At 41.8% G+C, this 119,996-nt stretch overlaps 1 long non-coding RNA gene and 16 other non-coding genes across 19 annotated transcripts; all 17 read right to left on the reverse strand.

Annotated features, from left to right (window-relative positions):
• Positions 1 to 11,246: 11,246 nt before the first annotated feature.
• LOC112580973 lies at positions 11,247 to 11,341 on the reverse strand. The gene has a single exon (XR_003105429.1). It is a non-coding gene; the product is annotated as a small nucleolar RNA SNORD116 (small nucleolar RNA).
• Positions 11,342 to 13,720: 2,379 nt separating this feature from the next.
• LOC112580971 lies at positions 13,721 to 13,811 on the reverse strand. The gene has a single exon (XR_003105427.1). It is a non-coding gene; the product is annotated as a small nucleolar RNA SNORD116 (small nucleolar RNA).
• Positions 13,812 to 16,955: 3,144 nt separating this feature from the next.
• On the reverse strand, positions 16,956 to 17,044 carry LOC112580976. The gene has a single exon (XR_003105431.1). It is a non-coding gene; the product is annotated as a small nucleolar RNA SNORD116 (small nucleolar RNA).
• A 2,424-nt stretch (positions 17,045 to 19,468) lies between these two features.
• LOC112580967 lies at positions 19,469 to 19,560 on the reverse strand. The gene has a single exon (XR_003105423.1). It is a non-coding gene; the product is annotated as a small nucleolar RNA SNORD116 (small nucleolar RNA).
• A 2,726-nt stretch (positions 19,561 to 22,286) lies between these two features.
• LOC112580968 lies at positions 22,287 to 22,378 on the reverse strand. Its single transcript, XR_003105424.1, has one exon. It is a non-coding gene; the product is annotated as a small nucleolar RNA SNORD116 (small nucleolar RNA).
• Positions 22,379 to 24,731: 2,353 nt separating this feature from the next.
• LOC112580969 lies at positions 24,732 to 24,823 on the reverse strand. Its single transcript, XR_003105425.1, has one exon. It is a non-coding gene; the product is annotated as a small nucleolar RNA SNORD116 (small nucleolar RNA).
• A 251-nt stretch (positions 24,824 to 25,074) lies between these two features.
• LOC102402392 lies at positions 25,075 to 111,072 on the reverse strand. Of its 3 annotated transcripts, XR_006640359.1 has the most exons (16): positions 108,424 to 111,072; positions 107,718 to 107,956; positions 106,813 to 106,962; positions 103,355 to 104,914; positions 74,280 to 74,353; positions 68,371 to 68,411; positions 67,002 to 67,039; positions 59,879 to 60,029; positions 57,618 to 57,810; positions 54,920 to 55,059; positions 42,786 to 42,925; positions 41,122 to 41,301; positions 40,005 to 40,146; positions 35,771 to 35,876; positions 33,059 to 33,198; positions 25,075 to 25,210 (listed from the first exon to the last, which is right to left on the reverse strand). It is a non-coding gene; the product is annotated as an uncharacterized LOC102402392 (long non-coding RNA). The 3 variants fall into 3 exon arrangements; XR_006640358.1 differs by lacking the exon at positions 74,280 to 74,353; XR_006640360.1 differs by lacking the exons at positions 67,002 to 67,039; positions 68,371 to 68,411; positions 74,280 to 74,353.
• On the reverse strand, positions 27,234 to 27,324 carry LOC112580970. The gene has a single exon (XR_003105426.1). It is a non-coding gene; the product is annotated as a small nucleolar RNA SNORD116 (small nucleolar RNA).
• Positions 30,003 to 30,096, reverse strand: LOC112580974. Its single transcript, XR_003105430.1, has one exon. It is a non-coding gene; the product is annotated as a small nucleolar RNA SNORD116 (small nucleolar RNA).
• On the reverse strand, positions 32,756 to 32,848 carry LOC112580960. The gene has a single exon (XR_003105417.1). It is a non-coding gene; the product is annotated as a small nucleolar RNA SNORD116 (small nucleolar RNA).
• LOC112580961 lies at positions 35,468 to 35,560 on the reverse strand. The gene has a single exon (XR_003105418.1). It is a non-coding gene; the product is annotated as a small nucleolar RNA SNORD116 (small nucleolar RNA).
• LOC112580962 lies at positions 39,703 to 39,795 on the reverse strand. The gene has a single exon (XR_003105419.1). It is a non-coding gene; the product is annotated as a small nucleolar RNA SNORD116 (small nucleolar RNA).
• On the reverse strand, positions 42,483 to 42,575 carry LOC112580963. Its single transcript, XR_003105420.1, has one exon. It is a non-coding gene; the product is annotated as a small nucleolar RNA SNORD116 (small nucleolar RNA).
• Positions 54,617 to 54,709, reverse strand: LOC112580964. Its single transcript, XR_003105421.1, has one exon. It is a non-coding gene; the product is annotated as a small nucleolar RNA SNORD116 (small nucleolar RNA).
• LOC112580972 lies at positions 57,381 to 57,472 on the reverse strand. The gene has a single exon (XR_003105428.1). It is a non-coding gene; the product is annotated as a small nucleolar RNA SNORD116 (small nucleolar RNA).
• On the reverse strand, positions 59,643 to 59,735 carry LOC112580965. The gene has a single exon (XR_003105422.1). It is a non-coding gene; the product is annotated as a small nucleolar RNA SNORD116 (small nucleolar RNA).
• LOC112581028 lies at positions 67,497 to 67,563 on the reverse strand. Its single transcript, XR_003105477.1, has one exon. It is a non-coding gene; the product is annotated as a small nucleolar RNA SNORD109A (small nucleolar RNA).
• Positions 111,073 to 119,996: the final 8,924 nt, after the last annotated feature.

Consider the following 119,996-nt stretch of genomic DNA (forward strand, 5'->3'; position numbering starts at 1 on the left):
TGTTCTGGAAAACTTTTTGACAAATAGAAACTACAATTTCTACATTTTTTTTTAACTTTAAGAAATAAGTAAGTGAAAATCATATATTCTTCCTTGAATACCTAATCAACCTCATTCTGAAGATTTGGGCACTGAAGAAAAACGTGTGAATGGCTCATGGTTAGGCATAACCATTTACCACTGGCCTCCCTACTCCTGTGCTGGACCTGGTTACTATGACTGTATGGATACTGCCAGCAAATATTCAAGGAGTTGCCATGTCATCCTTAAGTCAGATATTTATAGACATCTGTGAAATCCAATTCTCTTCCTTTATGGAATCAGGATAGCATTCAGTTACTATGGACCCTATAGTACCACTAGCTGACCAAATTGAACCCCACCCCAACATTTTTACCTAGCATGGTCTCTTGTGCGTCTATAGACCTCAGTTCACATAAGTGCTTTCACCACTCTTCTGGCTCAGATTCCAATGAGGTCATCACTGATCTAGGCACATTGATCCTGAGACATGCGGCAAACACTGAGCTCGCAGGACTCCATCTCCTTGGGACACACTGGTCCATACTATTTAGTCATAGTCATAGTCAGTGGCCCAGCCTCTTGGCTTATTAGCACAGCCAAGAGTATCACTGTCATTGGAGTTATATGATTCCCTAAGAGCAATGTCAGTATTTTCAGGATACTGACATTTTGGTCAATAATTGTAAATGTAATAATTTTTAATTAAAAATGTTTAATACACCATCTATTTGGATCCATAATACAAATGTCTAATTAAAAATTAAAATGCTTACTGATATTAGAATTCCCATTGGCCCTTGAGGATGGAAAGCAGAATTATTCCCGATATTTTCCTTCATGGCATGTATCAAGAAAGAAGCAGCTCATCCATACAAAACCTAGTTTTTGGCTCACATCAACCTGTGGGAAACTATAAATGTGGAAAGATGAAAGATACATGTCTACGTGTCAAAACTGCATAAGACAGGAAGATTTGCTGTGTATCTTTATGTAAAATGTATGAATTTATTACTCCTCTAGGATGTTTCTGGTTAAAGAAGAAAAAGAATAAAACCTTAAAAATAAAGGAGACAGAAGTTTCAGATATCTCAATGGATAATTGGTGCTAATGAAGTTGTATTAACTATTCATCAACTCAGTGCAATTTTTATCATTCAAAAATAATAAATAATATAAAGAACAAATTTACTAAAATTGGCTGTTACCCTAGGAGTGCATTGTTTTGTTACTTCTCAGTTAAGAGAGCTAGCACAAGTGACAAAATCGTACTTTATTGGTGTGGTGATGATATTTATGGAGTTCTAATGTCATGTCCAATATACAAAGTACACATGAGATTAGAGAAGCTGCAAAACAAAGTTTTTAATGGCATATTCAGCTACAAGAAGTTATAAGAATTCATAATAGATATTCCTTGATCATAAGATGACAAGAAAATTATGTTCACAACTTTTATCACAGTAGAAAAGACATATTTTTTCCAAGATATTTGTCTCCAAACTTTCCCAGTACATTTGCTGAAAAATTATTAAAACTAAGATATCTCTTTAAACACATTAGAAACCCAATGAGAATATATGAAAGTGGCCAATGAAATTCATGCAAAAAATCTAAAAATTTGAAGTATAATCCTTTCACATCTAAAAATGTTTAATGTAGCATGTAGTTGAAGCTAGTATTCAAATTATACGAAATTGCTTGCTCCGTTTGTAAGAAAAACGAAAAACAAAGAGACAACAGTCTAATTCTAGTGACTATGTTGGCAACAAATTAAAAGATGTTGTGGAGATTTCATATACCTACTTTCAGTTGGGCTTCCCTGTCTCAGATGGTAAGGAATTTGCCTACAATGCAGGAGACCTGAATTCAATCCCTGAGTCAAGAAGATCCCCTGGAGAAGGGAATGGCTTCCCATTCCAGTATTCTTGCCTGGAGAATCCCATAGATAGAGGAGCCTGGCAGGCTACAGTTCACGGGGTTGCAAACTCTTCAATTTACATATAACTGTTCTACTTAATAGAAAATGAACAGCAGAAGTTCGTAATCTTGAATTTTGACAATCCAAGCATGCTGAAGACATCAGTAATCACTCAGAATATTTTGGCAGCTCAGACAAATGTGTGAATGGTTCAAGTGTAGTTACAAAGATTTCTCATGGAACTCATTATTCAAGTAGTGATTACCCAGAGTTTATTTACTACAGGTTTGTAGATGCTGGCAGCCAAGTACCCAGAGTTAATCATATCATCCCAAATTGGTTGTTGATCAACTACTGTACAATTCAGCTCCTCTAGCATATGTTGGCATCTTAGTTTCCCAATACCATAGTCCCGTTTGGGGTACAGCACCTGCTGAGCAAACTGAATATTGCTCCATGTTTTTGCCTAGCATGTCCTGTGGACTGCACCTTAGCTCACATAAGCGATTTTGTACTCATTTTGTTCTGATTCCAATGACGACCATTTTAAAAGTCATCATTTTTCCAGGTGCACTTATAAAAATAAATTTTAGAATGAAACATGTAATAGACCCTGAGCTCTTAGGACTCTGTCTTCCTTGGGACACACTGGTCCACACTATTCAACCATGGAGACCAGCATCAATGGTGACCCCCAAGGTTGACTAGCATAGTCAGAGCCCCACTGTCATTGGAGGATGACACTCCTATTATACTCCCTGAGAGGAATGTCAGTATCTTCAGGACAAAGTGCTTACCAGCATGAAAAATTCCCACTAACCCTTCAGTATGAGAGGTACAACTGTTCCTGAAGCTCTCCTTCATGTCAGATCTCAAGGAAATAAACTCATTCATATGAAACCAAGCTCTTGGTTCATCTTGAATTGTAGTAACAGAGTAAATATATATAAAGATGGGAAGTGATAACGTCCATTTATCAACCAAACAAAAGATGGAATGGTTCTCTGTGTACTTGTTATTCAGTTGCTCAGTCATGTCTGACTCTTTGTGACTCCATGGACTGCAGCATGCCAGGCTTCCCTGTCCTTTACCATCTCCTAGAGTTTGCTCATCTCCTGGGGTTTACTTAGGTATTTTAGTTTTATTCCAAGCAAAGAAAGAGCAATTATTGAAATAAAAAAGACAGAAAACATGAATAACTCACCATATTATTAATGCCTCACAGTATTTGAATTAACAGAGTCTTCATAAAGCCATGTGAATTCCTGACTTCTTAAAAACAATAATAAAAACAATCCTGCAAAAATCTTATTGAAAATTGGGTTGTATTTCTGGAATATATTGTTTTGCCATTCTCAGATGCAAAAGCTGTTACCAATGACAAAACGGCACTTCCCTGGTGTGTTGGTGAGAATTCCAAGCAACAAAATGTACCTTCCATTAAACATCACTTCTAATCTATAAGGCACAAGGAAAAATTCAGGACACTGAGAAAGAAAATCTTCTTAATATAATGATATAAGTTTATGCAATATTCACCATAGATAGTCACTGGACAACTGGACAGCAGAACAGTTACACTCACTCTTCAGAGTATGGTAGTGTACAGATTAAGTTTTTACAAGCCATTAGTTCAAAGTCTCCCAGTACACATGCCTCAGAACCATGCATTACAACCAGAATTGCTCTTATACACATAAGAAACACATTGAGGGCAGAAGTCATGATATATATACACATAAAAATGCAAGAATTTTATTATGATTTCACATCTAAAAATGTTTAATACAGCATATAATTGAAGCAACAATCAAATGTATGTGAAACTGCTTCCTCACATAATGGGAGAAAAAAGAGAGATACAACTAAATGACAGTTGAAAACACTGAAGACAGAGTTGGCAAGCAGATTAAAAATACTATGAAGATATTCCAAAATACAGTATCTATGCTTCAATTTCCATGTAATTGTTTCATTTAATATAGAAGTGAAGAATAAAAACCTATGATCTCTTTGAATTTTGACCATCTAATTGTCCTAAAGAGACTGTCACTCAGAAGACTCCAGCAGCTCAGACAAACATGTGTAGGCATAACTGCACCCCACATTTTTAGCACTTATGTGCTGCTTCTCAAGTCTAATGCTGCCACATGAGCACTCAAGAGAGTTTCAATATTATCCCAACACTGTAGAAGTACAGACCTCTGCCTAATTCAGTTTATCAAACACATGCACGTTGGTGAACTTTCAAATACAACAGTCTCTACTGATACCTCACAGATAAAAAAAACTCAACTCTCCCTCCATATATTTTGTACAAGGTGGGTTCTGGCTCTCATTTTCACAGAATTGATTAGGTTCAGATTTTCTGAGACCAACTATTACAGTCATCAATCCAGGCACATTACTAAAGGGGTATTTCAGTTAAACAAAAGACCAGGTATTCAGGAGTACATCACCCATAGACACACTGACCTACCATATTCAGTCTTGGAGACCATATACTTCCCAGGCTCCAAGGCTAACCAGAATAGTCAAAGACTTACCATTATTGACCTCTAATATTGACCTCAATATTATACGACCTCTAAGAAGAATGGAGTATTTTCAGGACAAAATGTTTACCAGCTTGAGAATGAATCTCAAAGATGAAAAGGCTAACTTACTCTTAATCCTGTCCTTTATGTCACTTCTCTTTCATATGAAACTCAGTACTAGATCCATGCTACATGAAAGAAAAAAGTAAAATGTGGAAAAGATAAGAGGTAAATGTGTACACTGGTCTACTAGATACAAAATGGTAGACTTCACAAACGTACCCTCATTTGAAATAAAATAATGTATTTGTCTCCTAAAATGTTTCTTATGTTATTCCAACATTATGTTAATCGCTACCCTCCATCAGATCAAATACTGTCCAGTATTTTTTGCCACCAAATCAGATGTTTATAGGCAACTGTAAAATTTGTCAAAGTTATTTGTTAACTTTAAATATGATAGCCACTATTGATACTACTTGACCAACTGAACTCCCTCTATAGCCTATTATAGTCCCTTGTGCTGTACCTCACCTCACAGAAGTAATTTTGTCAGACATTTTATTCAGATTCCTCTGAGACCCACTTTGAACTCATCACCAATACAGGACCATTTATAGTAGGACAGTAAGTTATGTAGCAGAGACTGAGCACTCAGGATTCCAACATCCTCAGACACAACAATCAGCAGTTTTAAATGATGGAGACTATGTCATCATAGTCAATTATCTAGTATCAGTTAACTGGCTTGGCCAGAGTTTTATTATCATTGGAATGTTACAACACTCTAATGTCAATATTCTCAGGACAAAATGCTTACCAGTGTGAGAGTCTCCAATGAACTGTGAGGTTTGAATGGCAGATTTAGTCAGATATTCTCCATCATTTCACTTCTCAAGGTGAAACAAATATAATTAACAAATTATAAAATATAATTTCATAAGAAATCAAGTGTGATTCTGAGTTGAACTATAAAAATAGAGCAAAAGTGAAATTTTTTGGTAACAATTTCACTGATCAACTGGCCTAGGAATCCCTACACTGCAGTATTCTCCTTAAGTCTTAAAAATCTCTAGACTAGATAATCTTCTAGACTAGAGAATCTCCCTCTGTACCTAAGAAGGCTAAAAGCCAGGTGACATAGATCAGGTTACACCATGAAATTGAGCTGCCTGAACTAAAAGAAACTATTCATTTCTGTATATAGAGTCTATCTTACTCCAGAGAGAGCATTCAGTGTAGAAAAAAACCTTCTAACACCTTATGCATGACTAGTAGGAGCTACATGAAGACTGAGCAAAATCAAAGAAACCAAGGGACCAAAATAGCAACAAATCAGCTCTGACAATTAGACTGCAAACAAAACCACAAACTAGAAAGATGTAAGACATTGAATTAAACCAAAACAGGGTTTAAGAAGGAGAACACCAACCCCTAGCCAGGATTGCCAGCAGATCAGCTCAGAGCAGCACTGGGGCCAAGCTGATCTAAGTGTCAGCTTGTGGATGTCGGGGCAGTTTCTCTTCTTCTCAGAAGGAAGTTTTCACTGTCTTTGCCTGGATAAACGCTACTGATCCTTCAGATCTCAAGATCTCAGCTCAAACCTCATTTCCTAATGATAGTCTTTCCTCATCAATCCCTCCCCCCCGCCAACTGTGTCCTCAACAAAATAAATAGGTCAGGCCTTCCTGTTCCACAGTCATCAACAACTTCAGCTTCTTCTTCGGACACTCATCACAATTGTCATTGCTTAATTGTGCCACGAGTTATCCAGTGCCTGTCTCACCAGCTCACCTGTGGATCCCTGTGAGAGCAGCGACTATGTGTATCTGGTTCATCTTAGTAGATGCTCATAGTTAGTATTTGATGAGTGAACACTGAATGAGGCAGTGAAGCTTCTTGTGTATGTGTGGATTGTACCTCACTCATGTCTGTATTCTAAGACCTGTAATAGTGCTTGGTGCATAGTAGGTATCCAATAAATATCAGTTTTATGTGTCAAAAAAAAAAAAAAAGAAATCAGGTACCCTAATTTAATATAAAAACTGTCCAATAGAGCTATAACTAGAGACTATCATACTAAATGAAGTTAAGTCAGAAAGAGATAAAGTAGTATATCACCTACATGTGGAATTGAAATAAGGCACAAATGAATCTATCTACAAAACAGAAACACAAGCACAGATATAGAGTACAAACTTGTGGCTGTCAAGGGGAATGAGAGGAGGCAAAGGGATGAACTGGGAGTTTGGGGTTGGTAGATGCAAACTATTATATTTGGAATTGATAGACAAGGTCCTAAATGTATAACACAGGAAATGATATTCAATATTCTGTGATTAACCATAATGGAAAAGAGTATAAAAATGTATATATGTGTATAATGGAGTCACTCTGCTATATAAAGAAACTGGCACAATATTTTTTATCAACTATACTACAATAAAAAGCTTCCAGATAGAAATGAAAAGATGACCCATTACAGAAGAAAAGTAATCATGAAAAGAATGTGAATAGAAAATCAATTAAAGAAACAAAAGATGAAACAATACAGTTATCAGAATAATAAAATACTTATGAAAATGTGAAGTGTGAATATAAAATATCTTTAAAAAGTGAAAATGAAGACAAATCTCCAGTAAATAACAACAATATAAATTAAATACATGAAACGAAAATGGAACTGTATAGTAAGAAAAGTTTACCAGACTGGATCATTATTAGAGAGCACAAAACATGGAAGATATTAAGTGAAATTGCAGATCAAAAGATTAAAAAAATTTAAAAACAGAAAAAATGATATCAAATCCCACAAAGGATCTGTGTGAAAAAATAAGATACCTAGATATTAAATAACTCATTAAAAAGAATACTAATAAATTAAGGTTGCTGCTGTTGTTCAGTTGCCCAGTCATGTAACTCTTTGTGACCCCATGGACTGTATGTAGCACACCAGGCCTTCATGTCCCTCACCATCTCCTGGAGTTTGCCCAAGTTCATGTTCATTGCATTGGCGACACCATCCAGCCATCTCATCCTCTGATGCCCTCTTCTCCTCTGCCCTCAATCTTTCTCAAAATCAGGGACTTTTCTAATGAGTTGCCTGTTCACATCAGATGGCCAAAATACTGGAGCTTCAGCTTGAGTATCAGTCTTTGCAGTGAATATGCAGGGTTGATCTCCCTTAAGATTGACTCATTTGATCTCCTTGCTGTCCAAGGGACTTTCAGGAGTCTTTTCCAGCACAACAGTTTGAAGACATCAATTTTTGGTATTCTGCCTTCTTTACAGTCCAGTTCTCACAACTGTACATGACCACTGAGAGGAGGGAATGGTAAACCACCCCAGTATACTTGCCTCATGAACTGTATAAAAAGCCAAAAAGATATGACATCAAAAGATGACTGCCTCAGGTCTGAAGGTGTCCAATATGCTACTGGGGAAGAGTGGAGAAGAATTGTTAATAGCCTCAGAATGAATCAAGTGGCTGGGCCAAAGTGGATATGCTGCTCAGTTGTGGGTGTGTCTGGTGATGAAAGTAAAATTCGATGCTGCAAAGAACAGTATTGCATAGGGACCTGGAATGTTAGGCCCATGGATCGAGGGAAATTTGATGCGGTCAAGCAGGAGATGGTAAGAATAAATATCAATATCTTAGCAATCAGTGAACTAAAATGGATAGGAATAAGCAAACTTAATTCAGATGACCATTATATCTGCCACTGTGGGCAAGAATACCATAAAAGAAATGGAGTAGCCCTCATAATCAACAAAAGAGTCCAAAATACAGTACTTGGGTGCAACCTCCAAAATGACAGAAACATCTTGATTTTTTCCAAGGCTAGCCAGTCAACATTATAGTAATCGAAGTCTATACCCTTAGCACGGATGCAGAAGCTGACTGACCAATTCTATGAAGACCTAGAAGACCTCCTAGAACTAATACTTAAAAAAGATATTCTATTCATCATCAGGGATTAGAATGCAAAAGTAGGAAGTCAAGAGACACCTGGAGTAGTAACAGTAAGTTTGACTTTGGAGAACAAAATGAAGCAGGACAAAGCCTAACTGAATTCTGCCAATAAAATGCACTAGTCATAGCAAATACCCCTTTTCAACAACACAAGAGATGACTTTACACATGGACATCAGTTCAGTTCAGTCGCTCAGTCGTGTCTGACTCTTTGTGACCCCATGGGCTGCAGCATGCCAGGCCTCCCTGTTTATCACCAAATCCCAGAGTTTACTCAAGCTCATGTCCACTGAGTCGGTGATGCCATCCAACCATCTCATCCTCTGTCATCCCCTTCTCCTCCTGCCTTCAATCTTTCCCAGCATCAGGGTCTTTTCAAATGAATGAGTTCTTCACATCAGGTAGCCAAAGTATTGGAGTTTCAGCTTCAGCATCAGTCCTTCCAATGAATATTCAGGACTGATTTCCTTTAGGATGGACTGGTTTGATCTTCTTGCAGTCCAAGAGACTCTCTAGAGTCCATAATATTGTAAAATTAAGGTTAAAAATACAAAATTAGTAGTATAAACATATGAAACAGTGAATTCACAATTTTAAAAATCTCTACAGTTAAAAATCCAGAAACTAAAAAAGGCATCTAGAAACAGAATGTAAAAAAAAAATGTTCAATTATATAACATTTTGAAAAATATGAAGGCAAAAAATGAAAGAGATGTATCTAAGAAACATTTAGGTGTAATTTATTATTTTAAAAATATTTAAATTGGCAAAAATTCTTGGTTTAAAAGGTCAATTAAACAACTATAATAACTAGAGAAAAAAAAATGAACTGTGATATTATAAGGTCACATACAACACAAATAAGGGTCAATAAAAGATACATCGATACAAAGAGTTTTTTTTTAATTCTTGCAGCACACCACTTAAAAATGAGAAAGGAGGGCTCTGAAAACTTATTATAAAGCACTTGACTGAAAACTATGGCAACTATATCACAATATAACACATATGACAAAAAGTGAAGAAAACAAGTAGGAAAATAAAAAGATGAATAAATACGAAAAAATTCATAATCCTGATTTACAGAGCTAAAATAAAAATGTCCAATGAGCCACATAAAAGAAAAGAAAAGAAAATGTACAATGATATACCATACAAAGTCTATACACAACCTGGGGACAGCTACATTAGCTAGGTAAGTAAGTACTTAGAACAAGATTGCTTCTGAGCCTAAGGCAAAGATAAAAGTCCTTCACTTGGACCACACAGAGACAGAAAGGAAACTGAGCCTATCCAGTGCCCAAAGTTGTAAGGCAAGACACCTAAAACAACTGAGTAAATTGATGTGGGGCCTTGTAGTTTCAAAAGCCTGTCCCATCAGTGCCCATGCTTAAGCAAACCAAGAGGTCTTCTAGGACCATGGTGACATCTACAGCCACCAAAACTACAGAACCTTGCAAATTCATAAACCAAGAATATCACTGCCAACCCCAGCAACACCATGAGACCCAGGTCCTCAAGGACCAATGTGACACCCACAGCCATTCCACAACATAACCCAGCAAACAGCTGCAAGCTCTGAATCCACCATGACTTCTGTGGCCTGAGGCATTTCAGGGACCATAGGTTTGATGCACCAGCCGGTGGCATGACAAAATGACCCCCATACCAGACAGCCTTTCCTTGGAAGCTGACTCCCCTGTTTCCACAGGATCCAGACTAATGACCTCCAGGAAGAGCTACAAACCTCAGAGAAGGCTAGGTGGGCTGCGTATAGAAATGACCCTGTAATGTCCTGAAGAATATCTTTACATTGTAAACACAGGGAGAACCTGGCCAGATGTGGACAAAACAAACACCCTGCCTCATAATTGGCCTCCATGTCAAGACATGATACAATGCCTTGATGCCAACAACTTGCTGCCACAAAGATCTACCACAAAGCAAGTCAATCAAAGGAGAAGCCAACTGGGGGATGGGTACATGAACCTGCACCCTCAGTACTTCCTGAAACTGGCTCAAAATGCACCTGAAGGCAACCCATAGAGTTCAAGGAACCCTACAGACTTGCCAATTCATCCACAAAGCATTTCACCCAGGGGTTCATGCACAGTTCCTAGTGCATTTCTTACTCTCTTTGCCATTCTCTGTCCCTAGTATCTGCCCACCTCAGGGCAAAGTGCCAGACTCTCTCCTCTACACAGAATTTTTATTTACTCAAAAATTCTGTTAGACATTTTCCAGGCCCAGTGTCTCAAGCCCAGTGGCTGTCCCCTCTCCCCTCGACCACCCCTCCCCGCGACACACACACAAGGGGGATGCGATCTGAGGTGGGGCTGTCAGCTTGGCCCACATCCCAGGGATGGTGGTCTGTTGATTTCCTAACAGCATCAGGAAGAACCTTCTAACATTCATCCTATCTCCTCATAGAACATGACAGAGAAGCAGGGCTCCTGCTCTGACCCTGTGTGTAAAGACTTAGGTGCCCTCCAGGGACCTGGCAAAGGCCTGAAGAATTCAATGGCAGGCCAGAGGCCCTAAAAGGCTCCCACTTCCTTTACCACCTGCACTCCCGCCTGTAGAAGAACAACACAGCTCTGGCTAGCCTCATGCATCCAGGGATAACATACTGTCCCTAGTCATCCCCCAGGGATGGAGTCCCAGACCTTTTCCCAAAGGCTTCTCTCCCCACAAGAAAGTCATCACCCTCAACTTGCACAAAGTAGCTCCTGATGGCCAAGGGGGAAAATGAAATGTGACACCCTGTCTACGTTCCCTGTGGGAGCCACATTCAGGACCCCAGTTCTGATGAGGAGACAGTAGAGGCTTTTCACACTCATTTTATTTAGATTTCCAAGGTATGCCCTTTTTTGGAGTCATCATCAGTTTAAGCATGTGCTCAGAATTCTGGACCTATGGCCTCCACCCTGAGATGGCCAGGGAACTCAATCACATCAGCATTCAGGACCCATCAGAGCCCAGTCATGGGAAAGGTAGTGCAGTCAAGCCTCAGGCCATCAGAGCTCGCATGTCCCAGGGAAAAGCCCAGAATCTGAGGGTGCAGCCCCAGCTCACAGAGGTCCAGGCCAAACCACTAGGTTCCCATAAAGAAGTGTCACTTACCACCATGGGCATTCCACCATTACTCAATGGGCTGTATGCCAACATGCCTCCAGGGGCTCCCTTGCCTGACCTCACCTGGCCTGATGTCATGGAATATGGGAAGGATACCACACCGATGGTTTTGATCCCTGGGGACTCCACCTGAGTTGAAGCAAGAATTTACATATACACTTGAAGAACATGCATAGGTGCACAGGAAAAAGGGGCAGTGCCACCTGGAATACTGGGCTCTATTTTGCCTCTGTTTTATATCCTGCCCCTAGTCTGTGTGGCAGGAGTCAAATGTGAATGCACTGGGGCAAGGACACTTTCAGAGTGGATAACTATCAGGCCAAAGAAAGCCACTGGTCTATAACATCCCTGGTTCTGGGCCCTCCAATTCCACTCCTGAATACCATGCCTGCTGACACAGCTTAAAGGTGTAATTCTTGAACCTCTTGACATACCCAGGAAAACTGGGCCTACCCTGCCAACCTAACAGCCACTGACACTCCGGGAAAACACTCAATCTTGGCACCTACTTTGCTCACAATGGACCTGCCAATAGGGTAACAAGGAAACTGGGAGCTTACATGAGAAAATGGTACTTGTCTGAAAGTGAGGTCCACAATGAGAAGTGGCTCCTTGGGCCCCACAAGAAAGAGTTCCTGAGGCACACCTGCACTGACTCTGGGGGACTCAAGAGTGCACTTACTTCCTGGCCTACAGCCAAGACAGAGGCCCTTAACCTGGAAAACATGCAAAGCTACTCCAAAACCCAAAGTTACAGAGCTAGACACTTTACATCAACTGGGACACTCACCATGAGGCTTTGAAATTTCTTTAGCAAGGAATATCACAGCCACATTCAGAGATATACTGAGACCCAGGTCCTACAGGAACAATGTGACACCCACAGCCATGCCATGAGAAAACCCAACAAACAGTTGTGACCACAATCCTCACTGATTCTCTGGACTGAGGCCAGGCACGCTAGAGATAATGAGCTCGCTGCACCAGCTGGTGGCATGTCAAGATGACCCATCCCCCAGACAGCCTCTCCTGCCCTTAAACCTGCAATCTCTCCTTAACAGCCAACTCCCTGTTCCTACAAGGTCCTGCCCAATGACCTCTGGGAAGAACTCTAACCTTCAGGGAAGGCTAGGAGGGCTGGGTATAAAAAAAATTTAGGATGGCCTGAGGAACAACTTCACAAGGTCAACACAGAGAAAATGTAGCCAGACGGGGAGAAAATACACACCTCATGCCTCATAATCAGCACCCAGGCCAAGACATGATACAATACTACAACAACAAACACTCACCACCATGGAGATACAAAGTGAAGGAAGTTAATCAAAGAGAGGCCAAATAGGGGATAGTCCCTGAATCTGTTTCCCCAGGCTTTCTAGACACTGACTACAAATGCACTGAAGGCAACCCAAAGAGTTCAGGGAGCACTCTAGACTCGCTGATACCTCCACTCACCAATCCATCCATGGGTTCACCAACCATTCCACACACATTAACCACCCTCTCATCTTTCAATTGCCCCAAAATACACCTGCCTCAGAGCCAATGTGCCAGACTCTCCCATTAACACAGAATATTTATTACCTCAAAACATTTTCCAGGCCCACCCTCCCAACACTCATGTTCACTCACATACAAGGGGGACACAATCCAAAAAGGGGACATAGGCTTGGACAACGTGCTGGGGACAGTGACTGATGTCCTCCAATCATCAGGAGAAACCTACTCTGTGTCCTTTCTCTCCAGTAGAACATGACATAGAAGACCACCCTAGGCAAGGACTCCTGGTCTGACTCTGAGTGTAAAGATTATGGTTTCCTCCAAGAGACAAGGCAACAACTGAGTGGAGGCATGAACACAGTGGCAGCCCAGAGGCTCTCAAACAAATCCTGCATCCTCTGCTATCTCACTCTCACCCGCAGCAGGAGACCACAATCCTGACTGGGCTCATAAACCAAGACCAGACATGTTGTCCGTAGCCATCCAAGGAGGATGGGAGTCCCAGGCTCCTTTCCCAGTGGCTCCTCTTCCCATGAGAAGGCTGTCACCCTCAACTTACACAGTGAAGCTGCTGAAACACAAGGAAGCAAAATGCAAGATGGCATTCTATTTTACCTGTGGGAATCACAGGCTGGAACTTAATTCCAATGAGAAGACCACAAGGACTGCTCACTCATTTTGTTCAGATTCCCAAGGAATGCATTTGTGGGAGTCAACACAATCCTATCATGTGCTCAGACACTGCATGTGGAAAGATGTGGCTTCTACCTTAGGACTGTAGGTGAGCTGAATCACATCAGCATTTGGAACCGCCCAGAACCAAGACAAGGGTAGGAACTGTAGTCAAGCCTCAGGCCATGGGACTTTGAATGCCAGAGAGGAAGCACAGAAGGTAACGGTGTAACCCTGGCACCCAGAGGCCTGTAGACAAACCACTAGGTTTTGGGAAAGAACTGCCACTTACAACCATGGGTGTTCCACCCGTAAACCCATGGGCTGCATGTCCACTCAGATATGGGGGATCACTAATTTCACCTAGCCTCATCTCCCCAAGCCAAGTGTCACAGAATATGCAAAAGGTCACCTGTTGCAATGGTATTCCAAGTTGGTGACTCAAATTAACTTGAGGCAAGAAAATATCTGCAGGCATGAGGAATAGCAACAGGCACATAGCAGACAGAGGCAATGCTCACAGGAGAGTTGAGATTCATACTGCATCTATGACTCAATTGCTGCAACTCTGTTTGGTGTGTCAGAAGCCAAAAATAGGTGCATTGCCACAGGGAAAATTCAGTGTCAAGGGGCCAGCAGGATGAAGTGCCGATGTTCTGTCAACTCACTGGTCTCAAACTGTGCTAATCCACTTCTCTTATTATCACTGACAACACAATGTAAAGATCAGTTCAGTTCAGTCGCTCAGTCGTGTCCGACTCTTTGCAACCCCATGAATCGCAGCACGCCAGGCCTCCCTGTCCATCACCAACTCCCAGAGTTCACCCAGACTCATGTCCATCGAGTCGGTGATGCCATCCAGCCATCTCATCCTCTGTCGTCCCCTTCTCCTCCTGCCCCCAGTCTCTCCCAGCATCAGATTCTTTTCCAATGAGTCAACTCTTCACATGAGGTGGCCAAAGTACTGGAATTTCAGCTTTAGCATCAGTCCTTCCAAAGAAATCCCAGGGCTCATCTCCTTCAGAATGGACTGGTTGGATCTCCTTGCAGTCCAAGGGACTCTCAAGAGTCTTCACCAACACCACAGTTCAAAAGCATCAATTCTTCAGCGCTCAGCTTTCTTCACAGTCCAACTCTCACATCCATACATGACCACAGGAAAAACCACAGCCTTGACTAAACGGACCCTTGTTGGCAAAGTAATGTCTCTGCTTTTCAATATGCTATCTAGGTTGGTCATAACTTTTCTTTCAAGGAGTAAGCATTTTTTAATTTCATGGCTGCAGTCACCATCTTCAGTGATTTTGGAGCCCAAAAAAATAAAGTTTGACACTGTTTCCACTGTTTCCCCATCTATTTCCCATGAAGTGATGGGACCAGATGCCATGATCTTCGTTTTCTGAATGTTGAGCTTTAAGCCAACTTTTTCACCCAATGTAAAGATAACCTCTAAGAAACCCCAACTCACCCTCAGGGGAAGGAGGCCACCTTGTCTGAACTACCACTGTCCCTCCAGGAAAACACACTCTTGGTACCTACTCTGCTCAAAATGGTCTCACTACCACAGGGAAGGAACAAAGGTATCTAAGAGCTTGCATAAGAATAAGACCCTCCTTTGACAGGGAGATTATCCATGAAACTAGTTCTTGGGCTGTGCAACAAAGGGGCTCCACAGTACAGCTGTGAACAATCTGGGTGGCACACAAGTGTGCTTGTTTCCCGGACTACAGCCATGCTACAAGCGTTTAGCTTGAAAAACACAAAAAGCTACAGGCCATTGGAACTATTCTGAAATGCAAAGATGTGGCACTCCACCCTTTTTACAGCACTTAAGTTACTCATCGTGATGTATTGCACTTTTTAAGGCAGTAAAACGTCACTACAGTGGCCTCAGAGACAACACAAGACCCAGGTGATCCATGACCATCCTGACAGCACAAGCCATGCCATGACAGAATCCAGAAACAGCTGCAGCTGCTGAACCCACGATGATGTCTCTGGCTTGAGGCTAGGAACACAAGAGACCACAGTGTTGCTGCACCAGCAGGACACAAAACAAAAAGACCCCTGTGACAGAAAGCCTCTCCTGTCCTTAAGACAGCACCCACTTATGTGGGCAACTGACTCCTCTGTTTTCACTGGGTCCAGCCCACTGAATTCCAGGAAAAACTCCTAAACTTGGGAAAGGATAGGTGGGCTGGATATAGAGATAACACGTGGATATCCTGAGGCACACCTTATGCCATGCACACAAGGAGAACATGGAGAGATGGACAGAAAACATCCCCTTTGCCTCATAATTGGCCACCAGGACAAGACAGGACACGATACCAACCACTTGTGGATCTGGAGCTCCGCCACAGAGGAAACTGATTATGGGAGAGGAAAACTGTTGGATGGTCCATAAATCTGCCACTGTTGTCCTTCGCTCCAAATGCACCTGAAGGAAACCAAAGAAGTCCATGAAACCTGACTGAAAAACTTATCCATCCACCTGCTTACTCACCCATGGGTTCAACCACCATTCTGGGCATATTTCCTGCTGTCCAAGCTTTCCTCACTTCCTGCCATCCACCTGCATCAGGAAAACATGCTGGACCTTCCCATCAACATAGGATTCTGATCTCCTTGGAAAGGCACTAAGGCTCCTTCCAGATTCAGCCTCCTAACACCAGTGCACACTCACACACGAAACGAAAGAAACAATACAAGAAGGGTCCATCAGCTTGCCCAAACTCCTGGACACTATGCTCATTTACTTCTTCAAATATCAGGAGAAAACTACGTAGCATCCTATTCCCCAGGAGAACATGAAAGAGAAGTCTGGCTGAGGCCACAACTCCTGTTCTGAATCTGAACAAAAACAATTTGTTTTCTCCAGGGGACTAGGCAATAGGCAGACAGAGGCCTGATGAACTCAATGTCAGCCCAGAGGCCCACAAATGGCTTTCACTTTCTCTGCCATGGCACTTTCACCCACAGCAAAAGACAACAGCTCTGGATAGTCTCATGCAACCAGAGACAATACATGGTCTCCAGCCATCCCCTGAGGATGGGAGATGCAGGCCCTTTTCCCCATGGCTCACCTACACACCACAAGGTTGTCACGCTCAGCTTCCATGCTGTTGCCGTTGATGCCCTAGGGAGCAAAGGCAATGTGACCCTGGCCATTCCATCCCTCTGGGAGCCACATGCTGGATCTTAGTTCCAAAGAGACATGATAAGGATTGATAACTCATTTTGTCCAATTTTCAAGACTGCCTTTGTGGGAATCATCATCCATCTAAGTGCATGTGCTCAGATGCTGAATGAGCAAAGTCAGGACCTCCAGGCCCTTGGAAGGCCAGCAATCTCAATCACATCAGCAGTTGGAACTGCACAGATCCCAGCCAAGAGGCAGGAACTACAGCTAAGCCTGTGGTCCATGGGACCTTGCGTGCCCCAGGGAAAGTACAAAGGTGAAAAAACAGACACCACATCCAGAGCCTTATGGCCAAACCACCAGGTTTATGTGAAGAAGGCCACTTACAGCCATTGGTGTTCCACCTGTAGCACCAAGGGCTGCGTGTCCAGTGGCCCGTGGCGGCTCGTAGGTCTCGACTTTCCAGGCTGGGAGTCATGGAATATGTGATGGGTCTCCGATGCCAATGGTCTTCCATCCTGGGCCACTAAATCTGGCTTGAGGCAAGGAAATACATGCAAGCATGAGGAAGAGAGACAGGCATACGGGGGAAAGAGGCAAGGCCCCCAGGAGCATTGCCCTCATACTTGCATCTACCATTCAATTGCTGCACCTCAATCTGGTATGTCAGAAGCCAAACATGAATGTGTTGGCATGTGGATTGCTTCAGATTCAAGGGGCTATCAGGACAAACAGCAACAATCTGCCAACTCGCTGGTCTTGGGCCCTGCAATTCCTCTCCCCATGCCATCCCCAACAATACTGCTTAAGGATGTCCTCCATGAATCCCCAAGATGCCCTCAGGGGAACAGAGACCCCTTGGTCTAATAGCCACTGCTATTCCAGAGAAACACACCCACTCTAGGCACCTAGTCTGTTCACAAAGAGCATGCCAGCGTGGGAAAGGAAAAAAGTTTCTGATGGTTTCCAAGAAAATAAGGCCCTTCTTCGACAAGGAGCCTATTGATGAAAAATGGCAATTTAAGTCCCATGACAAAGGGGCCTCACTGGATACCTGCACTCAGCCCAGTTGACACATGAGCATATTTGTTTCCTGGCTCAAAGCAATACCACAGGCTCTTCCTTGGACAACATGAAAAGTTATAGGCCATTGAACCATTTCAGAACACAAAGATGCCAGGGCTCCACTAACAGCAACTAGGTCATTTGCCATGCTGCCTTGCTCTTTGTAAGCCAGTAACATCACTGCTGTGAACCCAGACACAAGACTTAGTTTGTCCATGACCATCCTGACACCACCAGCCATAATATGACAGAACTCAGTAAACAGGCGCAACAACTGGGCGCACATGACATCACTGGCCAGAGATCAAGCAAGGAGGAGAGCAATGCATTGCTGTACCAGCAGGCAACAAAACAAAATGAGCCCCACGCCAGATAGCCTCTCCTCCCGTTAATACTGCAGCTGCTCATGGGGACAGCCAACTCCCGTGTTTTCACAGGGTTCTGCCCATGGATTGCCAGGAAAAGCTCCTTAATTCAGAAAAAAATAGGAGGGATGGCTATAGAAACACTGCTGGGAGGTCAGGAGGCACATCTTTATGCCAGGCACATGGTGAGAACATGGCGAGGTGGACAGGAAATATCCCCTGTGCTTCATATTGGCCCCCAGAAAAAACAAGACACAATGTAATGATGGCAAGAACTGAAGGCTCTACACATCTTCTGCAAAGGAAAGTGACCCATGGGAGAGGCCAAGTGTTCAATGGGTCCATGAACGTATGAATTGCCACTGTGATCCTTCCCCACACTCACTCCAACTGTATATGAAGGCAACCCAGACTTCAGGGAACCGGACTGACTTGCCGATCCATCCATGCATCCATCCACCTATGGGTTCCACCACCATTCGAGGGGCATTTCAAGATCTCCGAAATTTGCTCTCCCTCGGCATCCACCCACCTCAGGGCAATGTGCTAGTCCTCCTTTGAAACAGGATTTTATCCACAGAAACATCCTAATGTAATTTCCAGGCTCAGCCTCCCAACACCAGCGCCCATGCACACCACCCAAAGAAACAATCAGACAAGGGGCCCTCAACTTGGCCCACCTCCTGGACACTCTGCTCACTGATCTCTCAATATCAGGAGAAAACTATGTAGCAATCCATCCCCAGAAGAACATGACACAGAAGCCTGGCCAAGGCCACAACTCCTGTTCTGACCCTGAGTGAAAACTCTGTGCTATCCGCCAGGGACCAGGCAGTGGGCACACGGAGGCCTGACAAACTCAGTGGCAGCCCAGATGCTCTCAAATGGCTTCTGCTTCCTCTGCTATCCTCACTCTCATCCACACCAGGAGACAAAAGACCTGGATAGCTCGTGCAAAGAGAGACAATTTGTGGTCCCCAGTCATAACCCAAACATGGGAGATGCAGCCCCTTTCCTCCATGGCTCACCTCCACATCATAAGGCCGTCACCCTCGGCTTGCACACTGTGGCTGCTCACATCCCAGGGAGCAAATGAATGTGACCCTGGCCCTTCGATCCCTCTGGCAGCCACGTGCTGGACCTCAGTTCCGATGAGGAGACGGTAGGGGTGGCTCACTCATTTTGTTCAGATTTCCAAGGAATGCATTTGTGGGAGTCATCATCGATCCAAGCACGTGTGCTCTAGGTGCTGCATGAGCAAAGTCACCACCTCCATCCCAGGAAGGTCAGTGAGCTTGATCAGGTCAGCATTCAGGACTGTGCAGATTGCAGCCATGGGGCAGGAACTACAGCCAAGCCTTGGGCCCTGGGACTTTGCATGCCCCAGGGAAACCCCAGAAGGTGGGGGCACGGATCCCATGCCCAAATCCTTGGGGCCAAACTGCTAGGTTTCCTCGAAGAAGGGCTGCTTACCGCCATGGGTGATCCACCTGTAGATCGAAGGGCCAATTGCCCAGAAGTCCCTGGGGGCTCACATGCCTCGTCTTGCCAGGACAGTTGTTATGGAATATGCGACAGGTTCTCTGTTGCGAACAGTCTTCCATCCCGGGCCACTCAAGGCCACTGGCTTGGGGTGAGAAAACACACACATGCATGAGGAAGAGCAATAGCCATACTGGGGAAAGAGGCAAGGCCTCCAGAAGTGCTGCCCTCATTCTTGCATCTACCATTCAATTGGTACACCTCGGACTGGTGTGTCAGTCGTCAAATAGGATGCATTGGTGTACAGATACCTTCAGAGTCAAGGGGCCTGAAGGACAAAGGCTGCCAATCTGCCAACTCCCTGGTCTTGGGCCCTGCAATTCTGCTCTTCATGCCATCCCAGCCAACACAGCTTAAGGATGTCCTCTGTGAACCCCTGACACACCCTCAGGGAACTGGGGCCCCTTGGCCTAACAGCCATTGCCCTTACAGGGAAACACACCTGGTCCTGGCACATACTCTGCTCACAATGGACTGCCCAGCACAGGGAAGGATAAAAGGTACCTGAGGGCTTCCACAACAATAAGACCCTTCCCTGAAAGGGAACACATTCACGAAAAATGTCTCTTTCAGCCCTGCAACAAAGGGGCCCTGAGGGACATCTACGCTTAGTCCAGTTGACACACAAGCATGCTTTGCTTCCTGGCCAAAAACCTTGCTAGAAGGCCTTCCTTAGGCAACACGAAAAGATGCAGGCCATCGGAGACTTCCTGAAGTGCAAAGATGCTGGGGCTCCACCCTTTACAGCAACTGGGTCACTTGCCATGCTACCTTGCTCTCTGTTAAGGCAGTAACATAATTGCTGTGAACCCACACACAGCACAAGACTCAGGTCGTCCACGACCATTCTGACACCACCAGCCAGGTCATGACACAAACCAGTAAAGAGGCGAGATGATTGAACCCACATGACATCTCTGGCCAGAGGCCATGCATGCAGGAGAGCACAGCCTCACTGAATCAGCAGACTGTACAACAAAATGAGCCTCACACCAGATAGATTCCCCTGCCCTTACAACTGCAGACGCTCACAGGAGCATCTGACTCCTGTTTCCATGGGGTCCTACCCTGAGTTTGAGGAAGAGCTACTAAACTTGTGCAAGGATAGGTGGGTTGGGTATAGAAATGACACTGAGATGTCCTGAGGCACAGCATCACCCCATGCACACAGGGAGAATGTGGCAGGATGGAGAGAAAATATCCCTTCTACCTCATACTTGGCCTCCCTGACAGCTCAGTTGGTAAAGAATCTGCCTGCAATTTAGGAGACCGTCATTTGATTCCTGGGTTGGGAAGATCCACTGGAGAAGGGATAAGCTATCCACTACAGTATTCTTGGGCTTCCCAGGTGGCTCAGATGGTAAAGAATCTGCTGGCAATATGGGAGACCTGGGTTCAATCCCGGGGTTGGGAAAATCCCCTGGAGAAGGGAAAGGCTATCCACTCCAGTGTTTTGGCCTGGAGAATTCCATGGAATGGATAGTTCATACTTGGCCCCCAGGTCAGGACAAGATACAATGCTATGTTGGGAACCACTACTGGCTCTGGAAGCCTGTCACAAAGGAAACCAATGATAGAAGAGGTCAACTGATGGGAGGTCAATGATGGGAGATGGTCCTTGAACCTATGAATCTGCCGCTGTGATCCTTCCCCACACTCACTCCAACTGTATATGAAGGCAACCCAGACTTCAGGGAACCGGACTGACTTGCCGATCCATCCATGCATCCATCCACCTATGGGTTCCACCACCATTCGAGGGGCATTTCAAGATCTCCGAAATTTGCTCTCCCTCGGCATCCACCCACCTCAGGGCAATGTGCTAGTCCTCCTTTGAAACAGGATTTTATCCACAGAAACATCCTAATGTAATTTCCAGGCTCAGCCTCCCAACACCAGCGCCCATGCACACCACCCAAAGAAACAATCAGACAAGGGGCCCTCAACTTGGCCCACCTCCTGGACACTCTGCTCACTGATCTCTCAATATCAGGAGAAAACTATGTAGCAATCCATCCCCAGAAGAACATGACACAGAAGCCTGGCCAAGGCCACAACTCCTGTTCTGACCCTGAGTGAAAACTCTGTGCTATCCGCCAGGGACCAGGCAGTGGGCACACGGAGGCCTGACAAACTCAGTGGCAGCCCAGATGCTCTCAAATGGCTTCTGCTTCCTCTGCTATCCTCACTCTCATCCACACCAGGAGACAAAAGACCTGGATAGCTCGTGCAAAGAGAGACAATTTGTGGTCCCCAGTCATAACCCAAACATGGGAGATGCAGCCCCTTTCCTCCATGGCTCACCTCCACATCATAAGGCCGTCACCCTCGGCTTGCACACTGTGGCTGCTCACATCCCAGGGAGCAAATGAATGTGACCCTGGCCCTTCAATCCCTCTGGCAGCCACGTGCTGGACCTCAGTTCCGATGAGGAGACGGTAGGGGTGGCTCACTCATTTTGTTCAGATTTCCAAGGAATGCATTTGTGGGAGTCATCATCGATCCAAGCACGTGTGCTCTAGGTGCTGCATGAGCAAAGTCACCACCTCCATCCCAGGAAGGTCAGTGAGCTTGATCAGGTCAGCATTCAGGACTGTGCAGATTGCAGCCATAGGGCAGCCAAGCTTCAGGCCCTGGGACCTTGCATACCCCAGGGAAACCCCAGAAGGTGAGGGTGTGAATCCCATGCCCAGATCCCTGGGGCCAAACCACTAGGTCTCCTTAGGCCACTTACCGCCATGGTTGTTCCATCTGTACACTCAAGGGCCACTTGTCCAGTTGTCTCTGGGGATTCACGATATTCATCTCGAGAGGCTGGCTATCATGGAATATGCCATGGGTAACCTGTTGCCAACAGTCTTCCATCTTGGGCCACTCAATCTGGCCTGGGGCAAGAAAACGCATGTGTGAGGAAGAGCACCAGGTGTACTGGGGAAAGAGGCCAGGCCTCCAGGAGCATTGCCAATCATTCTGGCATCTATCATTTAATTGCTACAAGAAGGTGTGCTGTGTAGGCAGTCAAACAGGGATGTGTTGGTGCACGGATACATTCAGGGTCAAGGGACCATCAGGACAAAGAATGCCAACCTGCCAACTGCCTGGTCTCAGGCCTGCAATTCCACTCCACGTACCGTCCTGGCCAACACAATTTAAGGATGTCCCCCAAGAACCCCGAGACCCCCTCAGGTGAATGGGGCCCCCTTCACCTAATAGCCACTGACCTTCCAGGGAAACACACCCACTCTTGGCACCTACTCTGCTCACAATGGACTCACCAGCATGGGAAAGGATAAAAGGTACCTGAGGGCCTCCATGTCATTAAGCCCCTTCTCTGATATGGAGCATATCCATGAAAAATGGCTTTCAGCCCCATGACACAAGGGCCCCAGTGGACTCAGCCTGGTTGACACATGAGTGTGCTTGCCTCCTGGTCAAAGCCATGCTAAAGCCCTTCCTTGAAAAACACGAAGAGCTACAGGCCATTGGAGCCATTCCAAAGCACAAAGATGCTGGGGGTCCACCCTTTAGAGCAACTGAGTCACTTGTCATGCCACCTCGTTCTTTTTGAGCCAGTAACATCACTGCCATGAGCCCAGACACAATACGAAACTCAGGTCGTCCACGACCATCCTGAAACACCAGTCATGACACCACGGAACCCAACAAAGAGGCACAATGATTGAACCCACATGACACCTCTGGCTACAGGTTCACAGAAGAGCACAGCCTTGCTGTTAAGCACCACACCAGAGAGCTTCTCCTGCCCTTAAAACTGTAGCCACTCACCTGACTCCCCTATTTCCACAGGGTCCCTGCCCGCTAGTTTCTGGGAAGAGTTCCTAAATTTGGGCAAGGAAGGTGGGCTGGGAATAGAAATGACACTGGGATGTCTTGAGGCACAAATTCACTCCATGCACATGGGGAGAACATGGCAAGGTGGACAGAAAACATCCCCTCTGCTTCATATGACCTCCAGGCCAGGACAAGATAAGATACCACCTGGGGAACCACTCATGGCTCTGGAGGTCTGCAGCAAAGGAAACCAATCACAGAAGAGGCCAACTCTTCAACAGTCTATGAACGTATGAACCTGCCACCACAGTCCTTCCCCACTCTCACTCCAACCAAACTTGAAGGCAACCCAGAATTCAGGGAACTTGACTGACTTGCCAATCCATTCACCTGCCCATCCATCCATGGGTTCCACCACCACTCGAGGTACATTTCACGATCCCCAAGCTTTGCTCTCCCCCAACAACTGCCCACCTCAGAGCAATGTGCAGGTCCCTCCTGTTGACTCAGGACTTTCATCCTTGGAAATGCTCTAATGCATCTGCAAGGCTCACCCTCCCAACACTAGTGCCCACTCACATACCAACCAAAGAAACAATCAGACGAGGGGCCATCAGCTTGGCCCACCTCCTGTACACTCTGCCCAATGATCTCCTCTGGCCATCAGGAGAAAACTATGCGGCATCCCGTTCCCCAGAAGAACATGACATAGAAACTTGTCCGAAGACATGACTCCTTTCAGGACATGAGTGAAAACACTTTCAGGCAAAGGCAGTGTGGCTGACAAACTCAGTGGCAGTCCAGATGCTCTCAAATGGCTTCCACTTCTATGCTACCAATAGAATCATACATACCAGGAGACAAAAGCCTTGGTTAGCCTCATGTAACCAGAGATGGCTCATGGTCCCTAGCCATATCCCGAGGTTGGGAGGTCAGGGCATCTTCCTCATGGCTCATCTCCATACCACAAGGCCATCACCCTCAGCTTGCACACCGTGGCTGCTCACACCCCAGGGAGAAAATGAAATGTGACCCTGGTCCTTCGATCCACTGGAAATCATGTGCTGGACCTCAGTTCCGATGAGGAGACGGTAGGGGTGGCTCACTCATTTTGTTCAGATTTCCAAGGAATGCATTTGTGGGAGTCATCATCGATCCAAGCACGTGTGCCCAGGAGCTGCATGAGCAAAGTCGCCACCTCCATCCCAGGGAGGCCAGCGAGCTCAATCAGGTCAGCATTCAAGACTGCACAGATTGCAGCCATGGGGCAGGAACTACAGCCAAACCTTGGGCCCTGGGACTTGGCATACCCTAGGGAAACCCCAGAAGGTGAGAGCACAGATCCCATGCCCAGATCACTGGGGCCAAACCACTAGGTTTCCTCAAATAAGGACCACTTACCTCCATGTATTCCATCTGTAAACCCAAGGGCTGCATGCACAATGGCCCCCAGGGGCTCATGCTCCTTGTCTCACCAGGCTGGGATTCACAGAATGTGTGACGGGTTCCCTGTTGACAATGGTCTTCCATCCTGGGCAACTCAATCTGGCTTGAGGTGAGAAAACACATGCATGCATGAGGAAGACCAACAGGTGTACAGGGGAAAAAGCAAAGGCCTTCAGGAGAGTTGCCCTCATTCTTGAATCTACTATTCAACTGCTGCACCTCGGCCTGGTGTGTCAACAGCCAATGTGAATGCATTTGCACATGGATACCTCCAGAGTCAAGGGGCCATCAGGACAAATAGCACCAATCTGCCAATTCCTTGGTCTCAGGCCCTGCAACTTCTCTTCTTTTGCCGTTCCCACTGAAAGCTTAAGGATGTCCCCCAAGAACCCTGGAGGGAACTGAGCCCCCTTGGCCTAATAGCCACTGCCCTTCCAGGGAAACATATCCACTCTTCGCACCTATTCTGCTCACAATGGACTTGCCAGCACACGGAAGGATAAAAGTTACCTGAGGGCTTCCATGATAATAAGTTCCTTTTCCGACAGGTTGTATATCCCTGAAAAAAGGCTCTTTCAGCCCTGCAACAAAGGGGTCCCAATGGACGCTTGCACTCAGCCTGGTTGACACATGAGGGTGCAGGCTTCCTAGCCAACAGCCGTGCTAGAAGACCTTCCTTGAACAGCACAAAGAGCTAAAGGCCATTGCAGACATTCTGAAGGGCAGAGATGCTGGGGCTCCACCCTTTAAAGCAACCGGGTCACTTGTATGTTGACTTTCTCTTTGTAAGGCACTAACATCACTGCCATGAACTCAGACACAACATGAGAATCAGGTTGTCCATGACCATCTGGACACCATCAGCCATGCCATCACAGAATCCAGCAAAGAGGCATGATGAATGAATCCACATGACGCCTCTGGCCAGAGGCCAGGAACACAGGAGAGCACAGCCTCCCTGCACCAGCGGGCCAAATGACAAAATGAGCCCCACGCCAGACAGCCTCTCCTGCCCCTACAACTGCCCACTCACGTGGGCTGCCAACTCCCCTTTTTCCACAGGATCCTGCTCCCTGATTTCTGGGAAGACCCCCTAAACTCAGACAAGGATAGGTGGGCTGGATGTACAAATGACAATGGGATATCCTGAGGCACAACTTCATGCCAAACACAAGGGGAGAACGATGCAGGATGGACAGAAAATACCCCATCTTCCTCATACTTGACACCCTGGACAGGACAAGATATGACACCAGACTGGAAACTACTCCCAGCTTCAGAGGTCTGCTGCAAAGGAACTATCACGGGAGAGGCCAACTGTTGGAGGGTCCATGAATCTTATGAACCTGCCACCATGGTGCTTCCCCACACTCACTCCAACCTTAACTGAAGGCAACACAGACTTCATGGAACCTAACTGAGTCACTGATACATCTACTTGCCCATCCACCCATGGGTTCCACCACCATTTGAGGTGCATTTCACACTCCCCAAGCTTTGCTCTGCCCCAGCATCTGCACCCCCTCTCAGGGCAACGTGCAGTTCCCTCCCATCGACACAGGATTTCCATCCTCGGAAATGTTCTAAGGCATCTGCCAGGCTTAGTCTCCCAACACCAGTGCTCATTCAGACAACAACCAAAGAAATAGTCAGAAGAAGGGCCATTGGCTTGGCCCACCTGCTGGATGCTCTGACCATTGATCTCCTCTTAATATCAGGAGAAAATCTGCACCATGCCTTCCTGGAGAAAAAAATGACATCGAAGCCAGCTGAGGCCAAAACTGCCGCATGAATCATGAATGAAAAAACTTGGCTTTTCTCCACAGCACCATGCAATGGGCAGCAGGGGGGTCAGTGAAACTCAATGGCAGATCATATGCTCAGATGCTTCACATGGCTTCAATTACCTCTGGTAACTGCACACACATCATAACAGAGGAGAACATCACAGGCTAGATTACTGAAGCCAGAGACAAACTGAACTCATTTATAAGGGCCACCCAAAGAAAGAAGACAACCAAATGGAGGTGACCCAGGGACTGTATGCATGTGTGTGACCAAGTCTAAGCTGGCCCTAATTGATAACTAGCCCCAACCCTAGCTCCATGGGAGGCAACGTGCTAGAGCTCAGTGTCGATGAGATGGTAGTGAGTTCTCACTCATTTTGTTCAGATTTTCCAAGGAATGCATATGAAAGTTGTCATCATTGATCCGAGTATGTGCTGCTTTGCTGCACACCTCAGCAGGACAGGCAGGGCTGCTCCAAGAAGGAGCCAATGACCTGGGAGTCCTCCAGGAGCTGGGAGAATTCAGAGCCCCCAGGCTTCTTGGCAAGAGGAAAAGTCCATCTGCACTTATACATACTCAGGCAATCCCAGGAAGCCCTAAATTCATGACACATCTTGGGGCAGAGGAAGGACTACCATCCTTAGTGATCCAAAAAGCAGAAACTGCAAGCTGTTCCTGCCACATTTCTCGCAGGACTCTCTTGCACCTCCATTCACTGAATCACAGGCAGGGATTCTTCTAAGCTACAGTCATACCTGGCAACTTCTCCTGACAAGTAGAAGGAAAGCACAAGCATGCTTCAAATGTGCACCCAGGTTCTCGATGAATAATATCGGTGTCCATGGTTCCCTGGGGTAAAGCCTGCATCTGCTTCTGAACTACCTCGATCCCGTACGACTGGATACGTAGCTATAGCACAAAGGTAGGAAATTATCTTAAAGTTCCTATCAGTGTCTGTCTGTCTGAGTATGTGAGTGTGGCAGGGGATTTGATGTGGGTCTGTGTGTGTGTTCCAGTGTACCAAGAAGAATGTGCCTCAAGACTCTGGATGTGCCTCTGAAACTCCTTCCAGGTGTCTCCAGGACTCAGAGTCCCACTCCAAAGGCCTTGGTGTCTAAACATGCATGCCTTCACCACAGAACCCTGACTTCCTGCTGTCCAACAAAATGGCAGATGATGCCTGCCACTGTCCACAAGCTCCATGCAAAATTTCATCCTGAGGGGCTGTTGAAATAGGGCATGGGCTCATGATCTCTTCGACCCATGCCCTCTCACTATGAACATGAACCTGACTGCCCAAGGTCGCCTGGCAGAGCAACTGTGTGAATGCCATGTACCATGAGACATGTCAGCTAAAACTACAGCTCAGGTGTCCATGGTGACAAGACCCACCTCCTCCTGGATCAAGGAAACTTTCCCAAAGAAGGTCAAAAGTATTGGGAACATGACCCAGGGGCAGATATGGCCCACCATTCCTTAAAAGGGCAAAATAATTCAGGGCATGAGCCTCTTCCTGCCCAGTGAGTCTAATCACTCTCCGAGGCTCCACTGGAAAGTGCAAGATGGGACCTGGTCTTCCTCAGGTACCAGGATCCAGAGGTCACTCCCACAGAAACTGGGCCCCTTTGCTGGCCAGATAATACTCAGATCCACAGCCTGCAGGGCCCTGGGAACCAACCATACCCAGGAAAAACTCCTACAAATTGAACTCCTCCATCCACCCCCACTGTGACTCACCCATATCAGAAGCCACCAGATCTTCTGCTCACAAAGGGACATTTAGTACTCAGAAGACCAACAGGAAGAAGGCGGTCTTTGATTATGGTGACACCACGCCATTCTGCCCAGCATCCCTTCTCTGCTACACAAAACTATCAAGTGTTCACAGAACACCAAGCCTGCTTCCAGGAAGACTTGAGAAGAACTTCCAGGGAAAGACCTTTGTTGTGTGAAGTTTCCCACAACAGTGCCAGGGGAGTCACTTGCTACATCATGGAGGAAGCCTTGGTATGCCAACCAAAGACAAATCTCTAAAAACCACAGGACTCCAAGGTTGATACTTCTCTGCCAGGGTGGCAAACAACTGGGTGCCATCTGGGTGGTCCAGCTGCTCCCATCTTTAGGAACTCATACACCTAGCAAATACCAGGCCCAAAGGAAAAACAGATATGTGCAAAGATCTCATTTCTGCCCACATTAGCTGTCTGCGAGGCCTCGGTAAGTGGAATTCTTCAAGGCACCAAAGATATGCTTTGCGAGTCCTTCTGGCAGTGGGCCACCAAGGCCAAAAAGGTCACCTATCACCAAGCCTGCCAGGCACCAAAATGCCCTCTCCTCTGTACCCAGCCAAGGGCAGCTCCAAAAGGACCACAGTATGGAACACTGAAAACACAAAGACAGTGCCTGCAGCCTCAGCGGACAGGTAGTCCCAGGAAATCACACTGCACTTTTTCTCATCTGCACAACCATTCTGCTCTAGGCCTCTGGCCAACTTGGAGGAGGAATGCAAGGCTGGGACCACCGCACAGTCCACAGCAGCCTCTAAGACACAAGCATGTGACAGAAGATGCAACACAGGAACTGCCAAGGGCAGAAACGAGGCCTATTGCCTTTCACCCCACCACCATTTGACTAGGTTCCTGCAAACGCTACAGCCCACAGGGCACTCAAGAAATCTCACCAACCCAAAGGGCCTCAACAGCTAGGACCTCAGATCTGACCTGAGGCTCCAATAAGAAACTACAGAATCCTCCTCACTTTGGCTTCCACATCAACACAGCTCCAACTAGCGCACTTGCAGCAGGAACTGGGACAAAATGCACATTTTCAAGCTAAGAGCTCAACAGGCCTAGGCCAGGATCTATTCTGACTCCTAGCATCACTGGTCAGGCTAGACATCTCCTGTGAACTTCAGTGGTACTGACCTCAGACCTTGCACTTCAGGAAAACCGCATGAACATCTTACATAGCCCACACTCAGAAGGGAGCCTTGCAAACAGTGGTGATCCTGGTGATCCTCCTGCTCTATGCATGTATGCGACACAGTAAAAGCAGCCCTTACTGCTAATTAGCACACACTTAGCTCCAGGAGAGGCAATGTGCTGGAATTCACTGTTGGTGAGGAAATGGTAGTGAATTCTGACTCATTTTGTTCAGATGTTCCCAAGGAACACATATGAGAGTGTCATCATAGATACGAGCACACGCTGGCTTGCTGCCCACCTCAGCAGGGCAGGCAGAGCCAATCTCAGGAGGAGCCAGTGACCTAGGTGTCCTTCAGGAACCAGGGGAATTCAGAGGTCTAAGACTTCTCTGCAGAATGGTCACTTCATACATACAACTACTCAGGCAGTCCCAGGAAACCCTACATCCATGAAACATCTTGTGGTAAGAGAAGGTGCCATCCTCAGTGATCCAAAAAGCAGTGGCAGGAACCTGGGCCTGTGAACTTCTCGCCAGACTCCCTTGCATCTCGAGGTACTGTCTCATGTGCATGGCTTCTTGCCCTGGATGACAGACAGTCATACCCGAGAACTTCTCCTGACAAGTGGAGAGAAAGCAAAGGAACGCTTCAGATGTGTACCCGAGTTCTCACTGAACAATGCTGATGTCCATCGTTCCCTGGGGGAAGGCCTTTATCTGCTTAGCCAAATGTATTGATTCCCTACCTAGGACTGGATAAATAAGTGAGCATGAGTGCAGCAAAGTAGGTTCAAGAGCGAGTGGGTGTCTGTCTGACAGCGTGCATGGGTGGCAGGGCATGCGATGTGGGGTTGAGTGCATGTGTTCCAGCGTACCAACAAGGATGCACTCTTAGGATTTTGGATGGGCCTCGAACTCCTTCCAGCTATCTCCATGTCTCAAGAGACCCATGCAAAGGCCTCGCATGCCGTCTATACAGAGTGTGGACCTCCTACCCTCCCACAAAATGAAGTAGATGCTTGGCACCTTCCACAAACCCCATGCAAAATTTCACAGAGGGGCTGTTGACATCAGCTCTGGGTCCCCTATCTCCATGACCATTCCCTTTGACCAAAGCATAGGAATCAGACCAAGCAAGGTCGTGCTGCAGAGCAACTCTGTGAATGCCACAGAGCTTGAGACTACACCAGGAACTACTTCAGCTCAGGTGTCCTTGCCCACTAGTCCCAGCTCTACTTAGAGCAAGGAAATTTTCCATTAGAATGACAAATGTATGGTGAACTTGGCCCTGGGGCTGATGACCCACCATACCCTTGAAGAGCAAAAGAATTCAAGGCATGAGCCTCTTCCTGCCCAGTGAGTCCAATCACTCTCCAGGGACCCAATGGTAAGTGAAAGACAAGAGGTGCTCGTCCTCAGGTACCAACATCTAGGCGTCACTCCCAGAGAAACGGGGCCCCTTGCCTGGCCAGAATAGGTTAAGATCCACAGAGTACAGGCTCCTGGGTACTGACCACATCCTATGGGAAAAACTCCCATAAAGCAGGGCTTGGTTCAAATTGAACACTCCTGCCCCAAATAGCGACTCACCCACATCAGAAGCCTCCAGGGGCTCTGTTCACACAGTCAACCAGCACCCAACAACAGGAAAAAGGTGGGCCTTTGACTATGGTGACATCACGTCATTCCACCCTACATCTTGTGTCTGCCATGCAAGACCACCAAGTGCTCACAGATCACTAAGGTGGCTTCCAGGAAGACATCAGAAGACCTGCCAGCAGAAGACTTTGGATGTGCCAGGTCTCCCGCCATAGTGCCAGAGGAGCTGCTGGTGCCTACACTGAGGCAGCCTTGGTATGCCAACCAATGACCAATCTCTACCACAACATGGGCCTTCAAGGTTGATAATTCACTGCTGGGGTGGGGGGGCAGCGGTGAACACCTGGGTGGATCAGGGCCGACTAGCTGGCCCCAAATTTTGAGAAATCACACACCTTGCAAATTTCAGGCTGAGGGGCCAAATGGGGGCCAAGGCAATGTACGCACACCACATTACCACCCACGGGCTGCTTTTCAAGGCACCAAAGATACAAATGAAGAGTTCTTCTTCTGGCATCACACCACCAAGGCCACAAAGATCACTATCACCAAGCCTCCCAGGCACAAGCAACCCCCCCCTCCTCTGTACCCAGCTGAGGGCAACTCTAAAACAGTATGTATCACTAAAAACACAACAACAGTGCCTTCAGCCTCAGGGGACAGATTGTCCAAGGAAATCACACAGCACATTTCCCTACCTGCAAAACCATTTTGTTCTAGGCCTCTGGCCAACCTGCATGAGGAATGCAGGCCTGGGATCACTTCACAGTTCATGGCAACCTCCTAGACTCAAGCACTGTGATAGCAGTTGCAATTCAGGAACTGCCAAGGGCAGAAATGAGGCCTATTAACTTTCACAACTGCCACAGTTCCCCTAGGTCCCTGCAACATCTGCAGCCCACAGGGTACTCAGGAAGTTCACCAACACAAAGGGCCTCAATGGCAAGGGCCTCAGATCTGACCTGGGGCTCCAATCAGAAGCCACAGAAGCGTCCTTGTTTCAGATTCCACATCACCACTGACCCAACAAGCACACTTGCAGCAGTAACCAGGAAGAAATGAACATTTTCAAGCCAAAAGCTCAATTTTCCGAGGCCCGGATCTACTGTGACTCCTGCCACCACTGGACAAGCTGGATGCCTCTATGCTCCTCAGTGCCCTTCACCACAGACCTCGTATTCCAAGAGCCACCCCAACATCTGTACACGGCCCACCCTCAGATGGGAGCCTCGCAAATGGTGGTGACCTGGCTCCCCCATGTGTGTGTGTAACACAGTCGGAGATGCCCTCACTGCTAACCAGTCCCGCCCTTAACCCCAAGGGAGGCAACGTGCTGGACCTCAGTTTCGATGAGGAGACGGTAGTGAGTTCTCACTCATTTTGTTCAGATTTTCCAAGGAATGCATGTGAGGGTGTCATCATCGATCCGAGCACGTGCTGGCTTGCTGCCCACCTCCTCACGGCAGGCAGGGCCGCTCCCAGGAGGAGCCAGTGACCTGGGAGTCCTCCAGCAGCCGGGGGAACTTAGAGCCCCCAGGCTTCTCAGCAAGAGGAAAGGTCCCTCTATACATACAACCACTCAGGCAGTCCCAGGAAACCTGAAATTCATGACACGTTTTGGGGCAGGAGAAGCCGTACCATGCTCGGTGATCCAAAAAGCAGTGACAGCAACTTGGGTGGGCCACACTTCTTGCCGGACTCCCTTGCACCTTCAGACACTGCCTCACGGGTGGGGGTTCATCTCCTGGGTAATGGACAGTCATACCTGCCAACTTCACCTGACAAGTGGACAGAAAGCACAGGAATGCTTAAGATGTATACTTGGTCTCTCACTAATACTGATGCAAATGTTTCACTGGGGGAAGGCCTGTATCTGCAACCCAACTATATTGATCCTTTACAGACGACTGGTTACCTATCTTTCAAAAGAGTGCAGCAAATTAGGCTCAAGTGCATGTAGGTGTCTTTCTGACCAAGCGTGCAAGGGTGGCAGGGGATTCGATGTGAGGTTGAGTGCCTGCGTTCTGGTGTACCAATAAAAATGCATTCTCAGCATTTTGGGTGTGTGTCTGGAAATCTGTCCGGGTATCCAAGTCTCAGAGATGGCATGCAAAGGCCCTGCAGTCTGAACATGCGTGCCATCTCCATGGAGTCCTGACCTCCCATCATCCCAACTTGGCATCTTCCACAAGATCCATGGAAAATTTCACTGAGGGGCTGCTGACATAGGCTCAAGGCTCCCAATCTCCATGACCCATGATCTCTGACCAAAGCACAGAGACCTGACTGCCCAAGGTCACCTTGCAGAGAGTCTGTGTGAATGCCACATACCCTGAGACTACGTGAGCTACTACTATAGCTCAGGGGTCCTTGTCACAAGTCCCACCTCCTACCCTAACAAGAAAATTTTCCCAGACAACTGCACAGTAAGGTGAACTTGGCACTACAGCAGATATGGCCCACTGCACCCTCCAACAGCAAAGGAATTCAGGGCATGCGTATCTTCCTGCCAGTCAGTCCAATCAAAGTCCAGCCTCCACTGGAAACTGCAAGATGGAACCTGGTCATCCTCAGGTACCAGGAACCAGGGGTCACTCCCACAGAAACAGGATTCCTTTCCCGGCCAGATTATCCTCAAATCCACAGTCTGCAGGGCCCTGGGTACTGACCACACCCTAGAGAAAGCTCTCATAATACAGGGCTTGGTCCAAATTGAATTCATTATGCAACAAAGGGCGACTCACCTAAATCTGAAGCCTCCAGGGCCTTGGCTCACAGGGACAATGAGCATCCAGCAAGACCCACAGGAAGAAGGTGGGCAACACGACCAAGGGCTCACAGATCACCAAGGATGCTTTCAGGAAGACTTCAGAAGACCTGCCAGGGAAGACCGTGGATGTGCCAGGTCTCTGCCATAGTGCCATGGGAGCTGCTGTCTCCTACATTGAGGCAGCCTTGGTATGCCAACCAATGAGCAATCTCTATCACAACCGTGGTCCTCTAAGGTTGATGCTTCATTGCCAGGGGGGCAAACACATGGGCGCTATCAGGGCTGGCTGGCTGGCCCCAACCTTAGAGAATCTTGACAATTCCAGGCCGAAGGGACAAATGGCGGCCAAGGGGCATGTGTGTACACCACATAACTACCCACAGGGCTGGTTCCTTGGCCTCCTTATTGCAACTCTTCAAGGCACCAAAGATGCCCTTTGAGAGTCCTTCTACTAGCAGTGGGCCAACAAGGCCACAAAGGTCACCTTTCACCGAGCCTCCTAAGGACAAGCAATGCCCTGTCCTCTGTACCCAGCTGATGGCAGCTCCAAAAAGACCACACTGTATCACTGAAAACAGAACAACAGTGCCTGCAGCCTAAGCGGACATATCGTCCCCGTAAATCACACTGCACTTTTCCTCACCTGCACAAACATTCTTCTCTGGGTCTCTGGCCAACCTGCAGGAGGAATGCAGGCCTAGGACCACAGCACAGTCCATGGCAACCTCCAAGACTCAAGCATGTGACAGGAGCTGCAATTTAGGAACTGCCAAGGGCAGAAATGGGCCTATTAACTTTCACAACTGCCACCATTCCCCCAGGTCTCTGCAGCCACTGAAGCCCACATGGCACTCAGGAATCTCAGCAACCCAAAGGGCTGCAATGGCGAGGGCCTCAAATCTCACCTGGGGCTCCAATCAAAAACCACAGAAGGTTCATTGCTTTAGAATGGACATTACCAGAGCCCCAATTAGCGCATTTGCAGCAGGAATCAGGACTAAATGCACCTTTCCAAGCTAAGACGTCAACTGTCTGAGGATAGGATCTACTTCGACACCTACCACCACCGGACAAGCCAGATGGCTCTATGCTCCTCAGTGCCTTTACATGGACCTTGTATTCCAAGAGGGCCGCTAGAATATCTGTACATGGCCCACCCTCAGATGGGAGCCTCACAAATGGTGGTGACCTGGCTCCTCCAGCATATGTGTGACACAGTCAGAGATGCCCTCACTGCTAACCAGTCCCGCCCTTAACCCCAAGGGAGGCAACGTGCTGGACCTCAGTTTCGATGAGGAGACGGTAGTGAGTTCTCACTCATTTTGTTCAGATTTTCCAAGGAATGCATGTGAGGGTGTCATCATCGATCCAAGCACGTGCTGGCTTGCTGCCCACCTCCTCACGGCAGGCAGGGCCGCTCCCAGGAGGAGCCAGTGACCTGGGAGTCCTCCAGCAGCCGGGGGAACTTAGAGCCCCCAGGCTTCTCAGCAAGAGGAAAGGTCCCTCTATACATACAACCACTCAGGCAGTCCCAGGAAACCTGAAATTCATGACACGTTTTGGGGCAGGAGAAGCCGTACCGTGCTCGGTGATCCAAAAAGCAGTGGCAGCAACCTGTGCCCGCCACACTTCTCGCCGGACTCCCCTGCACCTCGAGTCACTGGCTCATTGGCACGGCTTCATCTCCTGGGTGATGGACAGTCATATTAGGCAACTTCACCTGACAAGGGGACAGAAAGCACAGGCAGGCTTCAGATGTGTACCCACCTTCTCGCTAAGCAGTATCAATGCCCATGGTTCCCTGAGGGAAGGGCTTTTCTGCTTCCCACCTGTAGTATCCCTTATGTACGACTGGACACCTATGTGTTGGCACGAGTGCAGAAAGTTAGGTTCATGTGACCGTGGATGTCTGTCTGTCTGAGTGTGGAAGTATGTAGGGGAATTTGATGTCGATCTGAGTACTTGTGTTCTAGTGTACCAATAAGAATGTGCTCTCAGGATTCTCGGTGTGCCTCTGAACTCTTTCCGTGTATTTCCGTGTCTCAGAGCCCCTGTGCAAAAGCCTTGGTGTCTGAACACGCACGTCATCTCCATGGAGACCTGAACTCCCACCCTCCCACAAAATCGGGGATGACGCCTGTGACCTTCCTCCAACACCGTGCAAAATTACACCAAGGGGTTGACATAGGCTCTGGGCTCTCGATCTACATGACCCATGCCGTCTGACCAAAGCACAAGAACCTGACTGCCCAACGTTCCCTTTCGGAGCATCTGTGTGAATGTCCCTTATGCTGAGACTACCCCAGCTACTATTACAGCTCAGGTGTCCTTGCCATAAGTCCTACCTCCTCCCTGAACAAGGCAACTTTACAGAGAAGGCCTACAGTGTGGTTAACTTGGCCTTGGGCCAGATACAGCCCACAATACCCGCACAGAGCAAAAGAATACAGGGCATGCACCTCTTCCTGTCCAATCAGTCCGGGCTCTGCTGGAAAGTGCAAGACAAAAGGTGGTCATCCTTAGGTACTAGGATCGAGGGGTCACTCCCACAGAAACAGGGCCCCTTTCCTGGTCAGATTATCCTCATCCACAGCCTGCAGGGCCCTGGGTACCAACCACAACCCAGAGAAAAATCCAATAAAGCAAGTTCATTTCAGTTCAGTCGCTCAGTCATGACTCTTTGCAACCCCATGAACCGCAGCACGCCACAACTCGTTTTCCATCACCAACTCCCAGAGTCCACCCAAACCTACGTCCATTGAATCAGTGATGCCATCCAACTATCTCATCCTCTGTCATCTCCTTCTCCTCCAGCCCTCAATCTTTCCCAGCATCAGGGTCATTTCCAATAACTCAGCTCTTACCATCAGGTGGCAAAAGGATTGGAGTTTCAGCTTCACATCAGCCCTTCCAATGAACACCCTGGACTGATCTCCTTTATGATGGACTGGTTAGATCTCCTTGGAGTCCAAGGGACTCTCAAGAGTCTTCTCCAACACCACAGTTCAAAAGCATCAATTTTCAGCACTCAGATTTCTTTATAATCCAACTCTCACATACATACATGACCACTGGAAAAACCATAGCCTTGATGAGACGGACCTTTGTTGGTAAAGTAATGTCTCTGCTTTTTAATATGCTGTCTAGGTTGGTCATAACTTTCCTTCCAAGGAGTAAGCGTCTTTTAATTTCATGGCTGCAATCACTATCTGCTGTGATTTTGGGGCCCCAAAAAATAAAGTCTGACACTGTTTCCCCATCTACCTGCTATGAAGTGATGGTACTGGATGCCATGATCTTAGTTTTCTCAATGTTGAGCTTTAAGCAAACTTTTTCACTCGCCTCTTTCACTTTCATCAAGAGGCTTTTTAGTTCTTTTTCACTTTCTGCCATAAGGGTGGTGTCATCTGCATATCTGAGGTTATTGATATTTCTCCCGGCAATCTTGATTCCAGCTTGTGTTTCCTCCAGCCCAGTGTTTCTCATGATGTACTCTGCTTATAAGTTAAATAAGTGGGTGACAATATACAGCCTTGATATACTCCTTTCCTATTTGGAACCAGTCTGTTGCTCCATGCCTAGTTCTAACTGCTGCTTCCTGACCTGCATATAGATTTCCTAAGAGGCAGGTCAGGTGGTCTGGTATTTCCATCTCTTTCAGAATTTTCCCACAGTTTATTGTGATCCACACAGTCAAACGCTTTGGCATGGTCAATAAAGCAGAAATAGATGTTTTTCTGGAACTCTCTTGCTTTTTCCATGATCCACCAACTGTTAGCAATTTGATCTCTGGTTCCTCTGCCTTTTCTAAAACCAGCTTGAACATCTGGAAGTTCATGGTTCACGTACTGCTGAAGCCTGGCTTGGAGAATTTTGAGCATTACTTTACTAGCATGTGAGATGAGTGCAACTGTGAGGTAGTCTGAGCATTCTTTGGCATTGCCTTTCTTTGGGACTGGAATGAAAACTGACCTTTTCCAGTCCTGTGGTCACTGCTGAGTTTTCCAAATTTGCTGGCATATTGACTGCAGCACTTTCACAGCATCATCTTTCAGGATTTGAAATAGCTCAACTGGAATTCCATAACCTCCACAAAGCAAGACTTGGTCCAAATTAAACTCCTCCTGCCCCCAGGGGTCACTCACCCACATCAGAAGCCTCCAGGGGCTTTACTCACACAGGGACAATCAGCACTCAGCAAGACCCATAGGAAGAAGGTGGCTTTGATTATTGCAACACCATGCCATTCCACCTGGCAGCTTGTCTCTACCATGCAAGACCACCAAGCGCTCACAGATCACTAAGGCTGCTTCCAGGAAGACTCCAGAAAAACAGGCAGGGGAAGATCTTGGATTTGCCAGGTTTCCCACCATCATGTGTGGGGAGCCAATGGCTACTACACTGAAGCAGCTTGGTATGCCAACCAATGCCAGATCTCTACCACAACCATGGTCTTCCAAGGGTGATATGTCACTGCCAGGGTGGTGAACACCTGGGTGGGATCCGGGCCATCTTGCTGGCCCCATTCTTCAGGAACCCATACACCTTGCAAATTCCAGTCCCAAGGGCTAAAGGGGGGGGGTGCCAATGGGCATGTGCACATATCTTATTACCACCCAGAGGGCTGGCTCCTAGGCTTAGTTATTGCAGCTCTTCAAGGTACCAAAGATGCAGTTTGAAAGACCTTTTTCTGGCATCAGGCCACCAAGGCCACAAAGGTCACTATCATCGACCCTCCCAAGCACCAGCAATGCCCTGTCCTCTGTACCCAGCCACAATCAGCTCCAAAAGGACCACACTGTATCACTGAAAACAGAACAACAGTGCCTGCAGCCTCAGCGGACATATCCTAGGAAATCACACTGCACTTTTCCTCACCTGCACAAACATTCTTCTCTGGGCCTCTGGCCAACCTGCAGTAGAAATGCAGGCCTAAGACCACAGAATAGTCCATGGCGACGTCCAAGACTCAAGCATGTGACAGGAGTTGCAATTCAGGAACTGCTAAGGGCAGAAATGGGGCCTATTAACTTTCACAAGTGCCACCTTTTCCCTACGTCTCTGCAGCCGCTGCAGCCCACAAAGCACTCAGGAATCTCAGCAACCCAAAGGGCCGCAATGGCAAGGGCCTCAGATCTGACCTGGGGCTCCAATCACAAACCACAGAAGCTTCCTTGCTTCAGAATCGACAACACCAGAGCCCCAGTTAGTGCACTTGCTGCATGAACTGGGAGGAAACACACATTTCTGAGTCAAGAGCTCAAGAGCTGAGCCAGGATTTACTGTGACTCCTGCCACCACTGGACAAGCTGGATGCCTCTATGCTCCTCAGTGCCCTGCACCACGGACCTCGAATTCCAAGAGCCACTCCAACATCTGTACACGGCTCACCCTCAGACGGGAGCCTCGCAAATGGTGGTGACCTGGCTCCTCCATGCGTGTGTGTGACACAGTCGGAGATACCCTCACTGCTAACCAGTCCCACCCTTAACCCCAAGGGAGGCAACGTGCTGGACCTCAGTTTCGATGAGGAGACGGTAGTGAGTTCTCACTCATTTTGTTCAGATTTTCCAAGGAATGCATGTGAGGGTGTCATCATCGATCCGAGCACGTGCTGGCTTGCTGCCTACCTCCACAGGGCAGGCAGGGCCGCTCCCAGGAGGAGCCAGTGACATGGGAGTCCTCCAGCAGCCAGGGGACTCAGATCCCCCAGGCTTCTCAGCAAGAGGAACTGTCCCTCCATATGTACAGTCACTCAGGCAGTCCCAGGAAACCTGAAATCCATGACATGTCTTGAGGCAGGGGAAGGCGTACCATGTGCTTGGTGATTCCAAAAGAACTGGCAGCAACCTGGGTCCACCACACTTCTCATCAGACTCCCCTGCACCTCGATTCACCGCCTCATTGGCGGGGCTTCGTCTCCTGGGTGACGGACAGTCATGCCTGGCAACTTCACCTGACAAGGAGACAAAAAGGACAGGCAGGCTTCAGATGTGTACCTGGTCTCTCACTGAGTGAGATCAATGCTCATGCTTCATGGGGGAAGGCCTCTATCTCCAAGCCAAGTGTATTGATCCTATATAGACAACTGGATACCTATCTGTCAAAAGAGTGCAGTTATTAGGTTCTAGTGCCTGTGGGTGTATGTCCAACTGATCAGGGGGCCGTGAAATTTGATGTGGACCTGAGTGCCTGCGTTCTGGCATACCAAAAAGGATGCACTCTCGGTATTTTAGGGCTGCCTCGGAAACTCCTTCTGGGTGTCTCCAGGTCTCAGAGCCTGCGTGCAAAGGCCTTGGTGTCTGAACACACATCCCGTCTCAATGGAGCCCTGACCTCCCACACACAAAATGGGGGATGATGCTTGGCACCTTCCTCCAGCCCCATGCAAAATTTCACTGAGGAGCTATATACATAGGTTCTGGGCTCCGAATCTCCATGCCCCATGCATTCTGGAGAAAGCACAGGGACCTGACCACCCAAGGTTGCCTTGCAGAGCAACTGTGTGAATGCCACGCACCCTGAGACTACCCCAGCTACTACTACAGCTCAGGGGTCCTTGTCACAAGTCCTACCTCCTACCCTAATAAGGAAACTTTCCCATAAAACCACATAGTATGGTGAACTTGCTGGGGCAGATATGGCCCACCACGCCCTTGAAGAACAAAATAATTCAGGGCATGCATTTCTTCCTGCACAGTCAGTTCAATCACTGTCCAGCCTCTGCTGGAAAGTGCAAGATGGGCTCTGGTCTTCCTGAGGTACCAGGATTCAAGGGTCACTCCCACAGAAATGGGACCCCTTTCCTGGCCAGATTATCCTCAGATCCACAGCGTGCAGGGCCCTGGGTACTGACTGCACCCTACAGAAAGCTTCCAAAACGCAGGGCTTCGTCCAAATTGAACTCCTCCTGACCCAAAAGATGACTCACCCATATCAGAAGCCTCCAGGGCCTCAGCACACACAGGGACAATGAGCACCCAGCAAGACCCACAGGAGAAGGTGGGCTTTGACTAGGGCGACATCACGCCTTTCTGCCACGTCTCAGCTATGCAACATGACCGAGGGCTCATAGATCACCAAGGTGGCTTTCAGGAAGACTTCAGAAGACCTGCCAGGGGAAGACCTTGGATGTGCCAGGTTTCTGCCATAGTGCCAGGGGAGCTGCTTGCTCCTACAATGAGGCAGCGCTGGTATGCCAACCAATGACCAATCTCTACCACAACCATGGACCTCCAAGGTTGATGCTTCATTGCCAGGGTGGAGAACACCTGGGTGTCATCAGGGCTGTCTGCTTGACCCCAACCTTTAAGAACTCACACACTTTGTTAATTTCAGGGTCAGGGCCCAAATGGCGGCCAAGGGGCATGTGCCCACACTGCATTACCACCCACAGGGCTGGCTCCTTGGCTTCTGTTACTGCGACTCTTCAAGGCACCAAAGATACATTTGGAGAGTCCTTCTACTGGCAGCTGGTCACCAAGGCCACAGAGGTCACCTATCACCGAGCCTCCCAAGCACCAGCAACGCCCTCTCCTTTGTACCAGCCAAGGACAGCTCCAAAAGGACCACAGTATGTATCACTGAAAAAACAACATTGCCTGCAGCCTCAGCAGACATATGGTCCGAGGAAATCATACTGTACTTTTCCTCACCTGCACAACCATTCTGCTCTAGGCCTCTGGCCAACCTGCAGGAGAAATGCAGGCCTGGGATCACTTCATAGTCCATGGAGGCCTCCAAGACTCAAGCACTGTGACAGCAGTTGCAATTCAGGAACTTCCAAGGGCAGAAACAAGGCCTATTGCCTTGCACAACTGCCACCGTTCCCCTAGGAACCTGCAACTGCTGCAGGCCAGAGGGCACACAGGAATCTCACCAACTCAAAGGGCCCCAACAGTGAGTGCCTCAGATCTGACCTGGGGTGCCAATCAGAAGCCACAGAAGCATCCTTGTTTCAGATTCCACATCACCACTGACCCAACAAGCACACTTGCAGCAGTAACCAGGAAGAAATGAACATTTTCAAGCCAAAAGCTCAATTGTACGAGACCAGGATCTACTGCGACTCCTGCCACCACTGGACAAGCTGGATGCCTCTATGCTCCTCAGTGCCCTTCACCACGGACCTCGCATTCCAAGAGCTGCTCCAACATCTGTACACGGCCCACCCTCAGATGGGAGCCTCGCAAATGGTGGTGACCTGGCTCCTCCATGCGTGTGTGTGACACAGTCGGAGATGCCTTCACTGCTAACCAGTCCCACCCTTAACCCCAAGGGAGGCAACGTGCTGGACCTCAGTTTCGATGAGGAGACGGTAGTGAGTTCTCACTCATTTTGTTCAGATTTTCCAAGGAATGCATGTGAGGGTGTCATCATCGATCCGAGCACGTGCTGGCTTGCTGCCCACCTCCTCACGGCAGGCAGCGCCGCTCCCAGGAGGAGCCAGTGACCTGGGAGTCCTCCAGCAGCCAGGGGAACTCAGAGCCCCCAGGCTTCTCAGCAAGAGAAACAGTCCCTCCATATGTACAGCCACTCAGGCAGTCCCAGGAAAGCTGAAATTCATGACACGTCTTGGGGAAGGTGAAGGCGTACCGTGCTCAGTGATCCAAAGAGCAGTGGCAGCAACCTGGGCCCGCCACACTTCTCACCGGACTCCTTAGCACCTCGAGTCACCATCTCACGAGTGGGGCTCCGTTTCCTGTGTGATGGACACTCATACTTGGGAACTTCACCTGACAAGGGGACAGAAAGCACAGGCAGGCTTCAGATGTGTACCCAGCTTCTCGCTAAGCAGTATCGATGCCCATGGTTCCCTGAAGGAAGGCCTGTATCTGCAACCCAGCTGTATCGATCGTACAGATGACTGGATATATACCTATCAAAAGAGTGCAGTTTTTAGGTTCAAGTGCCTGTGGGTGTCTGTCTGCCTGAGTGTGCAAGGGTGCAGGCCATTTGATGTGCTGCTGAGTGCCCTGTCCCGGTGTACCAACAAAGATGTGCTCTCGGCATTATAGGTGTGCCAGGGGAACTCATTCCAGGTATTTCTGTGTCTCAGAGCCCAAGTGCAAAGACCCTGGTGTCTGAACATGCCTGTCATCTCCACGAAGCCCTGACCTCCCACCCTCCCACAAAATGGGGGATGACGCCTGGCACCTTCCTCCAGCCCCATGCAGAATTTCACCGAGGGTCTGTTGACAGAAGTTCTGGGCTCCTAATCTCCATGCCCTTTGACCAAAGCACAGGGACCTGACCACTCAAGTTCGCCTTGCTGAGCATCTGTGTGAATTCCACGTACCCTGAGACTACGCCAGCTACTACTACAGCTCAGAGGTCCTTGTCACAAGTCTCATATCTTCCCTGAACAAGGAAACTTTCCCAGATAACCACCAAGCAGCAGTGGCTGAGGGCCGAGAGGAGCTACTCCACATTCAAGGTCGGGGGGGGCGGCCTTGAGGAGATACCCCTAGTCCAAGGTTAGGAGCAGCAGCTACACTGTGCTGGAGCAGCCGTGAAGAGATACCCCACATCCAAAGTGACTGTTTAAACTTCTTGCATTATGGGAGTGGAACAGAAGCGCGGTGGCTTCCTTTAACCAACAGAAGCATGGCGGCTGTGATGGACTGCGCAGAAGTGCGGCCGAGAGGACCTACCCCATGCCCAAGGTCAGGGGCAGAGACTGAGAGCACCAGGCTGTGATGGTGCAGGAGCAGCCTAGAGGAGCTACCCTACGTCCGAGGTCAGGGGTGGCGGCCGGGAGGAGCTACCACACATCTGAGGAGCAGCGGCTGCATGGGCAGGAGGGCAGAGAGGAGCTACTCCACATTCAAGGTCAGGAGGGGTGACCTCATCCAAGGTAAGGAGCAGCCATGAAGAGATAACCCACGTCCAAGGTAAAAGAAAGCCAAGTAAGATGGTAGGTGTTGTGAGAAGGCATCAGAGGGCAAACACACTGAAACCTTAATCACAGAAAACTAGCCAATCTGATCACATGGACCACAGCTTTGTCTAACTCAATGAAACTAAGCCATGCTGTGTGGGGCCACCCAAGATGGACGGGTCATGGTGGAGAGATCTGACAGAATGTGGTCCACTGGAGAAGGGAATGGCAAACCACTTCAGTATTTCTTGCCTTGAGAACCCCGTGAACAGTATGAAAAGGCAAAAAGATAGGATACTGAAAGAGGAACTCCCCAGATCGGTAGGTGCCCAATATGCTACTGGAGATCAGTGGAGAAATAACTCCAGAAAGAATGAAGGGATGGAGCCAAAGCAAAAACAATACCCAGTTGTGGATGTGACTGGTGACAGAAGCAAGGTCCAATCTGTAAAGAGTAATATTGCATTGGAACCTGGAATGATATGTCCATGAATCAAGGCAAATTGGAAGTCATCAAACAGGAGATGTTAAGAGTGAATGTCGACATTCTAGGAATCAGCAAACTAAAATGGACTGGAATGGGTGAATTTAACTCAGATGACTATTATATCTACTACTGTGGGCAGGAATCCCTTAGAAGAAATGGAGTAGCCATCATGGTGAACAAAAGAGTCCAAAATGCAGTACCTGGATACAATCTCAAAAACAACAGAACGATCTCTTTTCATTTCCAAGGCAAACCATTCAATATCACGGTAATCCAAGTCTATGCTCTGACCAGTAACACTGAAGAAGCTAAAGTTGAACAGTTCTATGAAGACCTACAAGACCTTTCAGAACTAACACCCAAAAAGATGTCCTTTTCATTTTAGGAGACTGGAATGCAAAAGTAGGAAGTCAAGAAACACCTGGAGTAACAGGCAAATTTGGCCTTGGAGTATGGAATGAAGCAGGGCAAAGGCTAACAGAGTTTTGCCAAGAGAATGCTCTGGTCATAGCAAACACCCTCTTCCAACAACACAAGAGAAGACTCTACATGAACATCACCAGATGGTCAACACCAAAATCAGAATGATCATATTCTTTGCAGCCAAACATGGAGAAGCTCTATACAGTCAGCAAAAACAAGACCGGGAGCTGATTGTGACTCAGATCATGAACTCCTTACTGCCAAATTCAGACTTCAACTGGAGAAAGTAGGGAAAACCACTAGACCATTTGGGTATGACCTAGGTCAAATCCCTTATGATTATACAGTGAAAGTGAGAAATAGATTTAACAGACTAGATCTGATAGAGTACCTGATGAACTATGGATGGAGGTTCATGACATTGTACAGGAGACAGGGATCAGGACGATCCCCATGGAAAATAAATGCAAAAAAGCAAAATGGCTGTCTGAGGAGGCCTTACAAATAGCTGTGAAAAGAAGAGAAGGGAAAAGCAAAGGAGAAAAGGAAAGGTATTCCCAATTGAATGCAGAGTTCCAAAGAATAGCAAGGAGAGATAAGAAAGCCTTCCTCGCTGAACAATGCAAAGAAATAGAGGAAACCACTAGAATGGGAAAGACTAGAGATCTCTTCAAAAAAATTAGAGATACCGAGGGAACAATTTCATGCAAAGATGGGCTTGATAAAGGACAGAAATGGTATGGAGTTAACAGAAGCAGAATATATTAAGAAGAGGTGGCAAGAATACATAGAAGAACTGTACAAAAAAGATCTTCATGACCCAGATAATCACGATGGTGTGATCACTCACCTAGAGCCAGACATCATGGAATGTGAAGTCAAGTGGGCCTTAGGAAGCATCACTATGAACAAAGCTAGTGGAGGTGATGGAAGTCCAGTTGAGCTATTTCAAATCCTGAAAGATGATGCTGTGAAAGTGCTGCACTCAATATGCCAGCAAATCTGGACAACTCAGCAGTGGCCACAGGACTGGAATAGTCAGTTTTCATTCCAATCCCAAAGAAAGGCAATGCCAGAGAATGCTCAAACTACCACACAATTGCACTCATCTCACACGCGAGTAAAGTAATGCTCAAAATTCTCCAAGCCAGGCTTTAGCAATATGTGAACCGTGAACTTCCAGGTGTTCAAGCTGGTTTTAGAAAAGGCAGAGGAACCAGAGATCAAATTGCCAACATTCACTGGATCATGGAAAAAGCAAGAGAGTTCCAGAAAAACATCTATTTCTGCTTTATTGACCATGCCAAAGCGTTTGACTGTGTGGATCACAATAAACTGTGGGAAAATTCTGAAAGAGATGGGAATACCAGACCACCTGACCTGCCTCTTGAGAACCCTGTATGCAGGTCAGGAAGCAACAGTTAGAACTGGACATGGAACAACAGACTGGTTCCAAATAGGAACAGGAATACCTTAAGGCTGTGTATTGTCACCCTGCTTATTTAACTTATATGCAGAGTACATCATGAGAAGCACTGGCTGGATGAAGCATAAGGTGGAATCAAGACTGTTGGGAGAAATATCAATAACCTCAGATATGCAGATGACACCACTGTTATGGCAGAAACTGAAGAAGAACTAAAAAGATTCTTGATGAAAGTGAAAGAGGAGAGTGAAAAAGATGGCTTAAAGCTCAACCTTCAGAAAACTAAGATCATGGCATCTGGTCCCATCATTTCATGGAAAATAGATGGGGAAACAGTGCAAACAGTGTCAGACTTTTTTTTGGGCTCCAAAATCACTGCAGATGGTGACTACAGCCATGAAATTAAAAGACGCTTACTCCTTGGAAGGAAAGTTATGGCCAACCTAGACAGCATATTCAAAAGCAGAGACATTACTTTGCCAACAAGGGTCCGTCTAGTCAAGGCTATGGTTTTTCCAGTGGTCATGTATGGATGTGAGAGTTGGACTGTGAAGAAAGCTGAGTGCCGAAGAATTGATGCTTTTGAACTGTGGTGTTGGAGAAGACTCTTGAGAGTCCCTTGGACTGCAAGGTGATTCAATCAGACCATTAAAGGAAATCAGTCCTGGGTGTTCATTGGAAGGACTGATATTGAAGCTGAAACTCCAGTACTATGGCCACCTCATGCAAAGAGTTGACTCATTATAAAGACCCTGATGCTGGGAGGGATTGGTCGCAGGAGGAGAAGGGAACGACAGAGGATGAGATGGCTGTATGGCATCACCAACTCGATGGATATGAGTTTGTGTTATTCCAAGAGTTTGTGATGGACAGGGAGGCCTGGCGTGCTGCAATTCATGGGGTCGCAAAGAGTCAGACAGAACTGAGCGACTGAACTGAACTGATGGCGAAGTTGGCCCTGGGGCAGATACGGCCCATCGCACCATTGAAGAGCAGAATCAGGGCATGCATCTCTTCATGCACAGTCAGTCCAATCATTGTCTGGGCCTCCACCGAAAAGTGCAAGATGGGACCTGGTCTTCTTCAGATACCAGGATCCAGTAGTTGCTCTCACAGAAACGGGACCCATTTCCGGTCCAGATTATCCTCAGATCCACTACCTGCAGGGCTGTGGTTGCCTACCACATCCTATGGGAAAAGCTCGCAAAATGCAGGGCTTGGTCCAAATTGAACTACTCCTGCCCCAAAGGGCGACTCACGCACATCTGAAGCCTCCACGGCTCTGCTCACACAGGGCCAATCAGCACCCAGGAAGACCCACAGGAAGAAGGTAGGCTTTATTTATGGCAACACCACTCTATTCAGCTGTGCACCTCTTTTCTGCCATGGTAAAACCACTGAGTGCTCACAGATCACCAGGCAGAATTTATAAAAGCCAGGGGATGACCTTGAATGTTCCAGGTCCTCTGCCCTAGTGTGATGGGAGCCACTGGCTACTACACTGAAGAAGCCTTGTTATGCCAACCGATTCCAAATTTCTACCATAACCACAGGCCTCCAAGGTCAATACTTCACTACGAGTGTGGTGAACACCTGGATGCCATGTGTGCTGTCTGGCTGGCCCCATCATTTAGGAACTCATACATCTTGCAAATTCCAGCTCTAGCAGCCAAATGGGGGCCAAGCGGCATGGGCACACACTGCATTACCACCCACAGGGCTGGCTCCTTGGCCTCATTTGGTTCAACTCTTCAAGATATCAAAGATATGCTTGAAGAGTCCTTCTTGCATTGCGCCACCAAGGTCTCAAGCATTACCTATGCTGAGCCCGCCAAACAGCAGTAATGCCCTCTCCTCTGTACTCAGATGATGGCAGCTACAAAAGGACCACAGTACCTATTGTAAGAACCACAATGACAGTGCTTGCAGCCTCAGGGGACATATTGTCCCATGCAATCATACTGCACCATTCCTCACATGCACAACCATTCTGCTCTAGGCCTCTGGCCATCCTGCAGGAGAAATACATGGCTAGGGCCACTGCACAGTCCACAGTGGCCTTCAGGACTCATGCACTGTGACAGGAGTTGCAATACAGCAACTGCCAAGGGCAGAAAGGAGGCCTATTGCTTTTCGCCACTGCCACTGTTCCACTAGGTCCCACTACTGCTGCAGCCCCTCAGGCACTCAGGAATATTACTAAACCAAAGGACCTCAACAGTGAGGGCCTCATATCTGACCTGGGTCTCCAATCAGAAACCATAGAATATTCCACGCTTCAGCTTCCACATCAGCACAGCCCCAACTAGCCCACTTGCAGATGAAACTGGGATGAAACGCACCTTTTCAAGCCAAGAGCTCACTGGGCTGAATGGGCCTAGGCCTGGTCTACTGAACAGGATCTAGTACATGATTTCCTGTGAGGGTAATCAGCTGGCTGACTGTCGAGCCATAAAGGTGGCACTTTATGAAACCCCTGCAGATGCTTTTGATCTGGACACATCCTGTTGAATAGGCAAAACCACAATATTCTGAGAAAGAATTAGAAAGATATAAAAAAGAGAAGTAAAGATTACTGATAAAGCATGGTTACAGTCCAAGGATGGACGAGTAATAATTCCTAAAATTGTTAAATGGAAAATTCTTAAGGGTTTACACTAGAGTTTTCCTAAAGCCTTGGAATTGACCAACTATGTAACTCAGCTCTCAGCTTTTCAACAGACGTTTAAAAAATATCGGGAGGTGACTCCTGACCCAGCCTCTGAGTCAAGCACACCATTGTTCCAGCCAGGAACCAAGGTCCTGATAAAGACTTTGGGATCGGGGCGGGGATAGGAGTAGGGCACGGATCCCTCAAGCCCCTCTGGGAAGGCCTTTACCAGGTTATTCTTTCTTCTCTCACAGCTGTCAAAGTACCAAGAATTGATTTGTGGATGCACCACACTAGAGTTAAGAGGTGGCACCCATACCAGAACTAAGTGATGTCATTTTATGCCTTTACTTTCTATGCTCTTTCTTAGTACTCTTCGGATGGGCCTGATAATCTATGTGTGCCCGCTTATGCTGACTCCAAAAGTCCTGAGTCTGCCATTTGGTCCTCAAGATAATGCCTTCCTTTCCTGGGCTTACTTCCCACGCTGCATTCCACAAAAGGTCTAGCTGCTGAGTCTGCAGAGTGCTCCCCTCTTCATAGTGGAAGGCTTCCCATGGTAGGCATCTCCACCTGTGAATACCTTCTACAACAACAACCATATGTGATGCCTCTTCTTAATCTGATGACATCTAACAATCATAAGATGGACTAGTGCAACACTTTGTACCTCATCTACGGACATAATGTGACTTTTAACTTTGCTGATTGTTCTGTTTTTGCTGTTTGCTCCCTGCATTTGTAACTGTGTAACGGGATTTGTTTCTAGCTGCATGAAGGCTTTTAAGTTACAAACAGCTGCTCAAACTCCTGCAACTGCAGCGGCTTCCTGCAACTACTACATGGGGCCCCTGGATCACAAACCCTCAATATAAGGGTTAGCAGAATATGCTGACTCTCCAATTTAGGGATGACGTTCCTTATCAGCTTGGAAGCAGTTATGTAATGAAAACAATGCCCCTTTCCCTAAGCAAGAAAAGACAGGAAGGCTATGGGTCCCAATGGAGGAAATAGGCTGCAAGTGTCAGACACTTTTTATCTCTCTATTAAGTACCAGGAGGAAACAAACTACAGGTGTCTTATTTTTTTCCCTTCTCTTTACAAAATTAAAAGGTTTCTTTTGAAAGTCTACATTGCCATGACAATAACTGGTTCCACATGAACTTAACTTTCCTCAAACTTTGAGCTAACTAAAGGGTATTACTTACGGAAATATTTTTCTTAAGCTATGTTAATGAACTATGTATTTATTCTCCATCCTGTCTGTCTTCACATGGCTATCACCAGATGGTCAATACTGAAATCAGATTGATTATATTTTTTGCAGCCAAAGATGGAGAATCTCTATACAGTCAGCAAAATCAAGAGTGGGAGCTGATTGTGGCTCAAATCATGAACTCCTTATTGCCAAATTCAGACTTAAACTGAATAAAGTACGGAAAACAACTAGACCACTCAGGTATGACCTAAATCAAATCCCTTACAACTATACAGTGGAAGTAACAAATAGATTCAAGGGATTAAATCTGATAGACAGAGTGCCTGAAGAACTATGGACAGAGGTTCATTTCATTGCACAGGAGTCAGTGATCAAGACCATCCCCAAGAAAAAGAAATGCAAAAAGGCAAAATGGTTGTCTGAGAAGGTCTTACAAATAGCTGTGGAAAGAACAGAAGTGAAAGGAAAAGGAGAAAAGTAAAGATATACTCGTTTAGATGCAGATTTCCAAAGAATAGCAAGGAGAGGTAAGAAAGCCTTCCTCAGTGATCAGTGCAAAGAAATAGAGGAAAATAGAGGAAAACAATAGAATGGGAAAGACTAGAGACCTATTCAAGAAAATTAGAGATACCAAGGGAACATCTCTTGCAAAGATGAACACAATGAAGAACAAAAATGGTACAGACTTAACAGAAGCAGAAGATATTAAGAAGAGGTGACAAGAATACACAGAAGAACTATATAAAAGAGATCTTCATGACCCAGATAATTACAATGGTGTGATCACTCACCTAGAGCCAGACATCCTGGAATTCAAAGTCAAGGGGGCCTTAGGAAGCATCACTACAAACAAAGCTAGTGGAGGTGATGGAATTCCAGTTGAGCTATTTCAAATCCTGAAAGATGATGCTGTGAAAGTGCTGCACTCAATATGCTAGCAAATCTGGACAACTCAGCAGTGGCCACAGGACTGGCAAAGGTCAGTTTTCATTCCAATCCCAAAGAAAGGCAATGCCAAAGAATGCTCAAACTACCACACAATTGCACTCATCTCACATGCTAGCAAAGTAATGCTCAAAATTCTCCAAGCCAGGCTTCAACAGTATGAGAAGTGTGAACTTAAGCTGCGTTTAGAAAAGGAATAGGAACTAGAGATCAAATCGGCAACATTCGTTGGATCATCAAAAAAGCAAAAGAGTTCCAAAAAAAATCTACTTCTGCTTTATTAACTATGCCAAAGTCTTTTACTGTGTGGATCCCAAGAAACGCTGGAAAATTCTTCAAGAGATGAGAATACCAGACCACCTGACCTGCTTCTTGAGAAATCTGTATGTAGGTCAAGAAGCAACTGTTAGAACTTGGCATAGAACAACAGACTAGTTCCAAATCAGAAAAGGAGTATGTCAAGGCTGCATATTGTCACCCTGCTTATTTAACTTACATGCAGAGTACATCATGAGAAATGCTGGACTGGGTGAAGCACAAGTGGAATCAAGATTGCCAGGAGAAATATCAATAATCTCAGATATACAAATAACACCACCCTGATGGCAGAAAGCTAAGAAGACCTAAAGAGCCTCTTGATGAAAGTGAAAGAATAGAGTGAAAAAGTTGGCTTCAAACTCAACATTCAGAAAATTAACATCATGGCAACTGGTCCCATCACTTCATGGGAAATAGATGGGGAAACGATGACAGACTTTTCTTGGGAGGGGCCCAAAATAACTGCAGATGGTGATTGCAGCCATCAAATTAAAAGACACTTGCTTCTTGGAAGAAAATTTATGACCAACCTAGACAGCTTATAAAAAACAAGAGACATTACTTTGCCAACAAAGGTCCATCTAGTCAAAGCTATGTTTTTTCCAATAGTCATGTATGGATGTGAGAGTTGGACTATAAAGAAAGCTGAGCCCCAAAGAATTGATGCTTTTAAACTGTGCTGTTGGAGAAGACCCTTGAGAGTCCCTTGGACAGTAAGGAGATCAAACCAGTCCATCCTAAAGGAAATCAGGCCTGAATATTCATTGCAAGGACTGATGCTGAAGCTGAAACTCCAATACTTTGGCCACCTGAAGCGAAGCACTGACTCATTTGAAAAACCCTGAAGCTGGGAAAGATTGAAGGTAGGAGAAGAAGGGGATGACAGAGGATGAAATAGTTGGATGGCATCACTGACTCAATGGACATGAGTTTGAGTAAACTCCAGGAGTTGGTCACGGACAGGGAGGCCTAGCGTGCCGCAGTCCATTGGGTCATAAAGAGTTGGACATGCCTGAGTGACTGAACTGAAGTGAACTGAAGTGTCTTTAAGTCAGTTCCTCCTAAGATTCAGAACCTATAATGGCTCAGCAAATTAGTATGTTTTACTTATATAATTGTTCTCCTAATCTAAATTAGGAGAAGGAAATGGCAACCCACTCCAATATTCTTGCCTAGAGAATCCTGTGGACAGAGGAGCCTGGGGGGCTGCTGTCCATAGGGTCGCACAGAGTCAGACACTTCTCAAGTGACTTAGCATGCATACATGCATGTAATCTACATTAATAAGACTATGTATTTCCTTGGAAACCTGCCTTTCTTCAAAATTCATGACAATCCTTTTATGGCCCATGCTGACTCACTTGTGCCAAGGTTCCTTCAAGGTGCAAGTTGTGGGTGAGGGGCCTGGTGGTGTTCTCTGAGTTTTGAGATATTTCCTTTTCTCTAATTAGCAGCCTGCTATTAGATATGTAATTTCCTGATAAAGACTAGAAGGGGGGCACTCTTTCTACTCAATTTTGATGTCTATATCAGAAGTTTTGCTCTTTTATACTTTAATAAAACTTTAACACAGAAAAACTCTGAGCGATTAAGCTTCATCACCTTGCCTGGACTGAATTCCTCTCCTCTGGAAGGCCAAGAATCCTGGCGTCTTTCACAACTCAGCAACAGCATTTCACCACCATAGTGCCAGGGGAGCCACTGGCTACTAGACTGAGGCAGCCTTGGTATGTCAACCAATGCCAATATCTACCACAACCACAGGGATCAAAGGCGGCTACTTCACTGCCAAGGTGGTGAACACCTGAGTGTCATCTGGGCTGTCTGGCTGGCTCCATCCTAGGAACTCATGCACTTGGCAAATTACAGACCCAAGGACCACAGGAGGGCCAAGGGGCATGTGTACAGACCTCATTACTGCTGACAGGGCTGGTTCCTTTGCCTCTGTTACTGCAATTCTTCAAGGCACCAAAGATAAAAGCTTGTAGAGTCCTTTTTCTGGCAGCAGGCCACCAAGGCCACAAAGGTCACCTATCACTGAGCCTCCCAGGCACCAGCAATGCCCTCCTCTCTGTACCCAGCCTAGGCCAGCTCCAAAAGGATCACAGTATGTATCACTGAAAAAAACCAGAGTGCCTGCAGCCTCAGGGGAGAAAGCTTCCCAGGAAATCACACTGCACCTTTCCTCACCTGCACAACCATTCTGCTCTAGGCCTCAGGTCAATCGCAGGAGGAATGCAGGCCTAGAACCACAGCACAGTCCACAGCAGCCTCCAAGACTCAAGGACTGTGACAGCAGTTGCAATACAGGAAATGCCAAGGGCAGAAACGAGGCCTATTGCCTTTCGCCCCTGCCACCATTCCCCTAGGTCCTTGCAACCCCTGCAGCCCACAGGGCACCCAGGAATCTCACCGACCCAAGGGCCGCAATGGCGAAGACCTCAGATCTGACCTGGGGCTCTGATAAGAAAATTTGGGAGAACGGCATTGAAACATGTATAATATCATGTATGAAACGAGTTGCCAGTCCAGGTTCGATGCATGATACTGGATGCTTGGGGCTGGTGCACTGGGACGACCCAGAGGGATGGTATGGGGAGGGAGGAGGGAGGAGGGTTCAGGATGGGGAACACATGTATACCTGTGGCAGATTCATTTTGATATTTGGCAAAACTAATACAATATTTTAAAGTTTAAAAATAAAATAAAATTAAAAAAAAAAAAGAAACCACAGAAGCTTCCTCGCTTCAGATTTCATATCACCACTGACCCAATGAGCTCACTCACAGCATGAACTGGGAGGAAACGAACCTTTTCGAGTGAAGAGCTCAAGAGCTCAGCCAGGATCTACTGTGACTCCTACCACCACTGGACAAGCCGGATGCCTCTATGCTCCAGTGCCCTTCACCACGGACCTCGCATTCCAAGAGCCACTCCAACATCTGTACATGGCCCACCCTCAGATGGGAGCCTCGCAAATGGTGGTGACCTGGCTCTTCCATGCGTGTGTGTGACACAGTCAGAGATGCCTTCACTGATAACCAGTCCCACCCTTAACCCCAAGGGAGGCAACGTGCTGGACCTCAGTTTCGATGAGGAGACGGTAGTGAGTTCTCACTCATTTTGTTCAGATTTTCCAAGGAATGCATGTGAGGGTGTCATCATCGATCCAAGCACGTGCTGGCTCGCTGCCCACCTCTGCAGGGCAGGTAGGGCCGCTCCCAGGAGGAACCAGTGACCTGGGAGTCCTCCAGCAGCCAGGGGAACTCAGAGCCCCCAGGCTTCTCAGCAAGAGGAACGGTCCCTCCATATGTACAGTCACTCAGGCAGTCCCAGGAAAGCCGAAATCCATGATACATCTTGGGGCAGGGGAAGGCATACCGTGCTCGATTATCCAGGGAGCAGTGGCAGCAACCTGGGCCTGCCACACTTCTCACCGGACTCCCCAACACCTCGAGTCAACATCTCATGAGCGGGGCTCCATTTCCTGAGTGACGGACACTCATACTTGGAAACTTCACCTGACAAGGGGACAGAAAGTACAGGCAGGCTTCAGATGTGTACCCAGCTTCTCACTAAGCAATATCGATGCCCATGGTTCCCTGAGGGAAGACCTTTTCTGCTTCCCAACTGCAGTATCCCTTATGTACGACTGGATACCTATGTGTTGGCACGAGTGCAGAAAGTTACGTTCATGTGACCGTGGATGTCTGTCTGACTGAGTGCAAGCATGTGGGGAGACTAGATGTGGGTCTGAGTACTCGTGTTCTAGTGTACCAACAAGGATGTGCTCTCAGGATTCTGGGTCCCTCTGGAACTCTTTCCGTGTATTTCCGTGTCTCAGAGCCCCTGTGCAAAGGCCTTGGTGTCTGAACATGCACGTCTTCTCCATGGAGACCTGAACTCCCACCCTCCCACAAAACACCGTGCAAAATTACACTGAGGGGTTGCCACTGAGGGGTTACACTGGACTCCTCATCTACATGACCCATGGCGTCTGACCAAAGCACAGGAACCTGACCACCTAAGGTCCCCTTGCAGAGCATCTGTGTGAATGTCCCTTATCCTGAGACTACCCCAGCTACTACTACAGCTCAGGTGTCCTTGCCGCAAGTCCCACCTCCTCCCTGAACAAGGATACTTTCCGAAGGCCTAGAGTGTAGTTAACTTGGCCTTGGGCCAGATACACCCCACCATACCCTCTCAGAGCAAAAGAATACAGGGCATGTGCCTCTTCCTGTGCAATTAGTCCAGTTAATCTCTGGGGCTCTGCTGGAAAGTGCAAGACAAGAAGTGGTCATCCTCAGGTACCAGGATCCAGGGGTCACTCCCACAGAAATGAGGCCCCTTTCCTGGCCAGATTATGCTCAGATCCACAGCCTGCAGGGTCCTGGGCACCAACTACACCCTAGAGAAAGCTCCCATAATGCAAGACTTGGTCGAAATTGAACTCCTCCTGCCCCCAAGGGTGACTCACCCACATCAGAAGCCTCCAGGGGCTCTACTCACACAGGGACAATTAGCACTCAGCAAGATCCACAGGAAGCAGGTGGCTTTGATTATTGCAACACCATGCCATTCCGCCTGGCAGCTTGTCTCTACCATGCCAAGACCACCAAGTGCTCACAGATCACTAAGGCTGCTTCCAGGAAGACTCCAGAAAAACAGGCAGGAGAAGACCTTGGATTTGCCAGGTTTCCCACCATCATGTGTGGGGAGCCAATGGCTACTACATTGAAGCAGCTTGGTATGCCAACCAATGCCAGATCTCTACCATAACCATGGTCTTCCAAGGGTGATATGTCACTGCCAGGGTGGTGAACACCTGGTGTGGGATCTGGGCCTTCTTGTTGGCCCCATTCTTCAGGAACTCATACACCTTGCAAATTCCAGTCCCAAGGGCTAAAGGGGGGCCAAGGGGCATGTGCACATACCTTATTACCACCCAGAAGGCTGGCTCCTAGGCCTCATTACTGCAACTCTTCAAAGCACCAAAGATACAGTTTGAAAGACCTTTTTCTGGCATCAGGCCAGCAAGGCCACAAAGGTCACTATCACTGAGCCTCCCAAGCACCAGCAATGCCCTGTCCTCTGCACCCAGCCATGAGCAGCTTCAAAAGGACCACAGTACATATTATTGCAAACACAAAAACAGTGCCTGAATCTCAGGGGACAGATTGTCCCAGGAAATCACATTGCACCTTTCCTCACCTGCACAACCATTCTTCTCTGGGCCTCTGGCCAACCCACAGGAGGAATGTATGGCTAGGATCACCTCACAGTCCACAGTGTCCTGCAAGGCTCAACACTGTGACAGGAGTTGCAATATAGGAACTGCCAAGAACAGAAACTAGGCCTATTTCCTTTCGCCCCTGCCAATGTTCCACTAGGTCCCTGCAACCGCTACAGCACACAGGCCACTCAGGAATCTCACCAACCCAAAGGGCTACAATGGCAAGGGCCTCAGATCTGACCTGGAGCTCCAATCAGAAATCACAGAAGTTTCCTTGCTTCAGCTTCCACATCAGCACAGCCCCAACTAGTGCACTCACGGCAGGAACCAGGATGAAATGTGCCTTTTCAAGTCAAGAGCTCAATGGGACCAGGCCAGGATCTACTGCGACTCCTATCGCCATTGAACAAGCCTCTTCTGCTCCTCAGTGGCATTCACCATGAAGCTCTCATTCCAAGAAGACTGCTCAAACACCTGTACATGCCCACCCTCTGACAGGAGCCTCGCAAGTGGTGGTGACCCCAGTGCTCTATGCATGTGTGTGACACAATGGAAGCTGCCCGCACTTCTAACTAGTCCTGCCCTTAGCCCCAGAGGAGACAACATGCTAGACCTTGTTTCGATGAGGAGATGATATCAATTTTTCACTCATTTTGTTCAGATTTTCCAGGGAACACATGCGAGGGTGCCATCATCGATCCAAGCACCTGCTGGTTTGCTGTACACTTTAGCCAGGAAGGAAGGCCAGCCCCCAGAAGGAGCAAGTGACCTGGGAGTCCCCCAGCAGCTGGGGGAACTCAAAGCTCCTAGGCTTCTCAGCAAGAAGAACAGTCCATCTAAACTTACAGCTACTCAGGCAGTCCCAGGAAACTGTAAATCCATGACTCATCTTGGGGCAGACGAAGGCATTCCATGCTCAGTGATCCAAAAAGCAGAGGTAGCAACCTGGGCCCTCCACACTTCTTTTTGGACTCCTTTGCACCTTGAATCACCACCTCATGGGCAGGGCTTTGTATCCTGGGTGACCTGGCAACATCACCTGACAAGGGGACAGAAAGCACAGGCAGGCTTCAGATGTGTTGCCTCGTTCTCGCTGAACAATACTGATGCCCATGGTTCTCTGGGGGAAGTTCTGGATCTGAGCCCCAACTGTCTTGATCCCTTACATATGACTGGATACCTGTGTGTCACCAGGAGTATAGGAAATTAGTTTCAAGTGCCTGTTGGTGTCTGTCTCTCTGAAAGCCATGCGTGGCCAGGGGATTCAATGTGGGGCTGAGTGCATGTGTTCTGGTCTACCAACGAAGATATACTCTCAGGATTCTGGGTATGCCTCTGGAACTCCTGGAGGTCTCTGTGTCAGAGCCCCTTTGCAAAGGCCTCAGTGCCTGAATAGGCATGACTTCTCCACAGAGCCCTGACATCCTGCCGTCACACAAAATGGCAGATGAAGCATGCCGCCTTCAACAAGCCCCATGCAATATTCATCCAGAGGGCCTGCTGAAATAGGCTCTGGGCTCCTGATCCCCATGACACCCACCCTCTGATCAAAGCACATGGACCAGACCACTCAAGGTCGCCCTGCAGAGCATCTGTGTGACTGCCATCTACCCTGAGACCATGCCAGCTTCTACTACAGCTGAGGTGTCCTTGCCCACAAGTCCCCCTTCCTTCAGGAACAAGGGTACTTGCCCCGAGAAGCTTCAGGTGGCTCATTGTACACCTCGGTAGGGCAGGCAGCACAGCTCCCAGGAGGAGCCAGTGAGCCTGGGAGTCCTCTAGCAGCTAGGCGATTCAAAGCCCCCAGGCTTCTCAGTAAGAGGATCAGTCCATCCACATTTACAGCTACTCAGGCAATCCCATGGAACCCATGGAACCCTTAATCCAAAAGGGGGAAAGTGTAGCCTCCACAGTGATCGAAAAAGCTGTGGCAGCAACTTGGGCCTGCCACACTTCTGACAAGACTCCCTTGAACCTCGAGTCAATCAGTACATGGAACTCTTTAAGGCCCCTGCAAGATACCCATGAGTATCCCTCTTCAGGCATCAGGCCACCAAGGCCACAAAAGTCTCCTGAGGACCAGCAGGCCCTCTCTTTTGCAGGGAGCCAAGGGCACCTTCAAGGGGACCAAGGTATCCTTGGAAACACAAAGACAGTGCCTGCAGCCTCAGGGCGATAGTTCATCCCAGGAAATCACACTGCAAATTTCCTCACCTGCTGTATGCTTTTCCTAGGTACTCTGGCTAACCCACAGGAGGAATGCAGAGCTGGTACCTCACCACACTCCACGGTGGCCTCCACCGATCAAGCACTGTGCCGAGAGATGCAATATAGGAGTTGCTAACTGCAGAAATGAGGCCTATTGCCTTTCATCAATGCCACTGGTCCACCAGGTCGCTGCAACTGCCGCAGCCAACCACACCCTCAAGGATCCTACCACGCCCTCAAGAATCTTAAAAACCCAAAGGGCCGCAATGACGAGGGCCTCAGATCTGGCCTGGGGCTGCAATCAAGAAACCACTATAGCTTCCTTGCTTTGGCTTCCACATCAGCACAGCTCCAACTACTGCACTCACAGCAGGAACTGGGGCGAAACACACCTGTTCTAGCCAAGAGCTCAATGGGCCTAGGCCAGGATCGACTGCAACTCCTACCACCAACTGCCAAGCTGGCAGCCTCCTCTGCCCCTCACAGTCATTACCAAGGACCTGGCACTCTGAAGTCCACTCAAATGCCTGTCCACAGCCCACCCTCAGATGGGAGCCTCACAAATTGTGGTGACCGGGGTGCTGTGTGCATGTGTGTGACACAGATGTAGCTGGCCCTCATGCTAACTAGCCCCTCCCATAGCCCCATGGGCAGCAACGTGCTGGACCTCAGTTTCGATGAGGAGACGGTAGTGAGTTCTCACTCATTTTGTTCAGATTTTCCAAGGAATGCATGTGAGGGTGTCATCATCGATCCGAGCACGTGCTGGCTCACTGCCCACCTCCGGAGGGCAGGCAGGGCCGCTCCCAGGAGGAGCCAGTGACCTGGGAATCCCCCAGAACCTGGGGGAACTCAGATTCCCCAGGCTTCTCAGCAAGAGGAAGTCCCCCCATACTTACAGCCACTCAGGTAGTCCCAGGGTGATCCTAAAAGAACTGGCAGCAACCTGGGCCCGCCACACTTCTCGCCGGACTCTCTTGCACCTCGAGTCACCTTTATGGGCGGGGCTTCGTCTCCTGGGTGACAGACAATCATGCCTGGCAACTTCACCTGTCAAGGGGACAGAAAGCACAGGCAGGCTTCACATGTGTACCCGGTCTCTCACTGGGCAACATCGATGCGCTTGCTTCATGCAGAGGGAAGGCCTGTATCTGCTACCCAACTGTATTGATCCCTTACATACGACTGGATACATATCTGTCAATAGAGTGCAGGAAATTAGGTTCAAGTACCTGTGGGTACAGCTCTGACTGAGCACGCATGGCTGGTGGGGGATTTGATGTGGGGCTGAATGTCCTCTAGAACTCCTTCTGGGTATCTCTGTGTCTCAAAAGTCCCCATGCAAAGGCCCTGGTATCTGAATACACGTGCCATGTCCATGGAGTCATACTGCTGTTGTCCCCTGGCTTCAGTCCACCAGCCCTCCGCAACCACTGCAACCCACCAGGCACTCAGGACTCTCACCAAATCAAAGGGCTGCAATGGCAGGGTCCTCAGATAGGGCCTGGGGTTCCAACTAGAAACCACAGAAGCTTCCTCACTTTGACCTCGACATCAGCACAGCCACAACTATGGCACTCAGAGCAGGAACTGCGTCAAAAATACACCTACTCAAACCAGATCCCACCTGCGTGGCTGGGATCTATTCTGACTCCTACTACCTGCAGCCACGCTGGCCTCCTCTCCACTCAGTCAGTCATGTCCGGCTCTTTGTGACCCCATGAAATGCTATTTACTAGGTTTCTCTGTCCTTCATCATCTCCTGTAGTTTTCTCAAATCCTTGTCCATTGAGATAGTGATGCCATCCAACCATCTCATCATCTTTTGTCCCCTTCTCCTCCTGCCTTCAATGTTTCCCAGAACAGGGTCTATTCCATTGTGTCGGCTCTTCTCATTAGGTGGCCAAATTACTGGAGCTTCAGCTTCGGCATCAGACCTTCCAGTGAATATTCAGGATTGATTTCCTTTAGGATTCATTGGTTTTTCCTTGTAGTCTGAGGCACTCTCATGAGTATTTTCTGATACCATGGTACAAAAGCGTCAAATCTTCAATGCTCAGCCTTCTTTATGGTCCTAGTCTCACATCCATACACGACTACCAGAAAAACTATCGCTTTGAGTATATGGACCTTTGTCAGCAAATGATGTCTCTAATCATTAGTATGCTGTCTAATTTTGTCATTGCTTTTCTTCCAAGGAGCAAGCACCTTATAATTTCATGGCTTCAGTCACCAGCCACAGTGATTTGGAGCCCAAGAAAGTGAAGTCTGTCACTGTTTTACTGTGCACGGTACCAGAGCTAGACCCAGTTTTCCCCATAGTTAGTCCCACCCATCAGGAAGCTTCCACAAGCCGCTTACCGTCACCCATCATAGAGAAGATAGAAAGAAAACTATAATCACATAAAACTAACCAAATTGATCACATGTATCACAGTCTTGTCTAATTCAGTGAAACTATGAGCCATGCCTTGTAGGGCCACCCAAGATGGATGGGTCATGGTGGCCAGTTCTGACAAAATGTGGTCCACTGGAGAAAAAAATTATAAACTCCTTTGGCTTCTTGTGTTTAGAATCCAGGGAACAATAGGAAAAGGGGAAAAGGTATGACACTGAAAAATGAACTCCCCAAGTCAGTAGGTGCCCAATATGCTACTGTAGAAGAGTGGAGAAATAGCTCCAAAGCAATGAAGAGGCTGACCCACAATGGAAACATCTAATTGTGGATGTGTCTGGTGGTGAGTAGTCCAATGCTGTAAAGAACAATATTGCAAAGGAACCTGGAATGTTAGATCCACAAATCAAAGTAAATTGGAATTAGTCAAACAGGAGATAGTTAAGAATGAACATCAACATTTTAGGAATCAGTGAACTAAAATGGATGGGAATGGGTGAATAATACAGATGACCATTATATCTACTACTGTGGGCAAGAATCCCTTAGAAGAAATGGAATAGCCCTCGTGGTCAATAAAAGAATTCAAAATGCAGTACATGGGTGCAATCTCAAAAACAACACAATGATCTTAGTTCATTTCTAAGGCAAACCATTCAATAGCACACTAATCCAAGTCTATGCCTCAATCACAAATGCCAAGGAAGATGAAGTTCAATGGTTCTATGAAGACTCACACCTTCTATAACTAAAAGGACACCAAAAAAAGATGTCCTTTTCATCATAGGGGACTGGAGTGCAAAAGAAGGAAGTCAAGAGAGACCTGGAATAACAGGCAAGTTTAGTCTTGTAGTACAAAATGAAGCAGGGCAAAGGCTAACACAGTTTTGCCAAGAGAACACGATGCTCATAGCAAACACCCTCTTCCAGTAACACAAGAGAAGACTCTACACACGGACAACTCCAGACTGTCAAATCTGAAATAAGATTGATTTCATTCTTTGCAGGTGAAGTTGGAGAAGCTCTAGACAGTCAGCAAAAACAAGACCGGGAGCTGACTGGGACAGAAAATGAACTCAAAAAAGAAAGAAAGAAAGAAAATGAAGTCATTGCAAACTTTAGACTTAACTGGAGAAAGTACAGAAAACCACTAGGCCATTCAGGTATGACCTAAATCAAGTATCTCATGATTATACAATGGACGTGACAAATAGATTCAGGGGATTAGATCTGATAGACAGAGTGCCTGAAGAATTATGGACAGAATTGATACTTTTGAACTGTGGTGTTGGAGAAAACTCTTGAGAGTCTCTTGGACTGCAAGAAGATCAAACCAATCAATCCTAAAGGAAATTGGTCCTGAATATTCATTGGAAGAACTTTTGCTGAAGCTGAAACTCCAACCCTTTGGCCACCTGACGTGAGGAACTGATTCACTGGAAAAGACCCTTATGCTGGGAAAGACTGAAGGCAGGCGGAGAAGGGGACGACAGAGGATAAGATGGATATGAGTTTGAGTAAGCTCTGGGAGTTGGTGATGGACAGAGAAGCCTGGCGTGCTGCAGTCCATGGGGTCGCCAAGAACCAGACACAACTGAGTGACTGAACTGAAGTGAATCTAATGAAAAAATCTTCAGTGAACACTACTACAAACAACTTCATCAACAAGGACAACAAATATAGGGAAAATGGATTGTTTGACTTCCAAAGTTGCCAAATTATGATATGCATAATGTCCAATTTTCAATATAAAAGTACTAGAATACTGGAAATTCAAAGAAACATGCATGTCTCTCACAAAGAAGGAAAAATTAAGAACAAGCAATAGAAACTCAAAGTCAAGACACTGGACTCAACATAGAAATATTTTAAATCAGTTACTTTAAATATGCTGCAAAAGGTAATGGAAAGTAGTTTTAAGAACCAGATGATTCCAACAAACACTATCTCATGAAATAGGTACGTCAATCAAGGGACAGAAAATTTTCAAACAAAATCAAGTAGAAATTCTGGAGTTGAAAGCATAATTACAAGTATTAAAAAACTCACAAAAAGGCCTCCATGACAAATTTGGACAAAAAAAAAAAAAAACTAAAAAATGTAATTGTTCAAATTATCCAGTTATAGGAAGAGAAAATTTATTTTTTAATAGACACAGCCTAAAAGTAATATGAGGCCAGTGTACTAAAATACACATAGCAAGAGTCAGAGAAAAAGAAAGGAATGAGCAGAAACTATAAAGAGACACAGATGTATAGAACAGTCTTTTGGACTCTGTGGGAGAGGGAAAGGGCAGGATGATTTGGGAGAATGGCATTGAAACATGTATAATATCATATAAGAAATGAATCGCCAGTCCAGGTTCGATGCAGGATACAGGATGCTTGGGGCTGGTGCACTGGGATGACCCAGAGGGAAGATACAGGGAGGGAGGTGGGTGGGGGTTTCAGGATGAGGAACATGTGTACACCCGTGGCGGATTCATGCTGATGTATGGCAAAACCAACACAATACTGTAAAGTAATTAGCCTCCAATTAAAACAAATAAATTTAAATTAAAAAAAGGAAGTGTACATAAACTTAAAAAAAGTATTCATTTGATTATAAAAAATTAAAAAAAAAAGAAATAATAGACAAAACTGCCCAAAGTTGATGAAAAATCACAAACTTAAGAAGTCCATATAGGATAAATTCAAACAGATTCATAAACTGTTCAAATAGAAAGACAAAACAGCAATAGAGAAGATGCAGAAGTGATCTTCAGAAAAACAAAAGTGGTTTCTCATCATACCACATGGTTTCAGAAGGCAGTAGGATGGCATTTTCAATGTTCTGAAACAAAAAGTTATTCAACTGGGAGTTCTTGATCTGATAATAATGCTCTAAAAAAAATGAAGGAGAAATTAAGACATTCTCAGATTTACAAAGACTGAGAATGTTCTTTAACAGTAAATTTGCCCCATAAGAAATGTCTAAGGGAATCAATCTTAAATGAATGTACAATATACAATAACTTAAATCTGCATCAAGAAATACATAACATCAGTAAAGGCAAATATAAAAGCCAGTATTAATATATCTTTGTAACTCTTTTCCTATATGATGTTTAAATAAAGGCATAAAACAAAAACCATCTACCTGTGGTGATGAGTGCATAAGTATGAAGACATAATTTGTGACAATGACAACATATAGGGGAAATGGAGCAATGTTTTTGTTGCCACAAAAATTTTATGCATTATTGAAATTAAATTGTTATTAATCATAACTACTTTATTATAAATTAAGAAGTTAATTGTTGTGCCCAGGGCAACGACTAAGAAAATAACTTAAAAATATATAGTAAAAACAGGAAATAAAGAATTTAAAATGGTACTCTCAATAATACCTATTTCACAGAAAATATGCAATATTGAAGACAAAAAAAAAATACAGAAAAAATGAACAGCAAAATAGTAGTTGTCCTCCTTTATCAGTAATTACTTTAAACAGAGATGGTTTAAAATTTGTAAGTGAAAGGCAGAGATTGGCAAAATGGATTAAAAACATGATCCAACTATATGTTATCTGCAAGAGACATACTTCCGATTCAAAGACACAGATTGGTTAAAAATTAAAGCATGAAATAAATATTTCATATAATATGTAACCAAAAGACAGCTAGAGTGACTATTCCAATATCAGACAAAAGTTGAAAGTTTTGTTTTGTCTTCAAACAAAAATTGTTACATGGGTCAATTAAACATTGATAAAAAAGTCAAATACATTAAGAAGATAAAGCAATGATAAACATTTACACATCTAACAACAAAGTCCCAAAATATATGAAGCAAAATTGCACAGAATTGAAGAAACAGAAAACTCTACAATATTTGGATACTTTTAATGTCTTGCTTTTAATAAGCAACAGAACAATTAGAAGAATGATCATTATGGAAATAGAATACTTGAACAACCATAAACCAACTACAGTGAACAGACTTACACAGAACACTCCACCTAAAATCAAATGATTATACATTTTTCTCAAGTGCATAAGGAACATACTCCATAAAAGACCAGATATAACACCAAAAATAAGTTTAAATAAATTTTAAAACACTGAAATTGTACAGACTATGTTCACTGATCACAATGGAATTAAACTAGAAATCAGTAATGGAAAGAAATTTAGATGATTTCACACGTAAGTAGAAATTAAGAAACAAGTTCCTAATAAAAATGAATCAAGTAGGACATTCTCAGGGAAAATTATTAAATTTTTGAGATGAATGAAAATTAACACACAACATTCCAAAATTTATGAGATACCACAAGCAGTACTTGAGGAGAAAATTTTATAGCTGTTGAGATTTACATTTAAAAAAGAAAGATTTCAAATCAGTAATCTACCTTAAGAAGCTAGAAAAAGAAAAGAAAATCAAACATAAAGAAAGAAAGAAAAGAAAGATTAGAATAAAAAATGATACAGACTAAAGATTGAAACAAGCAACTGAATAAAAAATAAAAATCAATGAAACCAAAAATCAATTTCTTGAAAAATTCAACAAAATTCAAAATGTTTTAGCTAAACTGACCAGAGGAAATGAATGACCTTGCTAGTTTGTAGAAAAATGAATATATAAATTACAATACATAAATAAATAAATATAACAAAACAACTATTAAAGAATTTGTGAAAATATATTTGTCAAAAGAAAAAGCGAGTTTACTCATTTCACAAGTATTAAACATCAGGCCCTAGGTAACACAAAAACCTGTGTAATCATGCCAAGGAATATAGACTATTTTTCTTAACTGATGGATGTTTCAATTTTAACAAGAAATAATGATTATTTATTTAATATATGAAATTTTACTACACTTGATTAACCCAACCTAGTATGTTTTGTGAGATTAATGCAATATGGAAAATTGAAATTTTTTTTTTTACAAAAAACTGAAGCTTTTTATCATTTAAAATCTTCAAGGCCTTAGAAAGAGTTCGGAAAGTATAAAGTATAATTTTTCAGATTGAAAAAGGAAACATCCTAATTAAAGTCAAATGTGGCTCAGCTGGTAAAGAATCTGCCTGCAATGTGGGAGACCTGGGTTTGATCCCTGGGTTGGGAAGATCCCCTGGAGAAGGGAAAGGCTACCCACTCCATTATTCTGGCCTGGAGAATTCCATGGACTGTACAGTCCATGGGGTCACAAAGAATCAGACACAATTGAGCACCTTTCATTTTCAACATTTAGAAGAAGAGTAATAATAACCCGTAACAATCTTATGGATCTGACCAAAATGATCTAACAATGATGATCTCAATCATGGGGTCAACATTCTGAAACCATAATATGTTAAGAAAACTCCCAAGCACAGTTTAATTTCACCAAAGGATATTTCACGGCAACAAGAAAATGTATAAAACAACAATTTTCCAAGATTCTGTATTTGTCAGTTTACCTAAAACTCAGATAAAAGAAAACCTAAAATTTGGAAATGAGGCTAGAGGCAATCACTAAAGAAAAGGACACATCATGAAGATATTATCCAGTAAGCCACTGAACAGATGAACACATACTTCAGGGTATGGCACAGTGCACAAGACATATGAATTTTAAAGGATCCTGGTACAGTTACTCACCCCTATTCTCTGAAGTAGAGGCCCTCATTTCAGTCCTTCTACCTCAGAAAAGCGTAGCAGAAAAAAATAAAAACAAACAAAAAGAAAAAAAAGACATAGTCTCAAAAATATTCAAGAGTAAAAATAACAAAGCACTAATACTGTCAAAACTCACTGTCAAAATTTATTAGTCATGCAATGTTCCCTTCTTCCAGCCCAACCACAAATGATGCTTTCAGTACCCATTACAGTTGCTCAACCCTTTCTTACTTCAACATCCCCCCCCCCTCATTTATTACTCAAGAACAATTTCTTTAAAAAGTTCTGTCTACAACTGTGTTCAAAATGAAGCAAGTCTTGGGTCACTTAGCATATCTACATGTCTCATAAGAGGCATGAGTATGTAGAATAGGATGACTTGCTCTGGAAGAAAGAAAAGGCATGCTCACAGCAGTGTTATGTAGTCAAAGCCAGGCTCTGAGGTTCTTATTTGTCCGGTTACAGGGGCATTTATCTGGACCTCAGATTGACATCTGGAATGAGTCCCTCAGCATCCTCAGACAGTTTTTCTCATCATCGATCCAGACAAGCACCCTCCCAACAAATAAGCATTTTCATAGCCAGGCTCATTTCCTTCAGGCTTACGTACTGTGTTGTTAACAAAAAACAATACATATACAGAATACAATTTGTTTAGTATTTGAACAATAGAACCCTCAGAGCACAAAAGGCACACCGCCATGGATTTCTCTGTATAAAATTAAAATCTACTGAGAACATCCAAAACAACTAAGTCAACTAAAATTTCGAGGAGTAGTGAGGTGAAAGTGTTAGTTTCCCAGTGGAGTCTGACTCTTTGACACCCGCTTGGCTCCTCTGTTTGCAGAATTCTCCAAGCAAGAATATTGCAGTGGGTAGTCATTCTCTTCTCCAGGGGACCTTCCTGACCCAGGGGTCAAATCTGTGTTTCCTGCATAGCAGGAAGGTTCTTTCTCATCTGAGCCATAGTGGGGTAGCATTTGTAAATTAAGTAGCAAATAAGGTTTGATTATAGTGGAAATATGAGTTGAAATATCTAAATTCTGAAATGCTAGTAACAGATAAATATTTTGGCACATTTAAATTTCACTAAAAGGTTATTTTCACACATAATAAAATGGTATAAAAATGTAATCTATCAATGATTCTTAAATGTTAACCAAGTTATTTTCTTTAATAGAGGGAAAAATAATGAAGATTCCATTAACAAAGTAGATATATCTATGGGGGAAAATTTATCATAAAAATATGCTCCCTGGGCACCTGAAAAAATGAGCTCATTTCTTGAATTTGTGACATCACTGGCCCGAACACAGACCAAAATTTCAATAGCACCAGAGTAGCTGCTCACCTTTCCTCCCTGAAGTATGTTAACTTGTTCTAGCCTTTGACCTGCAGCAAAACATCACATAGGATACAAATCAGATCAGAAAAATGCAAGAAATTATTTTAAAAATCAATAGAACAATTGGTTCTATAATAATTATTTATTGTACAGGCATCCTCGCATTTCTAGTCCTCACCAAACAAATCAAAATTCCTTGCTCCTTTATCATCTCTGTCATTTCATTTCTTCATTTATTTCCTCTCTGAACTCTTCATTCTGCAGTCAATAATCCTCTCTACCACTCTATGTAAATTAGTAACATAGCAGTTATCTTTTAAACTGAGAAATTCTAAAGTTATATTACACCCAATATAGATTTTGTGAAATGCCTTGTGATGGGTCAAATAAAAAGGATGTTTGTTGTGAGACCCATATTCTGGAAGTAAGAGATAAGAACTCTGAAAATCTATTACAAACATGTTGAACAAATGGACCAATGGCAAGAATAGAAAAATAGAGGAGACACTTCATAAGATAAATGGAAATTATTTACAAAAAGAATCAAATGGAAAAAGACTTTAGAGAGGGGTAAGACCTTAGTGGCTCGGAGAAGGCAATGGCACCCCACTCCATTGTTCTTGCCTGGAGAAGCTGAGGGACGGGGGAGCCTGGTGGGCTGCCGTCTATGGGGTCGCACAGAGTCAGACATGACTGAAGCGACTTAGCAGCAGTAGCAGCAGCAAGACCTAAGTGGAATTAAGATGGAGTAATATTGGCCTGTCTTGTCTCAACATGGAATTTAGGAGGAGTACATCAATAACTAAACACAGGTCTCTGAAGGATAAAGGTGTGCAAGTAAACTGGAGAACTCAAATTGAAAGGTAAAATGAACTGGACCCTAGATACTATGTAATGTTTGATTCCATTTAAATGGCACTCGGTAAAAGAAAAAACCTGTGTGATCGCTCACCTAGAGCCAGACATCACGGAATGTTAAGTCAAGTGGGCCTTAGAAAGGATCACTACGAACAAAGCTAGTGGAGGTGATGGAATTCTAGTTGAGCTATTTTAAATTCTGAAAGATGATGCTGTGAAAGTGCTGCACTCCATATGCCAGCCAATTTGGAAAACTCAGCAGTGGCCACAGGACTGGAAAAGGTCAGTTTTCATTCCAATCCCAAAGAAAGGCAATGCAAAGAATGCTCAAACTACCACACAATTGCACTCATCTCACACGCTAGTAAAGTAATGCTCAAAATTCTCCAGGCCAGGCTTCAGCAATACGTGAACCGTGAACTTCCTGATGTTCAAGCTGGTTTTAGAAAAGGCAGAGGAACCAGAGATCAAATTGCCAACATTCGCTGGATCATGGAAAAAGCAAGGGAATTCCAGAAAAACATCTATATCGGCTTTATTGACTATGTCAAAGCCTTTGATTGTGTGGATCACAATAAACTGTGGAAAATTCTCAAACAGATGGGAATACCAGACCACCTAACCTGCCTCTTGAGAAACCTATATGCAGGTCAGGAAGCAACAGTTAGAACTGGACATGGAACAACAGACTGGTTCCAAATAGGAAAAGGAGTACATCAAGGCTGTATATTGTCACCCTGCTTATTTAACTTATGCAGAGTACATCATGAGAAACGCTGGACTGGAAGAAGCACAAGCTGGAATCAAGAATGACGGGAGAAATATCAATAACCTCAGATAGGCAGATGACACCACCCTTATGGCAGAAAGTGAAGAGGAACTAAAAAGGCTCTTGATGAAAGTGAAAGAGTAGAGTGAAAAAGCTGGCTTAAAGCTCAACATTCTGAAAACAAAGAGCATGGCATCTGGTCCCATCACTTTATGGGAAATAGATGGGGAAACAGTGCAAACAGCGTCAGACTTTATTTTGGGGGGCTCCAAAATCACTGCAGATGGTGACTGCAGCCATGAAATTAAAGGACGCTTACTCCTTGGAAGGAAAGTTATGGCCAACCTAGATAGCATATTCAAAAGCAGAGACATTACTTTGCTAACAAAGGTCCGTCTAGTCAAGGCTATGGTTTTTCCAGTAGTCATATATGGATGTGAGTTGGACCGTGAAGAAAGCTGAGCATCGACAAATTGATGCTTTTGAACTATGGTACTGGAGAAGACTCTTGAGAGTCCCTCGGACTGCAAGAAGATCCAACCAGTCCACTCTAAAGGAGATCAGTCCTGGGTGTTCTTTGGAAGGAATGATGCTAAAGCTGAAACTCCAGTACTTTGGCCACTTCATACGAAGAGTTGACTCATTGGAAAAGACCCTGATGCTGGGCGGGATTGGAGGCAGGAGAAGGGGACGACAGAGGATGAGACGGCTGGATGGCACCACTGACTCGATGGACATGAGTTTAAGTGAACTCCGGAGTTGGTGATGGACACGGAGGCCTGGCGTGCTGTAGTTCATGGGGTCGCAAAGAGCTGGACATGACTGAGTGACTGAACTGAAATGAAAAGACAAAACCTGGTCCCCTGGAGAAGGAAACGGCAACCCACACCATTATTCTTGCCTGAAAAACCCCATGGACAGTGTGAAAAGGCAAAACGATATGACACCAGATGAGCCCCCCAAGTTGGAAGGTATCCAATATGGTACTGGGGAAGAGCAGAGGGCAATTACTAATAACTCCAGAAAGAATGAAGCAATTGGGTGAAAGCAGAAATGATGCTCAGTTGTGGATATATCTGGTGGTCAAAGTAAAATCTGACGTGGTACGCATTACTGCACAGGAACCTGAAAGGTTAGGTCCATGGATCAAGGTAAATTGGACATGGTCAAGCAGATGACAAGATTAAACATTGATGTCTTTAGGAATCAGTGAATTAAAATGGATGGGAATGGAGAAATTTAATTCAGATGACCATTAAATCTACTGCTGTGGGCAAGAATTCCTTGGAAGAAATGGATTAGCCCTCAAAGCACACACCTTTCTCCAGCAACACAAGAGATGACTCTACACAGACATCACCAGGTAGTCAATACTGAAATCAGACTATGTTCTTTGCAGTCAGAGATGAAGAAGCTCTATAGTCAGTAAAAACAAGACCTGGAGCTGACAGTGGCTCAGATCATGAGCTCCTTATTGCAAAATTCAGGCTTAAATTGAAGAAAGTATGGAAAACCACTAGACCATTCAGGTATGACCTAAATCAAATACCTTATTATACAGTGGAGGTGATGAATAGATTCAAGGAATTAGATCTGGTAGACAGAGTTCCTGAAGAACTATTCATGCAGGTTCATAACATTGTACAGGAGGCAGTGACCAAAGCTGTCCCAAAGAAAAAGATGCAAGAAGGCAAAGTGATTGCCTGAGGAGGCTTTACAAATAGCTAAGGGGATAAGAGAAGTGAAAGGCAAGGGAGAAAGGGATATACCCAACTGAATGCAGAGTTCAGAGAATAGCAAGGAGAGATAAGAAGACCATCTTAAATGAACAATGCAAAGAATACAGGAAAACAATAGAATGGAAAGGACCATAGATCTTTTCAAGAAAATACTTGTTGGAGACATCAAGGGAACATTTTATGTAAGAATGGACACGATAAAGGACAGAAACAGTAAAGATCTAAGAGAAGCAGAAGAGATTAAGAAAAGGTGATAAGAATACAAAGAAGAACTGTACAAGAAAAGTGTTAATGATTCAGAAAGCCATGATGGTGTGGTCACTCACCTATAACTGGACAACCTGGAGTGTGAAGTCAAGTGGACCTTAGGACGTATCAATACAAACAAAGCTAGTGGAGGTGATGGAACTCCAACTGAGCTATTTAAAATCCTGAAAGATGATGCTGTCAAAGTGCTGCACTCAATATGTCAGCCAATCTGGAAAACTCAGCAGTGGCCACAGGACTGGAAAACGTCAGTTTTCATTCTAATCCCAAAGAAAGGCAATGCCAAAGAATGCTGAAACTACCACACAATTGCATGCATCGCACACAGTAGTATTTTCTTGGGCTCCAAAATCACTACAGATGGTGAGTGCAGCCATGAAATTAAAAGACGCTTGCTTCTTGGAATTAAAACTATTACAAACCTAGACGGCATATTAAAAAGCAGAGACATTACTTTGCCAACAAAGGTTTGTATAGTCAAAGCTACGGTTTTTCCAGTGGTCATGTATGGATGTGAGAGTTATACTATAAAGAATCCCAGTACCTGAAGAATTGATGCTTTTGAACTGTACTGTTGGAGAAGACTCTTGAGAGTCCCTTGGACTGCAAAGAGATCGAACCAGTCCATCCTAAAGGAAATCAACCCTGAATATTCATTGGCAGCACTGTTGATAAAGCTGAAGCTCCAATACTTCGGCCACCTGGTACAAAGAGATGACTGATTGGAAAAGACCTTGAGGCTGGGAAAGACTGAAGGCAAAAGAAGGGGGCAGCAGAGGATACAATGGTTAGATAGCATTACTGACACAATGGATACGAATTTAAGAAAACTCCACCAGATAATGGAGAACAGAAGAGCCAGGCGTGCTATAGTCCATGGAATTGCAAAGAGCCGGATACGACTTAAGTGACTGAACAACAAAATCAAAAGGCAGAACTTTAGAAACAGCGATTACAAGAGACTGAAGAGCAGAAGGAGGGATTGACTATAAAGGAGAAACACAAGGGGATTTTAGGGGTAATGGACGCACCCCCTCCCCGACACACATCATGACTGTGGTGCTAGATATACTATTCTATACCTTTGCCAAAACCCACAGAAGTACACGTGACAAATGGTGTATTATAAAGTACATAAAATTAAAATTATGTAAGAGGTACAAACATAATATTGAAAAAATGCTAGCACAGAACACTGGGCCAGTATTCATGTATCCTCTCCACTTTCTCAAGTTTTGAGTCTATATATGTGTTAGTAGGCACACACTCAAAGGAATACCATTTAGTAAGAAATCAGATACTCAGATATCAAATGTTGAATACACGCAGAACTGGTAGCATTCAAAGCTACCCAAACTGTGAATAACACTAAAAATAAGTAAGTTAAGTCTTCCCTTACTTGCTTAGAATAGAAATATAGTACTGTTCAACAACAGTCATTTTGTTTCTCATTTTATTCAGATTTTTCACAATGTATATATACATGATCCAGACATTTTCATTTAAAAAGACACCTTTTACTGTTCGCCTGTGAGAAAGGACAGATCCTGAAAACACCCAAGAAATAACACAGGCGTCCATAATCCTAGAAACATACTAAGCCACTTAATTTACATGGGAAAACTGGAGATGAAAATGAGTATGGGAGGCTACACCAGCTATTAAACCAGTGAGAGAAAATTTTTCATTTTAGTTCTTCAAGAACATTATGAGTAAAATCAATTTATTTCTGTGGCAGAATTCTACCTATTTGAATGATCCTACTATCCTTGAATAATATTTAATTCACTTATTCAAGATGCCCTTTCTCCACCATAATTAATGTTGTAAGACAAAGAAATCCTTTGTATGCAAACCAACATTGATTCCATAATATTTAAAACAAGAACACAAAAGTAAAAATGCACAATAATAAAAATTAAATATATTCAAATTGAATGAACCAGGTATGAGGCAATGGGCTTCAACTGTGTTTATTTTGGTTTTTCAATTTACTTATTTCTACAGTAAGAGTTTCCACCAATATTCAACCAAATGTTCACTGTGCAGACTTGTACACCTTCAAATGAAGCAAGTACGATCTTAAAATCCTAGTCAGGCAACTTCTCGCGTTCTTATCCCTAAAAGATGTAAAAATATACATATACACAAAAATTTCCACGTAAATATTTATAGCAAGATTATTCAAAACAGCCAAAGAACAGAAATAAGTTAGTAGAATACCATATATTGATGAATGAATAAGCAAGCAAAATGTGATCTATAAATGGGGTATTACTCACCCATAAATAGAAATGGAGTTCCAATCCATGCTATAATATGGCTGAACTTTGAAAAATCGTGCTAAGTGAAGGAACTGTGAGTAAAAACACGTTCTATTATAAATGGTTCAAATGCAGATACAGATAAAACCCATTGGTATCAAAGTATTCATGCTCTTATTCCACACTTTCATATTTCCTGAGCATGTACACCTGAAACCATGTGCTTCAAGATATTCTCCCCTACGTATTCTTTTATACTATCATTTTGACCAAACTTCGGACTTAAAAGTCTTATAGTTGTAAATCTATACTTCAATAAAATAAACATTTTAAAAAATATTTTAAAATGTATTGTTTCCCTAAAATTTTCTCAAGTTTTAGCATCTTTTGAGTTTCTTGGTTGAAACAATTACTGTGATTATTGCCAAATGTTGAGTTTTTATATTCTGTCATTCTTCTATGTTTATCCCAACCTTCTGTAGTATTTTACTTTTGACCCTATTAATTCATTCACTCATTCACATATTAGTTTAGTAATATTATAAACACTTCACCATCATTAGTTTTATTATCCTTAAAGAGATTTACCATATTGAAACACCCTCATATTTGCATCCATTAAAACCAGAGGCTGAGCAGCTCTGTGTCCAGCAGTCCGCCATGACAGATGCAGCCTTACTTAACTATGACTGCTTTTTCCTTCAGTAGTCTCTGTTCCAGGGCCCCAGCTGTGAATATCTTATACAGGCTCATTTCCCCTCAAGCTACCAGAAAATAAGATGGCAAACTTTAGAATAGCGTAACACACATTTCTTGCTATAAACTATCCAATTTTTAAAATGTACTTTAGCCATTGCTATGGCAAAGTCAGGCAAAACTTTCTGTTGCAACTCACTCTGCTTATCATTCTGGCCAACATTTTAGCTACTAGCTCAGAATTACTAATGAACGGTACTTGTAAGACACAGGTACTGTCTTTAGAAAAGTGTTAGAATGAATACAGACAACTGGAGAAAAGTGAATTGATTATGGAACACATATTCATATGAAGTAGATAGTTTATAATCTACACCATATGGTCATAAAGTACAATTTGAAAAACATTTCATTAGAACATTATGACACTTGAATCTATAGCAGTTAGGGATTGTACCTTCAACTCCAAGATCCTCATTGGTCCTTTCCCTGCTATTTATAGTATTTCTTTTAGTGTTACCTGTCATCAATTCTGCATTAAAGTTGATTTTTTTCCATTTAGTGATACTCTTCTTATTGGCCATTTCTTTTTGGACTTTGATTTGTGCCCCCATGACATCCTGGTCTCTATGAAATAGTTTCCCAAGGAACACTGCCTCATCTCCTAAGCACTGGCACCCCATATTTCAACAAGTCATTCTACAATTTGTAAATTTATACCACAGAATTTCCAACAAACCAATGTCCTATTCATCTTTTTCTCCTGTTCCTGCAGTATCTCAACACTTACACTTTTAAGTTTAAAGAACTAAACTTGAGAATTCACATGGCTCTGACCTTAACAACACAGAGAAAATAAAGATGACCTCAAAAATGTGTATCTTTCCCCCCAAACAAGAGGAGATGTAACAAAATATAAGTATTATTTTCATCTTCCGAAGGCTGTGACACTGATTGTGTTTTTCTTAAGTTGTGAATAACAGAATTAATTGCACAATCAAATTTAGTTTCTAACAAGCCTCTATCTTATCTTAAAAAAAGGAATGAATATCCTATACTGTATGGTTATTATTAGTATTAAATGAGATAATCCATGAAAAAGTGTTTATTTCATCATGTGGTACACATACTAAGAATTCAATAAATGCTATATATAATTGAAATATATAAATTTGAGACTACATATCACACACACGCATACACAATAGTAAAATGATTCAAACTCACCATCAACAGTTTTTGAACAGTCTTCCTATAAAATAAGTTTATTGACCATATCTAAACAAGAACATACATATTTCATTTTATGTGAATAAAATATTAATGTTTCAAACATAGTTGATACTCAGGAACTAATGGCCAAACTTTTGAAAACCCTAGATTTTTAAAGTCAGTTAATTTCAATATATTAAATACAATTAAATTGGATAAGTGCATTATTAATTTCCCTAGCATTATGATTTGATAAACAGATTACTTATAATTTTACAAGTATAATTAAGGCTGTAACAAGTACCCTTGAGTTTACATACACATTTGAACACTCCCTATTATGTCCTATAGGTAAATTTCTAAATATAAAATTGTTTGTCAAAATGTGCTAATTCCCATCTAATACATATTTTTCACTGTCTTTTGGACAGACGAACTCACAAGGAATTCCAAATTCTCCATACTTTGCTAATAAATGTACCATTAATCTAATAGGTGAAAAGATTTCTGATTTATTTGTGTTTGTGACTATGTTTAAAGACACACACAAATAATAATTTCATTATATATTTATAACAATTGATAATTATTTAGCATATAGTTATTTCATTATAAGATTGATATGGTTATTTTTTTTTTTTTAGGTAAGAAGTAGATTTATCCAGAAACAAACACACTCCACAGAGTGTGGGCCATTGCAGAGGGCTTGTGCGGCAGCCTGGTTGAGTATGTTTTTATGTGTTCTTGGCCATTCATGGTACTTTCCTTCTCTGATTTGTTCATTTATATGTATTCCTATTTTTGTACTGGAATACCTGTCTTTTTCTAATTGATTTGGGTGAGCCTTTAATAGAATATTAAAACTAACCTGGTAATATAAGTTTCAACTAAACATAAAGGTACATTTTCAAATGACTGCAGAAAAAGTAATAACCCAAATTTAAACTAGCAGGTTTTAGATATTCCTTCTTTCCTGTAAACCCTCCAATGTAGACAACATGGAGAAAATATGGAAAACAGTTTAATTGGATTAAAGATTGTGTTCATTAGTTATTTATACTGTTGATTCTTTCACATTTTTATAAACTAGATTACTTGATAGCTTTGGAACATACAAATCCTATTATGAGATGTTGAAACAATTCAAAAACTGCTCAGGTGAAATCAAAATAGACTGAAGTCAAAGCCTAAGGAGACCAGAAACCACCAAGGAATTGAGAGACAATATTTTGACCTGAATTGTACTCAAGAGGAAAAGAAGGCAGGTACGATTTTGGTCACAATCCTTGGGAACTTGTGGGAAAAATATGCTCAATTTAAAATATAATTTATTGGTTGTAACTGGAAAGGGGTTCATATGACTCCAGTAACTTACATTGGTTTTACATTGCTTAGGTTATGATGACATATGGTATTCACTTAGAGCACTCTCTAGTGAATGAGATTTAGCAGAATTATTAATAATAATTTTCATGAAAGTAAAATGGAAAAATAATTTTCAGATACATTTACCATGTACTGGGGTTAATCTGATTATTTTCCAGGTTCTGGTTTAGCCAATGCTCTAGTTCAGGATGTGGTACTGAAGCACAAAGCCTGCTGTTGTAAACAAGGTTTTACCCAAACACAGCCACACTCATTCAACTACATACTGTGTTTGGCTGCTTTTACACTGCAAGAGCAGAGCAGATCAGCTGCAACAGAGATCACACATCCTACAAAACTGAAATTGCTTGTTATTTCACCCTTTACAGAAAAGGCTTACCAATCCATGGTCTACTTTAATGTAGATTGAGATAGTAACTTCATATAATTAAAACTTAGTTTTAAGACACTGGAGCATAAGTGGACTGAGAAGGCAGTTACCATATTTAGATTAAATTTTCTCATGAAAGCTGGCACAGAATGGAGGCAGCTCTACTCTGATTTTCCAAATTTGAATGTAGTAATAAGTCAAGAGTTCCTGCTAGATGAGTCCCTGAATTTAATGGCCCTTCGTCCTCATACTCTGTTGTTTTCTCCTTATACATCATCACCTCAGAGACCACTGTCATCACTGTCCTTTCACATGCAAGGTAAAGCCCTTGTTTTTCCATTGCCATGCTCTTCTTCCTATTATATTTAATAGCAGGATGGATGGATAGATGACACACAAAAGAAAGATGATCAGTAATGGAATTTGAATGGTAACTTATGTATTAATAAGCTAGACAGATGATAGAGACACACATATAAATTATGGAAGATAAAGTGATAGATGATAGATCTACGGATAGATGAGAGATTTATGATAGAGTAAAATGCAGTAGAACTTGAGAATCACCAATAAAAGACATTACAACACTAAAGTGTTTCTCAAAACTGAGCATTTCTGTTTCAAGAGAAATTTATTTATATTCCATGTCCATGGAATATTATTTCTAAATTTCTCATAAGATCAAGGATGGTAGTGTTTTAGAAACAATGCAAAAACTACAACAGTTTCCTCTCTCCTCTATGTTTATCATAGGAGTTGACATGAGACAGTTATGTAAAAGTGAAAAAATACGCCATTCAAATCAAACACATATATTTGGAAGGTTAATTTCATATTCCCTAAATTCAGAGGTTGTAAGGTGTATTTCCCACTTATCTTCAATAAAGAAATGTTATTTCAAGAGACGATTCAATTCTGTGTTAAGAGAACTCATATCAAATATTTATAATGCAACAAAATTCATGAAATATTCCATACTTCTATGTCTTGACCAGTGGTAATATTATGAATTAATTAAATGAAATATTTCTAACATCAACATATTCCAATCTTTTTACTTCTGCTTTTCTCTCTAATAAAGTCATTCATTTACTCTCTAACTTAATTTATTGCAAATATCATGAAAGCAAACTTAGCCATTAAAAATATAGAATAATTATTTTCTGTATGACTTTCTGGGTAAGAAAACAATATAAATAAAACCAACCCCTGTCAAAAGAAGCTCATTTATTCAAAACTGTAAAAGGACACAGAGAAAAACACATAAAACAAACTGTTTGGTTAAGAACTCTTCATAAGCATCCTTTGAAAAGTAACGATCACATCCTGCTTTGCTAGCCTAAACTTTTGCTTCAACTACTTTCTATACTAACTACTCCCAAATGTTTTTTATTTCAATGAAGCCCAGAAAACTATGGAATATTATCTTTAACATACTGGGGGTGGGAAGTAAAATCATAATTCTATATTAAGTAACTATATTCCTCAATAAAAAGGACTAAAAAGGAGACAGTGTCAGATAAAATAAAACTAAGAAAAATTATCACTAGTACTGGTGCTAAAGAAAGTTCTTGGGAAGATAAATAATGATAACTGAAGTAGACATGGATCTTCAGAACAGAATGAAAAGGATTAACACTGGTTAATATATAGGTAATTATGAAATATTTTCCCTTTTAAATTCTTAAAAATAAATATATCTATTTAAAACAATTATTCCATTGTCTATATCACTTGAAGTATATATGGCAACTCTAGCATACAAGGGGTAAAGACTAGGTAAATAGATATGTATATTTCCAAGATTCTTCTTTTTATGGGAAATGATTTAATAGTCTTAAAAGGTTAAAACAAATATATATAGTATTCCCTAGAAAACCACTAAAAAAAAAGTATAGCTAAAAAGGTAAGGGAAAAAGGAATTCTGAAAAAAAATTAAAAGGAAGGCAGAGAAGAGAAAGAAGAATAGAAAGCAGAAGATAGACACTGATAGGGAATACACACTTAACAAAGAAACAATAAAAGAGGTGGACTTAAATCCACTTTTTCAATAATTATATTAAATGAACATTGAATAAACACTCCATTAATGGTTAAAACATACTAAACAACTATACACCATCTAATGACAATATTTTATAAAGTTACAGGTTGAAAGATAAAAATATAACACCATCCTAACAGAAAGCAAAAGACAGCTAGAGCAGTTATATTAATTTTCAATAATGTAAACATCATGTCTGTTTATTACCAAAGATAGAGACATTTCAAAATATAAGAGGGTCAATTTATAAAGAAGACATAATAATCACAGAAGTTTGTATGACTAATAAAGTTATAATTTACCTGAAATGAAACTGACAGAAATAAAGGGGAGTAACAGACAAATCCAATCACAATTGATGACTTTAAACTCTACCTTTTCCATAATTTACAGAATAAAGAACAATATCAATCATAGATATGAACAATACTATCAACCACTTAAACCCAATGGATATTTATAAAACACTACAGTCAACAACTTCTGAATAAATGCACTTTTTAAGTGTCTGTGGCATATTCACCAAGATAAACCATGTATCAGGCCAAAGATATTTAAAATAACTCAACTGATATAGAATATATTCATTGATCATAATAAAAGTTAGAAATCCATACAATAAAATATCTTTGAAGAATAAAAGGAGTCATCACTGCAGATGGTGACTGCAGCCATGAAATTAAAAGATGCCTGCTCCTTGGAAGAAAAGCTATGACCAACCTAGACAGCATATTAAAAAGCAGAGATATTACTTTGCCAACAAAGGTCTGTCTAGTCAGAGCTATGGTTTTTCCAGTAGTCATGTATACATGTGAGAAGTGGACTATAATGAAAGTTGAGAACCAAAGAACTGATGCTTTTCAACTGCGGTGTTGGAGAAGACTCTTGAGAATCCCTTGGACTGCAAGGAGATCAAACCAGTCCATCCTAAGGGAAATCAGTCCTGAATGTTCATTGGAAGGACTGATGCTGAAGCTGAAACTCCTATACTTTGGCCACTTGATGCAAAGGACTGATTCATTGGAAAAGACCCTGATACAGGAAAGATTGAAGGCAGGAGAAGGGGATGACGAGGATGAGATGGTTGGATGACATCACTGACTCAGTGGACATGAGTTTGAGCAAGCTCTGGGAATTGGTGATGGGCAGGGAAGACTGGTGTGCTGCAGTCCATGGGGTTGCAAAGAGTCGAACATGACTGAGTGACTAAACTGCTTATCCAAGGTGAAATTATTAAGATTAAATTATTAAGTATTTCACATTTCAAAAACAATATTAAAGCAAAGGTAAAAATTTTGACTGAAAAGATCTAAAACTTTAGAAATTCAGAAATAACAAGATGGTGACAAAGGAGGTGCCAGAGCTCCCCTCCTCATACAGACACACAATATGTACAGCTACACACAGAACAATTTATTCTGAAAGAGACTCAAAAACTTTCATAAAGTAGGACAAATGAGAAAATACATCAAAACAGGTAGGAAAGTCTGTTTCTTTCCACATTCTTGGCATCAACCCCACCCTTAGCATAGTGCCTTACCATTAGGAAAGATGTCCCAACTTCTAGCTTCTCCCTGAAAACCAAAGGGCTGATCTATCAACAGTGGTGTTGGAGAAGGCTATTGCGAGTCCCTTGGACTGCAAGGAGATCCAACCAGTCCATCCAAAAGGAAATTAATCTTGTGAGTTAAGACTCACAGGAGGGACAGATTCACAAAATCCCTTGCTCTAAAAACCAATGGAGCTTGTGTAAATGAGACAAAACAGTATAGCAAACAAATAAACAGTGCTTAACAAGCATGCAAGCACTCACCAAGGCTATCATCCCAGCTATCAGCACAGAGGGAACAAACAAAATTGCACATTTCAGTTTTCCCCTGAAAGAGTATCTGCTTGCTAAAGAGTGTGCTGCCATTTCCTTCTCCAGGGGATCTTGCCTGGAAAATCCCATGGACAAAAGAGCCTGGCAGGCTGCAGTACATGGGGTCACAAAGAGTCAGGCATGACTGAGTGACTAACACTAACATTTACTTTAAAAGCTGCTGCCTGAAGGTTAGTCTTCTAACTTAGCAGGTTCTAGGGGCTGGCTGTGATCCTCTCAGAGAATGTGGAAGTGGACACCACTCCTCCCCACTCCACAGGGCTCTAAGTTCCTAGTATCTCCCTGGAAGGACCTTGTACCCATGTCTATACCCAAGATTTTATAGGTTCTACTCAAGAAATAGGTCTCAAGACAATCAGTCATATAGCTAAAGGGGGTTCCATTCACAAATTCCACAGACTGTAGAAAACAAAGGGGCAATTCTTAGCTGGCTTTCCCTTAGGCTCAGTGCAAAAGCAGTAAGCAAAGTCACTCATCTCCCAACCTTTCCCTGAAAGGGTTTTATCTGCACACTGTTAAAGATAGAAAGATACACTGCATTCTTGGATTAGAAGAATTAATGTCATTAAAATGACCAGTACTCAAGGCAATCTGCAGATATAATGCAATTCCTATCTAAATATCAATGGGATTTTTTTGGTAGAACTACAACAAATAATTTTAAAATTATATATATAAAAAAAAAACAACAAACAAACCCAAATAGTCAAAACAACATGGTGGTGGTTGGTGTAGTTGCTCAGTTGTGTCTGACTCTTTGTGACCCCATGGACTGCAGCCCTTCAGGCTCCTCTGCCCATGAGGTTCTCCAGGCAAGAATACTGGAGTGGGGCACAGAAACAACATAGAGAGCCAAGAAAAATGAGGAGATACAGGAAAACATCTGAAATAAAAGAACAACAGAAACTAGAAAGAGATCTTACTAACAATGAAGGTAAGTGATTTTCCTGAGAGACAGTTCAAAATAATGATCATAAAGATGTTTACCAAAAACAAGAGAGAAATGTATGAACAAAATAAGAATTTTAACTAACACACAGGAAAATTTTTACAAGTACCACACAGAAATCACAGAGCCAAAGAATACAACCAAACTAAAAAATGCAATAGGAGAGTTCAACAGCAGACTGGATCAAGTGAAAGGAAGAATCAGGAAAACTTAAAAGACAGTGAAGTGGAATTCATCCACTCAGATAAGTCAAAAGAAAGAATTAAAAAGTGAAAATAGCATTAAGGACTTAACGGGATACTAGCAAACTATATGCGTTATAGATGTCTCAGGTGACACTAGTGGTAAAGAACCTGCCCACTGCAGGCTCAATCCTTGGGTCAGGAAGATCCCCTGGAGAAGGAAACGGCAACCTACTCCAGTATTCTTGCCTGGAGAATCCCATGGAAAAAGGAACCTGAGGGTCTATGGTTCACAGGATCACAAAGAGTCAGACATGACTGAAGCGACTTGGCATGCACAGAGGTCCCAGAAGAATATCGAGAGAAAGGAGAACAAGTGCTATTCAAAGACATAATGGCTGAAAACTTTCCTAATCTAGGGAAAAAAGACACATCCAGATTCAGGAATCCCAGAAAATAACTTCCACCCCCAAAAAGGAAGAAAAAATGAGAATTCAAAGAGATCACACCAAGACACATAATGAAATTGTCAAATGCTAAAGATTATGTAAGAATCTCAAAAGCTGCATGAGAAAATAAGTTATGTATAAGAGAAACCCCATATCACTATCAAGAAATATTTCTGCAAAAAACTTGAAAGGCAGAAGGGTATGGGGTGATACATTCCAATTGAGGAAAGGAAAAAAACCACCAAGAATACTCTATTCAGCAAATTACTCCTTCAGAATTAAATGGGAAATAAGGAGTTTTCCAGGCAAACAAAAGCTAAATGAGTTCATCACTACTAAATCAATCTTATAAGAAATGTTAATGGGTGTTCTTCAAGCTGTAATGAAAGAATGTTAATTAGAAGGAAGACATATGAAAGTACAAAGCTCACCAGTAAAGATAAACATTCAGTTAAAATCAGATTACTCTTTTGTTGCAATGGTAATGGGTAAATCATTTTTAACTTTAGAATAAAGGTTAAAGAACAGAACATTAAAGTAACTATAATAAAATAATTTGTTATTGGATTCACAATGTAAAAAGATGCAAACTGTGACATCAAAAACATAACATGAAGGGGTAGGCATGTGAAGATATTATCAACTTACACTGTTGTACATAAAAGATATTTTATATAAACTTCATGGTTACCACAAAACTAAAGACTATACTAAATACACAAAAGATAAAAAGAAAGGAATCAAAGAATACTATACTACAAAAATTTATCAAATCACAAAGAAACAGACCAAGACAGGGGGAAAGGAACAAAGGAACTACAAAACAGCCAGAAAACAATTAACAAAATGGCAATAATAAGTCCAAACTTATGAACAATTATTTTCAATGTAAATAGACTAATTTTTCCAATCAAAAGCTAGGGGAGGGGACATTCCTGGCAGTCCATGGTTAAGACTCTATGCTTCCAATGTATGGGACACAGGCTCAATCCCTGGTTGGGGAACTAAGATCCCACATGCCTTGAGGCGTGGCCAAAAAAAAAAAGACCTAGGTGTTATTGGGGTCTGTTCCTCAAGTGTCTGCCATGAAAAACTGGCTAGATGGATTTAAAAAAATACCCAACTACATACTGACTACAGGAGACTCACCTAAGCTTTAAAGAACTTTCATAGAATGAAAACAAAGGGATAGAAAAATATATTTTATGCAAAAAAAAAATAACAAAGAATAGCTGTACTCATATCATACAAAACAGACTTTAAGCCAAAAGCTGTAAGAAGAGAAAAATAAGGTCACTACATACAAGGTCAATGCATCAAGAGGATACAACAATTGCAAATATTTCAACCCCAACACAGGAACACCTAAATGTATGAGTACATGCTCAGTCACTCAGTTATGTCCAACTCTTTGCGAACCCACGAACTATACCCATCAGACTCCTCTGTCCATGGATTTTCCAGGCAAAAATACTGGAGTGGGTTGCCTTTTCCTCCTCAAGGGGATGGAGCTCGCATCTCCAGTGTCTCTTGCACTACAGGTGGGTTTGTTTTTTGTTTTTTGTTTTTTTTTTTTTTACCACTAGCACCACCTGGAAAGCATGTAAATACATAAAGCTAATACTAACAAATCTGAAGGGAAAATTACACAGCAATGCAATAATATCAATGAACTTCAATATCCCACTCTCAACAATGGATAGATCATCCAGATGGAAATAATCACTAAAAAAGAACATTAGACTTATACTAGACCTTACGTATTAGGCCTTACACAACATTGGAAAAGCAAGTTTCATTCCAATTTCAAAGAAAGGTAATACCAAAGAATGTTTAAACTACTGCACAATTGTGCTCATTTACATGCTAGCAAGGTCATGCTCAAAAATCCTTCAAGCTAGGTTTCAACACTATGTGAACCAAGAAACTCCAGGTGTACATGCTGAATTTAGAAAAGGCAGAGGAACCAGAGATCCAATTGCTAACATCCACTGGATAATAGACAAAGCAAGCGGATTCTAAAAACATATCTACTTATGCTTCATTAACTATGCTGAAACCTTTGACTACCTGCATCACAACAAACAGGAATACCAGATCGTCTTACCTATATGCAGGTCAAGAAGCAACACTTAGAATCAAATATGGAACAATGAGACTGGTTCAAAATTGGGAAAAGGAGTATGTCAAGGCTGTACACTGTCATCCTGCTTATTTAACTTATATGTAGAGAATTTCATGCAAAATACCAGGCTGGATGAACCACAAGCTGGAATCAAGATGATGGGGAGCAGTATCAACAACCTCAGATGGGCAGATGATACCACTCTAATGGTAGAAAGTGAAGAGGAACTAAAGAGCCTCTTAATGAAGTTGAAAGAGGAGAGTGAAAAAGTTGGCTTAAAATTCAACATTCAAAATGCTAAGATTAATGGCATCTGGTCCCATCACTTCATGCCAAATAGATGGGGGAAAAAGTGAAAACAGTGACAGACTTATTTTCTTGGGCTCCAAAGTCACTGCAGATGGTGACTGCAACCATGAAATTAAAAGACACTTGCTCCTTAGAAAAAAAGATATGACAAACCTAGACAGCATATTAAAAAGCAGAGACATCTCTTTGCTGACAAAGGTTTGCATAGTCAAAGCTATAGTTTTTCCAGAATTCATGTATGGATATGAGAGTCGGACGATAAGAAGGCTGAGCACTGAGAAATTGATGTCTCTGAATTATGGTGCTGGAGATGATTCTTAAGAGCCTCTTGGACTGCAAGGAGATCAAACCAGTCAATTCTAAGGGAAAATCAACCCTGAATATTCCTTGGAAGGACTGATGCTGAAGCTCCAATACTTTGGCCACCTGATGTGAAGAGTCAACCATCGGAAAAGACCCTGATGCTGGGAAAGACTGAAGGCAAGAGGAGAAGGGGGTGACAGAGGATGAGGTGGCTGGATGACATCAGTGACTCAATGGACATTAATTTGAGCAAACTCTGGGATAGTGAAGGACAGGGAACCCTGGTGTGCTGCAGTTCATTGGGTCGCAAAGAGTCAGACAGGAGTTAAAAACTGAACAACACATTAGATCAGATGAACTTTAGTAGATATTTATAGAACATTCCTTTTAACAGTACTAGAATAAACATCACAATAAACTGTGGAAAATTCTGAGAGAGATGGGAATACCAGACCACCTGATCTGCCTCTTGAGAAATCTGTATGCAGGTCAGGAAGCTGTACATTGTCACCCTGCTTATTTAACTTATATGCAGAGTACATCATGAGAAATGCTGGACTGGAAGAAACACAAGCTGGAATCAAGATTGCCAGGAGAAATATCAACAACCTCAGATATGCAGATGACACCACCATTATGGCAAAAAGTGAAGAGGAACTCAAAAGCCTCTTGGTGAAAGTGAAAGAGGAGAGTGAGAAAGTTGGCTTAAAGCTCAACATTCAGAAAACGAAAATCATGGCATCCGGTCCCATCACTTCATGGGAAATAGATGGGGAAACAGTGGAAACAGTGTCAGACTTTATTTTTGGGGGCTCCAAAATCACTGCAGATGGTGACTGCAGCCATGAGATTAAAAGACACTTACTCCTTGGAAGGAAAGTTATGACCAACCCAGATAGCATATTCAAAAGCAGAGACATTACTTTGCCAACAAAGGTTCGTCTAGTCAAGGCTATGTATGGATGTGAGAGTTGGACTGTGAAGAAGGCTGAGCACCGAAGAATTGATGCTTTTGAACTGTGGTGTTGGAGAAGACTCTTGCGAGTCCCTTGAACTGCAAGGAGATCCAACCAGTCCATTCTGAAGGAGATCAGCCCTGGGATTTCTTTGGAGGGAATGATGCTGAAGCTGAAACTCCAATACTTTGGCCACCTCATGCAAAGAGCTGACTCATTGGAAAAGACTCTGATGCTGGGAGGGATTGGGGGCAGGAGGAGAAGGGGACGACAGAGGATGAGATGGCTGGATGGCATCACTGACCCCATGGACGTGAGTCTGAGTGAACTCCAGGAGTTGGTGATGGACAGGGAAGCCCGGCATGCTGCGATTCATGGAGTTGCAAAGAGTCAGACCCGACTGAGCGACTGAACTGAATGAGAATAAACATTCTTCTCAAGAATCCATAGAAAATTATCTAGGATAAATCATATGCAAGGTCACAAAATAAGTCTTAATAATTAAAAATTGAATCATTTCATGCATTTTTCTGACCACAATGATATGAAACTAGAAAACTGAAATTGAAAAATTCTTAAAATATATATTGATTAAGTCATGTGCTGCTGAACAACTGTGAACAATTCAAAAGAGACATCAAAAAAATCATGACACAAACAAAATGGAAACATAATATACCAAAGCTTATGGAATGTAGCAAAAATAGTCCTAAGAAGGACACTTATTGTGATAAACACCTACATCAAGGGAAAAAAAGATCTCAAACAAACACTACACCTCAAGGTACAAAGGGAATGTACTTCAATATAATAAAGGCCATAAAAGACAAGTCCACAGCAAACATCATTCCTAACAGTGAAATGCTAAAAGCTTTTCTTCTAAGATCAGGAATAACACATGGATGCCCACTGTTGAATTTTATTCATAATGAGCCAAGAATACACACTGTGTAAAGGACAGTCATGTCAGTAAATTGGGACTACTGGACAGTCACAGGTAATATACAAATATCAACTCTAGATGGATTAAAGACCTGAATATAAGATCTGAAACCATAATTCTCCTAGAAGAAAACATAGAAGGTAGATTGCTTGGCAGTAATATTTTTTATTTGATACCAAAAGCAAATACAACAAAAGCAAAACTAAACAAAACAAGTGAGACTACATCTAACTACAAGTTTCTGCTCAACAACGAAAAAAATCAGCAAAGTGAAAGGCAACCTATAAAATGATAGAAAATATTTGCAAACCACATATCCAATAAGGGGTTGATATTCCAAATATACATGGAAGTCATAGAACTGAAGAGCAAAAATATAATAACAATTTTAAAATGAAGGATGTAAGTAGACATTTCTTCCAAAGACATAATAAAAATAGCCAATGAGTTTATAAAAAGGTGTTCCACATCTTTAATCATGAAGAAAATGCACAATCAAAAGCACAATCATCCCACACCTATTAGGAGTTACGTCTATTATCAAAAAGACAAGAAAGAACAAAAAGTGGGCAAGGATAAAGAAAAAACGGAATCCTTATATTGATACTACTTACTGGTAGGCATGTAAACTGGTATAACCAGCATGAAAAATAATATGGAGGTTCCTCAAGAAATTAAAAATGTAACTGTCATATCACCTAATAATGCCACTTTTGGGTATATAGCCAAAGGAAAAAATTCACATAAAATTTCACAAAATATAATCTCAAAGAGTTATCTATACTATGTTTACAGCATCATTATTCACAATAGCCAAGGCATGCAAACAGCCTAAGTTGTTCAATGACATGAACGGATAAAGAAAATACAGATGTGTATGTATATATATGTGTGTATATATACACACATATTTGATGCAATATTACTGACCCTTATGAAAGAAGAAATTCTTGTCATACGTTACAACGTGTATGAACCTGGAGGACTAAGTGATACAAGTGATATAAGCCAGACAGAAAGCCAAATCAATCATGGTTTCATTTATATATGAAATCTGAAAAATAATAAAGTCAAACTCATAGAAACAGAATACAGTGGTTGTTGGGGACTTAGGGGTGGGAGAAATAGTGAATATTGGTAAAATGTACAAACTTCCAAGTGGAACAATAAAGTCTGAGAAGATAATGTATAACACGGCGATTATAGCAGGCAACACCCTATTCATTGTATAATTAAAATTCATGAAGAGAGTAAAATTTAAATGCTCTCTCACACACAAATACAAAAAACAAGTATGTTAGGTAATGGTGTTCTGATTAACTCAATGAGGGGAATACTTTTATGTTGTATACATATATCAAATCACATTAAATATCACTTACCATTTCAATTGTCAATTACAACTCCATAAAGTTGGGAAAAACTTCAGGAATATAGATTTCTTAAACAATATCAAACAAAAGTAGTAGCAATTAGCACAACTAAGCCCTTATGATTCTATAGGCAACAGAGAGCATTTCCTGGTCCACTGACATCATTTCCCTAAATATCAATAAACCTGAAGACAGACTTATACTCCTATCAGTCCTAGTGCTGCTCCTCTGTCCTTTCTTGCTGCTGCTGCTAAGTCACTTCAGTCGTGTCTGACTCTGTGCAACCCCAGAGACGGCAGCCCATCAGACTCCTCCATCCCTGGGATTCTCCAGGCAAGAACACTGGAGTGGGTTGCCATTTCCTTCTCCAATGCATGAAAGTGAAAAGTCAAAGTGAAGTCACAGTCGTGTCAGACCCTCAGCGACCCCATGGACTGCAGCCCACCAGGCTCCTCCGTCCATGGGAGTTTCTAGGCAAGAGTACTGGAGTTCGTTGCCATTGCCTTCTCCCTGTCCTTTCCTATTCAAATTCAAAAGGGTTAACAAAGTCGAAGTCACGGTTAACTTAAATTTATGGAACATTCATATGGAACCAACATAAGAGGGAGGATCCAGAGAGTGATCCTTTTTTAATTTCCCCAATTTGGCTATTTTTATGGGTTTTGCTATTACTTATTTTAAAATAGACTGAAAGAGTTACTATCTGTATGCCTACATCTCAAAAAAAATCATTAAATTCTATATTCTTTCAACACTGTCAAACACAAGAGACTGCCAAATAACTCAAATAGCATCACATGTCTATCTAAAATAACACTATCACTTCTTTATTGTTATATTCTCTCATTTTTGTGACCTCCTTCACTCATTCCTTCATAAATGTGTCTATTTCACAAACCAATTAAATTCTTATTTTCCGACATTACAGGAGAAGACAAGGTGACAGAAAAAAATCCCTGTCAAGTAGGAGCTCATTATATACATTTCAGGAAAAAGAGACAGCATAAGACATAAAATAAATCAGAATTGGTATGTGTATTGATAAGGATACAATTACAAATTTAAGAGTAAATTGGGGAGCTAAAGCAAATAGGACAATACATGCAGCTATTTACATTAAGGCACACTGAACAATCCTGAGATACTTCAGATCTGAGTGCCATTCAACAGCGTTCTCATGCCCAACTTACCATTTTATCATGATCCATTCTGATACTCTCCAAACAGCATTTTATCCACTAAGAGAAGGGGATATGGGTAGGAATTATGAATTCACATTATAAATGTCAGTAACTATGCATCAACTAGACAATTTAACAGGACTCTGATTGAAGCTATCACTACTATTGCTATTCCAAAGTGAATCAACAGCAATACTTTTTCTGAAGGTAATAAGGTCAGAAGAATTTTTAAACCTACTCAGAACAGCTGATTAAGTCAAAAGGAAAATAAGAGGAGGAGGGAAATCTCCTGTTTCGGTGTCCTTTTAGAGATCAACAGTCTCTGACAACTTGGTCAGATCGCTGCTGACAGGGCATTTTCCCCATCTTCACAATCACCATAAAGGTGAATTTTTTTATTCTTTTGGACTCTGTGAACCTAACAACAATGTGGCAAAAAGCTCACATACAATCTTCATTTTCTTTTATTATCTTTCTCAGTCTCTTATTGAAGACAAAGATTTTTCTTTCCTGCCCATCAATAGTCTGTATACATTTGTTCAGCACTCCTCAAATTTCAACACTAAACAAATGAACTGGGTCACAGAGATGAATATAACTATCATACTTGGAGAAAACACCCATAACACTTCAGGCATAAAGATACAAAAGGGAAGGACTTTTTAAAGTTAGGAAGTTCAAAGACATAAATATAAAAAAAGTTCTCACTGAAATCAGCCATATAGACTGTACTGTGTTGTTCTTTTTCATGATTGAAAACCATCAATAACAGACTACATGCTACAATTTAATGTCTTAGTATTGATCTGTTCACAGTCCCTCTTCAAGACCAGTGTCTCACTTTCAAGGAAACTTTAAAACTAGAAAAGTTTATGTTACAGAGAAAATGAATATTTTTAGGGATATTATATACTGCTTAAAAGAAGCAATATTACAACATATGTTGATCCTATCCAGAGGAAAAAGTCTACTATCTATACAGCTTCTTATTTGGAAGATTTGGATTGTTTTTATTTGAAAGAACATGGTAGGAAAAAAAACAGGATACCTCTTGTTACATGCTACAGAAGCAGAAAGGAAAAAAACAAAAGGCTGCATCACACAACTCCATAACAATGAATGCGGATTTATAACTCAACCTGCAATTTTCAACATAAAGTCTAATTCAGCAAATGCTTGATTCCCTAATATTAAATCTGTACTTGTGCATTCCAACTCAGCATAAGATACAGTATCTATGATTTCTCATCCATCACTACCATACTCCCAAAAACATTCTCAAAGAGCTGCCTCATGTGGGGGTCTCTATAAACTCTTACTTTCCTTGCCCTTTAAGTGACTGGCTAAATCATCAAACTTTCATTCATCCAAGCACTAAAGTACTTTAAACACCACAGTTACAATTATACACCTGTTATATGGTAGACTCTATGAGATAATAAATGGAAAGCAAAATATTAATAGGAAAACATCCCTGTCAAAAGGAGCTCATTATTTCTAGTCTATTTAAGCAGACACAACAATAAAACCAAAATCTAGTAACTGAAATGTTAAGAGCCTAATAAAGCATGCTTTGTATTAAATGGTAGCAATTTAGACAGTTTGGGCCAAAACATTTCAGACTCATTTCCAAACCACTAGTTAGTAATACAATAAATTTCTGGAAATATTCCAGATTCAATTGGGAAAGATCATCATCCATAGTCCTGTCTGCTCCTCGACATTAATAATGTTATTAATACTTACTGTCCTCTAGAACAGGAGTCCCCAACCTCTGGACTAGTACTTCCTGTCAGATTGGAATCAACATTAGATTAGAAATAAAGTGTACAATAAATGTAAAGCACTTGAAATCATCCTGAAACCGTCCCTCCAACCCTGGTCCATGGAAAAACTGTCTGCCATGAATAGGTCCCTGGTGCCAAAAAGGTTGGGGACTGCTGCTCTAGAACTATCATCTAAAATGTGGATTCAGGACACCTTAACCTTGGCCTTGTAGCTTTTCCCTTCAAAATTCTACCTTCTCTACATCCCATCTGACTTTGCTTCCTTGATTCCTAGCACCATCTTTTATTTACTTGGCCCCTCACCCATTATTCCTTTTTCCAACAGTCTTTTCTCAGTATCTCACAAAAGTCAAAATCTCTGAAACTACTGCACAGCCTTGCCTTGATGAGATATTCTTCCATGGCTAAAGGATACAGGAACAGATAGACACAAGTGGAACTGCAAGCATACAGTTGCATGAAGGTTATTATGGTAATACTGATGGCTTGTAACGAAGACAATCAGTTCTATATGTATATAATGTGGAATTCTGAAGGGATCTCAGCCTGTACAACTGACATGCATCCTTACTTTATCATGATTCAAGCAACCAATTCACAAGATATCACAATGTGTCTGTACCAGACTGACACTGGTACTACAGGGCAAATTGTTGACTCAGGGGGATCCTTTGAATTGGCCTTGACAATATTAAAAGTACTATTTACCTTTCCCTTTCCATATAGCACTTTTAGTAAAAATCAGTGATCTTCTCTTACTTCATTTCCAAACTTAATTGTGCCTTACAGTGCCATGCAAAGCTAACTGCTATCCCTGGTATTCCTTTTACAAATTCAATCTTTGTTTCTCTTCATGGACAATACAATCTTTTGGTCTTCAATGACCCTAGCCACTGTTGACAATCTCCTTTATTGGATGGCCCTGATTAACTCAATATCTAAATGCTAGCACATACAAGGCACAGTCTTCAGGTGAATATATTCCTATTCTTACATATACTTCATGCCTAGATCTCCTCCTTCCCTGTGGCCATAAGTAACAATCTTGTATTGATTAATCCAAAGTAACATCTCAATCCCCAATTCCCCCCTAAGACCCAGAGTACTATTTCTACCATAAAAACCAGTACCTTAATCTGTGGGATTAATATGAATATAAGGCTGGCAAAATGTATCTCTTTCTTATTATGCATTCTAAGAAACCCAATATTCTATAGAATAGTAAATGGTACTCACTCAGGTGCTAAGGCCCTGATCTTATTTCTCCTATTTGAATTATCTTCTGATCCCACCCAGAATCATTCAATATTTTATCAACACTTTCAAAACACATCCTAAATCTCAGTACTTCTCAACACTTCCATGTCAACAAGCCTAGCACACCACCTTTCATGTGATTATTAAAATAACCATGTAATTTGCTTTCTTATTTCCATTTTTTTTTTACCACAGTGATCTTCATGCTATCTACCTTGCTTGAATACATAAAAATACAGAAAACTTAAGTACTGTAGAAGTCAAAATTTAAAAAGTCTGAAAGACAAAAGCAGTTGGTATTAACCATTAATAAAATACAGCTACTGAACCATGCAATGACTCTTGCCTCAAGGACTATGTGAGAACATTCTATCTTGAAATATGCTAAATGAGGCATTATGGGAAGAAATTTTTAGAGTCTATAATTCTTGAAAATAAATATTAAGACTTAATTATGGAAAAATTTTAAATAAAGACAACAGGATTTGTTTTATAATTCTATATGATGGAATTCCCAAGGATATTTTAAATGGCCAAATAAATGTGGAGGCAGTATCTTCAACCAATTATATAGTTTGCCTTGAAATGAACTTAGTGTCCTATGTTTGTTAAACCAAATACCCCAAGAATCACAGTCATGGAATTCTGCATAAATGATTTATCAGAGAGTAGTAAAAGTCAAGAAATACAGAGAGTTGAGAGGCTACAATCTTCTTGAACTTTTCCTAGACTAACTCATTCTGCTCTGTATGGGAGGAAGAGGCTCCACTGTGACTGGAGACTCCAAGTAATTGCTGGGCCTCTTTTTAATGAGGAGTCCTTGTGTGCTATGGTCACCCATGTGTTTACTCTTCTTTGTATCTTCATTCCATGTTTTCAAGCAGCTACCTTGAAAGGTACCTTTCCTCATGAAAAAGATCCAGCCATGTTGCATCCCTGCCTTCTTCTCCAAGATAAGGACATTGCATTTACTTTTAAATCAGAGAGACTGAATTCTCTTTGGGACTACTCTTCATGTATTAAAAAGTGTTTGGTATCACAGCTAACATCCCGGAGAATAATTAAATAGTAAAATGCTTTCCTGTTATCATTTCCTATTTAACTTTTAAAAACTTCCTTCATTCTATGGAAATTTTAAGATTTTGCTAGATTGAGACTCAATCTATGAATTTGGTAAAAAAAAAAAAAGGAAGATGATGCATGTTAGTCAGGCAGATTTCAAATTTTCCAAGATATTCTTGTTATAGGTTTGAAAGCCCCATATTTATATTAAAATAATAACAAAATGTCCTTAGTCCCTGGACTGTCTTCAATTGTTTCTCCTTGTTTAGATGACAATTTTCTTTAATGGTAATTCATTTGCCTGTTTATTTTGCACATTCTTTTAGCTCATACTTCATTTGTTTACAATCAGTAATTTGGCTTCACTTCCATATTCCCCTTAAAACACATAAGGACATTTACTGAGCCTCCGCTACAAGACTGTCATCAGAGACTAAGTACAAAGTTAGAAATAGAGAGCAGGGAATACTCATGTGATCATTTTAACCAATGCCTTAGGTCATGATACCTCTGTAAATATACTGCATTGGTTTACAATTTATAAATCGGTATGACATTTCCATTCCTGACTTGTGCCTCAGCACCAAGAGTCAGATTTTGAAACTCATCATATTCAGGATGATTAAGAACATTTCATCAAATTCCACCAGGCCATTTTTCAAAACTCAGAATATCTTTATTCTGGCATAAAATTTGGAATTATGACTGGTAGATTGCTTATAGTTCCTTGGTTACTTACGGAGAACATAGAATTTAGCAACATACAGATTTTAGCCAACATAATTACTGTAGCAATCTATACACAGTACCACAGAGGACTGGAGTTCACTTGCCATCAGGCTCAGACACTAGATTAGGTTATGGAAGCCTAACAAAGCAAACAAAAGTAGGGAGGAACACTGGGAATGTACCATCTATATGGAATATTGATCTATAGCAAATCTGAACCTGGACTCCTCAGTCAGTTCAAGAAAACAGGTGAACATCTTGAATGTTACAGAGGATCCTTTCCTAGGTCCTCAAAGGTGGAGAAATTACAGAAAGAAACATTTTAGAACTGGTGAAATCTGAATATAGACTGTATCTTAGTGTAATATATTTGTACTACTGATCAATTTCATGATTTTGAGAAACGTACCAAGGTTAATTTAAAAGGATGCCCTGGATCTTACAGAGTGAATGCTGAAGTATTTGGGGTTATTTAGACATATCTGGAACTTACTCATAAGGGATTCTTAATATAAGAACAATAACTGGGCAGGTAGAAAGTTAAAGAAACAGGGAAGGAAAGATGGGGATGAAGGGAGGAAAAACTAGAAAAAGAAGAAAACAATGTAGAAAAAATCTGGGTGACGTGTATATGGAGGTTCTTTATAGATCTCTGCAATTCTAAATGTAAAAGTATTTCAAAAATAAATTCAGAAAAAATAAACACTGGTATAAGATATACTTAGGAAGTTTGTGAACCCCCACAAAGCACTACATTTAGAAGAGGTCAATGGTTTCTACCTCTGACAACTCTTGTGAATAGAGTTGTCACTATCTTTTTTTTATTCATGGCCACTTACTATTTACATTTAAGTTAAAAATACCATTTTCATCTATTAGATTGGCTAAAATGTTAAAGGACTGATAATATCCACCATGTACAATTTTTATGGAAATTAGCACTACCATTTCTCCATTTATGTTTGCTGTCCTAGAAAACATTTCAGAGCAAACTTACAGTATCTACTAAAACTAAAATATGCAGAATTGATGGTCCAACAATTCCACATCTAAAAATCTATCACAGAATTAGACCAATTTTTATATATAAAATTATACACATGACAGAATTATATGCAACAATAAAAACAAAGTTAACCTGCATTTCCAAATGAAGAAATGGAAAATTAATTATAATATGTACTTATACAGCCAATGGAAACTCTGCAGATAAGCTCTATTTATTGGTTTGGAAAATTTCTGCAAAATATTAAAGAAAAAATAAAGTTGTAAAACAACAAATACCATAATGATGGCATACTTGTAAAATACACTCAACATAAACTTAAATATAGACAAATTACTGACCTCTATACCACAAACAGTCAACTCTTATCACTCCTAGAAAGTAGGAATGTAGGATGAAGGATAAATGACTAGAGTCTAAGTTGTTTAATAACCCTTCATTCTTGGATGCCCAGTTTCAACCCACTAGGTATCAGGCTTGTACAGTGAGAGAGGTTGGGCAATGCAGTTAGTAGTTCCCTGATAAGACAGTGCATCTGATGTTCCAGAAGTAGATAAAACTTTCAGTAAACACAACTATCTATCTATATTAAGCCCACTTAGGTGATCATCAGAGTAACGTGGATTTAAAGGAAAACCTCGTGTGTTTTTTCTGGTGCAGTCCCAAAGAAGAAAATGCCAGTATAGCCAAGAAAATTATGGAACTATTTCTCTACAAGATTGCATTATCATGGTTCAAAATGTCAACACAAGGATCTGGCTCTCCTTATACAACCAGAGTTGTGATGGGATCAAGATCTTAAATTCAGGTATGGGAAAGATGACAACTATAATCAAGAATCAGACACTGCTCTAGATGAGACCTAGTAGATTCAATAAAGAGGAAAACTGGAGAGGTCTATTGCAGATAATACATATATTTTAACAAGATCTTGTTTGGGACCCCTCTAAAAACTGTGAGCTTCTGATTCAAATAAGGAGTATCTTATAAATGATACCAAAACTGGCACATGGGAGGCACTGTGAAAGTCTGGCTATTACCTGGGACAAGACTAAGGTGTCCATAGGGTTGCATTAATTACATTTATCAGACACAAATCTCACACTTGTAAAACATGGATAAAAAAATGCAACGATGTAAATACAACAATAAAGAAAACACAAGATATATTCAGAGCACAGAGAAGTACAAACAACATTTCAGGCAATTAATTCTCAAAAGCATGCCAATTCTATTCCTGAGTATACATATATAAAAGATGTGCCCTTTGGGATACAAAGATGCAACAATGTCCAAAAGGGGGAAATAATGACAACATTTGAGTGCTGTGGAATCACTGCAGAAGATATCTATGATCCTCTTGTCCACATGTTCACCACCTGGGAGAGTACAGAGGAAGAGATGGCAAATGAAAACAAACATCAGGTTATCACGCAGCCAGGCCTCATGACAGATGGGTATCATCTTTATGCCAAGATTTAACTGGTACTCCATGGAAAACAACTTCCATCATCCTAACTACAAAAATCTATCTCATGACTACAAACACCAGGTATAAGTACAAAAATGATGAAACTGTAATTTTCTTTCCTCAGCTCATTTACTGAGACCCTGGTACCCATCTTGTATTCAAAATTATTTCCATGCCATTCAACCACACATGCATTCTTTGAAATACCATTTCCAATGTAACTTCTTACTGCTAATTTATAAACCAGTTCAGAGTTAAAAATAAAAAGACAACAGCACAACCAAAAGGTAATAATGTGTTCTATGAATTCCTTAGTGTTTCATGGAAATCTCTCCAAAACCAAAACCCATTATCACAATATCCACATTCTTCCTGCTGGTGCAACTTCTGATGGTCGTAACTGCAAGAAAACTCTTTGTATTTTAACTAGTGACTTCCTTAAGTGTTTTTCATTAACAAGAGACAACTCAAAAATCTGAGGTTAAACTCAAAAAATCACAAAGCTCACTCACCTAGAGCCAGACATCCTGGAATGTGAAGTCAAGTGGGCCTTAGAAAGCATCACTACTAACAAAGCTAGTGGAGGTGATGGAATACCAGTTGAGCTATTCCAAATCCTGAAAGATGATGCTGTGCAAGTGTTGCACTCAATATGCCAGCCAATTTGGAAAACTCAACAGTTCCCACAGGACTGGAAAAGGTCAGCATTCCAATCCCAAAGAAAGGCAATGCCAAAGAATGCTCAAACTACTGCACAATTGCACTCACTTAACATGCTAGTAACGGAGAAGGCAATGGCACCCCACTCCAATATTCTTGCCTGGAAAATCCCATGGATGGAGGAGCTTGGTAGGATGCAGTCTATGGAGTCGCTAGGAGTCAGACACGACTGAGCAACTTCTTTCACTTTTCACTTTCATGCACTGGAGAAGGAAATGGCAACCCGCTCCAGTGTTCTTGCCTGGAGAATCCCAGGGACAGGGGAGGATGGTGGACTGCCATCTCTGGGGTTGCACAGAGTAGGACATGACTGAAGCGACTTAGCAGCAACATGCTAGTAAAGTAATGCTTAAAATTCTCCAAGCCAGGCTTCAGCAATACGTGAATCGTGAACTTCCAGATATTAAGCTGCTTTTAGAAAAGGCAGAGGAATCAGAGATCAAATTGCCAACATCTGCTGGATCATGGGAAAAGGAAGAGAGTTCCAGAAAAACATCTATTTCTGCTTTATTGACTATGCCAAAGCCGTTGACTGTGTGGATCATAATAAACTGTGGGAAATTCTAAAAGAGATGGGAATACCAGACCACCTGACCTGCCTCTTAAGAAATTTGTATGCAGGTCAGGAAGCAACAGTTAGAACTGGACATGGAACAACAGTTCCATGTACTACAAAAGGAGTACGTCAAGGCTGTATATTGTCACACTGCTTATTTAACTTATATGCAGAGTACATCATGAGAAACGCTGGGCTGGAAGAAGCACAAGATGGAATCAAGATTGCTGGGAGAAACATCAGTAACCTCAGATATGCAGATGAGATCACCCTTATGGCAGAAAGTGAAGAGGAACTAAAGAGCCTCTTGATTGAAGTGAAAAGAGGAGGGTGAAAATGTTGGCTTAAAGCTCAACCTTCAGAAAACGAAGATCATGGCATCCGGTCCCATCACTTCATGGGAAATAGATGGGGAAACAGTGGAAACAGTGTCAGACTTTACTTTTTGGGCTCCAAAATCACTGCAGATGGTGATCGCAGCCATGAAATTAAGATGCTTACTCCTTGGAAGGCAAGTTATGACCAACCTAGATAGCATATTCAAAAGCAGAGACATTACTCTGCCAACAAAGGTCCGTCTAGTCAAGGCTATGGTTTTTCCAGTGATCATGTATGGATGTGAGAGTTGGACTGTGAAGAAAGCTGAGCGCCGAAGAATTGATTCTTTTGAACTGTGGTGTTGGAGAAGACTCTTGAGAGTCCCTTGGACCTCAAGGAGATCCAACCAGTCCATTCTAAAGGAGATCTGTCCTAGGTGTTCACTGGAAGGACTGATGCTAAAGCTGAAACTCCAGTACTTTGGCCACCTCATGCGAAGAGTTGACTCATTGGAAGACTCTGCTGGTGGGAGGGTTTGGCAGGAGCAGAAGGGGACGATGGAAGATGAGATGGCTGGATGGCATCACTGACTCAATGGACATGAGTTTGAGTGAACTCCAGGAGCTGGTGATGGACAGGGAGACCTGGCGTGCTGCGATTCATGGGGTCGCAGAGTCAGACGTGACTGAACAACTGAACTGAACTGAAATAAATTAATAAATTTGCCAAACTAAGCCAAAAGCAGCCTAGATAAAAATGCATTCCCAGTTTGGATTCAGATTTCTTCCAACTATGATAGGTACCTTTGAAACAACTAATAAATTTACATGAGGATTTATTTTAAAATATATTAAAGGATTCTAGTTAATACTAGGGATAGGAAATTGTAGTCATGTGTTCTGTACACATACATATAGGCCCAAAGTATCGCTGTATTTCTAATTTTCAAAATTTGGCAATGTTCTGATAACTATTAGTTCTAGTTGCTAATTATGTGAAAGTTTATTACACTCTCTTCTGTCTTTGAAACTTTTATAACAAAAACTGGATAGTTCTCAAAAAGCTACCCAGGGAATTGCCATGACTCCTAGCAATTTTATTTCTAAGTAAAAATTCAAAAGATATGAAAACAGAGACTCAGACATTTCTATACCAGTGTTCATAGAATCACTGTTCAATGTGGATGTTACTAGCCCTATTATTCAAAGTAAAATAGCGGAAACACCCAAGTTCATCAACAGAAAAAATGTGGTTTATACACAGAAATCCATAAAAAGAAAAATGAAGTTCTGATACTTATCTTGCTCTCAAATTTTATTTCCCTTTAAGGAACCAGGGATCCTAGGAGAAATGGTGGGTTTCACACTGGGGTTAAGATAAGAACAAAATGAACCTGGATACTGTTACTAGAGAAAGGATAGGGACATGTTGAAAAGACAGAGGCCAAATGTAGGATAATTCAGGAAAAAAAAATGTAGTGTAGTGGAGACCCATCTTTATCTATAGGGTAAAGAAAATATCCATGAGTCTACACTGAAATGAATAACTGAAAAACTGGGGGAGAATGGACAACTCCCAATCGGACAACTTCACATGGTAAAATGTAGGCACAGAGGAAACCAGAATTGAAAGACACATGTACCCCAATGTTCATCACAGCACTGTTTACAACAGCCAGGACATGGAAGCAACCTAGATGTCCAACAGCAGAAGAATGGATAAGACTGTTGTGGTATGTATACAAAATGAAATATTACTCAGCTATTAAAAAGAATACATTTGAATCAGTTTTAATGAGGTGGATGAAACTGGAGCCTATTATACAGAGTAAAGCAAGTCATAAAGAAAAACACCAATACAGTATACTAACACATATATATGGAATTTAGAAAGATAGTAACAATGACCCTATATGCAAGACAGCAAAAGAGACACAGATATAAAGAAGTCTTTTGGACTCTGTGGGGGAAGGCAAGGGTGGGATGATTTGAGAGGGTAGCATTGAAACGTGTATATTATCATATGTGAAGTGGATTGCTGGTTCAGGGTTGATGCATGAGACAGGGTGCTCAGGGCTGGTGCACTGGGATGACCCAGCGGGATGGGATGGGGAGAGAGGTGGGAGGTGGGGCTCAGGATGGGGACACATGTACATCCATGGCTGATTCATGTCAATGTATGGTAAGAACCACTACAATATTGTAAAGTAATTAGCCTCCAATTAAAATAAATAAATTAAAAAAAATAAAAATAAAATGTAGACTTAACAGATTTTCTTAAAATTATGATTTGACAAGAAACTTCAATGCACACTAAAATTAGCATATCAAAGTACGATAAAGAGTACTGGCATTATCTTTCACAAAAGATACTTATTAATTACAACACTAAGTAAGTAAAGCTACATCACTAGTCATAAGGCACTGTCAACATTTGTTGTTGGTTAGAACGTCTGACTCTCTTGTGATTCCATGGACTGTAGCCCGCCAGGCTCCTGTCCATTGGATTTCTTCAGCAAGAATACTGGAGTGGGGTATCATGCCATCCTCCAGGGGGTCTTTCAGACCCAGGAATGCAACCCAAGTCTCCTGCTTGGCAGGCGGATTCTTTACCACTGAGCCACTAGGGAAGCCCACTGTCAACATTATATGATCCCTAGTGATTTCCTTGGAGAAGGAAATGGCAACCCACTCCAGTGTTCTTGCCTGGAGAATCCCATGGACGGGGGAGCCTGGTGGGAGGCCGTCTATGGGGTTGCACAGAGTTGGACACGACTGAAGCGACTTAGCAGCTAGCAGCAGCAGCAGTGATGAACTGAGAACTACATCACTTCCATAGTATTTTTGCCAAAAGTGTATAATTTCAAACTCAAAGGAAAGAAAAAAAAGCACACAAACCCAGATGCACGTGGTTCACGTATTTTGTAGATTCTCCAAGTGTTATAAATCAAGAAAATCCAAGCAAACTGAACACCCGTCCCAAATGAGAGATTAAGCAGACTTTGACAACTACATGCAATGTTGGATACCACTTTAGATGTATAAAATTATCAGTTGATAATAGCACATCAATAGACATTTACTGCTTTTTATAACTGTATACTGCAGAGGAAAGATGTTTACATTAGTTGGAAAATATTAAAAACACAAATGAACAACAACAAAAGCCTATGTAGTTCCCTGCAATATTCATGGAGGTATAAAGTCATATATCAATATAGAATTAAAAACTAAATAAGGCTAGTATTTTCTGTTTTCCAGTCTACATGAAAAAACATTCAAAACAGTTTTGACAGAGCTAGTAAAGCAAACACAAAATAAAGTTCTGTGTTTAGGACTATCTTCTCAGAAAGTGCCAATAAAATAATGATGGCTATAATAGGGGGTATAAATAGGGTTATAAAAGAGGTAATATAAAAATAAACAAATTGTAGTTCACATATTCATTGGATACAAAAATTTTCATTTTTAGAAAAATTCAGCTATTTTATCTTAATAATTAAAATGGCAAATATGATCAACTTGAAAACAAAATATATTTTATTAAACCTGTCACTAAATTTGATGAAAAATTCTTAAAAGGAGAAAAAGTTCCTAAGATGACTCTTAAGTACTTAAAAATTAAAATCATAATGAGTTTCAATGAAATTGTATTTAAAAAATATTAAAGCTGATTTACATATATTAATATGGAAAAAAACCTAGTTTTGCAATCCCTATCACTATATTAACAAAACTATGAAATGCTTGGGAATGAATTTTAAAGGAAAGCTAAACTAGCAGTATTCCAACATAACAATTTGATTTTAGAAAAATATAAAGACATACCTTGTTGTTTGACAGGAAGACTCAATTTTAAAGAGATCTAGTCTCTCCTAATTAATCTATTAAATTGTTGCAAATGAAATAAAAACTGCATTATTTTTTCCAACTTGCAATGTAATGTTAAGTATCAATTGAGAGAAAAAATGCAAGTGTTGACAGGGAATATTCTGAAAAAGAAGAGAAATGAGACAGAGCTCAATGGAATAGAAGATTCATCAGTAATTTTAAAGTAACAATAGAAAGTAAGGCAGACAAATAAATAGAAATTCAACCAATTATATGTCAGAATTTCTATGATTATGGTAGAAGTGAAGATGAGTTTTTAACTACCTAAGTCAAGGTAAACAATTTGAATATGTAATGCTTTAAAACCACAGTAAGGATAAATGGAAAGAGAAATAAAATGGCAAAACATCTGATGAAAAAAACACAGATGAAGAAATGATACTAATACAAACATGTTTTAAAGAAAAACACAAACCTCAAAAGGCATAAAACATAGTATGATTATATTTTAATACACAACCAAAATACAAAACACCACAGTAAATTGACAGCAATAAAATATGGTATTTCATTTGCACTACACTAAGACATTGATATACCAAGGAAACTGAAAGGAAAAAAAAAACAGAGCAAAATGAAATAATGCAAGAGACTGTAAGGATTAAGCATATATGAAGATGACAGACTGAACAGTAACAGAAGAAAGGCAATTTCTTTGTAACATCATATTGCCAAAAAATAAAAATGTAACATTTATACAGTTTTAGGAAATATATCCACATAAACACTTGTAGATAAGATTGATGAAATCCTGTCTATATAATAGAGGAAAATCTATTTTACTTTGGACTCGAAACTATAAATTTTGGGTATCCTTAGTCTTCACAGTTTCATTGGAATTATTTCAACAAATTAGTTGGATAAATGTACAATTTATATATAAACAACACTTACTGCATAGAAAAATCTGTGGCTAGTATATACAAATCCCCCAAAATGCCGTGAGTGTTAATTTATCAATAAACTCATAAGATATGCACAAAATTTCATCATTAAGTAGATAAGACAGACAGACGTGGCAGAATCAGAGGAGGAAAAACGGCATTTAAGAAGTAAAATGTTACACTTAAAATTTTCCATATCCTTTGAAATCTTGAAAATTGTGTTTTTTATGAATCAATTTTAAATTTCTCTGTGATAAATGAAAATTTTAAATATATGCACTAATACTTCTGGGAGCAATGAAATGAAGCTTTGACATTACAAAGTCCTGACTGAGCGTCTTTGTGTAACAATGTCTCCATCATTCAAGCTCCTGAGATTCAGTCCATTAGCAACAATGAAAACAGTCCACATGCCTGGTTACAATTCTCTCCAATACCACCCTTTAAATTTGAGCCTTCTCAGCCTGTTTTTACGATCTACAGGGAGTGTCTGCTGCAATACAATAATGAGGATTTGCCATACATTATGAAGACTATTTTTTGGTTTTATGGAAGATGGTGGCAGAATCAACGGTATCAGTTTTCCTACGTAGTCGTCACTTGAGAGAACACACTGGGAAAAAAAATGGGTAAAGGTTAGTAGCACACTTCATTTCATTACATAAAATGAAATGCAATAAATAGCTATTCTAATATGAAAAAACAACAAGTGAATCAAAATTTGCTTTGGAATTCTTTTAACAATGAGAAAGCCAGGTATTGGTAGTCTTCTATCTCGCTTCTTATATTGTCTCCTCACATTGTCTATGCTTCCTTTTTATTACTCTTTCATCTACAGCTCACTCACTCATGATATCATGCAATCTACATGGCTTTCTGTATAAGAAACATACCAATACCTAAATATTGCAATGAAAATAACCAAGAAACTTAATCCATTTGATAAGAAAAATAGTAACTATATTAAAGATATAGAGGCTACAATGGAACTTAGGAAAACATTTTAGTTCCTAATCCATGACTCTGCTGCTGCTGCTGCTGCGTCACTTCAGTCGTGTCCGACTCTGTGCAACCCCATAGATGGCAGCCCACCAGGCTCCCCTGTCCCTGGGATTCTCCAGGCAAGAACACTGGAGTGGGTTGCCATTTCCTTCTCCAACGCATGAAAGTGAAAAGTGAAAGTGAAGTTGCTCAGTCATGTCCAACTCTAGCAACCCCATGGACTGCAGCCTACCAGGCTCCTCCGTCCACGGGATTTTCCAGGAAAGAGTACTGCAATGGGGTGCCATTGCCTTCTCCACCCATTACTCTAGTTCCTATTAAAATGGCTGAGCAGGTACCTCTCAAAAAACCATTAATCTTCTCTTTGAAAAAATGAAAGAAAATGAAAGGACAATGGGTCTGTCATGTCCGACTCTTTGTGACCTCATGGACTATACAGTCCATGGAATTCTCCAGGCCAGAATACTGGAGTGGGTAGCCTCTCTCTCTCCAGAGGATCTTCCCAACCCAGGTATCGAACCCAGGTCTCCTGCAATGCAGGCGGATTTTTCACCAGCTAAGCCACAAGGGAAGGCCAAGAATACTGGAGGGGGTAACCTATCCCTTCTCCAGTGGATCTTCTTTACCAACTGAGCTATGAGGGAAGCCTGTAATCTTCTCTTTAGTTATGATTTATGCCTGAGGAAAAAGGAAACATTTTCTGATTAAAACCTTTACTTTCAAGGTTATCCCATGGACAGCAGGTGGGCAATAAGGCTTTCTGAGAAAGAATGTTTAACAATTTGTCAGTATTCAGTTCTTGCCAGCCCATCCCATGAAGTAATCTTACAGCAAGGTAGAATGGGAAATGAAGGAAAAGCTCCTGGAGTGTCAAGGGCAGGAATTCAGCATCTGTTACAACATTACTGACTTTATCAACAGCTGTCCCCTCTCATTCTTCCTATAGTTTCACAGCTTCAGGAGTTCTAAGATTCTACATTTCAGTATCTACATACTGGACCTGAATCTTTTCTATTTTGTATTTCCCAAGTGACTTAATCCAAAAATCATGTACTTTTTTTTTCTAATTTCTTATCTTTTGCCTAATTAACTCCCCAAATCACAAAACAATTCAGTATGACTTTATGTCAGGCAATGAGTAAGGTATTTGCCAAAAATTATCTACAAGAGATTCTGAGTGTGAGAAAAGTGGAATTCTGAAAATCAAGGACCCCTTCAAGAACAAAACAACAAACTACTGAAGCTCCACATTTGTAGCTCTTAAACTACTGTACTGTCTTCAATCTAGTCTTACAAGCTATCTGTGCCTGCAGTCACCTTGGCATTATCCCACCATGCTATGAAATTCTGGTTGGCCATATGATAAGGTTAGCCAACAGAATATGGCAGAAATGATGTTACATGACCTCTGAAACTAGATCAAAAAAGGTCATGCCACTTCAAACACTTCTTTTTATGATTCAAGTGAGAACCTGTGTGACGGTTAAAAGCCTTTTAGCTAAGCCCAACCTTCCAAGTCATCTAAAACCAGTGCCAGATGTGAGTGAAGAAGTATCCAGAAGACTCTAGTGGTTTGAATCACTCTCCATCATTGAACTGGGTCTTCCCAGTTGATTCTTCATACATTCTGGAACTCTCAGAAATCTTCACCCACAGAATCTGTAGAAATAGCACTAGAATGTATTATATATCACCAAATTTAGCATAATTTGTTACCTATATGTTATCTGAACAATAAACACTAGCTGCTACCAAAATTCTATCAAATTTAAGAAAAGCAGAATATCAGTTCCTATCTAACCAAAGTGCCCTGCCCTGAATCAAATGAGCACTCAGACTGCCCTTACAATCACTATCACCAAGGGGTTTTCCTGAGCCCAGAGATGGGAGTGAAGAAAACCTGGAATGAGCAATAATGCAACTGGTCTGGTGACAATAATTATTGACATTAAAACAAAGATGGCAAAAGTATCTTTTCTTAAACTACTACCTCCCTACAGGGAAAAAGAAACATAGTAAGGTAAAACACACAGCATTCTGACCAAACACTGAAGCAGCAGCTTAAGTGGAGACTAATGTCAAACTAACACTTAGAAACAGTTCCTCATTAATCAATCCTGTAGCTGATTCAACTCTCCAACTTCAACATGACTTTACTACTATTATTCTATATTAGCACCTTTGTTAGGCTGCCATCAACCTCTACCATTATCATACCACCAAACTACACATGCAAAAATAGCGGGTCTATTTCCTAATTTAAAACTAGTAAAATATTGATCATTTGTTTTGCAATATTAGTTATGTTATTGTGTTTGGTGTTAAGTAAATTAATTGAAGGCAGGCCATCGCCTACATTATTCATGGACTCCATCTTTAATACAATTATATTTTTAAATAACTGTCTTACTTACCGATTCTCAGGAATATCTGATAATTCCAAGCTGCACAAGAACAAAGTCTGCACCAGTGTTATTTTCCTGAGCCTAGCCAAAATCTTGTCCTAATACAGCATTTCTTGATCCAGAACCTTCTTACTTGTGATTTACAGTTGAGATTTATAAATTAAGGAACTCCGTAAGAAGAATGTTCCTGATGATGTCAGATATCCTCAGATTATCTGCATGCTATGTTCTTCTTTCACCATATTTACCTGAGAAGCAAGAATACAATAAAGCCAAGGTCAGATACAAATAAAACTCCAGGAGACACTAATTATAACTTTAGAAGTGACAGGAATAGTGAATGCAAATTAAAAAACTAGCAAATATGACTAACCCAAATGGAATTTTTTTTTTTTTTACTTACACCTTCTCAGAGTACTTTCAGCATGAATGTTGAGACTACTGAAATTTTTCATACCAATTCTGAATAATCTAAAAAGCCATGAAGACCTATGATCAATCCATTTAACAGACTCAAACTACTGTAAAAGACAATAATCCATGCTATTAGGCCCATTAATTAAGAGTAATTCCCAAGCTATTCCAAGAGACTTTCCTTCAACAATTAGCCACAAATATGGCACTATCTTATAAAATTGCCCTTTATAGAAACTTTCAATGACTATTTTTATCATTCATGTGTTTGTCAACCCAAATATAACTGTATAGCACCTACCTCAAATCCCATCTTCTCCCTTCTTTCCAAGGGTAATCAAATTCTCTTTGTTTCACTGTTTAAAACTCTCTGCGGCAGTAGTATCTAAGTCACACGTTCTTCATGATCACTCAGAACTACGCGTAACAGTCACTGGGAATACAAAGCTGGATACAACGGCCCAACACTCCCAAAATGTCAACAGGTAATGATGAAGACAAGCACAAACTGGCTGTATCTTTTAAGTTCCTTTGGTTGTTAGATGTTGCTTTCGAAATACATTTAAAAATTTAAAGGCAGTAAATAGCAGCTGTCCTTTTTCCTGGTATGTTTATATAGTAATGTTAAATTTTTGCTATGATTTTCCAGACAACTTTCTATTCCATAATGCACATTTACACTTTTACATTGTCATGTAGCAACATATGTTTTAGTACTGAACTTACATGTGCAAAAGTTTCAAAAAGAATGCTAAAATAATCACCATTATAGTTAACACTACTGAGTAAGCATTATTTAACTCTATTATCATGTCAGAATAAACCCATTCCTTAGGAATAGTAACCATTAATATTTCAAACAGAGGCATATGGACACATCTCAGCATACACATTTAGTTGTTATCTGTTCAAAAATGACAATTAAAAGAATCAACTTAAAACATTCTTCAATATCAGAATATTTTTTCAGTGTCTGAATGACAGTCAAACAAATAAGCTATCATTACAGTTCTTCTTTTAATGATGTATATTTCAGACATTCAAATTATGTTACAATCTGTAACATATTTTCTTCTTTATGAATTTGAGAACAGTAATAGGTAAAATCCCATCAGCAAGTTTTATCATTTCAAAAGTTTTACATATGCAAATTTTGATTGTCATTGCCAAACTGCTATACAAAATAAGATATACTAATGATACCTCTAACAAATTTTCATTATTTACATTATAAGTAACTGAGAATACTCCTGACATTAGTTACTGATTATACTATACAAATTTAACTACCCACCAGAAAACTTTCAAAAGCTCTCAGAAAAAAACCTCAAAATCACAGAAATTCTGTTCTCACAAAAGTATATATGGAAACATTAAAAAAATACATAGCCACTTAAACATTTTATATAAAAATTAACATTCGTTTAGATATAAATGAAGCAGGTTTCTACACATTTAAGCTTATAACTGAAATTCCATTTTCATTTTTTTCCTAAAAAAAGTAAAGCATGAATAGATGTTTAAAAAGAAATTATCCCTAAAACTAATTTTACATATGTATGTGTATTATACATTTACAGTATGTTTGTATATGCATATAAATTCTCAACCAGTATGTGTATATAGTATAGCAAAATAACCATTACTTTATGTTAGCTATAAGAACAGCTATGACTTAAATGACAATTCCTTTAATGTCTTCCTTTCTTCCTAAAGATAAAAATAAAATCCTTTGGTCATTTTTCTTTGTTAAAAATATACAGTCTAATCTTTTCCTATGAGAATCTAACAATCTGAAGACATGGAGACAATCTAGGTATCCCTATGCCCCAAAAATCACTGCATAAACTGTAATGATAGACCCAAGATGGAAGAGCAGATGGTCAGGCGCTTATCTTCTCAACTCCAAAATTACAACTCGCTGCTGGACAACCGTTGATAGGAGAATGAAGGATCCCACCAAAAATAAACTCCACATCCAAGGGCAAAGGAGAAGCTCCAGCAAGATGGCTGGAGGGACGAAATTGTGTTTAGAATCAAACCCCATATCCGCCAGAGATGCTCAAAGGTCTCAAACAAAACCTTGGGCTCACTGGGGATGCCAGAGTCTGAGCCAGACCTGCCTTTGAGTTTGAGTGTCTCCTGTGGAGGCATGGATCAGCAGGGGCCTACTGCTGGGGCAGGGGCTCTAGATGCAGCAGACCTGGGTATAGCATAAGCACTCCTGGAGAAGGTCACTATTAACCCCACAACAGAGCCGCCAGAACTTACACAGGACTGGGCAAACAGACTCTTGGAGGGCACAAAGAAAACCTTGTGTGCACCAGGACCCAAGAAAAACGAACAACGGCCCCAAAAGAAACTGACTCAGACTTGCTGGTGAGTGGCCAGGAGTCTCTGGTGGACGCCTGGGTCGGCAGTGGCCTGCTACAGGGCCGGGGCACTGAGTAAAAGCAGTGTGTGCACAGGACCTTTTGAAGGAGGTCGCCATTATCTTCATTACCTCCACCATAGTTTGGCCTCAGGTCAAAAAACAGAGAGGTAACACAGCCCCACCCATCAACAGAAAATCAGATTAAAGATGTACTGGGTATGGTCCAGCCCATCAGAAGAAGACCCAGTTTCCCCCTCAGTCAGTCTCTCCCATCAGGAAGCTTCCATAAGCCTCTTAGCCTTCTCCATAAAAGGGCAATCACAGAAAACTAATCACATGGACCACAGCCTTGTCTAACTCAATGAAACCACGAGCCATGCTGTGTAGGGCCACCCAAGATGGACGGGTCATGGTGGAGAGTTATGGAAAAATGTGCTCCACTGGAAAAGTAAAAAGCAACAGTTAGAACTGGACATGGAACAACAGACTGGTTCCAAGTAGGAAAAGGAGCACGTCAAGGCTGTATATTGTCACCCTGCTTATTTAACTTATATGCAGAGTACATCATGAAAAATGCTGGGCTGGAGGAAGTACAAGCTGGAATCAAGATTGCCGGGAGAAATATCAAGAACCTCAGATATGCAGATGACACCACCCTTATGGCAGAAAACAAAGAACTAAAGAGCCTCTTGATGAAAGTGAAAGAGGAGAGTCAAAAAGTTGGCTTCAAACTGAACATTCAGAAAACGAAGATCATGACATCCAGTCCCATCACTTCATGGCAGATAGATGGGGAAACAGTGGAAACCGTGCCTGACTTTATTTTTCTGGGCTCCAAATTCACTGCAGATGGTGACTGCAGCCATGAAGTTAAAAGACGCTTGCTCCTTGGAAGAAAAGTTATGACCAACCAAGACAGCATATTGAAAAGCAGAGACATTACTTTGCCAACAAAAGTCCTTTCTAATCAAAGCTATGATTTTCCCAGTAGTCATGTATGATGTGAGAGCTGGACTATAAAGAAAGCTGAGTGCCAAAGAATTGATGCTTTAGAACTGTGGTGTTGGAGGAGACTCTTAAAGAGTCCCTTGGACTCCAAGGAGATCCAACCAGTCCATCCTAAAGGAAATCAGTCCTGAACATTAACTGGAAAGACAGATGCTGAAGCTGAAACTCCAATATTTTGGCCACCTGATGCAAAAAACTGACTCATTTAAAAAGACCCTGATGCTGGGAAAGATTGAAGGCAGGAGAAGGGGATTAAAGAGGATGAGATGGTTGGAGGGCCATCACTCACTCAATGGACATGAGTTTGAGTAAGTTTCAGGAGTTGGTAATGGACAGGGAAGCCTGGCATGCTGCAGTCCATGGGGTCGCAAAGAGTGGGACATGACTGAGCAACTGAACACCAAAATATTACACAGTCCTAAAAGCCAATTATGAGTTGTATTCCACTGCTAATACATTCATAGAAGCCACCTCATGATATTGTTATATTTACAAATTTATACTTAGTGAAATCCCATGCACCTAGAAAAACTAGATTTTTTAATGATTCTTTTACTGCTATTTACAATGTTGTCTTGTATGTTGTCATGCATTCCAATTAAATACAATACTGTATAATTCAAAGACAATAAAATCTTATAAGATACATTTCCTTTGATTAAAATATATAATGCCCTATCAGCAGTACAACTACAAATTATGACTTGACTTTTTTAATGTACAAAAACCTAAGCACTAAACAATGATTAAAATATAAAACTTTCTTTTAGATGAGAATCCAAATATGAAAAAGTACCATTTTAACTCTTGCTTTTCCATAACTCAGAAAGCAGATCCCTGAATAGGCATATAGCTCAAGAAACCCACAACAGCATCAATTTCACTGCTGAGATTTCTAAAGAAAACAATGGAACTTTACAATGAATTATTTACAAAATTATACTTTATGAGACTCTATACACCTAGAAAGTCTAGATGTTAAAAATTAAAATCTTATATCTGCCTATTTACAAAGCTGTCTTGAATATTGTCATGCAACCAAGGGAACACATACAGAACTGTGTATTGTTCCAAGAGGTAGTATAAAATTTCTTTGACAAAGTCATTTTTTAATTTGAATGTTAAGAGGAAAAAAATAAAGATAAAAAAAGTAAGAAGGGTGAGTAGTTAGAGTACAGGGGATTTTTAGGGCCATTACAATATGATGATGATTAATACATGTCATTATACATTTTTCCAAACTCACAGAATGTACAAAAGCAAGAGTTAATCCTAATGTATATAAACTACTGACACTGAGTGATTGTGTCAATGTGGGCTCATCCATTTTAACAAATGTACAACTCTCATAGGGGATTTGATAATGGAGGTGGATTTTCATACATGTACTAGGTTGATAATGGGGGGAATTATGCAAGTATTCTGGCAGAGGGTACACGGAAAATCTTTTGTGCCTTCCTCTCAAGTTTTCTGTGAACCTGAAACTGCTCTTAATAAAAATAATATAAATGAAATATATCAGGAATCTTGGTTTGAATTAGATATACCAGAAGAATTTACATGGTGTAAGTTTTAAATATACGTACTTGATACAATGGCCAATTCTTCTATATGAGAACAGGGTAAATGTGTAATCTTGTCAGTGTTTCCACTTAACAACCAATTTGCATAGCTTCAAGGCCCTGTTTGTCAACTTCGTTGCTATGTTGATTTTAAAAGACAACAGTACTAACACATTTACAATGAAATAGTTATAAAGTTAAACTTTTTAGATTCTCAGTACATTTAGAAATATTACATGTTTAAAACTAAATATTACTTTTGCTCCTTATTTACAAAATTGGTTACTGTCATGTTAACAAGTGAACACAAACATTTCTATAAAATTTTCTTTAGGAAAATGAATTGCATCAGGAACCTTAGCACATCTGGGAAAATAAGTTACACATACATGTCCCACAATTAGAGGTAAAATTATATAAGAAATGCATGTATCTAGAAAGAACACATGTTTTTAACTGCATATATAGCATTCTAAGAGTCACTCAAGAACAGTGAGAGTTAATGTACCATTCCATTTTGACAAGCATAAAGCTTATGTGCTATGAATTTTAGGTAAATATGTATTCAAAATTATGACAGAAATTTGTGAACATGTAGTGATATATGGATAAGAAACAAAAATCTGATCACAGGCACACAACCACCTAATACTGTTCCCCCCATACAGACTAAGTATAAACACATAATGGTCATGCAACACTTCTATTCATAATATATATATTTCACCATTAGTTTAACATTAATATATTGATTCCGTGTGTGTATGTGCGTGCGTGCGGTTTCAGAACACCTAGGAACTTGTTAAAGAAGAGCTTGCCTGTTAGACAAGTGTGGAATGTGTCCTTACTCTGTTCCAATATTTAAAACTCAAAATTTAGATGGAAAGAAAAAATATACAAGTCTATGTATTTAAAAATATGAATGATGATTTCTACACTCTAACAAATAATGTCTAATGAAAAAAGCCTCAAGAACACAATAAACAGAAAACCATCAAAATTCAAGCCTAATTCATGAAGATGCTCACTCTACTATATCTAAGATCAAACAATGACTGTAACTTTAAAGTTTCAATGAAAAGGTATTCTAAAATTATTGACAGAAATTAAAAATATTTTATGAAATAGCATGTATCTTCAATATACAAAATAAAGTAAGAGATCAATCCCTAACAACCAAATATATCCCAAATACAAGTAGTTTAGCAATTCAATTTGTCAAAATAGTGTTTTCACTTTAGTCTATCAGTTTGGTACTCACAAAATACATGCCTACCAGGCAAATTCTATGTAGATGTCATTTTAAAAAACTAACATTTGCTTCCCACATATCTAACAGCCTCACTATATTCTCCAGCAATAAATAAAGTTCATAAACTAAAGCCTCCTGTATTATCTGCCCTCAAACAACCCAAAGAACCTAAGACTAAAGCCAAATGATAACTGGCCCCCAAAATATTTCCATTCTATGACTTTTAGTATCACTAGTTTTATACACACATATATGCATGTATTCATATGGATATGTATGTAAAAACATCCCTACAAAACATGGACTAAATGTTTAGAGCAAATGACTACATATTCTATTTTATTGACCACCATCTAAAAAAATCCCTTAATTGCCCAATTATTTACTCAGATAGTCTGAAAATAGGCAAAATTTTCACTCTCTGCATAGTTAATATTTTATAAAACCTGCATAAATTATAGCTCATATGCCTAAAAACATATAATAATGCTATTAAATACACATGATATAAAAAAATTCCTTTCGTCAGCCAACTATTTAATGAACTCAGGTCTGATATACTATCACTAACATCACCCATAAAAACTTACATATTGTCTATACAACTATAAATAAATACTTTAAAACAATAATTCACTATTTTCATTAAAAGTCAAATGCCACTGGCAAATGAAAACTTTTCTAACCTATGCTGTTTTACCGAATGTGAAGATTTCTCTAAGTTATATAAAGAGTTGTGTTCTTTTTGTATACAAATATATCTGAAAAACATAAAAGCAGTCCAGTGATGTTTCCACCATGATGAATCCTGTCATAAAATGATATATTTACATTAGATACTCCACACTATGTATTTCTCACAACCTAAAAATTGTGTCTAATGATCCAATGAACATACTGAGGGTGGAAGGAACATTTCTTTTGGCAAACAAAAATATTTCTATCCTATTAGGTTGATATGAATTTACAATGATATAGACAATTACAAGTTAAACAAAAAATTTAACATTGCTTGTAACAAACTGTTTAACAACTTCTACCAGAAATGAATTAATATTGGTTGGCAATTAGAATACTGATCAAATATATTTAGATTCCCAACATCTGATCATGGAGCAAAGTCTGGATGCTATTTGAGAACGCTCTTCATGCATATGCATATACATACACAATCTTCCAAAACTCCCTATTCTCTGTCTCCTAAATTCAGCTTTTATTTGCCTAACACAAAGTGGTCTAGAAATACCTCAGTAACCAACATTATATTCTACTAATTGAAATGACCCAAATGTCAGCCATCTCTATGCATGACAGGATGGTAAAGCACAGTACTTTTTCTATTATGTACAAAGCAATAAAAAAAACCCACTCAACCCTGATTATGTAAGCGTTGAGAGCCTCTTCTCTGGTGCAAAAATTTCATCTTAATAAAGGCAATCTCATACTATAAAAAGCTGTAACATAAATGCCATTACAGGATAACATCTACATTCAGATATAGCACCCTTAATAGAATTTCTTAGGTGACAGTTGAACATAGAACAATCTCTCTCATCTCAAAAAGCCATTGCAATAATCCAATCAAATGATTTCAAATGTATACATCATTCAGAGGTATTCTAACAAACCTTATTTCTATAATCATGTATTAAAAATAATTCTTCTATATATATTAACAAAATCTGTTAATATTTGCAACACACTGAGAAATGTCACGAAGCTATTATATTTGGTTATGTTATACACAGTATTTTTAAAATGCATATAAACAATAGCAGTGCCTTCTTTTGCTTGTATGATATAGTAATATTAGACATTTCCATGTCCTTCTCTTTTTGCCAGCCATAAACAATACAAAATTCTGTACAGCTTACAAAATGTCCTCAGAATCCCTTTCTAAAAGTCTTTTCCAGAAGACAATTTTACCAAATGTATTTTTAGAAACTTTCTTAGGAAACAAGCTGTATTATCTTACATAAAAATAATATATTGATGATTATAAATGTAGACCTATCTACTTGAATATTAGATTCCAAAAGATTAAGCAAAGAAAGAATACAATTAAGCTCTTACAAGCTGAATTTCATTCTCTTCACCTCCCAACATTCAATGAACAATTCATCATTCAGAGTATTTTATATCTCAATACCATTACCCAAACACAATTTTCCTAAGTATTTAAAAACATTCATAAGCTACAAATGTCAAATTAATTAATGGGATTAGAGTTGTTTTAAAATGCAATTAAGATCTGTTTATCATAAATGTACACAAATGCCATATATATAGGGCTTTCACTGGTACACTGTGATAATCCACAGCAAGGAAATTACTATTCCTCACCAATCCAAAGACTGCTAGTGAAATATCAATATTTCAGAACCAAGATGAAGTTCGGGCCAGTACTAAACTCTTATTTTGTCTATAATTTGTGTAGATGGTAAAACTTCTAACTGAAATCAAGAAGCACTGTTCTTCCCTTCCTAGGCTCATATTCCTATAGGGTTAGCTTACATGTACTTGATATTGTCCAGACTAGCCAATGCTTGAAGTTTTACCAAGTTGAAATAATTTTCAAATCAGTGGACACCCTTCACATACTTGAATCTTGGAGAGAAATCTGGAATGAGAGTTGCTGTCCTGATGCTGCTGGATCAGGCAAATCAATACAGAGTTAAAGATCTAGAAAGTATCTATACAGAAGTGCTCCAGCCAAAGACGCTTTAAATTGGCAAGAGGTGTAGAATTCCTTATCAGTCAATAAGTAAAATTGCTCAGGATATTCCAGAAAAATCTTCTCATCTATGTTAATACAAAAAAAAGTTTGCATAACTACCCTAAAACCATCCTGAGTTGCACATTGATAGTATCTTGCTGTGCAAAGTTATCTTGAGACTCTTGTGGACCAAAGGGTAAGAGGAAAGGAGTTTGAAATTTATGAATCCAAATGTTCAGTAACTAGAACTGGAAAATTTCCAATTTTCACAGTGGCAAAAAAATACTCAAAATATTATCAGTTTATATAAACCTTTGTCCTCTTTTCCGATTATTGCTTATTTCTAACACTTCTGAAACATGTCAATTGCAGATTTATGAAGAACACGACGTGGTTTCATCATCTTTCTCAAAGATTGTTTTGGCCAACAGATAAATTACAGAATCTGAAGCTGGAAGTAAGGGGACCAGTTAGAAGTTTCAGTATGAAAAGCAGCTCCAAAACAGCCATCTATGTAACACAGTAGCTACTGTGCAAAAAAGATTCTAAGTTTCTGGATGAAATCCTTGTCCATCTTTCTTAGGCCTCATTCATGTCCATGAATGACAGCCAATCACCTTCAAGTTGACATCATGTTTCAAATCTCTGTAAAATTGATAGTTAAATATATATTACACAATGATTTTAAAAGGATGTTTATGAATTATTTCCTGCTTATTTGCCACTATTTGCTTTGAATTATCTGTACATGTGTTTGCAATTTTAAAAGCAACTATTCAAAGTCTTTTGCAATGAGTTGTAGGATGATGTTTATGGCACATTATAAAAACCAAGAGAATAATCAATATATTCTGCTACCCTAACAGCCTCCACATGCCTAAAGCCTGAGCTCTGCAACAAGGAAACCACTGCAGTAAGAAGCCCAACCACCACAAGGAGAGCAGCCCCTGCTCGCCACAACTGGAGAAAGCCCACACACACACCAAAAACCCAGTGCAGCCATAAATGACATCTTTATGTTTTGGGGGTTTTTTTTAGCATTTTTTTTAAAAGCACTTTTTTTTAAACACAAAAATTTTACTACCCAGTGAGCCAGACTGAAACAGATAAAGGCATTCAGTAAGAGATACACATTTCTCTCTTCACCAAAGCCCCAAATCAAAATTTGGAACTCTCACATAAGTGAGTTTAAGATAGTACAGTATTACCCAGGGAATTCCCTGGCAGTCCAGTGATTGGGAGTCCACACTTTGACTACTGAGGGCCTGGGTTCAATCTCTGGTTTGGGAACTAAGACCCCATAAGCTACAAGGTGCAGAGCTGTACTACACAATTCCCTGATCTTAGATTCTGGCTGGCACAATAAATTTTCTTACTTCTTGACTCAATCCTTACAAAAAAAAGTCAGAAAATAAACGTTAAACTGAAAGCCAAATTTTGCCTATAAGGCCAACTTTTTGTACTTACCAATAATTAAGACAATAGTGTAACAAAAATTACTATCAAAAACCTATTAGATGCCAATTTTTATTATAGGCTTTGGTGAAAGAAAAGTCATAATGACACCAAGCCTCCAGTGAACCATTAATGTTTCATTCTAATAAAGGAAGAATATTAGAAAAATCTATCTTTCCAGTATTAGAAATATTTCCAATATTAGAAAAACCATCTTTCCAAAACCTGCCATGTTATAATCTTAGACAACAAAAATATTATTCTGTAACAAGACTTTCATAAGTTTCTTCTTTGTGACTTCAGCAATTTTGGGGGATGGAATATTTGTATTGTTACTTTGACATCACTTAGGGCCACAATTCACTTAGTAAAAAAAAACTGCTCAGTCTATTTAAAATTCAAAGCCAGTGTCCAGCCAAGTTCACCAGATCGGGTAAAGTGAAAGTGAAGTCACTCAGTTGTGTCCGACTCTTTGCGACCCCATGGACTGTAGCCTACCAGGCTCCTCCCTCCATGGGATTCTCCAGGCAAGAGCACTAGAGTGGGTTGCCACTGTAGGTAGAAATTACCATGTCTAAGAAAACATACTACTCACTGAGATTGTTTCTATTCTTAGAAATATTTCTTAAAACACCTACTATTTCTTTGAAATTTTTATTAGTCATTTTTATGACTGAAGGGCAGAAGTCACAGAAACAAGACTCTTCATCTACCATTTAAAAAGCTGAATTAAGTATCCTGTAGCAATAAAGGAGCAGCTCCCCTGTACTAACGGCCCCTATGCACTGTTTGCAAAGATACACTGGCTGTGTGAATATCTGATGCTACTTATCAACATTCAAATCTAGAACAAGCAAAACTAGATTTCAAATACTGCTCTTCTAGTAGAACTTCGTCATCTTACTAAGCAACAAAGATATGCTCACTCCTATGAATTCAAATTGCAGGTATTTCCACTTTTGACAAAAAATGACTAAAATGTATCTCCATGAATACCCTGTAAACTTTATGACAAAGTACTTAGGTTCTCTACAATAAATCCTGGTATTTACTGAACAGCTATTCCCAGAGAGGAGCCTAACTTACTGACTACTAAGTATTAAGAGTATAACATTAGATATCAGATAGCCCTAGATTCTAATCTGTCACTAACACAAGTTAATATTCACTAATATAAGTATCTAATAATATTTTTAAAAATCAGTAATGGCATCTCTCTTAAACATTTACTCTGTGATAGGCTCTGATCCCATTGATCAACTGCAGACAACTGAAGAGAAATAAACTGTCTTTAAACACCAGCATCCGTGTGACAGCACTTACCACACTCACAGCATTTCATAAAATATGTTCCATAAACATTCCTTCTGGACATCACTTAGACACCTAGAACTGGTTTCCAATGTTTGATCCAAGATGTGGTAGTTTCCTTTATTTTGATCTTGTTTCTGTCTTTGTTTCCACCTTGTCACATATGTGCCTTCTGAGATCCAAAGATGAGCTTCCA

The sequence above is a fragment of the Bubalus bubalis genome, chromosome 20 (assembly GCF_019923935.1).
Source record: "Bubalus bubalis isolate 160015118507 breed Murrah chromosome 20, NDDB_SH_1, whole genome shotgun sequence".
NCBI classification, from domain to species: domain Eukaryota; kingdom Metazoa; phylum Chordata; class Mammalia; order Artiodactyla; family Bovidae; genus Bubalus; species Bubalus bubalis.